The following is a 140,147-nucleotide window of genomic DNA, read 5'->3' on the forward strand; positions in this document are numbered from 1 at the left end:
ACTCCCTCAATTTAGTCCAGCCCACTAACTAAGAACGAGTAGGGTCGGTTTTGGGCCATCTCATTTTAATTAGGCTAACATATCCGATTGAAATATAATTAACATGACTACAAATTTTTTTTATTTTTCCTCTTTATTTTTATTTTTGACATCAAACTGGAATTTGTAATTTTTTTGGGACACACCCAATAATTTTCATTGTAATAAATTTTTTATATTGAATTTAAAATCAATATATAAAGTTACTAATACTATTACACAATTTTTCACAATTTTTTTAACAAGTGTTCGAGCTATTGGTGAAAATAATTTCTAATATTGTAATGACCATGCTGATTCCATATGAGTTTCGAACTATATACATGCACCATTATTGATTATGGGTTCGAGTATTGAGGAAGGGAAAAAAATTCACTTTCCAGGTATAGGATATTCTATGAGTGAAGTTTCATAAACATGAGCTGCGGCTCATGCTGAATCAATTTACTGCCCATAACTAATAGTGTGGTACATGAATATGAGTTGAGACTCGTGTTAGATTTGTTACGACCCATTATTGTTAGAAATATAGTATCAGATAATCATGTATTTATATACCCTAAAAAAACGTCTCATACACAATCTAGTTTATACTTTATTATAATTTAGTACTTCGAGTGTAATAAGAACGATCAATTGAATTAACTTTAGTTTTTTTATATATATTTCTGTTTTGATGGTTAGAAATGTGTTCTTTTTAAATTATTTAAACTAAACTGTCAGGTTTTTATGACGATGGATTTCCATCGTTAATCTCCATGCACAGTAATTTGTATGCTAATGACATAAGTTACAAACTACGTTAATAAAATAAATTATATGAAAACAAAAACTTTATATGATTTAATTTTCCACAAAAATTCATCAATTCTATCAATTCATATATACATGTTGGGTAAAAATTTGTGTAAGACAGTCTCACGGGTCGTATTTTGTGATATTGATCTCTTATTTGAGTCATCCATGAAAAAATATTATTTTTTATGCTAAGAGTATTACTTTTTATTGTGAATATCGATAGAGTTGATCTGTCTTACATATAAAGATTAGTGAGACCGTAGATCTATTTTATACATTAATAAATAAATGATAACCTTTGTGAAATTATTAATAAAGAATTTGACTGAAATCAATTAGAGCTCAATTCCCGGCACCGGACCACGCGCTACAGAACAACAATAATAATATTTGATATTGGATCCGACAAGTCTAGTAGAGGTTTTGTTAACCCACGTGCATGCGAGGCACGTGCTCGACACACAGAAGATGGTGTGGGCTCGATCGGAGGATTCTCGTTGGATATGAAAAAGATATGTCAATGCATGCTACCCAAATATCAGTTATCCCAATCCGAAGGTTTAAAATGATTTGGGGAAAATTTTTCATGCTTTTCGATGTTGATTAATATAAAAATGTACAGTTCGCATTTTTTTATTTTTTTTAAAAGTAAGTATCTTGTGAGACTGGTCTCACGAATCTTTATCTATGAGATGTGTCAATTATAACGATATTTACAATAAAAAGTAATACTCTTAGAATAAAACGTAATATTTTTTCATGGATAACCCAAATAACATATATGTCTCACAAAATACGACCCATTAAACTGTTTCACACAAATTTTTGCCTTTTTTTATACGGAGAACAACTTAGTTGTCGATTGGATAAAATTTATGAGAATTGTATATATAGATTTGGATAATCATCTCCTCTTGAACTATTTTTTAGGAGTTGAGTTAGGTCCAAATCATAATCTTTATATGATATCAGAACTCAGATTTCACTATTACATGTTGGACTGCCTATAGTTGAATCATCTGTTCTGTCCATAGTTGAGTTATTTGTAAACTCCATGTTCCATGGGCGTGAAGGGTGTGTTAGTTGTCCCACATCGGTTGGATAAAATCACCGGGAGTTGCATATATGGATTTGAACAATCCTTCCCATTGAACTAGTTTTTTGGGTTAAGTTAGATCCAAGTTTTAATATTAACGCATACCATATATAAATAATGTCGTACTTGAAATTTCGATTACGAGTAACCCCTCGTATTTATAGGTCACCCTTTTTCATTTAACAAAGTCTTTCAAATCATAACGTCATCATCTGTATTTAGATCATTTTCAATTAAAAATTATCCAATGTTGTGTTTCGATTACAAGATTTGATTTTAGAATGAATTTTAATGATATATTTGAAACAATACTCATTTAGGTATATTTCAAATTCATGATAATTATCATTGTATTTAAAATAATTATCAAGGGAAAAATAGGAAATCCTTTCAACACAAATTCATCAAATCAATCAAATTGATTTGAAATTCAAAAGTTCAAAGTATTACATCTTACTATACCCTGATATTCTTAATCATTTTTTCAACGATTGTGTGCTATAGACATTTAATGGCAAACTAATTATCTTAATTCATATTTTCATGTTAAACATCTTTATACAATAAAAATATATTCTTTAATATAATAAGACCTCAAATCATTTGTATCATCGATATCATTAGAGGAATCAAAAATTTTAACATTGTTTTTGTTTTAATTTTCTAATTCCACGTCCGTTAATTTGCCAAATGTCTATTTTCTCGTTATTTTATTATTGTCATTAAAATATTTATCAATATCTATGATCTGACTATGAGTTAATTATTCTTTTTGGTTGAGTGTAATATTTGTCTCTGGTGAAAATCCGAGTGAACCATAATACTTGAGTTAATGTACGATTTAAAAGATTGGGTTATCAAATATATTGTTGAAATCAAAATTTTACGACATATATAAACTTAATTACTTGAATTTAATTTTAAGTGTAGACTAATAGTAAAAGGAAATTCCAACCAGATTATGAACCCCCAAACTTTTAAAAATAATTGATTAAATGATTGCATCATTTGCACCTACTAAACAAAACAATGATGAAACTTCAGAATGACCAGGCCGTATACAATACAACACCGACACAAAACATATAATTTATCAAAAAAATAAGGACAAGCTATAAATATAAATACGTCTGTTATATACATTTGTTTGTAAATAGAATACACGTATCCGAAAATTAAAAATACCTTCCAATAAATTTGAACGCAATACAAATATTCTCTCTATTTTTTAAATTTTCATCTTTCCATAGTTTCTCTTCATTGTTTTCAATAAAATAGATAAATAATTTTTTTAAAAAAAAAAAACAAACAAACAAAAATCTTACAAGATAATTGCTAAATACGGTCAAGATATACATACAGATGATTAGAGTTTGATCTTTAAAAATGTTGGATGCGATATCATTATTTTTTTCTTTTCCGTATCGAATACTTTTGTTACGTTCATGATTTTTTAACATACATCAATCAAGTATTCACGTAAAAACATATTTGATCGACATGATCGATTTTTCCGATCGTTTTTTGTTTCTGTTATATAGTCCAAGTAGGCAACTAGCTACTTTCCAGTCCTTTTTAAGAATGTATGAATTAATCATGTGTATAATAAGGCCGTATACATGCAAAAAAATAAGCATTTTTTTTCTTGTCTTACATTTTTGTATATGATAACCCATTAACACCCTCTCTCTCGATTGTGACAGGAGAGAGAGAGAGAGAGGCGGTCATTCCTCTCTTAAATTTTTTTTATTTTGTTTTAAATTTTTTTTTAGGGTTCTTTTGAATTTTTTTATTTTTTTTTCACTTTTTAAATTAATCATCTTTTTTTGTTTTTGTGTTTTTGAAATTTTTAACTTTTTAATTATATTGTAATTTTAAATAAATCATGTTCATGTCTTGTTTAAATAATTTTTTTGTCGTGGTATTTCGTCGAACATCTACTTTATTTAATAAAAATATTTAAATAACAACAATATTATTTTTTAAGATTAATAAAATTATTTTATTAAAAAGTAAGATTATTTTTATAAATTAGAATAATAATAATTTAAATATTGTGAAACATATTTATTTATTATTAAAAAAATTAAGATAATTGAATGGATAGTGAGACTCATAAATAATGAGTTTTATTGATAAAATGAATGTGAGTAAAAAAATATATTGTTATAATAAACTATGTGACAGTAAACCTCTTAATTTTTCATGAGCTGATGGATGAGATAATAACTGGTCGCGAATGCCCTCAATTACATAAAATATTGTCCAATCACAAACCCAATTTGCATATGAAAAAGGTAGATGTGATTGAGGTATGTGCTGTAAGCAATAATGAGGTTTGAAATAGCTGACATAAAATAGGAACTAAAGTGGACTACAAAGTCTAATAAATACAATATACTTTAGCATTTACTTTGACAATAAATAAAAGAATGGGAAAAAAAGTTGAGGGTCAAATTTTTTAAAACCATTTAACTATACTTTCGAAAAGATAAATTATATTATACAAATCTAATCGAATATTTTAAATAATTAGAAAGTTATAATGAGATAAACAATAACTAAAAACTATTGAGAAATAGTACATAAATTAACAAAAAAACTCATGTGAAACATTATCGAGTATTAATTTTATGAAACAGATCTCGAACACGATCAAATTAATGAAAAAATAAATTGAAGTGTTAGTAAATAGCAATAATCTAGGGACAGAGATTTAATAATAATTTATTTTGCTTGTGGGAACATATTATAGAGACAATGACAAGAGATGTAAACAAATAGATTATGTCCCCCGTTTGAATTAATCGCCTCACCTTTTTGGAGTATTATATTATTTTTATTTTTTTTGAAATTAGTATTATATTCTACTAAAATTATACCAACTCTACTTTGTCTCACCACTTAATGTTTTGGACTCATAAAACTAATCATTGTAATCATTAATATAATAATTATAATTATAACCATTATTATAATTACATCTTAATTATGTTTAACAATTATTAATATTTCTAGACTCTAGACGTAAACAATGTCACGAAATATTTGGGTGGAGGTTTTTAATAACATTGATAAATTCAAATCTTTAATACAAATTCATTCCAACCCTCTGAGCAATCTTCGAATTTATGGATTCCAAATCTTGCAAAATCGAGTTTTAATGAGTTTTTTTCGAATCTAAACAAATATAAGAGTTTCAGAGGTTTTTTTTACAAGAGAAGAAGGTTACCCAACATTGAACTATTACAAGAGCTTATTCTCATCTTTTCTTCTTCAATAATATCGTGTAGACATGTTCGAGGGGTCCAAATAGTTCTATGTCTTTTATTGTATTTCAATACTTCCAAAACAAAAAAAATCAGCTGCTTTATTTTGTTTTCTGTAGATATGCACGAGTCTGACTTCTCAGTCTCTAGCCAGGAGGGTCGTACAAGTAGAGATCAAAATAAATATGGATAAGCGAGGTATCTCTACTTAATTTTCCGAGTAATTTAGAATTCATTACTTCAAATATATTCTTACACATGAAATGCTTCATTAATTCAAATACAATCAACGGTGTTTCATTATTGAAAAATTGAAAAAAAAATTATATTATAATATAATCAATATGATTGATAAAGCAAAGTATATATTCAACGATATATCTCCTATTCGAAGAAATGTATTCTGTGGTCCATGACAAAGATCACGAAAAAAGTTCAATTTTACACAATATTTTATTAGAAAATTCGAATATATAAAAGACTATTAAATATACAGAATACAATAACGGATGCACGATATATATTTATTTTTTACTCAATTTTTTTAGCATTACAAAATCGTCAACAAGGCAAGTTTTCACTGTAATCTACTAAAACTTCTATCGTGAATTAATTAACACAACGATTTTTTTTAAAATAAAACTTTAATCTTTTTCGAATATCAATTCCAATATATAGAACAGTGAGAAAAAAAAAGGTTATTTTATTTAATACATATAAAAATCTTACTATTTTTGAGTTTCCCAAACATCATGCATGTATACGTGAAACGTCTAAATCACGTAGGACATTTCTATAAATAAATTCAATAATGTAACAAAAGACAGAATAATAAATGAATTTAAATTTATTTTTAATTATATATATATATATATATATATATATATAGAAATTTGTTGAAAATATTATTTATTAGAATTATAGCTTTTTTATTTATTTTTTGTAACCAAACATCTCCTCGAGAGGATAAATGGGGCGCGTTCTTGAATCGATTGGAGTTGAATAGATATAATTATATTTAGTTATTTGTAATTTTTTTAGATTTTAAACTTTCATAAATATTTTATTATTTAAATACATATTTAAGATATTAAGAATTTAAAATATGTTATTTTTATATTATATTATTATTTTATATAAAATAATAGTTTTCTTGTTTGATTGTCCGATTGAGTTGTTCTGACCGGTTGAAGTTTTAGATAGACATGTTCGATCATCGATCTTATTATAAAAAAATTGATATTTAATTCGATTGGGGTAAACGTGGGTTCATAAATATACAAAATAATAGAACATGTTTTTAATTGATTAGTTTCTCATAAACAATCCTTTTTAATTTACGTGACACAATAAGTTAAAATACTTTATGTGGGTTCACTAATCATTGCATAAGAATTGTTTGTTTATTGAACTATTAAATAAGCAATATCAAATATGAAAAATTATTATGAATGAGATTAAATTTTATGTCAAAACCTAAGAGAGCATACGAATATAAACTGAAAAAAAAAAGTTGATTGCCGTTGAGTTATTCCATTCCTAGCTCTCAGTTATAAGTATTTAACATTTTTGGTAGATGACACGATACTGGCCACAAGGTATATATATTAATATTATGAGCATGTTTCATGTACAATAGTCTTACGAATTTATATTCTTGAGACACGTCGATCTGGTACATACATGTAGTGAAAAACAATAATTTGACATACAAAATAATATTTTTTTACTCAAATCAATATATATTACACATTATTTCTGTTGGAAAAAACCCATAAACCAGCAGAATCCATCATGCTAAATCATTAAGAATTTGACTGAAATCTTAAGCGGAAGCATACCTCAAGCCATAATCCTGAATTTCTTTAGAACGTGTCTTGATCTTCCAGATCTACGCGCTCTTTCCTTGAGAGAATCATTTAGTTTCTCTTCAAAACTATTTTCTTAATGGGGGAGAGAATAGTGAAAGTGATAACACGAGATCTGGGGACCATTACCCATATTTATAGATAATGTTTATCAATATCTTCTGATATTTCTGTTTTAGCCCATCATAAAAACAGAAATTACACTTATGTCTCTACACATTAAAGGCTCACAGCCCATTAGATACATTAAAGCCCAATAACCTGAAACATTAATTGATCACTTTATTTTGGGCTTAACTTAATAGACAACCCACAATACATAATTATTCACATATAAGCCCATTTAAATAAATTGATCTTACAATCTCCCACTTGGGCTATATGTGCAACTTTTATAATTATGTTTGTGAAAAATAACCTTATGAGCTCAAAATTGTTGTCATTCCGAAATGTATCTATAACCAATCCGGTCCATCAATCACATCAACATAGGATCAAAGCAGTCTTCGCTATTCTCAAGGTAACTAGACACATCTATGGTCACATATGCCAACACAACTGAATACATGGATCATGAAGTGGATGTGTAGCATGGAAATTTCATGCAATGTGACCGTAACATGCCTATTTCCAACTGATCCTCCCTTTAACCTTATCGAGATCAAACTTTAAATCATAATCAGAGTGTGACTTAATTTGAAATTTATTTCTGCAGAAAATAAATTTACATAACTGTAACTGAAAATGTCTACAATTGAAAAGCATTTAAAATAACAAACTCCCACTAAAACTGGATTTTCTCAATTGACATAACACCCATACTAGCAGTATGCTCATGAAATTGTTTGGGTGGTAGTCCCTTAATAAGCGGATCCGCAACCATGGAGTTTGTACCTATATGCTCAATAGACAACTTTTCACTCTGAATTCTTTCTTTAACAACCAGAAACTTGATGTCAATGTGTTTTGACTTCGTCGAGCTCCTGTTGTTATTTGAATACATAACTGCTGATTTATTGTCACAATGTAATCTTAGTGGCCTTTCAATGCCATCAACAATGCGCTGTCCCGTGACAAAATTTTGCAGCCATATTCCATGATTGGATGCCTCATAACACGCTACAAACTCAGCTGCCATGGTGGAAGAAGCTATAAGTGACTGTTTAGCACTCTTCCAGGAAATGGCACCTCCAGCAAGGAGATAGATGTAGCCCGACGTAGATTTCATACTATCTTGGCATCCAGCAAAATCGGAGTCAGTATACCCAATGATCTCAAGCTGATCCAACCTCCGATATATGAGCATGTAATCTTTTGTTCTCTGTAGGTACCGTAAAACCCTTTTGACTGCTTTCCAATGTTCCACTCCTGGATTACTTAAATATCGTCCCAACATTCCTGTCACGTACGCAATATCTGGACGTGTACAAACCTGAGCATAAATCAGACTCCCCACTGCAGATGCATAGGGAACCTTCTGCATTTCTTTTTCCTCAAAATCATTCTTTGGGCATTGTTTTAGACTAAATTTGTCTCCCTTAGCCACATGGGTATCTGTTGGTTTACAATCTTGCATCCCGTATCGCTTGAGAAATTTCTCGATATAGCCTTTCTGAGATAATCCAAGAATACCCCGAGAACGATCCCGATGTATCTGAATACCCAGTACAAAAGATGTATCACCAAGATCCTTCATCTCAAAATTCTTAGCTAGAAATCTCTTGGTTTCATGCACCAACTCTATATCGTTGCTAGCGAGCAGAATGTCATCAACATATAAAACCAGAAAAATATGCTTACTCCCACTGAACTTATGGTACACACAATCATCGACCAAATTCATCTCAAAACCAAACGAGATGATCACTTGATGAAATTTGAAATACCATTGTCGAGATGCTTGCTTGAGCCCATAGATGGATTTCTTTAATTTGCAAACCATATTATTTGTGTCTTTGGACACAAAATTTTCTGGCTGCAGCATATAAATCGTTTCATCAATGTCATCATTTAGAAACGTAGTCTTTACATCCATCTGATGAAGCTCAAGATCGAAATGCCCCACCAAAGCCATTATAATCCTTAAATAGTCTTTCGAAGAAACCGGAGAGAAAGTCTCTTTATAGTCAATGCCTTCTTTCTGTGTAAAGCCTTTAACGACAAGACGAGCCTTATATCTTTCCACATTGCCTTTCGAATCCCTCTTGGTTTTAAATATCCATTTGTAACCAATGAGCTTCGTACCTTTAGGCAATGAGACAAGATCCCATACGTCATTATCCTTCATGGACTTTATCTCCTCATTCATGGCATCATTCCACTTTTGAGAGTTAGAACTTTCCATGGCTTGACGGAAGTTAATAGGATCATCCTCCATCAATCCAATGCCTCCCTCATGTTCTTGAAGAAATACAATGTAATTATCTGGCACTGCATTTCTCTGCTCTCTAGTGTATCTCCTTAATGGCATAGGTTCTGGAGGTGCTTGAGTTTGTTCATCTGGAAAAAGAGGATCTCTAATATTGTCTTCTTGTATTGTGTCTTGGTCAAAGTGAGGAATATGATCCTGATCAATGTCCAAGACACCTGTGGGAATATTTACATATTCCTCTTCAAAGACAATATCCCTTACTTTATCTCCCCCCGCAAACTCAACATCCTCAAAGAACTTGGCATTTTCTGACTCAAAAATCGACTTACTCGTGGGATCATAAAACTTGTACCCCCTGGATCTTTCAGAGTATCCAATAAAATAACAACTAACCGTCCTTGAGTCCAGTTTCTTTTCATTAGGCTTGTAAGGCCTTGCCTCAGCTGGACATCCCCAAAAGTGCAGATGCTTAAGACTGGGCTTTTTACCCGTCCAAAGTTCATAAGGGGTTTTGGTCGCTGCCTTAGTTGGAACTCTGTTAAGGATATATGCTGCGGTCTTTAGTGCTTCTCCCCAGAGTGATTCTGGTAAGGTAGAATGACTGATCATACTTCTCACCATGTCCTTAAGCGTTCTGTTTCGTCTTTCAGCAACACCATTCATAGTAGGCGAACCCGGCATAGTGTACTGTGAGACGATACCGCATTCCTCCAGGAATCTAGCAAAAGGTCCTGGACGTTGTTCACATGAACCGTCATATCTACCATAGTATTCACCACCACGGTCGGATCTAACGCTTTTAATCTTTAAGCCAAGTTGATTTTCAACTTCAGCTTTATAGTTTTTGAACACATCCAATGACTGTGCCTTTTCATGAATGAGATAAATGAAGCCATATCTTGAAAAATCGTCTGTGATCGTTATAAAATACTGTTGACCATTCCAATAAGCCGAAGGGAATGGTCCACAAATATCAGTATGTATAAGTTCTAAGACGCCTGAACACCTGTTGGCTTCAAATCTCCTTTTGTTGGTTTGTTTTCCCTTTATACAATTAACACAATTATTAAAATCTGTGTAATCTAAAGGTTCGAGAATTTCGTCTGGCACGAGTCTCCTTATTCTCTTTTCAGAGATATGACCCAATCTTTTGTGCCATAACGCAGCTGAATTCTCACTGGTTAATTTTCTTTTAGTGCATCTACCTGTTTGCAGGGATTCATTAAATGAAGCAATAACATCCAAAGAATAGAGATTATCGTATCCTGATAAAGAACCAGAACCAACCAATTTTGAATCGAGAAACAAACTGAATATTTCATTTCCAAAAGAACAAGAATAACCAAATTTGTCCAATGCAGAAATGAAAATCAAATTCCGTCTAAAAGACGACACAACTAATGTTTCATAAAGATCCAAATATATTCCAGTCTTTAACAATAATCTAAATTTTCCTATTGCCTCAACTTCAACTTTGTTGCCGTCACCAACATAGATGAATATTTCAACATCACTTGGTTTTCGGCAATCCAGGCAACCCTGCATAGACACACTGTTGTGAGTTTTTGCACCAGAATCTATCCACCACATGTGTCTAGGCACTGAAGTTAAATTAACCTCATAACAAACCATATTCAGAAGCATACATTTCTTAGCACGCCAAGCGTGATAATTACTGCACTGTTTCTTCATATGCCCATCACTGCCACAGAAAAAACAACTAGAACTTTGAGAATCACTAGGATTCTTCTCTTGTTTCTTCGGAGGCTGTGTATCCGCAGCTTCCTTATCCTTTCGTTTCTTTCCTTTAACCTTCGAGGTAGAGGCATAATGAGCACTTTCTGTCTTGTCTTGCTTCAACCTTTCCACTTCCTGGACACAGTGCGAGATGAGCTCATTCAGAGACCAAGTCTCTTTCTGACAGTTATAGCTCACCTTGAACTGGTTAAACTGAGGAGGAAGAGATATCAAAACCAGATGCACCAGCAAGTCCTTAGAGAGGTCAAGCATCAGTGCTTTCAACCTTGAAGCAAGATGAGACATTTCCATAATGTACTCCCTGATGTTGCCATTATCCTTGTACCTCATTGAAACGAGGCTTGCCAAAAGCGTACCAATTTCAGACTTTTAACTTTTAGCAAACCTCTTTTCGAGGTCTTGAAGGAAAGCCTTAGCCGTAGCAATGTCGCTAGACATTGTGCCCCTAAATGTTTCTGGAATGACTCTCTTCATGATCATCATACACATGCGATTCGATCTCTCCCACCTTTCAAACTCCCTCTTTTCATCAGAGGTACTCTTATCCGTAATGGCGGGAGAAGAGTCAACCCTTATCGCAAGGTCCAAATCCATGACTCCGAGAACTATCAATAAATTCTCATGCCACGATTTAAAATTCGAGCCATTTAACATAGGAATCGAATTTATGTTGGAATGAATATTTGCAGGAGTCAAATCTGAATAGAGAACAAAAACCAAATACACATGCTCAACCAAATATCCATATAAAATAATCAATAAATTCAAATAATGTAAATCCCCATAAACAGAATATCGAGCACTCCATTAATGTTTCATCTTTGGACAAAAGATTAACTTGTAAGTGATATCCTGGCGCAGCAGTCAAACACTGATAGTAACTATCATGTCAAATAACAACCTTCCTTTGGGCCGATTTATTATTCACATGAAAAACCGAACAACTATCACATGTTTACCACCACAATTGCATATGTGATTATATTAAATATTAACCTTCCTTTGGGCCGATCAATATTCATATAAATCACATATACCCAAAATCCTTTTGTATTGCAAAATAAAATTAATTTCCATAAAAGAGGTCACTTTGACGACAGTTTATTTCAATTAATCAATTTAAAAATACATATAACCTTATCATTATTTGAATTAATGAATATTTAACCTTAACCGAATAAACCTGAACCGAAATTTTTTATTTTATTTTTAAATTTCGGAAATTCCGTACGGGTCGGGTCGACCCGGGTCTGTACGACCCGACCCGAATCCGTACCTTTTTTTAAAAAAAAAAATTTAAAGTTAATTCAGATTTTCGATTTTCCTCTGAAATATTTTTTTGAACACAAACCGGAAGAAAAAACGAAATCTTATACCAAATCTTTAAATTTTACAACCAAATCTTTTTACCAAAACTGAAACTTTAAAAGATTTGGTTTTCAACCAAAATATTTTTCAGATCTGAAATCATAGAACAAAAAATTTTCAGATCTAAACCAAAAAGAAAAATTCTAGATCTGAAACCATATCAAAATATTTTCAGATCTGAAAACATATCACTATATTTTCCAGATCTGAAGCCATATCAAAAAATTTAAACAAAATTTTATTTTCCAGATCTGGATCCAAATAATTTGCAAAACTTTAAACAAATCTCAATGATTCAAACATGAATGACTCTGATACCACTTGTTGGGGAAAACCCATAAACCGCAGAATCCATCACGCTAAATCATTAAGAATTTGACTGAAATCTTAAGCGGAAAGCGTACCTGAAGCCATAATCCTGAATTTCTTTAGAACGTGTCTTGATCTTCCAGATCTACGCGCTCTTTCCTTGAGAGAATCCTTTAGTTTCTCTTCAGAACTATTTTCTTAATGGGGGAGAGAATAGTGAAAGTGATAACACGAGATCTGGGGACCATGACCCATATTTATAGATAATGTTTATCAATATCTTCTGATATTTCTGTTTTAGCCCATCATAAAAACAGAAATTACACTTATGTCTCTACACATTAAAGGCCCACAGCCCATTAGATACATTAAAGTCCAATAACCCGAAACATCAATTGATCACTTTATTTTGGGCTTAACTTAATAGACAACCCACAATACATAATTATTCACATATAAGCCTATATAAATAAATTGATCCAACAATTTCTTCGTAACACAATTTTAAAAAATTCTTCATAACACAATTTTAAAAAAAACTCATGCTATAAAAAATAATATTTTAGACATAAAAAATATGTACTATACGTTTTAAAAAACTTTTGTGTCATATTATATATGTAGGGCTATCAAAATTCAAACGGGACTGCCCGCCTGGTCCCCTATCAAACAGGGTCGAGCCTCCAATCCGACGGATCGGAAATACCTCAACCCGCCACGTAGTGAAATGCAAATTTTTTTTTAAATTTTTTTTGTTGGAAAGCAACACTAATACTTGATATTTCAAACAAAAAAATTAACAATTTCACACATAACAATAATAAATGTCACAGTCAAATAATCATATAAAATTTTAATGTTAATAATCATATTTTGTACACAAAATCACATATTCAAACAATATGAATAACATAAATAGAAATTTAATTATAAAAAATAATAATGTAAAACACTAAAACCCATCAAGTATTAGTTTTGATTTTTTTTAAAAAAAACATACATTAAATATAAGCGTTTTGAGGCATAAATTCACAACAATGAGCCAGAATTACAGATTAATTTGAGAAATTTTTTTTTTTTTTGTTTAAAAAGGAAGATAAGGAATAAAGAAACATGATAAATTTATTTATAATTGTTAAATTGGGAGTGACTTGATCAGATAGTGGAGATAATGTATTTTTAATTTTGACATATTTATCTTTCAACAATGGAAATAAATGTATGCTTTCTAGGTTAAATATGTAATTTGTTGTTGATGTCATATTTATATACAGAATCAATTAGTGTATGTACTTCAAATTTAATATATAATAATTGACAAAAATTTGTATGAGACGATCTCACAGGTCGTATTTTGTGAGACAGATTTCTTATTTGGATCATCCATAAAAAAATATTATTTTTTATGCTAAGAGTATTACTTTTTATTATGAATATGGGTAGGGTTGACTCGTCTCACAGATAAATATTCGTGAGACCGTCTCACAAGAGACCTACTCATAGTAACTAATAGATTACATGAAATTTATTATTGTTCTTTAAACTCATGTTAGATGTAATATAGCATGTATAATATATATAATAAAACGTTAATTGCCTTTAACGAATACCCGAATCGCCACTAATTTGGTACACAAACCCGGACCCGCGTATGACTTGCCCCAAATAAGCACCATTAACGCGTGCACGCGACGCTCCCGAGTCTGCATGTAAGGGTTCACCGCTCGAAGCAGCTCAAAAAGAAGAGGAAAAAATGGAAAATAGTGTGTGTTTGTGTGTCAGAGAGAGAACGTGCACTACATTGTACACAGATCTAAAAAGGACGACTCCTACGACTCTCCAAGCGCCTCATTAATTCTTTCTTTCAAAGATTTTTTTTTTAAAAAAGAGAGAGGGATGGTGTAATTTAAGTGCAGTCAATTCACGATAATTAAAAATTTACAGCTTTTGAATTATTTCACTGTTTTTATTTTAATCAACTGCCCATTTAACACGAGGGTGAATTTAGGGTGGGTTCTTTTTCAATATACTGAATTAATTGTTCTGTCCCTTGCATGATGCTGTTGTTACTGTCAAACCGCTTCTGAATCTTGAAGGCACAGGGAGAGAAGACGGTGGTTTGGCTTTTGTTAGTTACTTCCATTGATAACAGACATTTGAAAACTTGAACAAAGAGAGGAAAAAACAGAAATATAGTAGGAAGAAAGATGAAATCTTTTAGATGTGATACTTGGTTTTCGGAGCAAGCTCTCGTGTTTGTGTTTGTTTGATTCGGAGGTTTTTCTTAAAATCATTTTTTGTTGAATCTTGAGATCTTTCATCATCATCAGCAGCCTGTGTTTGATGATGCTACTGTTATTAATTGTATTTCTTCATTAAGAAATTCAACTACTGTGTTTTTTTGTGTGCCGAGAGGCAACTTTGAATGGTTTTTTCCTTTTCATTACCTTTCCTCAAAGGAAATACTCCTTTATTTAACACTTCCCTTTTCTTCTTTTTATTATTTGCTGCAGGTAGTGGACAACTGATGGTACTCTAATTTACAGCTGTTGGGTGTGATCGTGGAAGCAAGAAAAGAAAGATTTTTTTTTCACCTATTTGCTTTCGGAATCTTTGTTCGCATAAAGGTACAAAATTTGTGAAGGGTTGGAGTGAAATCTGCTACCGACCCTAAGAGTAAACATGGAACCATATGAAGCAACAAAGATTGTCTTTCAGAGAATCCAAAGTTTAGACCCTGAAAATGCTTCTAAAATCATGGGGGTCTTGCTGATACAAGATCATGGAGAGAAAGAAATGATTCGCTTAGCGTTTGGCCCTGAATCTTTGCTACACTCTGTGATTCTTAAAGCAAGAAAAGAACTTGGTTTAGTGTCATCGATCTCCCCATCAACTCCTCCGCCTCCTTCAACTTTTAGCAACCCTTTATCAACACTTTCAAGGCAGAATTCTTGTTCTTCTGCTTCATCTAGGGTTCTCGGTGGTTTGAATCTTCCTTCTCCACTTAGTATAAGCTCCAGCTTCTCGGATTTTCAGAGCTCGGATGATTTAATCAGTCCTGGTGGTTACATTAATGGCAGCTCACCATCTACTATGAACTCTGCTGCTACTCCCTTTTATACAAGTGGAGAGGTGGATTTGATCGACGAGCTGCAGCTTCAAGAACAGTTATCTTTCCTGAATGATGGAACCGACCCCGTTTGCTTCCGTACTTATGACGGCAGCTGGGGTGGTGCCGCTGCGGTCCACCGGAGGAGCTGCTCCGTGAATGACATCTGCATGGGGTCCGATGATCTGGGTGGAGGAGGGTTTGGGTGGAAGCCTTGTTTTTACTACGCTAGAGGGTACTGCAAGAATGGTACCAGCTGCCCATTCCATCACGGCGGCGACGGTGGCGGTCCTGTGGCGGCGGAAGGTGGAGCTGTGGCTGTGGGTTCACCTAGTAAGTTTGAGATGATGGAGCAGCAGTGCCAAGAGTTCCTCCGGTCAAAGTCAACTCAACTGCAGCGGCAGGCTTCTCTTTCTCCGCGGCTCACAAACAAATGCATGAATTTTCTTCTGCAGCAGCAATTTCCTGCCGACAGTCCGAGGTTTTTAGCAAAAAATAACAATGTTTTACATTCTAGATCTTATATCACTTCTCTCTTACGTTTTTGTTTTTATTAGAGCATTGATGATGGCCGAAGGTATCTACAAGTCTAGCCGAAACAGGCTTGAAAGAAGTGATCTTGGAATAGTGAATCCTGGTTCAAGGCAAATTTACCTAACATTTCCAGCTGACAGCACTTTCAAAGAAGAAGATGTTTCCACTTACTTTAGGTGAATTATATTTTCTTGAAATAAATGAAGTTGAATTCTTGCATTTCTAAGCTAATCGAGCTTTTGGGATTTTTTTTAATGTACTTTTCTTTGACCTTGAAGTATTTTCGGGCCAGTCCAAGATGTAAGGATTCCATATCAGCTGAAGAGGATGTTTGGTTTCGTCACATTCGATTATCCAGAAACGGTGAAGCTCATTCTTGCAAAGGGTAATCCTCATTTCGTATGCGATGCTCGAGTTCTCGTGAAACCATATAAAGAGAAGGGCAAAATCCCAGATAAGCATAGGTGATTTGATTTGTTAACCTTTTTATTCCTATTTGTTTCTCGTTATGTAGTATAAGGTGCAAGATTCTTGAATTCTTGCTAATGTTGTGTTGTTGCAGGAGACTACAAATGGAAAGGGGCGAATTCAATGCATGTGGTAGCCCTATCGGTCTTGAATCTAGAGATCATTTCGATCTTCACCTTGGTAAGGTTCAAACTAATTATTGATGATCAAACAATTGCTTTATGCTTGCCCGCTCCCCATCATTGGGAAATATAAGCCAAGAATTAATTATTTTCGATTGCGCGATGTGAGCTAACGGGATTGCACAAAGGATTTTGAAGCTGCAATCGCAGGGCACTTTTAGTACAATTTTATTGATCAATCTTTCCAGAAGCTCGTGATCCTAGCGGGTGGTCCAACGCACTATATATGTTTATACGCTTGACTATCACTGTTTGGGTTTCCAAAAATGGCAATTTGGCAATTTCTCATACAAATATTGTAATCTTTGGATGCACATTAGGTGCAAGAATGCTGTACAATACTCAGGATATATTATGGAGAAGAAAATTAGAGGAACAAGCCGACTTGGAACAAGCCATTGAACTACAGAATAAGAGACTTGTGAGCCTACAGCTTCTTGATATGAAGCAGAATAGCCACAACCGTAACCTCTCCACCGGTGCCATTTTTTCACCGTCCGCATACTCGCAAGCCTTTTACAATCAAAGCATGGTCCATTCTGATAGCAGCAGCCCGGAAGCTAAATTGGAAGGTTCCCATTTTACTAGATCCCATTTTCTCTGAAATTGCATAATCCATCTATGGAGATTGAACATGTGGAACTATGTTATTGCAGGGAATAGCCCGAATGGGACAATTCCATATCCGGTAAATGTTTATGCCAACGAGACCGTTAATCCTACCGAAAGCACGGTTGAGAATAAAGATTCTTTTGTCAAAAGTGAAAACGACGACGGGAAGGAAGTCCCCTCTAAAGAATGTGATTTACTACAAGAAAGGTTTTAGCTCTCTCCAGTCAAATGATGTAGATCTGATAGTCCGCATCATTATATTGTGCATCCATGTATTAAAATTAATTAAAACTATCAAAAAATACAGCGCGGATCACAACCTCCCCGATAGCCCCTTCGCTACATCTATTGCTACCGGTGACTGTACAACGTTCTCTAACAGCGTGGTGGAGACTGCAGACGAGAATGGATTCAATCCTACACCAGCTTTGAAGGACGATAATTTGATCACATGTCCAACTTTGTTCCCCTCTACTTCACTTGAAATTACTCCATTCAAATCATGTTACTTCCATGTTCCTAGGTATATTACATTACTCTAATCATTTTGTTTAACTATTATTGCGCAGCAGCATTAATTATTACTAGAAAAATCACACATGACTTTGATGTAGGTTTGCTTCTGGTCATGAGACCATTGGAATGTAGGCTTAAATAACTTGTTGCTCTCCAACCACCTTATTCAAGGTAAGACCCAGCAATTATTCAAGTCTTAATCAAAACTTGTATTCATTCCTTCACCTAATTCAAGAACCATATCCCGCGTCTCTTTCGAGTGATCATGGTGGTTTTTCTTTTTTGGACAGGATAAAGATTCTTACATGTAAAGCACCATACCATCACCACGGTTGCCGCCCTTGTCACCACCTCAACAGACGTTGGAACCACCACCATTACATAACTAATAAATACTATACTACTTATTACAAAACAAAATATGCATATATAAAGGCAGGGAAGGAAGTGGGACAGCCATCTTTTTCCTCTGCTCGCTCTCGTTATATATATATATATAAATATAAATATAAATATATGCTGCACTGTATGTTTCGGTCTACTTTCACATCTTAGCTGAAATCTTGTTGGATCACAGGTATAAAAAGATAGTCATCATCTTACTCAAAGACCAAAGGATTAACACTTTATCATGGAGCTGTAATTTTTCTCTTTCGTCGCCATTGATGGCTTCGATCTCCCACTGTATAATTCCAGAAAATTAAGATTTCCTATATATAAACGAAGTCGATGTATATAGCTGATGCGGATATTTTATGCGGCTGATCAATATAATAAATATACTATTACAAGAAAGTTATAGATTTATATTCTCGTGTTTAACCTTTCATATTTGTACGTCGAATATTTCTGCAAAATTCGAATATTTTGACTTGTGTTCGGTCCCTCTGATACAGATGCTGGTTTTGGTCGAGTTCCTCTATGCTCGAGATTAGTCATTTTTCTGATATCTAAACAAATAATTCTCAACGAACGAAATAAAAATGTGACATTAGTTATTTGGTAAAAATTTGTGTAAGACGGTCTGACGGGTGAGTCGTATTTTGTAAGATGAATTTTTTATTTGGGTCATTCTTGAAAAAAATATTAATTTTTATCTTAAGAGTATTATTTTTTATTGTGAATATCGGTGAAGTTGATCTGTTTCACAGAAAAAAGATTTGTGAAATCGTCTAACAGAAGACCTTATTCTTATTATTATTATTATGATTAAGAAAGAAAAAGTTAGGAAAATTGTCTTTCTACTTTTTTCCTTAAATAATTGGTTATGATTAGTGTCCTTTTTCAGAGTATGATTACGGCATTAGCATAAGCTAGCTTTTAATATTTTTATATTGTCCGAGAGTTTTGTCGTTAGCCGTTGATGTCTCATTTTGCATGACATGACACATTTTTTTATTGAAACTATTTGTTTTTTTTTTTAAATAAAGATTCACATAAATTTGTGTGGCAAAAAATTTCATTTCTGCTGATTTATTAACAATAAATTCGGATTGTTTTATTTTTTTAAAAAAGAATAATAATGAGATGGTGAGGATGGATGGAGGAAGAGTGAGGTTTTCGAATTAAAATTTTAAATATAAGGTATAAATTTATTAAAAATTATAAACTTTAGGGAAAATATTAATCCTCCAAGAAAGGTCACAAAAAGTACCTCATCCACATGGGAAGATGACTTTGCATATGTTCTCTAAAATTAGATTGGGTCCATTCCACCTAATGGCCATGTGACCAGTCCCTGTTCACTATTTTATTATTATAGACTTATAGTCCTCTCAAACTAATGCAACAAATAGAAACTCAATATTAAAACTTAGATTAAGAGATTGTTACAGAACTTTGAATTGATTATAAAGTCACTTGAAGTCGAATAATAGTTGTTTTTATTTGGACACTCAAAATATCGAGTAATCGATCAAACTCAAGTAGCGAGAGTGCTCGACCTAAGTACTAGCACTCATGGCATCACTTGATGTAGGTTTTCTTAATATTTTTTGAAAAAGTAAGCAGCTAAAACATATGGGAAACTTACTATTTTATATGAGAATGAATTTTTAGTTATAAAACTCAAATCCAAGAAGTTACCCTGTGTCACGCCCCGAAACTCGGGATTTGACACCGACGTCGTTTAACAATCACACAATTGAAACAACCAGCCCCGTAGCATAGTATAAACCGAAATACCAGTTTATTAATCATAATCTCAAAAACCAAAGTCTTTACAACTGAAATAACTAATGAAATAAATGCTGGAAACGTTTTTTACATAAAACTTGAGTACCAAAATTCAGAAACCTCTTTACTAGCAACTCTCGAGATTAAAACAATTCACCAGCCCCAAAATTGTTCCGATTCTTCTTCTTCAATCTGCTCTTCGGATTTATCTGGGAAGGTTGTAAGGGGTGAGTATTTTGAGAAATACTCAGCAAGTGGGGGCCGTTCGAGTACAACAAAACAACATGCAATTTCGAAATATACATACAATGCAAACATAATCTTATCACGTGCGCATCATTAACCCGACACTGAGATTCATCTACTTTCAATAGTTTACTGATATCAGTCCCTAATTTTTACTCCTCTAAGGGGACGAGGCCGTATAGCGGTTATCTCCCCCACCGCGTAAGGGTACGTATGGTTGGAATTCCCACCCATATCAAGTTGAATTCTCACAGTGTCAAAACATTTATTCATGCAAAATATCGTAACCAGAAGGGTGTAGAAGAAGAATTGTACTCGCCCGAATTTTTATAAAACCGAAAATATATGCATCGAAATTCAATAATTTAAAACAAGCCCACTTACCTTAAATTATTGATGAAAAACGTAAAAAGGCTAGGGTTCATCGAAATTCCTACTTCACTGGTTGGACGGCGGCAGGGCTTCGCTGCGCTCGAAAATTCCTAAGGAGACTAGAGCACAAATTTTCGAAAATTTGGTGTGATATGTGGTGTGATTTTCGAGTCTACAGGGCCCTCCTATTTATAGCGGTTGGCTGCTATCGTGATCGAGTGATATCGCGTTTGAATCTGAATCAAATCTTTATCGAGAATCGTGATCTATCCGTGATATAAATTCGAACTCTAAATCTTTTATCTCTCAATTTTCGAAATTCTCAAATATATACACTGTAAATTTCGAATTCTAGGGATTTTATTATCCTTTGCCTGATTTTTATCCCGGCATCTCCATATCAACTCAAATCTTAGGCATTTATCTGCGAAATTTCAAATAATAATATACATGATATTATTATTCACTCAATCTTGGTAAAATCTTACAAATCTCACATCCTCAAATGAGATAAATCCTGATATCCAAAATATACTATCGTGATAAAACTTAAAATTCTTGGATTTTACAACCTGCTTTTGGGTTTGTGTGTGAGATAAGAGAGATGGACAAGGTCTATGTCTATTGTTTATGTATTCTGATAAGGTGTTTTGAGAATCAAATTGGGAAAGGGTTACCCGTGCACATGTGGGAAGCAAAAGGACCCGAGAATATCTGGGAGAGAGTGCCTTGGTGATATTGCTTTACTAAAATTGCTTTCGCCCCTCCAACTTTATGAGAATTACGCAAGATACGGTGCTTGTCAATTCATTATTCACCAATGTGGGCTGGGACTAGTGATTATACTCTCATTCTATGGCTGGAAAGCCCAGGTCGGAAGTGGACGTGTGGATTTCTTCTCGTCCCAATGGATCCATGCTTTACGGGAAACTACACATAGTAAGTTTGGTTTAGTGAAGTGTAATAAAATTATTATCGATAATTCATATTGCAATAAAAAAAAAACATGTTGATTGATTAAGAAATAAATAGTGATGTACTCTTATCATGTGACTTCTATAGTTTTTATTTCTGAATACAGGAACTGAGGTTGTGAACGGTAAAAACGGGAAAAAAGAGATACTAGGTTCACCAACAGATATAGCATTACTTGAGTTTGGGGTGCTATTTGAAAGGGACGTTGATGCATGAAAACGAGAATTCAAAATCTTGAAAATCACCATTTTAATTCTGTCAAGAAGAAAATGTCGGTTCTGGTGGGAAATCCCGGTGGTGGGAGTCAGGCATTCCATAAAGGCGCATCGGAAATTGTTCTTGAAATGGGTGAGAAGATTGTAGGAAAGAAGGGGGAATTAGTGCCTTTATCTCATGAACAGAAAAAGGACATGACAAATGTTATTAATGGTTTTGCCAGTGAAGCTCTTAGAACACTTTGCATAGCTTTTAAAGATATGGACAAATCATCTGATGAATCAATCCCTGATGATAACTACACACTTTTAGCAGTAATTGGGATTAAGGATCCAGTGCGTCCTGGTGTAAAAGAAGCCGTAAAGACTTGTTTGAATGCTGGAATTACCGTCCGAATGGTGACTGGAGATAACATCAATACAGCCAAGGCCATAGCTAGAGAAAGTGGGATATTGAGTGATGATGGCATAGCCATAGAAGGCCCTGATTTTGGGGATAAAAGTACGCAGGAAATGCTGGAGATAATACCAAAACTACAGGTTTGACATTAGTCTAGAGTACTAATTCGGTGTGACAATGTAGGATTATCGGTATAAATCTTTGAAAAAAAACCTATTTTGCAGGTTATGGCACGGTCATTACCATCAGATAAACACAAACTCGTTACCCTCTTGAGGAAAGGATTTAAAGATGCTGTTGCCGTGACAGGTGATGGAACTAATGATGCTCCTGCTCTTCATGAGGCAGATATTGGACTGGCCATGGGTATAGCAGGAACTGAGGTTTGTGATTCCGAAGGAACTGAATCTCGATAGTATATTCATACTCAAATCTCAAACTCAAGAATCAAATATAAAATTGAACCTCAATATTTGTAAAAACTCGACTCCTTTACATACTCTGAAATACAAGCCAAGCCAAGGTCTCATTTTTTTCGTTTCATGATATAAAGGAAACTTCTGCATTATCTTCAGGTTTCTGAAGAAAATGACATCATTCTGAAGCTCAAGCTCGATAATTTTTATATGAATATAAACCTGCAAACTATGAAAATCTTGACCTATTGCATCTATAAGATCAAGATTGCATAATGTTTCCTCGATGAAGGGAGCTTTCTTAACATCCCCAGGTTGCTAAAGAAAGTGCTGACGTGGTGATAATGGACGACAATTTCACAATCATTTTGAATGTAGCAAGATGGGGTCGAGCAGTATACATGAACATCCCAAAATTTATCCAGTTGGCTCTCGTGACAAACTTTTTTCAGCATGTGTCACAGCATGGTTCGCCGGAACGGTTGCCGTGCTTGGAACGGCAACTACCGTTCCAGTTCCAATGTCATGTTGCGGAACGCTTGTATAAAAAAATTAATAAATTCAAAAAATTGGTAAAAAATTTTAAATATAAATTACATCATACTAAAAAATAAAATATATGAAGTTATTACAAATTAATATATCAATACAAAACTATTTTACAATAATAGCATAATAAGAAATACACACTAAAAATTTTAACATACCAAAGCTAATACCATGAAGAGTGACGCGGAGGAGCGAAATCATTGTTATATTCTTCATCAGTATCTCGTAGATTAAATTGATTTCAAACATTTGGATATTGACGTGATTGTCCATAGGGATATTGATTAGATTGAGATGACGAAAGATCATTAGAATTGGATGAGTGATTTTGTAATAGTGTTTCGTCACGACGATTATAGTATCTGAATCCACGATACACAGTAGAACTATCAGCTGTACTTGAAGATCTATACTCGGGACCATGACGTCCAACACCACACCATATAGATGATGAAGACTCATTGTATCTATCACCAATATATTGAGACGACCCATAATCAAATCCACGATGTCTAATTCCATGTGTACCAGATGTTGAAAAATCAAATGATCTATCAAAAGAATCGTGTTTAGAATTATAATTACCCTGATATCCATATCCACCTGATTGATATGCAGTCGGATCATACCCAATATGCTGAGAGTCCCAATTGTAACTCATCGATCCATAATTATCTGTCATTTGAATTTGTCGATTTCCCCCCGATCCAAGACATCTTATATGTTCTTCGACACCCATGTATGGTTGAGTAGAATTAGCTGAATGTTCTTTATCACTAGCACTAGAGAATTCTGATAAACTTTCCAAGAAAGACGTTGTTCCTCAATTCCAGGACGACAACCATGATCAGTATCTTGTGTTGCATAATAATTTTGATAAACTTCGGGCCACTTTTGGCTCGTCTTTCCTAATGATTTGAACAAAACTCAATACATGAAAGTTATAGCCTTATATCTTATCTTTCTAATGGAAGTGACCTCACAACAATTGGATCAATATATAAGACATTATACTAAAAACCACAACTACTGCCACATTTCCCGTTCCGCTCCGCCGTTCCGTTCCGCATCGCCGTTTAATCGCCGCTAAAACGTCGAAGAACAGCGCTACAAAACAATCACCGCTTTATCCTGGAACTTTGGAACGACGGTCACCGTTCCCGTTCCGCAACGGCCGTTCCGACCGTTTAACGACCGTTCCGGCGAACCATCTGTCACAGGTAGAATTCATTCAGGAATCATTATTGGAATGGACTTAATTGATCTCTCAATCATATATGGTATCCAAATATCGAAAGAGACCTTGTATTACTGCAGGTTCTGCGCCACTTACTACTGTGCAGTTGCTATGGGTAAACATGATAATGGATACAGTTGGTGCATTAGCGCTTGCCAAAGAACCTCCACATGACGGATTGATGACGCGATCACCTGTTGGAAGGAAGGTGGATTTGATAACAAAGGTTATGTGGAGAAATATAATTGGTCGTTTAATGGGAAAAAGGATCTTCAAACTCAATGATAAAGATTCAGATGCTACTCTCAACACTCTGATCTTCAACACCTGTCTTTTGCCAGGTATATAACCTCTACACTATGAGACACTTTTAAACCATTGACCAAGAATCTGACTCGGACGCAACAGTGAAAAGTAGAGTAAATGCAAGTCTCACACTCAACCAAAATTTGCTGCGAGTTTCTGAACTCTTGATTTATGTTTATATTATTTATGAAGAATCTCATTTGATGATTCATGATGCTAGATATTCAATGAAATCAACAGCCGCAACATGGAGAAGATAAACATACTCAGTGGCATTCTCAGCAGCGGGATGTTCATGTTTATTTTGGTGTCCACAGTAACGTTCCAAGTTATAAAAGTCGAAATCTTGGTTACGTACGTACGCAGACACCATACTGCCGGGCCGAGAACTATGGATTGTGAGCGTTGGGTTAGGAGCAGGAAGTTTGCTTGTTGCCATTGTTCTCAAATGCATCCCTGTTTCGGCTACGAACCGTTACCAACTGGACCTGATCGAGCTTGAAGAAATCGTTTTCTTTTTATTTTCAAAAGAAATCTGAGTTAACATTTGGGTAGATGATCTAAGTTATGATTAGTGCAAATCCTTATAGAAAAGGAAAGGGATTCTTGTTTCACTCCCATTATTCGAAAATAAAATTAGTATTCTTTTGTACATATTCTGTTATAACTAAATCAACCATATTTTAAAACTTTTGAATTCCTCACGCAATGTAAAAATAATTTAATACGTCGTAAGTCCTCAAAGATGAGTTATGATATAAAATATTTCATATATATAAGTATTTAAAATCTATAAAATTATGTTATATAAAGATTACCCACTTTTCATAAGAAAAAAGGAATCACCACACACATGCACGTATCGTTCCATTGCCTTATTATGGAATGGATGCTTCTTCCTTTTTCAGGGTTCCACTGTATAATGCATTTATCTTCATCCCTCGCTCAATATGTAGGCATGTTAGTACTGGATCAGACCGGAATTAACCCGTTTCGGATTATAAAATAATGGAATCAAATCAATCCAATAACATATTGGATTAAAGTAGTTCTGGATTTACCGAATTATGTATATAATTCAATCCATCGACTCAAAACGAAACGGGTTGCACGGGAATCGAATTGTTGACCAAATTAGAAAGGTATAGGAATGGGTTGAGATAGGATTGAAATCAATATTTTTATCTTCAATCAGTATATATTTAAACATGTCATTTATCATGCAATGCATTTAAAAATTAAATATATTATTTGTTATATGTAAGACTACAAGTGACAATTATTAAACAACAAAATACACATTTAAAAAAAAAAAAATCGGTTCCGAACCTGATGGAAGGGGACCGGATCCCATTATTGGACCGGATTAGTTCCGGTTCCAAATCAAGGTTTTTTTAAAAGTAATCTAATTTAATTAGAATATCGGATTTTGTTCAACCTTGGACCACATTAACTGGTGCAGACTGAACTGGATTACGCTGGGACCGGTTCGGGATGAATCCCATCTGTTAACCATGACGCAGACAATATAGATGGCTACCGTGTTTTGGTTACACTCGAATTTCTGTTGTCGTTTGCACGATTCAATCTTGCAGCAATTTGTATATTAGCTTTGTTGTTCCAATAACTTGGAACTCTACTCTACGCATGCTTACCGGGCTACTGGTTCCGATTTCTATGCATGGAACCGATCCGGTCCGGTCGGGGTCATAACCCGTAAATCCAGACCGGTTCAACTGTTGCCATTCCTATATTTGTCCGACTGTCTGACTGTCCCTATGACAGGGAACCGCCAGGTTCTGATCTGAACTGGACATGATGGGTTGGTTCCAGAACTGTTCCGGGTTGAACAGCCCGTTAAGCATGCCTACTCTACTCCCAGTTTCCCATGTATATCTCTAAAATCCTGCAAGTTGGTTGACACACACCACTACACAACAAATGCGCTGTTCAAGGTAACTGAAGAAAATTCTGCCACGTAGAGACCTCGACTTGTAGACGCCTCCTGCCTTTCAAGTGCGGTTTTTGGCAAAAGGCTTCATAGGGTCTGTCCCTGAAGCAATCCGGCCAATGCATGATATAGTGCCATCAATTTGCTCACATCTATTTCAAGTTGGCAATAATAAAAATGAGTCGAGTCGCATGGTCTTGAGATTCTGACATCTGCATTGGTGCCCATTTCACCAACAATGCTTGATTCTGGCACCACAAAAGCTACGGATAGTGATATTCAACAGGAAATAGACAATCCTCCAATCGAAGTTAAAAAGAAATGTTGGTGATGTACCTTCAATTCTGAAGTCTATATGTTCCACTATCCAAAAATGGTATGAAGAATCTATGCCTTTCTCACTTTTTATGTTCCACTATCTGTATGACATCGTATAACATGTTGTGGGTGGGTGTAGATTCTGTGCTCTCTACCATCAAATAATTTCTCGAGCATTCATTTTAAAGGTTCATGTTTTAGTCTTCTATTTAAGAAGTTCCATGACAAATATTCTCATGAAGCGATCTTGCGGTACTTAAAATTGAACCATAGATCTTGAGAACGGGATTGTTTCATTATATGATGTTAAGGTACTGTGATTAAATAGAATGATCCATGTCAAACAACTTGCTTATCGGTTCAACTGGTCGGTCTATCATGCACTTCCATTGTTTGTTGAATGAAGGAAATTTCTAGCTGCTCAGTATCTCATGTATGTCCCTGAAAATTGTGTAAATTGGCTATTCATTTGTTTTGTCCAACATGAACTTTCAATTGATTAATGGAAGTGTAAAGTAGGCACTGATTTTATTAGATATCGATTATTATCGATCGAAAGATACCCGAAGAAGCTATTAATTTATAGGGGTGATTTAAGTCAAATATTTAAACAATGTATTTGGGTCATTGAGCATACAGTGCTCTGGTAAACATAGCAGTCACAAGTCAAGAAAGTTTGCTGCAGAAGAAATGAAACGAAAGATATGGCAGAGTGAGGACTGCTATTGTATGAGGTCTACCTAGTGCTAGATGTAAGTTTTTCCCGGAAATAAGTGAAAATTGTTGTTTTTTTTAGTGTATATTTTATACTATACAGCCTCATATGTATCCACATGAAGTTTAAATTAGGTTGTTTCAGTCTTAGCCAATGGGTTGAGTGAACTTCATTGAGATTCAAACTTCATTTTTTCCCCTGTCAATGCCCGCAGTGTTTCAATGATCAACTTGGTTCAGAATTTGAACACTGATGACCAGTTTAAAATTTGTCTAGTAATGCTTCCATCTTGTTATTGAATTCGATGCTTAAAGAATTGTCTTGTAATATGATGACTGTAAATGCTTTTATCATTGAATATGATAGCATACCATTGTATGTAACTATTCATTATAATTCTTTAAATTCAATAGAATTGAACTGGTGGCTGAGTCTGAGACCTTTATACAATACCAAGAATTGGGAAAAATATATGGAACTTGCATAATCCTATCAATATAGCAAACTAGACCTTTTCTAAAATTTGGTAGGTAACCCCTCGGTCCGCACATTAGATTGCCGAGAATTGATTGTAACTTTTGAGCACATTCTGTAGGCAGTTGTCCAAATGACCAAAGTTGACTGTCATAAAATGGACACGGCCTTCTGAAAAATCCTCTGTCCCGGGGCAAGTATTGCTAGAGGGTCGTAGGCTAACTTCCTCTGCATGAAGATTTCCCACCGCCGACCAAAATGTGCTTGCCACTCTTCCCGTGTAGTGTAATGAGGCAGATATTGCTTTACTCCTAAGTTGGCTACCTCACAGAAATCTAAAATCCTTTTGTTTAGACTTAGGATGTATTGTAAGCCGTCATGTTCTGTGGACGAGGGAACTGCGTGTGGAAGAAATGCCACCAGGTAGAAAATGTCTTCCTCTGGAAGTACAAATGAAGTTCTGTTGTCCCACCTGAAAATAAATGATCGTTGATTTATTGCCGAAACTACATGAAAGAGCTTTATACATTGGTTGTCTGAGAGTTTTTAAGCGAGATCTTTACATCGATTTATTGACTGGGTAGACGAGGACTGGGCCGTTATTCGTGTCCGTTAAAATGTTGCCGAAGACAACGTCAGCAAAGCTGCTTATCTGGCTTTTTGGAATAATTAGATTGAGCCACGGGTGTGGAAGATCCCATATTCCCTTAGACCGTAGTTTCAGTTCCGCTGTGTGCACCCTGTCCAAGAATTCTACATATGAAACTTCTGTAATAAAGAGTGTTGAAGGGATGTAGTTTAATTGAGACAACAAGGAATCAACTTCCTGCATAAGACAAAAAAAGGTTTTGGATATTAGAATAATGTTTGATTGATTCCTCTCTCTCTCTCCCCGAAATTTCAATATTTATTTAGAAACGGAAATAATGCTAAACTATTTGGTTCGTCATGAATCTCACCATGTCTATTGTATCAGCCTCGTGCGGATTAAAATTTTTGGTCAATTCCAGACAAAATAATGTCTTTCCATCAGATATAAACTGATTGGCTTGAGTTGTGTCGTGGAGAATGAATGATGATCTCCAGTAATTAACTAGACCAGTCTTGTTTATGATCACAAGACCTTCTATGTAATCAAAGGTGTTTTCTGCAGATATTAAGTGCTCCTGGTCTCTTGCAAAAGTGGAGAAGTCTGAATAAAGAACTCTAATCCATTTCACCTGTGGCAATGTTGAATTACAATCTTGTGAACCGTTCGACAATTCAAGACATTGAAAATAATTATTGACCAGGCATACAGCATTTTTACCATCTTCGGTGCTGGCTCGAGAGCGATTCTTGCTCTAGTTATTATGCCAAACTGGCCTAGGCCGCCCAGAACTCCGTGAAACAGGTCAGCATTCTGCTCTTCCGAACAAACTACCACTTCTCCTTTTCCTGCATTTAGTCAATCTTTGTTTGAGAATTGATGAAAGAAAGATATTATTTGACAAGCAACTTGAAGTTATTATTATATAGCAGAGATTTTCTCAATGTAATGTTCTTTCTGAACTTTTACTCGTGTTCTATGTTGCAATCTACCATCATGCCATAATATATATTTTATTACACAAACCTGTGACAACCTCAAGCTGGTGGACATTACTAATTTGTGGCCCATGTCGAAATGCCTGTCCACTGATTCCCGCATTTGACAACGTACCACCTACTGTTAAATGGAGGTAATCTGTCCAAGATTTTGGTGCTAGCCCTTGTTTCAAGCACTCATGCAAGATATTGATCCACAGCTCGCCAGCCGAGACATCGACGTAAGTGAATTTTCCTTCATGAACAGTCATTTCTTTCCCAGTTAGTGATTCCATGTTGATTACGATTCCATGTGGTGCTTGTGCTTGACCTTGCAGCGAATGGCCGTGTCCTCTCGCCGCAACAGTAAGCCCAGAACCAGCACCCATTTGCCAAACATGCTGTATGGTTGTGGCGATATCGGACACTTTGTTCGGGTGAAGAACGGCAAAAGGAAGGAAATGAATTTGGTTTCCAAAATCTTTTGCTGCAAATTCATTCCCATCGAAACTAAAACTCCCCTGGATATGTAGTGCCCTTAATGATGATTCGAGGCTAGAAAAACAGAGGCTTAGTTTGATAGCCATGCAGCAGCATACTATCAAAGGTACTAGATTTCTAGTTAATGAAATACTACTGCTTTTCTTTTTCATTTTTCTTTGCTTCAGGATGTCTAAAGAAAGGAAGAAAGAATAACTTCTAAATTTTGCGTTTTTGAACTTGCAAAGGCAGAGGTTGAAAGTATAGACGAATAAAAGGGTGAAGAGTAGAGGGAATTTAAAGAGAAATTTCGTGATGCGGAGTCAACCTATCTTCAGTATGAAGAATCCGTATGAAGACTGCCTACTCGAATGGATGGTTCTCAAGTTTCTTTTTTAGTTCTTTTTGGGCTCTTTTGTGTACAAATAAGAAACACAATCGCTCATGCCAAGTTGAATATAAAAAATCACAGAAAAAGGAAGATTTGGTAGAGATCTTCTTTACTTTTTTCACACAGTTCCCACCAAATTTTCACCTTTTCCCGATCAAAGACAAAACCATCTATAATCCCATTTACCGTGTCAAGGATGACCTTTGCCATTTGTGGAATGTGTCAAAAAATTTATGGCTTAAATGGTGGCTTATTGACTTGCTGTTGTGTTTTCGTTTCTTTAAGAGAATAATTGCAAATCTTAAACTTGAGATTTTGTGAGAGAGACTGATGGCTCATCCTTGTATTTGTTATAGCTGGATTCTCTCACAATGGGTCGATACGGACAAGTGAAGTTCGGTGAAATGCCCATTTCGTTTTCTTGGACTAGAGATTTGCTGTTGCCGTATGTTGAGTTGGGACCTCTGGCTCAATGAGGAAAATTGAAGGTAATGACAACTGAGAAAACTCTGCTCTTTGCATTAATGTTGGCAAGGTTTAAGGCAACATATGGACCATAAGCATATAATTCTTTTGTTTGTTCTATGGCTGAAAACAAGCAACTCTGCTATAGTCACAATATTGTATCGTCCATAAATTGTTTACTAATAATTATATTTCAAACTCGAGCTTCAATTTTTTGAATAATTTTATGTAGAGCCAAATCAAAAGAAGCGGAACTATTCGATTGCTGCCCCCACAACTCACATGTTTTTAAACCTTTTTTTATGACTTGAGAACCCGCAGCCGCTACTCTTCAATGCGTACTGAGTAAATCCCGGACTAATGTAATAGCTTGGAAACCACGTTAGTCAGGTAAACTATACTAGACAAGTCATGTGTGACAATCTCGTAATAGAAGATGTTGGCAATTAGATTGGTACAGTGAAACCAACTCTCTAACAAATTGACGATGTTTTGAGTTTGAGACTCGAGTTATCGTCAACTTCCCTAATTATAAAAGAAATGACATAAATTAGACCACGATGAAGTCTGCCCTAAAATAATCTTGTCCATACTCACACAAATCCTCAGTTTTTTTTTTTGTTTTTGTTTTTGTTTTTTTTTTTGCTTGGGTTCTCCACGTAGAAATATATCTTGTGAAGTTAGGACAGTGGTTGAGTTGGATTCACTGATGAGGTTGGGATTATATCAGAGATATTATTCTGTTCTCGAAAGAGCAACATTGGACCCCCAATTGTCAGCAACGTTTTATAATATCATTACTCATATCATGAAGACAGTTGGGTCATATTGATGTTTACAAACGAGGCTCAACCAAATCAACCCGTCTATAATATAAACACGATAAATCAATATATATGTGGATAAATAGATAACATAATGACAGAATTCGAGTCAAACATCGGATAAAACAAATATGTGTGCACCAAACAGTTAATGTCAGTGAGTTGATACCGAGCTCAATTTAGATCGAAGAAAACCCTAGCCACGGTTATCATGAAGTCGAGCATCCGTGTTTTCACGAAAAGATGTAGTTAATGAAAGTAATAAAATTTTATCAAAATCTTTGAACTTTGGATGAAAATGTTCCCTCTCTTGTAAAAGTATGTTTAATATTAGAATAGCATTATTCGGAAAAAACCATAAGTATGTTCATCTTTCCTTAAAAGCTAATACTAAGTTCCCTTAAAAAATTCATAGTGGTGGCTAAATAACCTACGTGTCCTGGATCTCTTGGCCAGGCTTTGAACTTTCTATATAATTGCCATTTGGGTATATTTTTAGAAAATTAGATTGCATATCTAACATACATGTAATTGACCAATAAAAGTTGGGCAATATGGATATCGGACTTTAGACACCTTAAATTAGTTTCTTATTAAACCTTGTGTTGTAAAAAGGAAACATAAACATAATGTCTGAAAATAGTCGATCTCTAATTAGTCGTGCAAAGTTTGTCTCCATTTTGCTTTGGGAATGGGGATACACTCCACAATTAGCTTCTAAAGTTATTGTGTTGGGCAATATTCTATTGTTAATACGAATCGAATTTGGATTTATTTTTCAAAAATATTTGGTTATATTAATTGTTAATTCGGGGAGTGATTTATTCTTTTTTAACTTTAGAGTGGACGGGTCAACCCTAACGATATTCACAATAAAAAGTAATACTCTTAGCATAAAAAGTAATATTTTTTTATGGATGATCCAAATAAAGAGATCCGTCTCATAAAATATGACTCGTGAGACCGTCTCACACAAGTTTTTGCCTTAACTTTAATAATACATATTATACTGCTTAATGTGGTGTTAATCATGTTGTCAACAATTTAAGTTTTTCTTACAAAAAACAATCAAATTGGTAGAATCCAAGAAGGAAACAAACAATAAAAATGATTCTGTAATATTTTTTGGTTAGGAAAAGTGTGAGCTTCTTGTGCATGCATGTCCTCTAGTGGAGTTCAGGTAGGAATCTTGACAATAATCGATTATACTATTTCTTTCACTTTTATTTATTTTTTGTTTCTACGGCAAAATAATTATATCCTCAAATTATAATAATTTTTTTAAGGGAACCAATCACATTTTTTGGGACCACAAATTTAGAAAGAAAAAAGAAGCAAAAGCCATTCTAATAGACAATAGAGTATGGTGACATGATAGATATTCCCATCGATGTCTCGATTGATTTTTTATTTTTATTTTTTTGAATAATTTTATGTAGAGAGATACAAATTTAGTGGGCTATTTTGTGTATTCTATAAAATAAAATTTCATATTTTTAAAAATATTATATAATTTTTTTAAATAAAATTAAAAGAGAAGGGTATATAGATCCTACATGAACTTATGCTTTCCAAGATTTAAAAAGTTGGAAAGATTTGGAATAGATTTTGCACTGAGTGGCTTTAAATATTATATATTGACGAGTACTAGTAAACTAAACCTAGTCCCATCTCATTTGTAGGGGGGAGCATAATTATCTTAATTGCATGCTTTCTGGAAAGGAGACATACCACAAGCAAAGTAATTACAATCATAATTATTCATAAGTTAAAGCCATTTTTGGGATTTAACGCAGGAGGATTGATTCAACCCCACTTGGCAGATTTGCTATATTTTTTTTGGGGGTAAAATTTTGCAACTGATTTTAATTGAATTTGATCAGACATTGAAATCCATTTCTTTCAAATTTGAGTTGGACCAACAAATGTAGTCTCTTTTCTATTTATTAAATAAGTAAAAACAAAATAAATAAATAAATATATATATATAAATATATGTATGTATGTATTGTTGGTTTTAAAGAAGATTCAAACTTTAGATCCCATAAATTAATGTAGCGTGGCATGTACAATGCCTCACTTTTACAAAAGGCCTGTGAGTAAAAACCACCGTTCTATGGAGTGACACAATGGGCGAGTCCGGTTAGGTTAATATTATTAATTAATTCATGTGGTGGTTTGAGGATGTCGTGGATCAAACAATTATACCATACTTTATTTTTTTCAACTCAACCTACTTAAATCATGTGATGTGTCGGCTCGATAGATATAACAAAGTTCGTGTTTAATTTGACGGGGTTGGTTATTGGAAGATGCGCAACCCACTATTAGCTGGTCCGTCGTTTTGTCAGGTTGAAAAATTATCGATTCAACTAACTTAATCTATATGACGAGAGGACCTAATCTATTTAGACATATTTAATCATGGACCTATGGTCACTAAATTTAAAAAAAAAAGGGCCAGGTCCATATTTAGTAATAAATTGAATTCCACCCATTAACAAGATTATTACTAATTAAAATATCACAAGAATTATAGTAATGTACGAGTAAAATAACACGATAAGAAATATTCATGGATTGCAATAAAATGTCAAAATCTTTTATGATTTTTAGATGGCAAACAAGAAATTAAATGAAGCGGCAATTCACACGTGCACACGAATGACACGTGTTGAGACATACTCCTCATTTTTAATTATAGGGGGTCTCGTGTGCCACGATTCTCAGGTACAATGCATTCCAACTCAAAAATACCTTTTGAAGTGAAAAAAATCCCAACACAGTGCATTCACTCATCTATTATTATTATTATTATTATTATTATTTGATTAATAAAATGGTTGATAAATAAATAAAAATCCAATATCATAAATTAACTATTATATTATAAATCGTGTAATATTTAGTGTAAATAATGACAAAAACTTGTGTGAAACGATCTAAGGAGTCGTATTTTGTGAGACATATATCTTATTTGGGTCATCCATGAAAAAATATTACTTTTTATGCTAAAACTATTACTTTTTATTGTGAATATCGGTAGGGTTGATCCGTCTCACAGATAAAAATTTGTGAGATCGTCTCATAAAAGACCTACTCGTAAATAATAGATTATGACGCAAAATCGTTAGGTTACCGGCCTTCTAGATGGATCAAATTTGATTAGTTTTTGACTCTCAAGTCAACCAAAAACAAGTATTGTGGTTTAGCCACCATGGTCGGGTTCACACACACTGATATGCACACATATATACAAAAGATTAAAAAATAAAAAACCATAATGTAATAATAATACAAAAATTTAGTGAGGGGGTCAAAATTTGAAGACTTCTAGTACCTTTTTTAGGTTGAGTAGGTCTCTTTTGAGACGGTCTCACGAATCTTTATCTGAGACGGGTTAACCCTACCAATATTCACAATAAAAAGTAATACTCTTAGCATAAAAAGTAATATTTTTTCATGGATGACCTAAATAGAGACCCGTCTCACAAAATACGACCCGTGAGACCGTATCGCACAAGTTTTTGCCTTTTAGGTTATATAAACACATCAATTTATATTATATATATTATATTATATTATATTATATTATAAGACAATACAGAAGTGAGACAATTGAGTATCTGTGTGGTTTTTGTGTTAGAAAGTGGTCAAGGATAGAGGCTCATGAATATCAGCCGTCAAGTGTTTGTCCATCGCCAGATTATTCCAATTGATCATCATGATTCCAAGAACATTCTCTTCCATTAACTTGTACATGTATGTTTTTGGGTCACGTTTGAGGCTTTTCTTAGTGCCCATCATCAGTAAATATCATACTGTTATTTTATCGTAAATGAATCTGGAGATCATGTGGCGATGCTAACCAAACACGAGACCGTGCATGCCTTCTTCCCAGGCACGATTATGCTAACCTCCCCTCTAATACCATTAGATTACGTAGATTCATCATTTTTTGCGGTCGGAAAATTACAGTCCTCATATTTAATTTAGACAATATGTGATTAACGGAGCCTGGAGTTCAAAGTTGTGACACAAAATTTTAATTTAGAGAATTTTAAAAATATTGAAGAAGAACTTTCAAAATCAGTATGTGTGTATATACATACATATGTAGGAGTGCGTGAATGTAGGCAGCTAAGGCTTTAAGCTCGAGGACGCGCTATCTATTGTGAACAATGAGAATCAACAATCACACTCGAAATAAAGGGAAAATCGCGCGATTTATATAGCAATTATAGATATTTTCTGCGAGAGCATTGATGGGAAATTTTTTAAAAAAAAAACATGTGGATTAATTGAAACTTGAAAATATAAATGATCAAAATTGCGGGAAAAAAAAAAAACAAATATATAAGATCAAATATACATGAACTTTTTTTAATATCGAACGATAAATCCTATCGATATGTAATCACAATCAAATTAGATTCGATTTATATTTATTTAAAAGACGACTAAATTGTCTTCAATCGATATCTCGAGTTTGTAACGTCTCCACGTAAAAGTGGCCATGCAATCATCTGTCCTTGTTAATAACTCTGTCAAGATTATATTTTGTAGATTTTGTGTGTGACTTTTTGACAAATTTGTTGCGTATAATTCTAAGAAAAGATTCACGTGCAAGACAGTGATTGATTATATTTATGTATTATTCAATAAAATTACCATTTTGATTATTACATGCATCCATATGGTCGAAAGACATGTTCGCTTTCAATAATCAGATAAAATTATTTATCCTGTTATTAATATATATTATGTTTTTCGATGTGTGGTGTTCTCAAATATATATAATATTTATAAATATATATACTTTGTAAATAAATAACTTATAAAATGTAATTTGAGTTTATTGAGTAAAAAATTATAGTGGGTGTAAAGTGTATTCTTAAAAAATCCAGCTTCTGACGATCGAACCATAGTGCTTGAGCTGTTGTGCTGTTTAAAATATTTGAGTTGCACCATTACTACTAACTACAGCTTTTGGTAAAAAGCGGTAAGCGCACAGTCCTACAAATATTTTGTATGAAAATGGAGTGTGTGGATTCAAAATTTCTCAATCAATTTTCACTTTCATATTTTATAATTTTGCTTATAATAATTTAGCAAATTAAAATTCTTTGTGTTCAAACAATGGACCACCAATTGATTACCTAAACTTCGATCATGCTCCTATTTGAATTGTGATTAGAGATTGTCAACTTAGTGAATCGCACGCTTGATATGGGTTTTTTGTATTAAATTGATTATATATATAAATATAATTTTTAAATTTTCTTAAAGGTGAACTTTTTCTGTTACAATACAAGCACATCTTACGTTTTGTTTGGACAAATCTACTTGACAATGAATTTCAAATATCAAATAATTATCTTTTGAGTTTTTGCTGTGAATTTCAAATTCATCACAATATGAAGTGATTTCAAATCTTTCACTCAAATACAAATATGTAGGACCGAGTGCTTACCGCTTTACCAAAAGATATAGCTAGTGATAATGGTGCAACTCAAATCTTTTAAACCGCCCAGTAGCTCAAGCACCACGGTTCGATCGCTCTACCAAGCAGGAACAATTATTGCACCCAACAATCTCCCTCCCAATAATTGCACTCATTGCAATCAATGAGAATCGAACCAGTGACCTTGGTTCTAATACAAATTGTAGGACCGAGTGCTTACCGCTTTACCAAAAGCTATAGCTAGTGGTAATGGTGCAACTCAAATCTTTTAAACCGCACAGCAGCTCAAGTACCACGGTTCGATCGCTCTACCAAGTAGGGACAAATATTGCACCCAACAAAATCTTTCAATCCTTATATTTTTTTTATGTTGTATTTGGATGGATGAATTTAAAATCAAGAATTTCAAATCCATAATATCAAATCCAATGGGGTTTTTTTGGACAAATGCACGTGACAATAAATTTCAAATTCAAAATAGTTATTTTTTGAGTTATTGAAAGTAAATTTCAAATGCATCCTAACTTGAAGTCATTTCAAATCTTTCTTTCTAATACTTCCTCAAATTCAAAATCTTCAATCCAAACGTTACATTAAGTTTTTTCATCAAACTTGTTACGCCCTTGTCTAATGAGTTATTATTTTAATTTAATGAATCAAGTTTTTTTGAATAATAATATATTCATTATTTAACTAAATGCATGATATATAAATTTAAATCAATTCATAACCAAAAAATCACATGAACTAACATTTTTGGTGTACATTCCTTTATTCAACAACAAACTAGGACCGCGTTTCATATTGGCGCTATATATTTAGAATTTATATATGTATTTAGACATTTATAACCTAACTAAAATCATAAATATTTAATGTATTAAAAAATGAATATCTCATCTATCATAATAATATATAAAAATTAAATAAACGAAAAAATTTGTGTGAGACGATCTCAGTGGTCGTATTTTGTGAGATTGGATCTCTTATTTGGGTCATCCATGAAAAAGTATTACTTTTTATGCTAAGATTATTACTTTTTATTGTGAATATCGGTAGAATTGACCGTCTCACAGATAAATATTCGTGAGATCATCTCACACAAAAGAACTATTCTTAAATAAATAATAGTCGTGAGAGTTTTGATTTGTCTATTTCAGTACCGTTGACGGCCTAATTAGAAATGTGCAATAATAAAGTTACGTGCCTAATCGGCGCGATAAGCACCTAAATCACCTTATTAAATTACAAATTGAGACGTAATCTTGTCCAAGATTTAGACTTTAATTTCGACAAATATTTTAGTAAGTGTCGTAACAATTTTTATATATAATTTAAAATAAAATGATCTTAGATGTGACGAGCATTTAAAATAAAAGTAAAGATTATATAATTTGCTTTGGAAAGCTTTGATTTTGCAAGAAAGCTGAAAATTTTAGTATTTTTTATTATATTTTAAACTCCTAACATTGCTAATTATTTGATATATATGACGTGTATAATTTTATTTGATTAAGACAAAAAAAAACTATTATGTTAGGGGGGGATTATCAGTTTAGGAATAGTTGAAATAAATAAAACATTTTTTTAAAAATTTGTAACGTAAGAAGTAAGAAGCATTACATAAATAACTATTTAGAGATTAGATATTTTTAACTGATCTTAATCCATTAAAGTTCTTCCTTAATTAATATATCCGTTGAGCTTAACATCACTAAGATTGAAGATTTTAACAAATCACATGTGATACATAATTACAATCTGGCTCAATGGCCCATAATAATCTTGATGGTTACTTCAATATTTCAGATATTGAACATCTTATTATTGTTGATGATCTTTTTGCACATGTATTACTAAAAATACACATAATTTGCTTTCAAGATGGTATCCGAGCCGGTGAAGTAAGTGAAATTTTGGCTAATGGTTGAGAGTTTGATTCTTCCTACCAACACTTCCTCGAACGAACTTATCACACATGACTTGTCCAATCTGATTTATCTGGCTAACATGATTTTTAGATTATTGTGTTAGTATGAAAATTTAGTTCGAATGTCATGCTTAGGTTTTTGTTAGAAATTTAGAAGAAGTCAAAAACTTGTGTGAGACGGTTTCATGGGTCGTATTTTGTGATACAGATATCTTATTTGTGTCATACATGAAAAAATATTACTTTTTATGATAAGATTATTATTTTTTATTGTAAATATATGTAGGTTTGACTCGTTTAAGAAGAAACAAAAAACACCATCAAATGGTTTAACTTTAATTAATAAATAGTTAATATATATATATATATATATATATATATATATATATATATATATATATATATATTTGTTTGTTTGTTTATTCTTCTCAAAAGGTTTTGTGATCTTGGGCCAAACCGGACAGGTTAGGAGGTGGGCTCGGCCCAACACATTTATGAACACCACCGAGTCTTTTATGATGGTATTTTATAAATGGTCGTTTTTTTTCTTTTAATTACTAAAAAGTCGAATCTCATAAAAAATGTAAACGTTTTTTTTTTTTTTTGGGCATAAAATTCATAATTGACACAAAGACGATTAAGGTTAGTACCATGTAATCCTTGGGATATCTGAAAACTATAATGAGAGTTGCATTATTTTTTGCATGTGATTCAATACATATAACAAATTGATTATTGTGGAAAACTCATAAACGGCAGAATCCATCATGCTAAATCATTAATAATTTGACTCGAAAACTTAAGCGAAAGTATACATGAAATTATATTTCTGAATTCTTTAGAACGCGTAGATCTTCCTCTTTCCTTGAGAGAATGCTTTAGTTTTTCTTCAAAACTATTTTCTTGGTGGGAGAGAGAACAGGGAACGTAATAGCACGAAATTTGGGGATTGTGACCCACATATATAGATAATGTTTATCATTATCTTCTGATATTTCTGTTTTAGACTATAATAAAAACAAAATTTACCATAGTATCTACACATTAAAAGCTCACAACCTATTAGATACATTAAAGCTCAATAACCCGAAATCTTAATTAATCACTGTATTTTGGACTTAATTGAATAGACAAATCACAACATATAAATATTGACGTATAAACTCATACAAATAAAATTGATCCAACACTGACACTGAAGACCAGTAACATTAGATACCATTAGAATGCATTGAACAAACCGATGATTAGACATCATATAATCACACCCTTTTTTTTAATATAGTATTTATACAAATTTGGACGCGCGTGATTCATGACGAAGAGAACGCCTTCATTGTTCATTAACCACGTCCCCTTACAAGCAAGTATATTCTATACTTCAAACTTTGTACTAGAAAAATTGCAATTATAAATATAAATATAAATTTTGATAGTTATAAATAAAAACGAATTATGTCATTTTCAAATATAATATTATTAATAAAGAATCGTTAAAAAATATGATACACCAACGCTTGGCATTTTGGAGGTGAAAACTTTGCTGCATCAGCAGTTTTTAGTTAGCCACGTATAATATTTAAAAATAGTGATACTTTTTCGACGGGAAAAAAAAAATAATTGAACTGAAATTTCAAAGCGATTGCAACTATATCGCTAAAAAACTAAAACACCGGCAACGGTATATATGTATCGTGTCCACATTTTTGTGCCGTTTCAGATTATTTTACTCACTTTTAGCGACTCGGATACACCTAAATAATTTATTATCACAAACAAAAGAACATTTATGCACGAAATCCAAAAAGACTTTCTATATTAACGTGTGTCTGTTTGACGTCACAGATTCGACGACTTTCCTCACTTTACCAATATGAGTATTTCCAACATTCTTATGTCCTCACTCACACGCACCCTAAATTGAGCCAAGATGTGCGAGTATAACTATTTATGAGCAAATATGACTATTTTAGTAAATATAATTAAAATCCTACAAAAAGTATATCAAATTCATAGGTTAGGTATGAGAATCACATGAACCTTCATTTTTTGCAAAATGTTTTAAATGAAAAAACAGTCAAGCTGGGCAAAAGATGATAAGGGAAAAGAGAAGAAGGAGAGGTTATACTATGAGAAAGCAGATCCGTGATCTGTAAAAACTGCCCCCACCTAAAAGTGGAAAACGAACAAAATTAGAGGGTCCAGTGTAAACTCCTTGCTACACGATCCCACAGCATTTGCACATGCTGCTAATCAAACAAGCCGCAGCCCAACAAATGACTAAACGACATACACCCACATCAGTAACATGGGCCTTTTTTAATCCCGATCGTATCAGTTCAGGTCGTGTTTGAATGAAATGATTTGATTTTTGATAAATAATTTTATTTAAAAGATTTGAAAAATGAATTTCAAACGAGGTCTATATTTGATGTATTGGATTTAATAAATCCGAACAAGTCAAACTTAATTATTTTTTATGATGGTCCGATTCTTTCAAATTTCTTCCATATATAATCCATAGAGATTACAAGGAACTTTTTTTTCTTTTCTTTTTTGGGCACAAACTTTATGGCATCTATGTTCCTAAAGAGCTTTTTACTCATAATAAATTAGACAAAAACTTGTGTGAGACGGTCTCACATGTCGTATTTTGTGAAACATATATCTTATTTGGGTCATCCATGAAAAAGTATTACTTTTTATGCTAAAATTATTACTTTTTATTGTGAATATCGATAGGGTTGACCCGTCTCACAGATAAAGATTCGTAAGACAGTCTCACAAGAGACCTACTCCATAAATTAAGGAGAAACTGAGATTTTAATCATTTATATTTATATATATTGTCAAATTTCACTCTCAAGACTCCATCTTTTATTTTTTGATAATTTTTGTCATTTTTTTATTAGAAGTGAGATGTGACAATGCACACGTCGAAGCATTGTTAACACCACATTAAGGTCACATCGCCTCAACGTCGAAAAATAATTAAAATAAAAAACTACATAACGTATTAAAATTAAAATATAACGATATAAAAAGATCAAATCATAATTAAGTAAATATATACAATCAAGATGTAATTTTTTCTAAAATCCATAACTATCAACAGAGATATTATGTTTAACTAGTATTTAACTCATGCAATGCACGGGATTATATTATTAAAAATTAGTGAAAAATGAATAGATATTTAAATTGAAAAAATAATATAAATATAAAAACTATTTTTTCGCTAATTTTAAAAAACTTTCTTAAATACAACGTATGTCGATTAATTTTTTTTTCTAATAATCACTATCATATATCAAAATTTTTGATTGTGTTAGCTTAAGGCAATGACATGTTGCTTATCGTGTTTTGTGTATTGATGCCAACCATCAACCTTAATATATATTTAATTCTTTAATTTTTGAGAAGTTATATATAATTATTTTTTAACATATGATAAAAAATATTTTTTAATCAAATTCAATAAAATTAATGAGAATTTTTTTAAAAAAATTCAATAATTTCATCTAAATCTACATTCACAAACAATTTTATGACATGACACGTGTTTGACACATTTGAATGATAACAATAATTGTTTCATCAATATCTTTATCCAAATGAGTTGTGATTTTATCTACAAAATATCTTCATAATATACACAACAGCCTATTATTCCTAAAGAAAAATGAAATATGTTATTATAAATAAATTATGTATAAACCAGAAAAGTTATTTTATTAATATTTACTATGTGTATTCCAAAACAATGCCAATAAGTTTTATAATGCGTCTCTTAATAAGATGCGTACTTTCTTTAGAATTGGTTTAATCATTTCCATTACGGAACATTTTATAAAATCATTTATGCCGTGAACTTTGTAATATAGAAGAAAATTACCACATTAGTAAATACATAATAATTAAAATTTTGTACAAATAGAAAAATAATATTTTTTACTTATTGATCATGAAAGTCAGATTTCAAACTTAATGTTTCGTTGTTTCCATATGTAGGTAGTTCATAACAACGAACAAATATAAATTTAAACGAACATTACATTTTAGAAGGATTCAACTCAGATATAGTGCTAAAAAGATAAGTCATTTGAGAATTCAATTTCGGAGTAGATAAATTTAGTAAGATAAATAGAATAAAATTGGTTTCTAATATAATATGCAATATTGCATTATTTAAAATTTAAAATTCAAATAAGACATCCCAATGGACAAAAATTATACATTGGATGCTTTTGTCATACATTAACTCTTTAAAATTATGGAAATCTCGAATTGCATGCATTGGGTGTCAACATTTCTGATTATTGAGGGCAATTTAATGTCCATTTGAAACTCTTTTGAATATTTCTCTTTTAATTTTCTTTGAATCTTTTATTTGAATTTTTAAAAAGACAATTCAAGATATACAATATACATATGGTTTTGGAAGAAAACTACAATACATTAATTTTTTCAAATTAAGGTAATCTCAAAATAATATCAATCTGAGATAAAAAATTTATGATTATTAAATGGTAATTTAATGTCTATTGGAAAACCTCGTTGTGGTGATAACTTTTAATATCAACCAATTTTATTTTTAGAAAAATTAAATAAACTAATTAAATATTGTATTTATTTTTTAGTAAGTAATTTGGGCAGGAAATTACTTAAAATAGCAAAATATATTTTTGAATGATTTACCTCATGAGTGATACTGAACATTGCTATCATTTGTATTTTAAAATTGTTTATACAGTTTTTAATTAAATTGATTGATATAATCATTGCATAAATTTTAATATAGTTTAGGTTTTCAATAAAGTTTAGTTTTAGTTTGAATAAAAAAAACATATAATACATAAATTACATTCGAATTAATATAAAAATTAATTAAATTCAAAATTATATTAAATGAATTGATATAATCAATGCAAGCAATAATTGAAGTGATCATTTATTGCAGTACACATATGCCAATATTCATGATATATCCTTCTTTTTTTAGAAATGAAATTTTGATTGAAAATTATTATTTTTGCAAAAACTCTGCATACACATATATATAGTTTGTATTTAAAATTTCTTTATATAGTTTGTAAAAAAATTTAAATATATCATAGTAACACAAAATCATGTCGCAAATTAAATTGATTGATATAATAAATGCAAAAATTTTAATGTAGTTTATGTTTTCATAGAGATTAATTTTAATTTAAATAAAAAATTAAAAAATATAACACATAAATTATATTTGAATTATATAAAAATAAATTAAATTCAAATTTGAACTAAATGAATTTATATAATCAATGCAAGCAATAATTGAATTTATCATTTATTGCAGTACACATATTTCAATATTCATGATATATTTTTTTTAGAAATGACATTTTGGCGAAAAATTACTATTTTTGACAAAAACTTTGTTTTTATATATACATAGATATTATGTTTATCATAAAATCACTTACAGAACTTAAAATAAAAGAAAGTGAATTAGGCGTGACCAATAGTTGTCACGCCATATTGTCCTATATAAATTTCCTTTGGACCGTTTTATTTCAAAAATAAAAAAAGATTTCGTACAGCAAACCAAATTTGTTTTGTATTGGACCGAGGCTCCAGAAAATGCCTAACCTAACTCCATCACAGCGGATAATTTTTTTTAAAAGCGAACAAATAAAATAGGGTAAAAATGTGTGTGAGACGGTCTTATCGGTCGTATTTTGTGAGACAGATCTCTTATTTCGGTCATCTATGAAAACATTTTAATTTTTATTATGAATATAGGTAGGATTGACCCATCTCACAGAAATATTCGTGAGAACGTCTCACAAGAGATCTACTCATAAAATAAAACAAAAAATTATATGAAGTTTTATTATAACTCAATTTTTTGATATGGATATTTAATATAAGCCATCCATTAAAAAATATATTTTTTATGTCAAAAATATTATTTTTATTATAAATACGAGTAGAATTAACCCGTCTCACAAAAAACCTACTATAAAATAATATGACAATCATTCAAAATTTTTTCTTTTAATTATGAAACTTTTATAATATATAATACTCAAAATATTAATAACTTAATACATAAACGTTCAAAAATACTTGTCATGTCGTTTTGATCAAAACCCGATTAAATACGATCTCATATTCAACAAAATATTAATTTATTTAAATCCACATTAAAATTGGAACCGAAACATCCCTCTCTTGAATTCTCACTTGCATTGTTTTAAAATTCACTCCACCACTAAATTACTTTAATTAATTATTACTTATTTCGTGAGATGGTTTTATGAATCTGTTCCATGAGATGCGTCAACACGATTGAAATTTACAATAATAAATAATAATTTTGAAAAAAAAGTAATATTTTTTTATATGTAATTAAAACAAAAAATTCGTCTCATAAATTGATTCGTGAAATTATCTTATAATTTTTTTTATATTAATTAAATATATTTTAGGATCCCTTCACAAAAAGTTTTAATTAAATATATTTTAGGGTCCCTTCAATAATTGAATAGGCAGACAGATAAAACGTGAACCGACCATTTGGAGCCAGCATGGGCCACCGCCAAAAGGCGGAAACGAAACGAGGGGCTCTCATTTTCTACAAGCTTTTTACAGATTATATATATATATATATATATATATATCACGTCTTTATTTATTAAAAATTAAAATAATAATACGTACTTTTTTTTGGGGAGAAATAATATGTACTTTTCGTGCCAAATGGGTTCGAATTTCTTTCGATCTTTTGATTTTTATAATTACTTCAGATGCAACGTTGTTGTTTTTCGTTTATTCAATTCTTTTTTCATATCATTTATACGAATTACCCTCTCTCTTAATTTATTACATCGAATGAGAATCAGAAGTAAATTTTTTTTGTACAACTAAAATACTATTTTATTGGAAATTTTGTTTATCTAAGTTGCTTGATAATTTGAGAATAGGATTCTTGAAATGATAAAAAAAATTGATGAATTAGATATTTGTGGAAAAAATGTCAACCCCTTGATTGTGTGAAATTCGTTTGGTAAATTATAAGGCTGAAAAAAGATATATATCCATAACTAAAATTTTATTAATAAAATAATATTTGTAATTTAATTTTAAACTGCAAAAAAAAATAATAATTTATACTTAAATTTTAAATTTTAAACACCATGAAACTTGAAACCAGGTTTTATTATTATTTTGGATATATTATAATATAAGTTACCGTACTTGATTAAAGTCATTTTTTATTATTATTTTTTTGAGGAATAATTAAAGTGACTTACAGTTGGATACTTTATGGTATACTATTCGTGTTCGTATATCTAGAAAATTTTGACTTCAACTTAATTCGTGCTGCAAATTATCAATCCAATATATCAACATCTCGCGTCGCGTAATGGTCTTAATTAAATAATCCATTCGAGCCAGAAATTCGATAAAAATAAAATAAAATAAAAAAATACATATAATTAAAAAAAAAATGAGTGGGGGCAAAGTCAAATTTAATAAAGTTCACGAACCAACATTCTGCCACTAGATGACCAAATATCACCGATGCTGTGGGGACTCGGACGCTAATTCATTCCTTAATCGTCTTTAGAAATAATTCAAACAATTATAATAAACATGGTCTAATTTTCTTTTTTTTTTAAAATACGAATGCAGAAACGTAATGTAATTCAATTCAAATTACATATTAAACATAAATACACAAATCTTGTATTATCTACAAGAATTCAACTAGGTTCAACTATATCTCAGTGCTGAATCCTAAGTTGCTTCGAAGCCTGGATCTCCACGCTATCTAGTCCAGCCTCGTTCTCTTCTTGACCCTGATCCTATCCCACCTGTTGCCATGCACACATACAAACAAGACAACAGCCGGATAACTCCGGTGAGAATTACATTCTCAGTATAAATCATTTATACATGCAATCATAAAAACAATATAAAAGCATATAACAGATATGTCTAACATATATTCAGATCAGAATATAAATCCATATCAAGAATAAATCCTATTCTAAACATGTACCATCATCAGGAACATAAATCAATGTGTACCATATTCAGGAACATAATCAACATGAATCAATATAACTGTCAATTAGACTCATGACTTCACATTTAAGACTAGACTCAATCCTAGTCTAGGGATCCCGATTTCCAGAAGTTGGCATTCCCATATCGACCAACAGTAATAGAAAAGACTCCAGTTCTATCCACGTCGATAGGGTATCGATCACCAGTAATAGAAGAAATACCAATTCTATCCACATCGATATAGTATCGATCACCAGTAATAGAAGAAGCTCAGATTCTATCCACATCGGTATAGTATCGATCACCAGTAATAGAAAGAACTCCGATTCTATCCACATCGATATAATATCGATCACCAGTAATAGAAGAAGTTATGATTCTATCCACATCGATACGGTACCGATCACCAGTAATAGAAGAAGCTCTGATTCTATCCACATCGATATAATATCGATCACCAGTAATAGAAGAAGTTATAATTTTATCCACATCGATAGCCAAACATCCGGTGACAGACTTTGGCATAATCGCCAATACACTATCTTGTGACATCGTGCAATGTGCCCGTGGCGATCCCACCACTACCAGACACTTCTGTCACAAGATTACTCGTCTAATACCTGCTGTCTATAAATCAAGAGGACAAGTACATCAATCAAATCAATACAATAAGGTAAAGTATGTGATTTAGGTAAACTCGAGCCAAACCTCACTCGAGTTGTGCAATCTCAACTCAACATTAATTTATACCTTTATCTTCTCGGTCCGACGAAGACGAAGTCCTGCATTCAATCCTGTCCATTCTCAATCTGGTAATAACAATACCGAACAGACACAATATCAGTATATAACTCAATTCACCACCTGTCTGATCAATACTCAAATCAAAACATAATCTGATCAATGTCCAATCGACATATGGTATCACAATACAATCTCAACCAATACCAAATCTGATCAATATCAATCAACTGATGTTTCGACGGTATACCAATACAGTCTCGATAACCCCGTCAGTCCCAACATCACAGATATAATACCAGAACTCATAATCAATATCGGTGCAATTCATAATTTCAATAACAACACCAATACTGATATCGAATCTTAATCAAATCGACTCCGAAAATCATAATAATTCCATAATCAGTCCGTTTCTTAATCTGACTTCGATTATATGATGTCTAACATGTTAAGAACATCATATATGAATTCCATTCAATTCTGGCAATATCATAATTTCAAGACATATCAAAACGTAACAAAACTTACGTCCAGTTGTAGCCTGCGTTGATAGGAACACAGTACTGAAGTCGGATTACAATTTAGACGGGCGGATCTTTCACAAAAGGCGTAAGGATTTTCTACAACCTTACTAAAACTTTTCTCGATTCCTTCGTTTCCTTTTTCTCTCTTCTGAAGAAATATGCATGTTTATATATATATATATATATATATACCACGCATGCAGCAAGGCAAGTGGCCTGCTCCCTCGAGTAACACGTCTCGCGCATATGCGCGACATCTTTCGGCGCATATGCGCGAGACACAATTTCTCAGCGCGTGTGTCTCGGCATCTCTCGCGCAGATGTGCGCCGAACTCACTGCCCTGCTCGCGCATATGCGCCCGTTCACGTCGCGCATATGCGCCGAGCATTTCCTTGGCTACTGGACACCTCGCGCATATGCGCGCCCACACGCCGTGCATATGCGCGGGGTCTTCTGTCCACTCCGCGCAAGACTCGCGCATCACGTCACGCATGTGCGCGAGCACACCTCCTTGCACATACATTTTGCGTCTTTTCTTACCTTTCCCGGTCCACTCTATTCTGTCTATAATTACCTTGATTAATCAATAAATCATTTCAGATTAATCTCAGATTACGGTAATTATACCCAAATCATGTCAGATTACGGTAATCAAATTCTCGGGCCTTACAGATGCAAAGACTCAAAACAACTCAATCTGATTATGTTATTTGGAGTGGTAAAAATTGAACCACCATATAATTTGGGGATCAGTTTGTAACAATATTTTGGTTTGATTACTTTCGTCGAGTTTGGTTATTCCGAGTCGATTAGTTTAAACTCACGATTTTCATGTAACGATTTTACTGAAAACCGAATCCCGAACGACTCAATTTTAACCACTTGATTATTCATTAAAACCCTTGTCTAGTCATAAATCTTTAACTCATTCAAATCAAAGTGCATTATCAAAGGCAACTTCTATGTCAGAGTTGGACCAGTGGATCACGATATTTTGTTCTACTAATGTTGAAAAGTTCATTGGAACGATGACTGAGTCAATGGATGGATGACCCGCGGAATACATTTTTTAAGTAATTTTTTCTAATACATACTAATATATTTGCGTAAACGTTCCATGTGTGTACAGTCTTCTCTCCGAATTACTTTGAAAGACATAATGAATTCCTTGCTTTTATTTAAGTTATCCTCTCGTGATACTTTGCAACTTTGATCAAGTTCCCAAAGCACCAAAAAAGAATAAAGTTGCATTATAAAGGCAAAATAATCGAGTGCAAAGAGAATGAGTGGTGAAGGAGAGGAAAACTGCTTCAATTTGTTTTCAACTTTGCGTGCGTTGCAAATTTGATTATTCTCAAATGATTTGCCAAATTAAATTGTCATAAATCATAAGACCCTTATGCTTACACTCCTAAGATAATTATGTCATTGTAATAAATTTTGTAATATTCCAACAAGTTTTTTATACTGAGAGTGGTTCAATAAGAGACATAGGAATATAATATTTGGTTCATCAGAGTAGACAAAATCTAGATAACATCGTATTTTATTTCGTTTTTTGTGTGATCGACCCTCAAAAGGACTTTTTCTTCGATCTTTCAATCAGAAAAATAGGAATAAGTCACTTAATATCGAATGTGAAACAAAGAACCAAGTTTGGACATGGACGAGGATTACATGATTTCTGGAATGAAACTTTAGTTTTTGATAGATTATATGAAATTAATTTGAGAGAATGTGTCTCGTTATCCACTATGCCCATCTTTGGCTTGCACCTTAAATGCGAATAAATTACTTTTAATAAACTTGATAGGTAATGAACAAATTTAATTATCTAATTCATTATTGAGACTCAAATTAATTATAAAGACTCAAGTATGTTATACACTTAAAATATATATATATATAAAGGAGGATTCTCATTTTTCAAGACGATCTCATGATTTTATGCTTAAACTATTTAGCATTCAGATAACGTTTTTAAATTATTTTCTAAATTAAGTGTCGGAGTGTCTATGTCGAGCAAACCCCAACGTCTCTAACGTTTGTTTGTGACACAGATAATGACCCACAAAATTTTCCCTATACCAACTACTTGAACCCGTTTACAAGCTAGCTAAAATATCCGTCTATGATCACTTGTATCCGTTTATTAACCTGCAGAATAGTCTGGATAATTACAATTTTTGGCTACTATCAAAACGACAATGACAAAATAAACAAACTAGTTTACGCTAATATAATCTTTTGCATGCTAATTTACAGGAGATGATTACATACCATGCATGATCAAAGTAAATAAAAATATATTATTTTCAAAAAAAATAAGAATTCAAATTGACAGAGTTGAAAGACATTGAGAGAGAATCATTTGTCTTTTGACCCAAAAATGGGACTTTGCATAGGCCCCATCCTCTTCCTTTTAACCCTTCAAAAGAATACAACTTGACAAAGTATTATATTAATGTAATTATTATCATTAAATCATTATTCGTAATCTTGAGATTTTGGGAAAAAACAAATGATTTTCCAAGCATATTATTTTTTTTAAGTTTGCTAATTATCCAAATCTCAAATCATCACGAGGACATACAGATTCGACAAAATGATTTTCGAATTCACCTACTATGTATATCGTATTTGACATATTCATCTCTTATCAAGTGCAAAATTTTTAAAAACAACATAATATTATTTACAATATTTTTGATTTTATATTAACGATTCTAAAATATTTTTCTGTACTTATCATGAGATACGCGACAATGTTAATAATAGTAACATCTCTATTTTATTATTAATAAATAACATTTTTATAAAACTTTGGGGAGTGTGGGTTAATAATATATTAATAATAATTATTTTTTTGTGGTCAAAGCTGTGGGTTAATGAAATGTATAAATGGTGTATTACATGTCAATTACAACAATAAAATAATAAATTTAAGGTTAACAGTCTCAAATCTCACCAGTCAAAGGAAATTAAATCGCTTTTCTAACACATTCCATTCTCATTAAAATCTGTGGTAACGTAATTAATTAAGACTTTGTGAGATGATCTAATAAGTCAGAAAAATATTAGTTTTTATATTAAAAATATTATCTTTTTATTGTAAATATGGACATAGTTGACCCATCTTACAAAAAAACCTGTTAAATTATAGTAACAATGTCTACCATAGGATTACCTATCTCAAAATTATGTAAATAATCGTTTCAAAAAATATTTGAAATTCGGTTTCATTTTGTTGTTAAAAAAGGTATTTATTAAACAAAATCGATTGAACATACATGCAATATGTAAGCAAAGGACTAGACTATATACAAACTAAAATTTGTGTGAGACGGTCTCACGGGTCGTATTTTGTGAGACGAATCTCTTATTTTGATGATGCATGAAAAAATATTACTTTTTAAGAGTATTATTTTTTTTATTGTGAATATCGGTATGGTTGAACCGTCTGACAGATAAAGATTCGTGAGACCATCTCACAAAAGACATACTCCTATATACGAGTGCAATTGTATGTATTGAAATTATATAAGAATCCATTATTCATAAACCACGTCTTATTTTATCAATTTGTATTTTAATATTGGATTCGATGATCAATAATTGAATATAATTCAATCTGCTTGCGTACTGGTTTTTCTAATATTCGTCCAGTATTTATATGATTTAAATTATTTTTTAAAAAGAGTAAGTCTCAACAGTCTAGATGGATCGACACAGACTTATATTTATAATGAAACATAAAGTTTTTATATAAAAATAATAATTTTCATTTAGAATGATGTAATGGAAAAATGAAACTACTATCTCTGGAATTTACGTGAGACAATCTCAGTGGTCGTATTTTATGAGATGAATATTTTATTTGGGTTATCCATGAAAAAATATTTACTTTTTATGCTAAGAGTATTACTTTTTATTGTGAATATCGGTAGAGTTGACCCATCTCACAGATAAAGATTCGTGAGACCGTCTCATAAGAACCTACTCATTTTTCAATAATAATAATAATATATTTAAATTATAGTATAATATGGTACTATTGAATTTTGATTTATAGGGGGTTAATGAATGAATTCAGTGCTTTTTTATTTTATTAATAATCGATTCCTCTTCCTTAACCTCGAGGCTCGACAGGGCGAGGAATATTAAAGCAGTGCTTTATTGTAGAGAGAGAAGTATAACGGACCAGAACGAAACGGCGTCGCTTCCGCTTGATCTATCTGCTGTGAAGGAATGAGATTGGCGGGGACTCCTGCAGTTGTGGAATCATGCTTCCGCGAGAGTTGCGGCGGAAGCGCGGTGGTGGTGGTCGGGGTGAAGCTCGATTCACGCAGCAGAGAATTACTGACTTGGGCGTTGGTGAAGGTTGCACAGACCGGTGATCGCGTCATTGCTTTGCATGTCCTCGATCCAAGTACTGGTGGGTGATTTGAAGCGAGGAACCGCGAATTGGAAGAATTTTTTTAGCATGTTTTTTCAAGTTTTTTTTTTACTGGTGTAAAACTTTGAGAGTATCGATTCCATAGTTCCAGTAGAGTGGTCGGGGTTGTTACTTCTGTCAAATTTCGAGTATGTTGATTCTGTTGTTCTTTGATTAACTGTTTTTTTTTATTTTCCTGTGATCGAAACAGATAAGACGAGTCTGATTTCGCTGGCGAAAACTTTTGATTCCGTGCTAGCTGCTTATGAAGGCTTCTGTAACCTGAAACAGGTCTCTCTGTTATAATAATCTTTCTTCTTCTTCTCAATGAATTTAATTATATATATATTTCTTTGGGTTGAATGAATTTCTTTGTGTTTTTTCCTGACTTAACTCCGAGATTTTCGTGATTCCATGTCTTTTTCGGCACTTTAGGCCTTCTTTTTTATTTCCTTGTAATTTTTCTCAGTGGTGCTGTGCTCCAAAATGTTTGATTTAAGTGGGGCCGAGAGGTGGAACTATTGCGTTTCTATCCAATTTAGGAGTAGCTGGAAAACCATTTTAGTCTGAATCAAAATCATCTTCGCTCCAAATTATTTCAATAACCATCCGATGATTCACTGATTGTGATAATAACTTCTCAAGTGAACTTTATAAATATTACAAATTTTGTAGGTGGATCTAAAGCTTAAGGTCTGTAGGGGATCACCGGTTCGAAAAATCCTCTCCCGAGAAGCAAAGTCATGTGGTGCAACAAGTTTAATTGTGGGTACTTCTGAGGTCCGTCACAGAATTCGTTCAAGGATCTCTCTTGCCAAGTACTGTGCTAAGAATCTCCAAAATAATATATCAGTTCTATGTGCTGATAATGGTAAGATACTGTTTCAAAGAGAATCAGCCGCTTCTAATGTTCTGGAGTTCAATAGTTGTGATGTTTCTGAATCAAGATCCGAAAGGAGAAGGACCACACCCCAAACCCGTTTGAATTTATCACCCACTAGAGTTTTGTCATCATCTAATAGTAAAAATGCTGGAAGTTCCATGGCTCTAGTACCCATTAAAACCCATAGAATACTTGAATCCACTTCTGGATGGGCATTGCTTCGCGATATTTTTCGACACAGGAAAAAATTACCTGAAGTTTCTTCTAGGAAGTCATCAATATTGCAATGGATGTTTTTGAAACTACCTGGTCGACAATCTGTTGCGGCTATTTATCCTGATCAGAAACAGATTACTTCATCTTGTAAGAAGGACTGTAGTTTAGAAATGGATCAAGAGGAGAGTGCTATTGCTGTGTCAGATGACGCTTATTCTGTTGCTTATTCCTCTAAGATTTTCTCAGAACTTAAGGGTGTTGGCGAGAAATATTATACTACATGCCAATCATTTAGCTTTCAGGAACTCTTGCAAGCAACAAACAATTTTGCACATGGTTTGTTCTCTCAAATTTCTATCATTATTTTAACTCCCCCTCATTCTTGGAAGTTTAATCAGTAACCTTTTCCTTCATTGTAGAAAATTTGATTGGAAAGGGAGGAAGCAGCGAGGTTTACAGAGGCTGTCTACAAGGAGGCAAGGAGCTAGCTGTTAAAATTCTGAAGCCATCTGACGATGCATTGGAACAGTTTTTTTCTGAAATTAATATCATTACGTCCTTGCACCACAAAAACATAATCACTTTAGTTGGCTTTTGTTTAGAGGATGACAGACTAGTTTTGGTTTATGATCTTCTATCCAGAGGCAGCCTGGAGGACAACCTCCATGGTGTGTGCATCATCTTCTTCCTGCACTTTATTCTGATCAATCACCATCTTTTGTGCTTGAGAATGTTACTCATGCGTCGCAGGTACTCAAAAGTTTGGTAAATCATTTGGTTGGAAAGAGCGATATAAGGTTGCTTTAGGAGTTGCTGAGGCACTGGACCATCTGCATAATAAGGCCGAGCCAATCATTCACAGAGATGTAAAGTCATCCAATATCCTTCTTTCAGATGATTTCAAACCGCAGGTGTGAATGCCCATTGACTTTTACTTTGCTTGCTATTCATCAGTGGTATACCTTTGATGTGATTTTTTTTCCATTCCTAAAACTCATTTGCCTTCACAGCTTGCTGATTTTGGGCTTTCTACGTGGGCTTCAAGTTGTTCACGTCACATTGGCCCCTCTGATGTTACTGGAACATTTGGGCGAGTTTTCTATACCCACAAGAATTTCTAGTAATTTCCTAGTCGCTAGATAAGACGATTTATTTGTCTATTTTGATTTTTATGACAGCTACCTGGCTCCTGAGTATTTTATGCATGGGAAACTGGACCAAAAAATTGATGTCTATGCGTTTGGAGTTGTACTCCTTGAGCTGTTGTCAGGTAGAAAGCCAATCGATAATGGACATCCAACGGGCCAGGAAAGCTTGGTAATGTGGGTGAGTATCAGTGGTATTGTTTGTAAGACGAGATATCATCTCCTAGTAGTATGAATGGAGATCCTCCCTCTTCGGCCCATTTATTATTGTTTGCTTGACCTGGCAGTTGTATTAAATTTCTTTTCAACCTTTAACTCTCTGATATTTTCAGGCAAGACACATTTTAAAGAAAGGAGACATTTCAGAACTGCGAGACCCCGACTTGGCCAGTGATTATGACAATGACCAAGTTGAGAAAATCGTCTCTGCTGCAACGCTATGTATCAGAGATTCCCCACAATCTCGTCCTGAAATCAGCTTTGTAAGCAATTGTGATGCATGCATATTTCACGTAGTAAAGCCCTCGAGGAGTTATATACTTGAACTATTTTGTGTTTTCTTGAAACAGATTCTCAAACTCCTCCAAGGTTCTCCAGAATCTATTGAGCGGGCATGCAACGAGATAGATTCTTCTGAAGACGAAAATGATATTCTCGGTGGACCTTCACTAACAAACATCCAATCCTTTCTCAATCTTGCTTTGCTCAACTTGGAAAACGACTCTGATTCCATTAGCAGCACCGAGCAGAACATCTCGGTGGAGGATTACTTGGGTGGTAGATGGAGTCGATCAACAAGCTTCGACTGAATTCATTTCTCACACAATTTTCTTCCGGCATCAAGATGTGTTCCATTTGTTTGTTTGTATACATTTGACCCAGCCCCATGTTGCTAGGTTTTGGATGAGAGGTATCAATGTTTCGACCTCCTCCTCGCCTCGGGCTATCCCCACACGAAGAATGTTGGACATTTTCTTTGGTAGGTTGAGGTAAAATTTGTCGATATAGTTTGTTCAGGTTCCAAAAATGTACAGTTGACTTCACCATTTAGGTATTTATTGCGGCAAAAAAGGTGTCTATTACTCGAATGAAATGTAATGGCAGGGAGTCTCATTGTTTTCAAGTATTACAAATACGTGTTCCAGGAGGATGTCTCGATGTTCTGTTCCAACCGATTGAATTTCGGTGTGCATCTCTTCATTCACAATTGAAAATGGATTTTGTATTAGAGGACACGACGATCTTTGCTCACAAGCACATTATTAATTTTCTAGTTTTCATAAAAATTTAGATCAATATGGTGCAGATACGTTACGGTGTTTACGAGTTTGGAATTGCCCAAATATTATGTTATTGTGGATCATATTGTTTGGGGTGTGAAAATCATTTATTAGTACTTGCATGAAATTGATAATGTGAGTAATCATTTATATATTTAACCTAACCTAAAAAAAACCTTCATTATTGCATTTCGTATGACTATCAAAATAGTAAAATAAATGTTCTACAGATCTCCTAATGTTTGGGGTTTTGGTTCCAGTAGTAAGAATGATCCACCACTTTGACCCATCTAATAATAATATAAGAGTAGGTCTATTGTGAAATGGTTTCACGGATCTTTACCTGTGAGACGGGTTAATCCTACTGATATTCAGAATAAAAAGTAATACTCTAGCATAAAAAATAATACTTTTTCATGAATGACCCAAATAAAAGATCCGTCTCACAAATACGAACCGAACTGTGAGACTGTTTCACACAAATTTTTGCCATAATCTAATTATTTTTTGTTTCTTTTTCTCATTATGACATAATCCGATTAACATGATGAAAAGCTAATACTTTCAGATTTCATTTAGAAAAAAGTATAAATACATAATATTTCAATTTAGCGTTATGTTTCAAAAGCAAAAATAAAAATAAAAAATCATAATAAGATTTTTCTTTTTTCTTTTTTCTTTTTTATTTTTTAGAGAGAGCATAAATTTTTTTGGTCGGCTAGTGACTGAAAATTAGAATAAAACGTGGTTCCACAATACCACTCCACCTAGAAACTTTCGGCCTCTTATTTCCTCGTCACAAAAATCCGACTCCCTTTGATTGATTAATTAAACAATAATTTATTTATTCATCAAACATTCAAGAAAAATGAAACAAGTGTAGCTTCCCCAGCACTGCCACCCCCCTATTCTCCTCTCAACCCAACGTGTCCTTTTCTTTAATTTTTTTTTATATGTGAATCAAATATTGAGTCGTCCGCCGGTGTGGGGGTCGGTGGGAACTTTGTGTTTTTCTCGTCGATTCTTGACGATTGGGAGTTATTTATAACTAAACCCAGTTGGTGTTTTGATTCTTACAGTTGAAAGGCTGAATCTTGAAGATTTTTGGGTGAAATTTGGCTTATTTCATCGGACGCTGAAGCAGGCCTTTTTGTTTTCAGTCGGAGACAATTTTTGCAGGAATGGTGTCGCGTGAAAGTGAGATTGATAGGAATAGGAAATTGTTGCTTGGAATAGGGTACTGGGTCCAAGGATTGAGATGCTTTCCATGGATGGGTGTGAATTTCTTCCTCAAAGATGGGTTGAAAATGGATCCCTCTACTCTGCAAATTCTTCAGAATTCAGCCAACTTGCCCATGGTTGCAAAACCCTTCTACGGCATACTTTCTGATTCATTCTACATCTCTGGCCAGCACCGTGTCCCATACATCGCCATTGGAGGTAAGCATTTTTCAGTTATTTTCATCTCCTTTCTGGGAACATAATAGGTTTGATCGTCTAATAAATAGCTTTAAAATATTTTCTTGTTTACTATGAACTGCTTTTGGTTGGTTCTTTATGTAACTCATGCGCCTTCTAGTTTCTTGAAGAAGTTTATAATCTTCTTAGTTCATCAGCTTAAGGGAACTACGTTTGATTGTTTGGAGCCTGTGATTCCTACGGCATCGTATGAGTCCATTAATTTTTTTTTATTCAGCTCCTTAAGATTCTGTTCTTCAATTTGTTTCGTTTATTGCTTTTGTCAATGGTTTCTTAATATTTCTGTGCCTTTCTGAGCTGCCATGTTATCTGGGAGTTTGCTGATGCAGTTTAAGCTATCTTAATTAAAGTACACTTGATTTTGAATTATCATTTAGATTATGTGAAAATGGTCCCTGTAATCATCGCTTCGGCTTGTGGTTTATCCATAAGAATTCTCTTCCGTTGTAGTTAGTATATAGTCCTGGTCTTGGAAATAGAAAACACATAATGGCATATTACTGTTGGGGTAACAGATTTTCGTCGTCATGTAATTTGCTATTCAGGGTTGTGAGGACCGTGAGATATATTTTTTCTTCATTTGTGTTGCAAGACGAGTAGATAATTTTCCCTTTCAATGCATGATCAAATGGATAATATCAAATTATGTGAGAGCATGATTCCTAGTTCCTATTGGTGTTTTCAATCTCAATTGCCGTGCTTGTGTCTGATAGCTCATCATCTCTATTAGCGAAGGATAAGTGTATGGATCATTGCTTTGTTAAATAACAACTATGAATATTCTTGCAGCGTTTTTACAAGCAGTGTCATGGATAGCTGTAGCAATTTTTGCCACACCATACTCCTCGTTCTTCTTAATCACTCTATATCTCCTTCTCGGCAATCTTGGTGCTTCAATAGTCGAGGTTGCTAATGATGCCATTGTTGCAGAAACCGGGAGAAAGCCCACCTCTTCGAAAAACGTCAAATCATCTTCCTCTGGTGCTCTCCAGTCTTTTACTTGGATGGCCTCATCTATTGGTGGTGTGCTAGGAAACCTCATTGCAGGCATATCTATTGGTCAATTTTCACCTCGAATGATGTTCCTTATCTTCGGGATTCTTCTATGTTTCCAGTTCTTGGTGACAATGTTTGTAAGCGAGGATACCTTAGACCTACCAAAAAGTCCATCCAATGTAGGTTTTAAGAAGCAGCTATCGGAGCTCATGGCTGCACTACAGAAACCGGAAATCTTTTACTCAATAATCTGGTTTGCTCTATCCTATGCCGTAATTCCAGCTTTAACTGGAACTATGTTCTACTACCAAACAGAACACCTAAATATCAAATCATCACTCCTCGGGATATCAAAAGTTTTTGGGCAAGCAGCTATGCTTCTTTGGGGTGTTGTATATAATCGTCATCTCAAATCCATTTCGGGAAGAAAATTAATCGCAGTCGTTCAGATTTCGATGGCTGTGTTCATGATATCAGATTTTTTATTTGTCAAAGGCGTATACAAGAGCATAGGCATCCCTGACTCCTTATATGTTGTCGTCTTCTCAGGCCTGCTCGAGGTTCTATACTTTTTCAAGATTCTACCTTTCAACGTTCTAATGGCGCAACTTTGTCCACCAGGGTACGAGGGTTCTGTAATGGCCTTTGTTATGTCCGCCATCGCACTTGCTTTTATTGTGAGTGGCTACCTTGGCGTCGCCCTTGCGTCCCTAGTTGGAATAACGGGGGACAATTTTCAGGGTTTGCCACGAGGGCTGTTGATACAGGCAGCGTGCACGATTCTGCCTGTTTTCTGGGTGTCTTGTATCCCAGACGATCAGAAATCATCGACGACCAAAAGGAAGGAGAGTTAGGATATTACTGGTTGCAGACTTGATAGCTTTTATTTGTTCAAAGTTAAGGTTATTGGCTAATGTATTTCTTTTGCATTCTCGTAAATAAGCTATGTTATGGTTTTTATCTGCACAGTGTGTTAATATTAGATTGATTTGATCAAATCAAGAAAAAATTTCTGCTTTTGTGCGACATTTTTTTCCCTGATGGCAATCAAAGTTCTTAATGTTCTAAGTAATTTTCTGTCTTGTTTCGAAATTTGTGTTGGTATATGATATTCCTCATTTTCGGATTTGGATCATCTGCTGTGGCTGAACATATATTGTGCTTTTTTTACACGAGATGATCAGATCATCTCGTTACGTCTGGCAATTTTTCAAATTTACGTGGGGATGTCTATCAGTTATCAACTATCATCCTGTGTAAAAAATGCATATCACCATGTGCTGTGTTTTCAACCACATATGACTAAATCCTTCATTTTCCTGTAAAACGAAAAAATTGAAATTTTTTGCGATGTCTAATTTAAATGTTTTAATTTTTACCTGCACAAATATCCTGGATTTTGAACAATTCGAAAAGATATTCATAAAAAAAGACCCAAGATAAAAGTTATTTCAAGAATTATCCGATTTCTCGAACAATGACTTCAAAAGGAAGAAAGCCAGCAAAAGATAAAAGTGTTATTAGATTTGAATTTTTTAATACACTATATTATATATATATATATTTATTTACAACAGTTTTTAATTAAAGGTTGTTAATAAAGTTTGATATATATTTACAACAGTTTTTAATTAAAGGTTGTTAATAAAGTTTGACCTTAAAACAAGCAAATATCCACGGACGGTGATTTCATTATTAAAAACTTGTAAAGAGATATTTATATACTAAATAATAATAAAATTATATTTCTCGCACTTTAGCGTAATATAGGTAGTAAATAAAAAAATGTGGGAAAAAAAGTGATAGTATCATATTTCATTCAAAATAATGTGGTGACAAAAACCTTTTATTGTTGTATAATATCACAAAGTTAAATGAAAAGTATTGGTTCAGATGATAATAAAGATGTCTTGTTATGAGGAATTTACGTATGTAAAAAGACATGATTGAATCAAATAAAAGGGAATGAAAGAGCATATTGGCGGACTCGCAAAATGCTTGGGTTAACTGGGAAACCCAGAGTTTGGGAGGGACTCCTAATTTTCTCTACATGCAAGGCTCTCTCCCAGACCTTAGCCACATCCAAGTTAACTACTTTCAACTGTGCTTCCGGAACAAGTCCTGAAGTAAAGACTTCTCCAAGTTTATCTTGCATGGACATGGATACGATGATATGAATTCAGCGATACGAAATTTTTTGAAAATATAAGACACGATACAGCTAGGATACGACAAAGTAGAGATATACGTATTTATATAAATATATTGTAGAAATATATAAACTAATTTATGTAAATAAATATAATGTACAACTTAAAAGCAGTAATTTAAAAATAAAATGCCGAAAAAAACGTGTATCCGACGTATCCATGACGTATCCTAATCGTGTCTACAGCGTATCCAACTGGTCAGACATGCAAAAAGTCAACGACACCGATTTTTCCGTATCCGACACGCGTATCCTCGTGTCGTATCCGTGTCGAATACTTCAAAAAATAAAATAAAATGGGAGTGTTCGTGCTATACATTGACCACAAGGATGGAGAAATACAAACATACATAAAAAGCATAAACAGAAAAAGTGCGTGCAAACATGTTTCATCCTCTCTCCGATATATTATATTTGAAACTAAAATCTCAGTTATACAATTATCCCGTGTAACTTAGTATGCCTAAGATGTGAGAGCCAACCCGTGAATAATATTTGACTTTGTGATGAGTTTTAGAAATTTTAAAGCCTAAATTATGGATTTTTGGAATTTTAGGCTAAATTGGTGAATATTAGAAAAATAAATGGAAGTTGATGTGAATGGATTATTTACCACATGATCAAATTCTTTGGAAAAGTCCTCAGGAAATTTCAGTTGTAAATTAAGTGTTCAGTTGAGGTACGCATGAACTGTTTCATTATGATGTGGGATGACATTAAATATTTTGTAATGAGTTGTGACGTCTCTTATATGCTTACGTGGATAGTTTGATTGAGTTCACACATTTATTTTGACTTGATATGCTTGGGTTGATAAATAATCCCTATTATTATCATTTGAAAATAATAAAATAAAAATATGTTTATTTTGAAAGAAATATTTGAGATATTTGTCGGCTAATCATATACTATCCATGCATATCATTTCGAGTTTTGACTCCGTTGATTGCTATCATTATTGATCTGTTGAGATGTTGAGTCATCGATAAAGCGAGTGATATGATGAGATCACTTCTGACATCTCATTGATGGAGGATTAACACACTCCTGATGACTGCATGAGGATTGATCGGGTCGCTACCGAGACGGCTTGATGTTACGTTGCTGCATTCCTAGCACGGGTGACCATTGTTCCTGTTGCTGATGTGATTCATTTGGATTCCGTTTTGGTATTCATTATTTCGTTGTTACTGACACGCATTGTATTGCATTTCATCAATGACATGTAAAACATCTTTTGAAGTTATCAGCAGCAGCAAAACTACATTTTACAAAGGCGCACCATCTAGAAAGAAGTATATCATAATTCATAAGCATCGAGCATCATCTCAATTCATTTATAAAATCAAGCATTCCAGGACCAAAAGGTAAAAATAAATGCATGAACAGCAAGGAAAGTGGGAATTTTTTTTTTATACAGTTGAGAATTGTTTCTACTTCCAACTATAATGCTTCATTTCCTTGATATCAGACACAGCGTACATATTATTTACTATCCCGGAGAAAATGGAAGCCATGCATTTAACAAATTTTGTGGGGACTTTCGTTGGAAAATAAAATCTTGTGAAGTACACAATCACCTGCAGTCTGCAGACTTCCACAAGGTAGTCCGCATTTGCATAATTTATCGGACAACGTAACCCCAAAACACAAAACAACTAATTTATCCGGCATGTAAAAAATCGAACAACAAGTACCTTAGGTTTTTTAGTGGGTGGTTACAGCTGCAAACATTGGAATAAGCCTTGTAAATAGTCGAATCCACATTGTCGGAAATTCCCTCGGCACCCTGCGCCATTTCTTTTCGCTTGTTCAACATAAACGCCGCCAGTTCCTCGTTTTCTGAGCACGCAACTTGCTTCAGATTCTCCATGTCCTCGAAGGTTTTCTGGCGCCAGGAGGGATTGGGTTTGGTTTGAATGGGGGACATTGAAAAAGAATCACGTGCATGGAAATGAAATCCTAGGCTTGTTTCTGAAGCTGGGAAAAATTTATTTTCATCCCCATATTTTATATCAATTTCAACTTCATCCACATCATTAATAATATTACTCTCAGATTATGCGTTCTTCAAAAAAAATAGTGATTTAAATTTTTTTTAAATAAAAATTATTAATTTTTAAATTAAAAAATTAAATGATAGGAGAAGAAAATAAAATTTGGAAATTATCAAAAAATTTCATTAGTATACCAACATTAGTTAAAATAATGTAGATTATATTCAAAAACATACTTTTGCCAGTTAGTATACTATTCTAATGGGTATAGTAATTGTTACTCTTAATTGCTAAATAAAAACATTGACCATGCTGCAGATTATTGTTTGTGCTATTTTTTTTTTATTATACATACACATGTTTTATATCATTGTCGAATCTGAAACAGAGTTTCAAATTAAAACATTGGACAAATGATATTGTCTGTGCTATCTATACTATAATTATAGGTTTGTCACATGTCTTTTGTCGTAATAAATACATAATTTGCACTAATCATGTTGTACGCTATTGTTTGTGTTGTTTATTTATTTATTTTTTTGATATGAAGAGAGAAAAAAAGAGATGTTTTATACCGATGTCGAATTCAAAATCCCGTCTCAATTTAAAACAATGGACAAATGGCATTGTTTGTGGTATTTACACTGTATAATTTTTTAGTCTGGTTTGTCACAAGTTTACATCCTTTACCATAATTTACGAAACTCTTTGCTGCCTGCTTCTTTTCACAGCTACTGGTTCTACCCTTTCTTCTTTCTAGCCTCAAGTGCCTACGTGCACGAATACGTTCTTCAATTATAAACTTAAAAATTTAGATGGCCCAAAAAGATTTATGGGCCATTTTTTAACAACTCTGTCACAGGCCCAATAATTTAGATGGCCCAAAAAAATAATTGTTAAGCTTATCAACCCACTCCCCAAACATGTATGTAGGCCCTTACATCTTTTTATGGGCCAGTTTTTAGAAAGCCTAGTAATGGCATTTCATAAGAAAAATAAAAAAAATTAAAAAACCTTTTCTCCCCGACTCTGTCATGTCGTAGACAGAGGAGAAGCTCAAGCAACTCCATTAACGCACTCGGAGAGAAGCTCCACTCGGCTGCTATCCACACAAGGTGTATTATGGTGGGTTGGTACAAAGCAGTGGCAAATGCTAATATTTCATTGTTTTCAAATTCTTTATACAGTACCAATGTTCAAAATCAATTTTTCGAGGCATTGAACCAAACAAGTGTGCCAAATTACATGTTATGTGATCCATTGTTCGTCCACGTGAGCCTCCGCCGCTGCTTGAGTCTTATATTCAACTGAAATCTGAGTTTTCTTTCGTCAGTGAATCCGGGCTTGTTAAATATTAAAGTTGGGTATGGATTCCTATTCTTGTATCGTTATCTTGGATCCAATTGTTGTTGTTTTTCTTATTTGTTTTCCTTTTAGTTTGCTTGTCCGTGTTTGGTTTTGTTTTCACCTTTTTTGTTGGTGTTGGAGGTCAATAAGGTCGAGTTAATATTTGAGTTTCATAGGTTTAAGCCGAGTTCAATACTTTGAATTCGCCTCCGGTTTAGTAGGCTCGAGAATTTTAGCAACTAGAATTCAAATTGAGCTCAAAACTGTTCGAATGCAAATGCATGTAATATAGCAGTTAAATTTATTATCCATGCTTTATTGTATGCCTAGGGTTTCTGATTTTCTGCTCCTAATAACTATGAGTCTGTTTTTCGAATTTGAGAATGAAAGACATTAGATTTGGCATATCTAAATGAATTTCTTCGAGAAAGAAGTGATATAATTTAAAATAATAATCTTTCTGAATCCCTGTTGTAGCAAGCACTTGAGAAATAATTTGTCAGGAATGCCTTGCAATAGTTTGAATTTTGAACACACTTAAGTTAGTTGAACCAAGAGTGTTGGTATGATTAGAAAGATGGCATAAATGATATGCATCAAATTTGTTGAAAAAATGTTCTCTTTTGCTGGTTTGTTTTAAAGATACCCTTGATAAAATTGACTAGAAAAAGAGGACCCATAAAATTGATTCCATATGGGTACATGTATTGTTTTTATTAGCTGAATTGAATCAATAGTTTATCTGTATGTTTTTTGTTCCCAGTGGTTGCAAGTCAGGTTTCCATTCAGTACAAAGCAGAGTTATTTATGATGTATATTTGATGGCTATCAGATGAGTGTAGCAGCAGATTCTCCGGTGCACTCGTCAAGCAGTGATGACTTTGCGTCAATTCTTGATGCTGAGTTGGATACTATTTCTGATGCATCAGCAGATATTCAAGAAGTTGCAGAAGAAGAGGAGAATAATGATGATGTTGAGGAGGGAGATTATGATTTGAAATTTGACAGGTACGCTTCAGTTGAGAGTTTTTGTTTACACATAAGGTTTTGGTTTTTGTTGTCTCATGCTTTGATTATATAGCATTCTGGTGCTAGGGATGTGAGTCGACAAATATGAATTTTGCAGTTTTTTTAAAGGAACCCGTCAAATCATGTATGATTCTTGTGCGATGAATATAATGGATCAATACAGTAGTCAAATATTGAACTTTTAATAAATTTACTTGTGTTATAGGTCTATCAAATATTTTGTCATTTCATTTGAATTCTCTACCTCTCAATTACCGTACACATTGTCTTAAAGAATGGATTTTTGTCAGTGGAGTGGATGAAAGAAGATGGTTTAGCCCGTCTTTGTGTTTTTAGTTTAAACCTTTCAAGTTGAAGTAGCATTTTGCAATAGAAGTTACCAAAGCTTGCTCATGTGCTCACACCATTTTTTAAATTTTATATGAATCACAATTTTCATAGGCATTTTGGGGCTGTGCTCCTACTTGTGATGTTATGCGTGATATCAGCACTTATTTTTATTGTTGTAGAGCTAAAAGGCGCAAGGTGGAGTCATATGAAAATGTTGCTGATCTGCCGAGTTCCTCATCTCAAGGTGAACCACTGCAAATCTCTGGTGGTAAATTTATGATTAGATACAATTCTGATGTCTTTCAATGATTGATTGCATTGCATACCGTAAACAATATACTATTAACTGTGGGTTAAGTTCGGATTAAATTAAAATTATTGAACTCATAATTAAAAAATGAATTTTAATGTAATTTTTCGTAATAATAACAATACTGCATATCATCCAATAAAAAAATAGATTGAAGCTTTCTGGGTAAAACTGGCACAACTTTCCTTGAATCCCCGGATTGATTGTGAGAGTTTTGATGATTCGTTGTCTTATTTGGCTGCCAAATCCATTTCCCTTTTGTGTTACCATTCTTGAGATAGTGACGATATGTATTGCACGGTGTATATGTAATTCGATAATAAATAGCTGAACCAACATAGTTTCTACTTTATTTATGGATATGCTACATGGCTTGTCATTTTGGTTTGCGTTAGTGAAATGGGGTGGTACTTTGGCATATCTCTGTTTTCAGTGATTATCAACTTTCTTCTATTATTTTGTGCAACCGCATCAGGTTGGACGCATTGATCCTTACTTTTACGCTTTCTACTTCTCTTGGCTGTATTTTCACGCGTCATATTTTGATTCATTTATTTGTCTGATTCTCCTAGATTTGTAGAGAGCCTTTTTTTTTTATTTATGAGTTTTTTTTATGATGGGCAATTAATTCCTTGGTTCTGCTTGATTCCTGGAATGCAGGGTTGTCTCCGGAGAAGAATAAGTGCCTACATCCTGGTGTCTATGCAGGAATGTGCATGAAATGCGGCATAAAAATGGATGACGAATCTGGTGTTGCATTTGGGTACATTCACAAGGTTAATTTTTTGAAAAATACTATCCTGCAATATCATATCCTTTGAAAATATTATATGTAGAAGATGGTGCCACTTTTTGTGTGTGTTGCTCCCAACTCCAATTAAAATGTCACCCTGTTTTAGCTCCCAGTTTCCTCTGGGAGTAAAAATAATACAAAATATCCTTTAATCAAAATCAAAGCTTTATGTTTTCAGGACAATATAAACCTCAATTAAGAAGCTTAGCTCAAGTGAAATAAATCAGCACTACTTAAGTCAATACATGGAATGGAATGTATTTGTACATCACAGGGCTGCTGTGGTTTTGGTAGCCCTAATTTGAATTTCTGTATGGCATTGGATCAGTTTTTATAATGGCTGTTGGAGTGAAAATGAAAGAAATAAGTTCAAAAAATGTATTCTGTTAGTTTCACGCCACCATGTGTAAACAGTGATTGCAAATGCTGCTTATTTTAATTTTCTCATTCTTGTTTTATTACATCGAGTTTGGATTGATAGGCGATGTTCAATAGCATAATTGAACCCAATTTTCCTTTCAAAATAACTGTGTTCTAATTTAAAAGTAAATTCATGTTTCATGCAGAACCTAAGGCTTGCCAATGATGAAATCTCCCGTTTACGTGAGAAGGACCTGAAGAAGTTGCTACATCATAAAAAGCTTTACTTGGTTCTTGATTTAGATCATACATTGCTTAATTCAACTCGACTTATGGATGTCACTGTAGAAGAAGGATACTTAATAAACCAAAGAGATGCTTTGCCAGGTAAATTTTTTTCTCAACCTATTGTGGTCTATGTTGCATGGATGCAGGTACGGTATTGTATTGAATACGATACGGTAAATTTTGAAAATATGAGACACAATACGGATAGGATACGACAATTATTAAAATATTTATAAATATTATATATATATTTATATAAAATTGTATTAAAAATTAAAAATTATAGAGATAGAAAGCCATATTCTCATTTTGAAAAATTTCCATTGCAAAATAGGCTGAATTAACAATAACAATAAATAGTCTTCCCAACAAAAGTGTCGTGTGTTTGGGGAATCTAGCACCATAATTGAAATCCAAAAAGCACAAGGAACAACGGTGAAAACGTGAGAAGCCATGGTTTATCATCGATGAGAAACAGCCATAGCCACATGACAGTAAAGCTGTTAATTTTTTTTAAAAAAACACAGTGGGGATTTAAGAAGAAAAAGACAGGAGCGATGATAATCGATGACAATGAGAGCACGCAGAGCAGGAAACAATTAGATTAGACCTTAGGACTTACATGTCCAATTCCTTTTAAATTATTTTTTACGTAGTCCTCAAAAATTCAATTTGTCTCAATTTAACCCCTAAAACTTTTAATTATTTACAATTTCGCCAAAACGTATCCGGAAAACATATCCTGACTGTGTCCATGACACATCCTCATTGTGTCTAAGACATATCCTACTGGTCAAACCTACAAACGGTCAATAATACAAATTTTGTTGTATCCGACACGCATATCGGCATGTTTATCGTATCTGATAATTCAATTTTTTTAACGAGTATCTGTGCTACATAGATTGTGGTCTTGGTTGGTAATCTTTTTTTGTAGGTCCAAATCTTTGGCTGTTATATCTGAGGCAATAGCTGTTTGTAGTGACAGAAATAGTTTGGCAGTGTCATTTTTTAATCGATTATTTTTTGCTCATCAACAATCCTCTTCCACAATTGGTTCAACTTGTAACTTGATGGAATTGAACATGTGACCCATAGTGTAGCGTCCCGGGTAATCTCTTTAAGAATGCATGGAAGCTTAAATGGAACCAAGTTTATGCCCTTGCATGGGCATGAAGTTTTTTTATGCACCTGTCTGTATTTATGCAATCACAATTCGAGTTAAGCATCCAGAAACAGTATAACATTGCAGATGGGGGACGCAAAGTCTGATGACTTTGTTGAGAACTATTTCAACAGCTTTGTATCCATAAGCTTAGGATATGTTGGCATTTTGGTAGTCGACACAAGAAAGACAATCTGTTTCAAGCTAAAAAATTAAAAAATATTTATTTAATATCTATATCTAGCTAGTTGAAGATATTTACTTGGCACATTGTAACATGGAAATCCGATGCCTGTTAGCTAAAGGGTTTCAAGGGAATAAATATTAATTATCTGTCCATGCATCAAATTGCCATGTAAAAATTTGCCAAGCGAGTATATCTCCAAGATAATGGTAAAAGGATGAATCATTATTCTAGACCACATTCTGTCGAGAACCAATTACAGGTTTTGACTACACGGTTTTTTCTCCTTACTTTAAGCCATTCCAATTTGTTAACTTCAAACTTATATTGTCTTCGTCATCAATTGAGATGGTTTAGAACGGTCAATATGGCTTTTTTTTTTTGATAGGAAACTAATTATATTAGAATATTCAGTAATATGGCTATTTTATCCCAACAGTCCCTTGAAACTGGAAATATGTTGTGCATTCACCTATCACTTCTTTCCTTTTAAGGGTTTATCACTGTTAGAATTTCTTATGCCGCTGAAAACCATGTTACGTTTCTGATTTTCCGCTTTGAACTTTAATATGAATGTAATTCCCTTTATTTTTAATTTGCAAGATACTTTGAAGAGAGATCTATTTAGACTGGAGTCAATGCAGATGATGACCAAGTTGAGGCCATTTGTACACTCCTTCCTTAAAAGTGCTAGCAATATGTTTGAGATGTACATATACACTATGGGCGAACGTCCCTATGCCTTGGAAATGGCAAAGTTGCTTGACCCTGGGGATGTTTACTTCAATTCTCGAATAATTGCTCAAGGGGATTGCACACAAAGGCATCAAAAGGGTTTAGATATTGTTTTGGGGCAAGAAAGTGCTGTCCTCATTCTTGATGACACTCAAGCGGTAATTGAGCGACTTATATTCTGAAATTGGTGGGAAGTGATTCTTTTATACCTTCTTTTTACTGTGTTTTCATGTTGCTATCTTATGACTTATGTTCATTTGGGCAAAATAACCATGCCTTAAAGAAAATCACTCTGAAACATTCTGCTCTAAGAAAATCACTGGCTCGATAACAGTTTAATCCACCAAAACCAAATGGGATCGTCTTGTTACACAATAAGGGGCTAAAATTGAGTACCTTCTAGTCCAGTCAAGGCGCACGGCCAAGCTACATAACATGCTACAAATTGAATACTAACCAACGAACTCCTTAATTCTACAATATTTGAACAACAATTTCATTTACTTTCATCCAAGAAGTATAACACCAGAGTACCTATGTCAACAAGAAAAATGTACATGAAAATTTTAAGGTTGTAAACTTCAGCTTCTTACTGGCTTTTCGCACCAGATTGCAGTGTCTGTCACAGTACAAAGTCATCTTTTTGGACAAGGTTATAATACTGACTCTTCAAAAATTGAGATTCAGCTTCTAAATTGCAGTTTTTGTTGTTTTGTTTATGGAGTTAAATTATACTGTTAGATATTGAATTTAAAATATTAGCAACGTTATTTCAATCGCAAACATTAGATATTCAATTGCATAGAGGAAGCAATTTATAGCAAGTTTTTCGTTATAATTAATAAAAAAAAAGTTCTAGAAGGTACTCAATTTTAGCCCCTTATTGTGTAACAAGACGATCCCATTTGGTTTTGGTGGATTAAACTGTTATCGAGCCAGTGATTTTCTTAGAGCAGAATGTTTCAGAGCGAAAAGGTTTCACTGATCAATCTCAATAATTTACTCCTCGGCCTTAAAGTATATTGAGAAATTTTATGTTAACATAGCTGAGCTGAAATTCTGACATATAAATTGTGCATTATCTCTGTAATCCCATTTCACTTTGTCGGTATGTGTACTATGTGTGCATTTGTGCTTGTTGGCATATAAAAGTTTTTCCTCAAGTATTTGTTTGCAAGCTCATTCTAAAAAACATTTCTTTATTTGATTTTAATTTGCAATATTCTTTGTTGTTGTTTCCTATCAATGCTGTGCTCTATCAAGAAAATTTCGTAACAGGAAGAGTCATATCTATAATTGCCGCCATATTTTATTTAGGTATGGAAGAAGCACAAGGAGAATTTGATATTAATGGAGAGATACCACTTCTTTTCTTCAAGTAGCAAGCACTTTGGCTTCAACAGTAAATCACTTTCTGAACTTCGAAGTGATGAAAGTGAGAGTGATGGAGTGCTGGCGACTGTCCTGAGAGTTCTTCTGCGGATCCACAGTTTGTTCTTTGACCCGGTATTTTCTTGTTTCTCTGATACCCCGTTGACCTCCAAAACTTCTAATCTTACTTCTTTTCTAGTTCATTGTATTGATAGGAGTTTTCTTCTTTTAGGGGCGCGATGATAAACTGATGGACCGAGATGTGAGACAGGTACATATTAACGGGATGGCTGAGATTTACATTCTATCTGTTCTCAACTGTCATGGCTTCTAGTTTCTAACATGCCTCTAGGTACATTATAAATTTATTTGTCTTGGTTATTTTGGGCTTCATGATATCCAAATCCTTTGGGAAGTCTGGCAATTATCTTGTGGGAATTTCTTTGGTTTTGAGGAATATGATGTGGTGTTTATAGAGCTAAGGTGACATCCTGTTTGTAGATTGTCGTGTGTTCCCAAGTAACTCAGATGAACCAAGCTGGTTTAAAAATATTTATTAACAAGAACTGAATAGTGCTGCTGATTTGAAATTTCTATATTGTTTCGAGGGTTTGTGGGAATTAGGGGTGTATCAAATTAAGTGAAGACAAATTTTTCCTATTTTATCAAGTTCAACCTCAATCAGTCTGAATTACTGAATATTTTAATGGAGTTTTCCTGGAACAATAATTTGAACTTGATTCGAGCCTTTTGAATTTGAATTCTTGAGGAGCCTATCGAGCTCAAAAATCTAATCAGGCTGCGTGCTGAAGACAATAGGAAAAAGAGATCAAATAACATGCAAGGGGAAAAAAAATAAAATATCCAAGCTGCAACATCCAACAAATGGGTGAAAGCATTGGAAACGATAACGAAAGTTAATTTGCCAAACTTGAAACTAAATTTAGAGTCAGAGATTCATTTTGTAGATCTAAACTATCAAATGAACATTAGTATCTAATTTTGTAGACAATAGATTTATTAAGTTTGTAAAAAAGTTTCATAAAAACCTATCATTAATAAATGCATAAAAGACCGTGACTTGCTCGTGATCATTTTTTGTAAAATGATTTAGGAACAACCTTATCAATAATCCGAACTCTTTGTCAATGTGGTCTGTTAGATTGCTTGATCATGTTTGTGACCAAATTACGTGATGATTTTGAATCATTAACTGCTGATTTAGTACTCGCATGATTTGGCTAATTTAGTTTACCTACATGTTTGTTTGATAAATTGTTAGTCATTTGCAGAGATATAATAGACATCAAATTTTTTACTTTGATCTGGTATGCACGCAGGTTCTAAAGAGAGTTCGTGAGGAGGTCTTGATGGGTTGCAAAGTTGTCTTCAGCCGTGTTTTTCCTACCAACTTTCAGGCTGAGCAGCATCATCTATGGAAAATGGCTATGCAGCTAGGAGCTACATGTTCAATGGAACTCGACTCTTCTGTGACACATGTCGTCTCTCTGGATGCAGGAACCGACAAATCTCGTTGGGCAGTCCATGAGAATAAATTTCTTGTCCATCCGCGGTGGATTGAAGCTTCCAACTACTTGTGGAAAAAACAACCAGAAGAAAATTTTCCAGTCAGTTAATCAAAGAATAAATGATCCAGTTAATATTCTATATGGCTAACCTCTGGTGACAAAATTACTTCATTGATTTTGAACTCGAACATTGTATATACTCGATTAGTTAGAGCTGTAGCTTTGCTCGACTGTAAGTTTAAAGGATCTGTGTTTGTTACCGTGAGGCCAATTTTTTATATCCCGTGAACATGAAATCTTGGCCAGTATTTTTATATTTTATGACTTGATTTTTATTACTCTTTTGATTCGATACATAGTGAGATATGCATATTTGGCATAAAATATCGTGGTTGGCAAGTTAAAATAAGGCCTAAAATAATCAGTCACATATTCATGGGATGTACCAATAACAGTATTGCATATCGATTTTGCTGATTCAATTTTCACCATCAAATAACCTAAGAAAGCACAAAATATTTGGTAGTTCGTAACTTTTTTTTTTTTAATTACAACACACGCGGGGAAGGGGGATCGAACCCGGAGAACCGGTTAATCCGGCAGGAGGTGAGACCATTGTGCTACAAGCTCGGTCTCTCGTAGTTCGTAACTTCAAAACTTGTACTACTACTATCTCAAACAATAATCGTAATGTCTGAATTATGTACAATTCACTATTTTATTAACAATGAATATGAATTGAGATTCATTTAATATGATAGATAGAGTAATTTATCAGGGAATGGCACTGAGCTTTATTTAATTTACTTATACATATTTTCCAAAAATTACAATCGAATTTCAAGATTAACTATTTGTCCTTGATTGTAATGGGTTGGAGATACCCCTTGAAAAAAACTTTGTTTTTAGAAGGATCTGCATCCGAGTTGACCCATTTTGCGAGTCTCTAATCCTTCCCTAAATGCAACCATTCTATCCATTTCAATTACTATCTTTCCATCAACTTCGATATAATCCCAACTATATCATATAGACAAAATCTTTCTATTCAACATGTTAATTCATAAAATAAATATTCGAATTACTCGTAACATTTAAAAATAGCCATGCTGCGTCGCGTCGATATCACCAATGCCATGTATTAAATATTAAGACACCACACGTCTCCATTTTTAAGGGTTTACTCGACCCTACCCCTGCTGGCAGTGCCCGCAAGGGTCGATCCAACGGCTCGGATTTTTCATAGTCAAATTTTTTTTTTACATGGAGGTGGGCCCGGATCACTCATGTGGAGTGATCCGGGCCGTTCATTGCCCGTGCAGGCACTGTCTGCACGGGCAGGGTGAAACAATCCATTTTTAAGTTAGTCGAGTTTCAAAACTCGGCCTACTGATTTGTTTTCAATATCTACTAAATAATGCGAAAGGAACATTGAAATTGAAACGACGGTCCTGCAATGATTATTAATATCACGTTTGTCATATTATTATTAGGTAAAACTTGAAATTTATTATAATTAACATGAAATTATGCATAAACATATAACTGATAGATTTTAAATTTATTATCTTACTTATTTAAATAACAAAAATACATTTGAAATATATAGATTTTAAATCTTGCATTTGGATGGATATATTTTAAATCCATGGATTTCAATTATAAATTTTTTATTTACGCATTAGTTATACAAAATAGAATGAATTTCAATTGCCTTTTATATTGGGTGAACTTGAAATCAATTATAATTAACATGAAACAATATATAAACATAAGAGAGTAAATTTGAAGTTTATGGTTGTGTTTATCTAAAAATACAAAAAATATTTAAAAAATATTTGAAATCCATATGTGTTTAATAAACCTGAAATGTTACCGTTGAAGTAGAGTTATTTGTGTGGCTTGTGATATTTGACCCCTTTACTGCATTATGTAACATTACTTTTTCGCCCTTCACTATCTTCAATAAATCGAGCCCGTCGAATCTGCAAAAATAGAGTTAAATTTTCTTAAAAATGTTGAGTAGATTTTTTGTGAGATGGTCTCACGAATCTTTATCTGTGAGACGGGTCAACTCTATTGATATTCACAATAAAAAGTAATACTCTTAGCATAAAAAGTAATATTTTTTCATGAATGACTCAAATAAGATATATGTCTCACAAAATACGACCCGTGAGACCGTTTCACACAAATTTTTGTCAATAATGTACATGATCAATAGTATATAATTCTATGTTTGGAAGGATTAGAGATTTTTTGTTATACTTGATATGAATTTTTTTTAGAAGTTTATTACAATTAGGTTTCAAAATCGAGACATTGATGACACAAAATATAAACAATTATTGAATTTTTTAAAAAAATAACATTCGTCAAACTAAGTTTTTGCAAGTGTATATGAACCATCGGCTCAAATGAAAGCTGAAGTAACTTAAAATTCGCATTTTTTCTTAAAAAAAAGGGTTTCGAAAATAATTTTTAAATACTGAAAAAGTATAGTTACCCGATATATATCACACACACATATAAATGCATATATTCTGTAAATCTAGCTTCTTTGATAATTTACACGATATTACATAAAATAATATTGCATATTATCGGTTATCATAATTTAATTCTTTTGTTGATCATTCTAATATTTTTCTGTGTAGGGTATGGGTATGGGGTGGGGTTTTTTTTGAAAATAATTCAAATTTTAAAATTTATTTCAAAACTAATTTAAAAAAAAAGGTGTTGCAAAAGTAATGCAATCCGCGCTTGGTAAGCGCGGACGCTGGCTACGTGGGGCAGCGTCCGCGCTTACCATGCGCGGACGCCGCTCCACGTGCGAGCGTCCGCGGTAAGCACGGACGGTGCTCCACGTAGGAGCGGCGCTGCGCTTACAAAGCGCGGACGGTGTATTTTGTATTTTTTTTTATATTTTTTCGATTTTTAATATCCGTTCATTCATTATCATGCCTGACAACTTCACGTGAAAGGCGTTCATTAAGTCGATACCTGACAACTTCACGTGAAAGATGAGATTCTGAAAAATCACGTGAAGACCAATAATTCAAATAAGATTCGAAGCTATACAGTCTTCACATTTTATTCTCCTATATAATTGATGAAAAATTCGAGGAACGAGGTATCAACTTTCTCTTAAATTTTTTCTCAATTTTCATTGACAAAATGTCTACCATCAACGTACTACTATATTTTGGTGGTCATGTAATTAGCGATAATGGATCGATTGAATATAGCATTCCATTTGTTAGACCGATACGAGTATTACGATCTACTAATTTGATGGAGTTAGTTGAAGTTGTGCATAAAATGTTAGCAATCGATCCAGCGAATTTTTCTCTGAAGATGTCAACAAAGTATTCATTCATGGAGAGAGCATCTTGGCATGAAATTGAAGTCAATCTCGTTGATGACGATGCTTTACAGTTCATAATGCAATGTGACAACATGCATGTTTTGCATCTGTACGTGGAAGCAAATTCAATTGAGCATAATGTTGGATTTGATGATCCTGAATCTTACGTTCCACATGCATCCGATTCAGATATTTATAACCAACCCAGTACGTCTACATATGGTGGTTTCCAGGAGCAAGAATCTTATGTTCCACTGGTTACGGAAGGACTCGGTAATATGAGTTTCGATGATGTAAGTGGGCCTTGGGATCAATATATAAATGTCTCGTTGAAACAAAATAATGCTCCATATTGGCCGAATCCAACATTAGATACGAGCGCTCGTTGTCCGGATCAGGTCAACAATGATAATATTTGGAGGACTGATTCCGAACCCGATATGTCATACAACGAGTCTGAAGAAGAAGAAGTGAATGTTGATGATGAAGTGAATACTTTTACAAATCCCGATGAGGGTACATCATCTCGACAACCACCACGTGACACATTACAGAGGCAGACCGTACCATTTATGTCAAACACTTCTGAGATGCCATCATTTTTCAATAAATATTTTGGTGAAGAGCCTCATGATTATGTCGATGTTCCTTGTGGAGTGCAATCAAGCTATTACAATCCGGATAGAGGTGAATTATGCGTCAATATGTTATTTAAAGATAAGAATGATCTTATTGCATCTATCAAGGATTATTCAGTCAGAGTTGTCAGGCGTGAGTACCGTGTCGTGGTTAGCACACGCAGTTTGTGGAAGGTACGCTGTAAAAATAATTCTTCTACGGTCATTTGTCGATGGGGACTTCGCGCTTCTTTGAAGGCCTAGACTGGTTATTGGAAATAACAAAATATGACGGGCCTCACACATGTATATCTACCGCTGTTGGTATAGACCACAAGAATCTGAACAGTGATATGGTGGCACATACGCTACTGGGATTTGTTCGTTGTGATCTTTCGTACGAGATTAAGTATATCATCGAAAATGTGAAAGATAAATATAGATATCAAATCTCGTACACGAAGGCATGACGAAGTTTGAAACGTGCTATTGAAATTGCTTATGGTACATGGGAGAGCTCCGTGCAATTACTCCCCAAATATATGTGCGCTTTGTCAAAATATAATCCGGGAACAGTTGTGGAGTGGAAGCATCTGAGAGCCAACAATGAAATGAGTAAGACACTGAACTGTGCTTTCTGGGCATTCAGGCCGTGTGTTGATGGGTTTCGGCATTGTCGGAAAATAATTAGTGTTGATGGTACACACTTGTATACCAAATACAAGCATAAAATGTTGATCGGTGTCACTTGGATATAAACAATCAAGTTCTACCGCTAGCATTCGCTATTGTGGATGAAGAAACAACAGATTCTTGGAAATGGTTCTTGGAGAACGTAGGAAGACATGTTGTTCGTGGTGAAAACGGCGTGTGTCTTATTTCTGATAGACATAAGGGAATCGTGCGCGCAACTGCAGAGCTACCATATTTTCAACCTCCATACGGTGTGCATCGTTTTTGTTTGAGACACGTGTGTTCAAACTTTAACACTAAATTCAAAGACGTGCATCTGAAAGATTTATGCTGGGCGGCAGGCACACAAAATCAAATTTGTAAGTTTGAATCAATAATGGAGGCAATCAAGCATAAAAACATTTTGGCACACCGATATTTGGCTGTAATTGAGAAAGAAAAATGGATTTTGGCTCATGACGGTGGTTGGCGTCGTGGGGTGATGACAACCAATATGTCAGAGTGTTTAAATAGTGTGTTGAAGGGTGCTCGTAGACTTCCTATATCTGCCATAGTACACTTGACACTTATGAGGTGCGTACAATATTTTATTGAACGTGTGAGTAGAGGTGGTCGTATGGTTCAGGAAAATCAGCTGTGGTCAGATTATGCATGTCGGATGTATGACAAGTGGGCGAGAAAATCTAATGAACATCGTGTTGCCAAGTATGATGTACGTGAGCAAACTGCTTCGGTTGCAACTGTAGGAAGACCAAGTCGTGGCCAACATATACAGGTGGTGAAGTTATCAACGAGTGATTGTTCGTGTGGTAAATGGACGATTTTTGGCATACTATGTTCTCATGCTATTTGTACCGCAAAGTGGCACTCGTTGGATCCCACGACACTTGTGCAGGCATGGTATAATATATCTGAGTACTTAGCGACTTACGAAGGCAGATTTCAACCTCTTGCAGATGAGCGCTACTGGGATCCTCCAACTTTCGAATTGCACCACAACCCTGTTAGACGTGAAAGAAGAAGAGTTGGTAGAGATAGAACAACTCGATTGAGAAATGAGATGGGCACAACTGTTTCTAGACAAAGACAATATTGATAAATTGTTTTGTTAAATTGTAATAACAGTTGAACTGTTAAATGAGAAATTAATTATTTACATCTTGTTTACTTTGTTAATTTTTTCTATTTAATGTGTAAAAAAAATGGTTCATAATTTCTTTTAGAAATGCTACTGCTCGAGCGTGAGGTGTTCGAGAAAATTTTCCAGAACGCCTCGCGCTCGAGCGGTGAACTGTTACCGCTCGAGCGCGAGGTCTGCGCTGCACCCATTTCCTTATCTCCTTATCTCAAATCCACCATTCTCCATTCCCCTTCTCCTTATCTTATTCTCAAAACAAATTCTCATCTCATTCTCAAACCATCTCATTCTCAAACAATGGCTCCCAAGAAGGTGAAAGGTAATCCCGGCTCTTCTTCTTCTTCGTTTGATAGAACTAGATTTGTTAGTGATGCGGCGCAGACGCGGTATGAACATGCAAAAATTAATAGAAACCCGATTACCGAGCGGAGATTTCGTAGACAAAGAGAAGATCGATACGTTGGGCCTCTTTTGGGGTTGGAGATGCGCAAATGGGAAAAATTTGGAACTCAACCGAGAGCGGCGGTGGTATCGGTGGTGCGGAGTTTTATGCAAATGCGGGTGAGAGGACGGATGCCAAGGCCTTTGTTCGAGGTAAACTTGTGTCATTTGATTCGGGTATAATCAATGCTTTTTTAGAAACGCCAGAGGTCGATGATTCTGCCTTCCAGGCTTTGGTTGCTAACCCTGATTATACTGTGATCATCAACACCCTGTGTCATCCAAGGGCGATATGGAAACCAATAGGGGGGGTCACCAAGTTGTTTTGATGAAAAATATCTGACGGCTGAGAATGCTCTTTGGTATTTGTTTTTGGCGAGGAGAATGATGTCAGTCTCACACAAAAGTGAAGTACAAAAGGAGCGAGCCGTGGTGCTATATGCTTTGTCTCAGGGTTACCCAATCAATGTGGGAAAACTTATCAATTCTCAAATTTTGATGAGCGTTCATAACAGACACATCGGGCTTTTCTTTCCCTGTATCATATCAGAGTTGTGTGCGATGGCAGGGGTTGTGTTCCGTGATGATGAAGAGTGGATGCAACCAATGAAGCCCATTTGTGCACAGGACTTGCAGCGGAAATACGCTAAACGACAGTTAGACTTCAGGACGGATGAGGGAGATACAGGTGGATCGAGTACCGCCGCCCCGCGTCAAACACAACCCCACAGACGGTCCCTAAACGACAAAGTAGATGAGATGCTTGCCTTCATGGCTCATCAGGAACAAGTTAACTTGAACCACAATGAACATCTCGCATTTATCGAGTCCACGATGCAGACAACGATGGTCGAGAGGGGTGTTGACCCAGTGACCATCCATTCACCTCCTCCGTTCATTCCTCCGTTCAATTTTCAATATGACTATCAGCCGCAAGGGAATGCAACAGGAGTGCCACCACCAGATAATGACGAGGATGAGTAGTGATCAACGAGTGAGGTATGTGAGTGACGTATGTGATATCATGTTCTTCTTGGTATATTACTGTAGTTTTTGGTTCTTTAATCTTAATTTACTTATCGCAGATGAGCATGATAAAAAGAAGAACAACAAATTTGAGAAGATGGACGTCAATAATGTTGTTTCATATTAACTTTCGATTGTGTATTTTCTTCTGTTGAGATGTGTAAAATTTTCAAAAAAATTGGAACGTTTATGTTTATATTTTTTATTTCATCTTTGTTTATTTGTGTTATTTTTCATGCACTTGTATTCATCTTATCTTTCGTTTATTAACACTATACTGAATAAATAATAAAATATAGACAACGCAACAATGCAAACTGTACAACAATAAAAACGTTAAAGTTACAGTTAATTAGCAGAATCATCGTCATAATTAAAATGATACAAATGGCTTCCTATTCCACAATAAGGTGGATTGCGTCTTCTCCTCCTCTCTCCGCAATCCTACATTTTCAGGAATTTGCTCATTTGAGTAACCTGGATAAGTGATAGGGGAAATAACATTCCTCTGTGATCGAGTGTCATGCACAATATGCTGAGGTCCAACGTTAAGCAAATTAGTGAAACTTTGTGTGTTGGACCAATAAGGAGTCTGAAAATCAGTTTGACCAAACGGATGAAAATCACCGAACCTTGGATCACTGAAATAATCAGGTTGAGTATTAGATGTTCCTGCAATATTCAACTCAGCTGACGTAATAATCGTAGAGTCTCCTGCAAACCCACTTGGTTGCCTAACCATGTCACTTCCCCATCCTAATGATGACTGATGCGAAAACGGAGAAGGCGTACTAAAATTTTGTTGAACATTCATTTCTCCAACAAAAGTATTGTACGGACGTGGTTGAAAATCAACGACATTCACTGCAGGTGATATGGTGCGCATAGTTATTCGATTGTACCATTGAAAGTAGTCTTCGTCAGTTTGCATCGATTGCCCGTGTCGCACCCCTTTACAAACATATCTGAGCCGATTATTCCACAACTCAATTGAATTTCTATGATACTCTCTCCAATCGGTGTTTCGATGTCTTATTCTCGTGATATTATGCATATCGTCATTGTCGACGGCAAACCCTGGAATTGATTGTCGTCTTCGAAATTGTCGCATTACACGATTAGGACGATGCATCTCCACGATGTCAAAGCATATAAGGGGACAAACACATCGCCATATTTTATTGTCGTATGAATCAATAATTGTCTTCACATCTATGTCATTTTTCTGATATACGCTCCAATTAAACTGTAAAAAAAAAGTAAATAAAATGTCAGTATTCATTTAATAAATCAAAACAAAATAGTCTTCGTGTCATCAATATTACGTATTAACATTTTATAATACCTCATTATTATTCATACGATCTAGAGAATCCCTTATAATTCTTACAGAATGTGTTGGCGAATGTGTGTAACTAAATCCATATTTCCACCTACAATTATAAAAAAAACAAATACATATCAACAAAATAGACAAGATATATATGATATTACCACCATAAATTTTAAACATTACCGTGCACCATATGGAGAAACTGGAATGAAAGCATCCGGATCAACGGGAGGTACAACTAATGTTAACCCATTTCGATCGGGGTTAACACATTTAATCCTGCTCCATGCCCATACCTAATTATAATAATTAAAAAAATTAAAAAATTTAACCAAAATATTATGTTAAATATTCACATCACATTAATGATACCTGCAGGATATATAAAGGTCCAGCCATTGTAGTCTTCTCTATACGTGATGCGTTACACAACTCACGGTATAGAAATGCTAAAACTGCACTACCCCAACTATAAGACTTCACGTTATCAACATCTCGTAGCAGTTGCAAAAATATAAGTCTAGCTGACCCTTTTGGTAGTCAGGGAACATTATTCCTCCAATAATCATTAACGCAACACAACGAGTAAATTTCACAACATCTACTTCTGAAGTTTCATCATTAACAAGGTTAGATATACAATGATCGTGTAGTGCAGTCATAGATAGATGACCACCTTTCAAATAATTTGAAGCTGGCAAAAATCCTAACATATCCAAACATATGTGTTGCCATTCCTCAACTTTATGTGACACATCTACGCCAGTTACTGCTTCACCATCAATTGGTAGACCCCAAATTATCGAAACATCTTGTAATGTCACTGTTGTTTCACCACATGTAAAATGAAACGTATGTGTCTCGCGTCGCCAACGTTCAACAAGCGCAGTAATCAAATGATTATCAAGAACTTGAGAGCCACATTCTAAAACTCCATAAAAACCCATATGATTTAAATATGCGAGTACACGCCTGTGTAAATAATTATCAGTATACAACTTCCAAATCAAATGGTCTGACTTCTTCACTTTGACAATATCATCAACTGTTAACGAAGACACGCTTGATGACATATGTGTCGCTTGTAAATAGAGGACACTGGGATCTTCTGGATTTCGATTATCTGTCATTCTGAACTATGCTCTAAATCTTCTCAACTTTGTCAAAAAAAATTTCGGTGAGAAATTATGAAACCGATGAATGAGAGAATGAGAGAATGAGAGAGTAAAGATAAGAGGAGGAAAGAATAGGAGGGAAGGAACGAAGAAGGAATCGGGTAAGATAAGGATTGGATGAATGGAGTAGGAACACGTAGGCGCGGTATCATAAGGATTTGATGAATGGAGTGACATGTGGCGCTCCACGTGGGAGCGTCCGCGCTTACCAAGCGCGGATTGTATTACTTTTGCAAATCTTTTTTTTTTCAAATTAGTTTTGAAATAAATTTTAAAATTTGAATTATTTTTAAAAAAAACCTGTATGGGATGAGAAAAATTATCGAACATTCTAGTATATTGCATTTGTCATATTGTACCGAATTTTTCAGTATCGATATCGGTATGACATTCAAAAATTTCGGTATCGAAAAAAATTCATATATTAAAAATTATAATATGATATCAATTTCGATATCGGTATGACATTAAAAAAATTTCAGTATTTCATTATAACATTCAAAAAAATTTAATATTTCGATGTGAATAAAAACAATTTTTTATATTTTGGTATAGACGGTATTATGCTGATATTTATTATATTTCTTAATTAGTAAACCAAATTTCGTTGACAAAATTATTCTTTTAAAGGTAATATTTCCTTAACTGTATTACACGGACTTAGCCAGGTTTGAGTTGTATTAATAAAAGATAAATGTAGCATCCAAGCGGGCAACTCAGATCGTAGGATATGACGAACACCTATCAAAATGCAGATGTACAATTCTTTCCTGCCTATTTGAGTCTGTGACACATGACTTTCCCGGTATACCCGATATGATTTATTTGATTAGTTTGGTTTGCAGAGTAATGTGTTGACATTTTTGGGTTTAAGGAGCGCACCAAACGATAGCAACTATGGTTTCTCAAGATTAAATTTTTTTTAAATAAAATAAATAAAGAGATGCACGGTTTTTTTACCATAATCTATTCGGCTATCGAATACACAACAAAATATAAGTATTCAAATAATTATTTAAAATTTATATGTTAAAATTAGACAATAGTTTAGCAACAAAAGCATGCATAGCTGAAAATTTAGTCAATGGCGATCGACTACACAATAATCTAATATTATTTACGAGATGGGATTTATTATATATTCATATTGAAATATAATTTTATTTTAATATAGATTATTATTTTGCTTATTTTTCAATTTGTCCCTAACCACCAGATATATATGATACCAAGATGCAACAAACAACGCATGGGGGCAAAGGACGCAATCTATGGGAGGGATGTGTTAGGCTGTGTTCCACATGCAAATCATGGCAAACTCCTAATTTCCAGTTATTAGTTTTTTTTTTCCTTTTTTGTCCCGATTCTAGCTAATTCGAAGTCGAGTCGCGTCAAATTTATAACGGAAAACTATCTCGATATCCATCACTTTTCGTTTACAAGAATTGAACTCGAGATCTTACCTAAAGACGATTTTTGACATCATTCGAGCCAACAAATGTTGGTTTCATCGTTATTTTCTTATTGACCTTATTTCAGACTTATTAAAATTTAAGCCGAACTCCAGCATGACATAATCCTGAATATTACCAATTGAAAATAAACTGTACTTCCTCATTAATAATGTCTGGCTTTATTATTGAGGTCGATCGTAACAGTGTTCATGCTTAATTCAACTAAATTTAAATTGAAACGGGGAAATTTATGTTTAAGAAACAAAATTAGAATCATATCAACAAAAGATTGCAGAATTAAAAAGGAAATACAAACGACTTTTTCTAGAGAAATTTCTTGGATTTTCAAATTATATCTGTTGTATGTGAATATACTCGACTAGTCGTGCGTACAAAAGGTGGTTCCATGAGTCGAGGACTCCGGCCACGCACCAATGGGTGCAGTCCATGCCTTTGAAAGCATTGTATGAGCTGACAGGATCGACGTCCGAGCTGACCCATTTTGCCCATGTATTTAATCCTTCCCTAAATGCAACCATCCTATCCACGTCCTTCACTATCTTTCCCTCGACTTCAACATAATCCCACCTACGTTATGTACACAAAAAGCTTACTATTCAACATATTAGTTCATAATATTAAAGATTCAAATCACGTGGTAATGTTCACGAGCCTTACGGTTGCTGATCGCCGCGTCGGTACCACCAAAGCCATGTATTAAAGACCAAGACATCCATTTCTTTCCACACGCCTCCGTTTTTAAGCGAGCCGAGTTTCAAAACTCGACCTACTGTTTCGTTTTCAATATCTACTAAATAATGCGAATTGAATACGATAATCGAAACGTCATAGTCCTGCAATACACATAACAGTGTTGCTAGGATTCAGCAGCATCACGTTGGCCATATTCATCGGATGAAATTAATTAAATAAAATAAATATAATATTTGTCATGAAATTATTCAATGCACCTGAAATGTGACGGTGGAAGTAGATTTATCCGTGCGGCTTGTGATATTTGATCCTTTCACTGCATTGTGTAGAAGGCATACCATTGATCCCCATTGATTAGAACTTATTGAGTCCCCAACAAACATTACCTTTTTCCCCTTCAATCTCTTCAATAAATCCAGCCCATCAAATCTGACAAATTTCTTGGTAAATAGTACATTATTTATTATTATTATGATAAAATATGTCATAACTTAAACACACACGTACGTACCTTGGAATGTTGCAACCATTGGGTTGCCATCTATATTCAAGGTACTGGTGATCGGGTCGACCGTACTTCAAGCAATCGAATTCTTTTCGAATAAACGGGCAATCGAGCGAGTCATAAAGAGGGTAAGATTCATCATGCACCCATTCTCCTTCGTAAACATTGCAACTCTTTTGCTCCCTTGTTGATTATGCTGCAATACAGATATTTGAGGGCTGGAACACTATTGACAGATAACAGAGAAGCAACAAAAATTTTATTATTTCACAAGCCATCTTGTGTATAACTTGTATATTTTCCATTGTGGTGTGCCTAAAGAATTCGCAATATATAAATATATATATACACACACACATATATGTATACACACGTGTGTGTATCCAATATGTATGTATACATATATAGTGTAAATATGGCTTCAAGGAATAAAATTAGCAGCTGGAAGTAATCTTCAAGAATATTTATATATAAGTCAAACATCGACTTGAATTATTTTGTTTCTAATTCTACTTTTCTAAAAAATATTTTCCTGTGTAGGATATGGACAAGAGATGGCCGGCCGAAAACAAATTATATTTCACTTTCGTATTTAATATTAATAAAAAATTTCTTTTGTTTGCTACTATACATGCATATCTTGGTCCTGCACAGGTCAGGATCTTGATATATGTCATTTTTTGAGATCTTGGTCGAGCTTAAAATCCAATATCCAAGCACAATACTAAAAACGAACACATATCAAGATTTTAGTCCGTAAACAAATCGTTGTAACGTACCCATCGACCGTTGGAACAATTCGTTAGTTCAGACTAGTAGACAAAGTTTATTGGCACGTGATATTCATTGTGTACGCGTAATCTATATCATTAGCGTGAAAGACAAATATTTATTTTTTTTAAACAAAAATGGACGAAAGCACATCACATGAAACGTGAATGGTATATTTTATTCTGGTAGTTATATTATGTTTCACGTATGTTTTATTTAATTTTATATAATTAATAAATATTTCATTTTTTTAGGGTAAATATTTCATTTCTAAAAATTGTTTCTAAGCTATCAATATCCATAATCTATTAAAATCTTCCACTTAAACATGTGTCATATATCCGAACAAACATGTATGATAAATATAATATATATTCGGTTGTGAAAGATTTCATATTGATCCAAGTTCGGATATGATGAGCATCATATCAAAACGATATATATGTATACAATTGGAAGATTTCACGTTGAAATTTTGAAGTTCTTCAGATTCACGTCAAGTTAATTCAAGATAAATCAGATCAATTTGAACATATTTGAAGGCACTAATTCTCAAAAGATTGTTAATTTGGCTATAGCTAAGGCCGAAAAGAAGAAAATTAATAGTTCAAAATCAACAAACATATATATTATGAGTATGTCTCTTGTGAGACGGTCTCACGAATCTTTATCTGTAAGATGGGTAAACCCTACCGATATTCACAATAAAAGTAATACTCTTAATATAAAAAGTACTACTTTTTCATGGATGACCCAAATAAGAGATCCGTCACACAAAATACGACCCGTGAGACCGTCTCACACAAGTTTGGTTTTTGTCATGTATTATCCTTCAAATTCTTTAATCTGTTTACATTAATAAAATCTAATTATAACACAGATGAATTTGTTAAATATTCCCGGTTTCTTCAATGACACAACATAACGTAAATTGAAAATATATTTCGATGATTTTTTTGCATAAATCGTGTAGATCTAATAAAGTTACATGCATTTTCTAATTATACTCAAATGTTCCCATAATTAATAAATTTATATAGGTTGAAATTGCAAAAAATATATATAGTTTAAAAAGAAATGGTTGCGAAGCTAACAATTTACGGATGTACTCAACAACGACTGCCTAATTTATTCAAGTCATATACAAAAAATGAAATATATTTTATTTAGTAAAGATGTTAGGCTGTGTTGCACATGGAACATACGGTATTTTATTTTTTGGATTTGGAATTAGATCTCACGATCAAATTGCGTCGAACAAAAAATATTCCCATATGTGTCTTTTTAATTCGTATACAAAACTTGAACTCGATATTTTATTTGAAGGAGACGATGGATTCGTGTGAGCATCAATTATTCTTCCACGCGATGCATACGTACCTACATATTAATATTTTTTTTTTAGATAATGCTTTTGCGAAACATCTAAAAATTATATTAAAATAGAGAAGTTTAAAGATATTTTTGTAATTTTTTTTATATCAAACCAATCAATTAATCTAATTGTAGAGATTGGTAATAACTTAAACTAGTTGACCATTATCAATTTTCTTGGAGGGAAAAAAAAACCCTTTATAATCAATTAATTCACCCTTAAAAATAATTTAATATACAAATGTTTTTCTACATTATGTAATTAGTACCTAGGTTATTGAACTTGCTAGAATTTTCTAGAAATCATTTGTGTGAGTCTTTACTTCATAGAATACTCTAGAATTAAATAAATATTCCATATTTAGAATGATCCATTGTAAATGTCTAAAAAATATCCAAGAAATACTCCATATATAATTATGGAGACTTAATCTCCACCGTATGATGATATTGATCTTAGTCATCTATTCTTTGGATGAGTAATATAAGTAAGAGGTTCACCACTTTATTTGTGAAAAGCACTAAAGCAATACAAGGTTATTTTCTCTCAAAAGTTTAATTGTCCTCTTGTATTCTTGTTTTGGGTAGGCTTACTTAGATTCTTTTGGGGAAGTTTGATTGTCTCACACGTCTCGAGTTCGAAAAATTAAGAACATGATACTCAAAGAAGCATATATTACACAATATTTGTTTATAATATAACTATAACAAAAAATGATGAAATAAAAAAATGATAATTTTGAAATTAAAAATAATACTTTGGACATAAAAATAATGCTTTTAAAGGGTCGGATCAGAGATCCGCCTCAAAAAATAATATGTGAGACGGTCTTACAAGAATTTATGTATATGTTTAAAACAAATCGGTCTTGAAAACAAAATGAAAATTGAATTGAATTAAATTTAATTATTATTGATATACTTTTAAATATTAAATTATTTTGACTGTTTTAATAAATTTTTTTATTGGACAATTTTTGTTTATCAATCCGATTAGCTTATTAGTATGTAATTCCCCTAATTTTAAATTGAATTGAATTTATAATATGATTCTAATGTTTCAATTCGCCATCAATCGATCTTGATCAAATACAAAAGATTGTGTTACACTTTAAAAAATATCTCAACAACGACAACAACAATAACAACAACAATAATAGATGTGTTCCTAAATAATACAACAGTTTCTAGTTAACATATCATTAAATTTTCAATTTCAAACAAAATTGTGAAAATAAATAAAAATACACATATATTGAAAAATATAACTAATAAAAAAAATAAATTAAATCCATCAATCCAATCACAGTTTTATTTTTAGAATAAAAATAGAATTAGATAATTAAATTATTTTATCCCTATATTTAGGATAGATTCAAATATTAAAAGTAATGTAAGTCACAAAAGCCCAACTTTGCATGAATTGAAACTTTGGCTAGAGGGCAGCTTGCGAAGCCAGATCAACCAAGCTTAAACCCAAACTATGATTGATCTTCATAAATCCAAGAAATTGATGGTATCGTGGCTAATATGAAATTCAGACATTATCACAAACGAACAAGGAATTGTTTGGTATGATTGCTAAATAAATCCCCAGAAAATAAATATTTTGTTAGATATTAAAACGATAAAGATGATCATTTCAAATGAGATACTTGCAAAGGAAGTAAAAAATGTGGCTAGCAAAGTTTTGAAGAGTCCGAAGCAAATGACAGAGCCCGAAGAGGAAAAATTGTGTATATTTTGATTTTTTTTCTCCAAGTTGAATGTTATTACTTTTGACCCACATTTTACTAAATTATCGATATATTTTGACTTCCGGTTTCTAATTTTTAGGTTTTTACCATTCATTTATACGGATAAAAAAATCAATTTACCTTTTGGATATGTTTACGTTTACCATTTTGAAAATTAAAGTTATCTTTAAATAATTATCATATATATGACCGTATATTGTTACCAGAGTTTAATTGATCCGCTCAACTAATTTGGCTTTAGGACTGGGATAGGTTTTATTTTGATTTTATTTTATTTTTTTTGATACTGAGTTGTTTTAATTACTTGCTACAAAAAATGAAATCAAATATTTCATTCTAATTTTTAGTGTACTTTCAAGTGTTTCAGATTATATTTCAAATAGATACCAAGGTTGTTTCAATTACTTGTTACAAAAAATAAAATAAAATATTTCATTATAATTTTCAGTGTATTTTCAAGTGTGTCACGTTATATTTCAGAATGAATAATAATCGAAAACAAACCATTCCATTGACTCCAAACAAAGATGGCCTAATAGGATGCCGTCAGTTGATCAAGAAGAAACTGATGATTTTTGTCTATTAACTTATATAACACACTAGAATACGACATAGTAAAGATACCGTTTGGTACAGAACAATTCCGAAAACACTAAAACATCATAATTCTGTCTTTTAACTTACAAAGATTAACATTATAGTTTCAAGCCATTGTACTTGGTTTTCTGCTGGCTAAAAGGAGCGTTGAACATTGAACCATCTTTACTCGACTCTTGTTTATGCATCAGACATTAGTGAAACTGCAACAATCAATCTTCTTGCTCTAAGAAAAGAGGAAAATATGCAAACACTGACATTTCAGAAATATCAAGTAGTTTTTCAAGTTTTACCTGTAAGCGGTATCAGTTACATGCCTGAACAGGTCTTGCATGACCAAAAGCTGAACTATGACTCTGATCTAGTTCGTGTTTGGTTATTGGCATGACTTTTTCGAAGGCTTCAACAAGCAGTGCAACTTTCTTCTTGCGAGCTGGACCGAGTTTTGTGACTGTTTGCCTGAGTGCATAATCTACCATCCATTCCTCTGCGTTTTTCTTTTCATCCAGCTCTTGATGCCTTAGATCAACCTTCTCTGCTTCTGGTTCTGGTTCCAGCGGCAAAAAGTTTGGTTCCCTGGGATTGAATTGTCCCTCTTCATCACTTTCCTCCATGAACCTCTTGCATTTAGCTATTGCTATTGCGATTCCTTCACCGATGAACTGATCTTGAAGAAGTAGATTGTTTTTCGAGATTCCTCTGCCAACTTTATTTTGGGTTGCAACTTGATCTGGTTTAGTTGAACTTTCTGAACTATCTTCTTTCATTTGATAACGATGATGGCTTCAGCTTCTGTAGGGCTCAATGATTCGAGGTTCTCTTCAACTAAGATCTCAATGCCTTCATCTGAAGAATTTTGAACCGACACATCAACATCTATAATGATATCACTAATGGCTTTGTCACCAGAAGTGACCATTTCCTGGACAACATCCTTCAAGAGGTCAGCTTCTCCAACAGCGTCCTCATTTGGAAGACATTCAAAGTTTAGACAACCAAATGAAGCTTCTTCTTCAATCATAAGGTCGGAAGGCGCCTCGGTGTCACCGAGCTGGGCAATCCTTTCTGGGGTCTTGTTGCCCTTCAAAAGACAAGTCCTTATTTCCATAAATTGTTTCTGGCTCTTCCTTTGGGAACTCAATTGCTGCTGAAGTTTTCATGCCGTTTAAACCATGCAGATAGTGAAATGAGACCTCAGATCTACAGTCATCTTTGCTAGACGCTGAATCTGAGTTTAAACTATCTTCACTATAGGTGTCTTGTGACATATCATTTGCATCAAAGAAGCTAATGATGCAGTCGCGCGGCTCCTTGATGAACCCATCATGAATCATCCCATTTTCATCTTGAAATCCATCCAAACCATCCCCTTTCTCTTCCTTGGACGGCGATACATAATCAAAATCAAGATAAAGGGCAGAGTAACGCCCTGTCTCCCAGTCCGTATCAGAAGATTCAGAATCTGGTTCATATTGTTGAATACTAGACATGCTCTGTGTTGCAATATCATTCCAGATGCACAAGTTTCCAAGTTTTGTTTCCTCTTGGAATGACGACGGTGAGGAAACTTTCTTCCGGTATTTTTGCCTCCAGGTACATATCTATTGAATCTGTTTCATTCCTGTCCTCATCAAGAGTCTCATGAAAATTGATATCACCACCACCTAAAATTGTCTCCTCAACTTCTTCATAATCTGGTGCTATAATTTCATCTCCACCATGAACCATCGGCACAAAATCAGTATTTGATGTTTTTTTCTCCTCCGCACTGTAGATTTCAACAAAAAACCCAATTGGCTCCTCGAGAGTAAGAGGACAAACGAGTTTTTCATCAGATTTTGTATCATCTCCGGCAGGCCTCGCTCGCCGTGGAGACAGGCATCCCAACTGCACGCTTCCTTTGATTCTTAAGCATAAGCCTTTTCGCCGACATGAAGCTCTTTAGAGGCGGCAGAGGATCATGAAGATGCCCATTAAGAGAACAGTAAGTATATGGGCAAACCTTGATCACAGACGTGCCCTCTGACTCGGTTCCCCCCTGATTCAGCACAAGATAATCTGGAAGCTTATAATCTTTCAAAGTCGAAGAACATGTTGCTCGAGCAATATCGAAATCCTCGCATATAACAACCTTGGGACACTTTTTCACCAAAGCTCTTCCTGGTTTGAAACTAGGAGTTTTTATCAAAGTTCTCTTAATTTTTAAACCAGTCGTCCTAATAGATGTTTTTGCTGCCTTGTTTATAGAGTCTGCACTAAGTTTTGACGGGCGGTTCAAGTTTTTTCCATGCAGATCACTTGAAACAAGACTAGCTGGAGTACTTCTGGTACTAACCTGTAATTGCTCCTTTCTTGCCACGGAACTGCTGGTGGACTTCATATAATTCGGCAACTTAGGAGAACGATGATTTTCGAACTTTATTGATCCCGATTTCTTCATTTTCTTCTTCAAATCCACCCCTTTATTCTTGACATCCTGGTACTGCAACGAAGATGGTTCAAGGTTTGCCAACCGAATTTCGGATTTTATATTATTGTCTTGGATACAAAGCTTGTTGGGAACCTTTCTTTGAACCATCTTCAAAGGGAAGAACTATGAAAGAAGAAGCATGGGATTTAGGAGTTTGCGGGAGGGACTAAAGTAGTTGAGGAAAAAAGTGATCATTGCTTTCCGTTTTTTGTCTCTAGGAGGAAGATATCGATGGATATGGAGGGAGGAAGAATACAATATTCTTGAAATAATGGAAATGAGAGATTCCAAATTTAAGTGTTTTTTCTATTGGTTTAAGTGTTGGGGTGATCTTTTTTTTTTTCTTTTTTTGTCATGTTATATGATTTATTGGTTACAAAATATATTTGAAATAATTAAATTATCATAAATATATTTTTAAAATAATGATTGAAATAAAATAATTGTTTTTTCTCATTTCAAATATATATGACACAGCATTTTCCTTATTTTTTGTTAGTAGGTCACTGGTGCAAGGAATTTGCATAAGATTGATATATTAATGACTTAATTAGATGAGGTGTCTGCGCTGACAGTGATCATGGGGCACACAATTACATTTATGTATTATATATATATAACTGATTTTTTTTTTTCATTGTGTGGAAAATTAATGTAATATTTAATAATAAGATTTTATTTCCCCTGAAAATCCGTATATAACTTTATACTGCCATCTGTATAATTTTTCTTCTTGTTTGTGATACGATCTCACAAATCTTTATCACGATCAATCCTACCGATATTCACAATAAAAATTAATAATTTTAGCACAAAAAATAATATTTTTCATGGATGACCCAAATAAGAGATCCATCTCACAAAGTACGACCCGTGAGATCTTCTCATACAAGTTTTTGCCTTACCATGAGTAGGTATTTTGTGAGACGGTCTCACAAATCTTTATATGTGAGACTCTCACAAGAGACCTACTCTTGAAATAAGAATGACCTCCAATACCCTTTAATGTGATATATCAATAAGAAAAATCTTTATATAATTTACTACTTGCCGCTACGATTTTTATGGTAACGACAAATTGTAAATTAAACAAATTAGAACGAAGAGTATAATTTTTGATCGCCAGAATTCTTACAATAATTATTAAATTGAAAGTGTACCCACATCAAATAAAACTTTATTAAAAATATAATATTATAAGTAAGATGAGTTAGTGTATAATAATATAATAATAATGTAATTGTTATAGCGAAAAGGAAGCCGCACTGAACAAAGGGGTGAGCCAATGGCCGACACTAAGTGGCCGCCCATTGGGCCCACCCGGACCGACTACCAAACGTAAAACCCCACGCTCTCTTATTTTAATTAATTAAAAATTAAATAATCATCACAAACGATCAATAAATCTCATTAGTATAGCTATATTTGTTAGATTACAAAAATTTATGAACCTCTATTTGTTTTTTCGGATAAATTTCGACACAAAATATTGAAAATCTAATATTAATATATGATATTTAAGTAAAAAATATTTCACATATGAACTAGTATATGATTATTGAGTACTCGAACATGTATAAAAAGTATTGGTATTGATTACGTGTCTTTATCAGATAAAAATGAGCACAAAATATTGAAAAAATGATACTAATATGATACTCGAGTACAAAATATTTCAGATCTGATACTAATATATGATTTTTAAGTAATCAAACATGTATAACAAATATTGATATTAATGAAACATGTCTTCTTTTCATATGAAAATCAGTACAAAATAATAAAAAAATATGGTTAGAGATGTTCATCGGTCGGTTCGGTTCAGTTTTCTATTTTTGTATTTCGGTTTTTTCGATTTTAGAAATATATAATCTGATATTCGAACTATTTTCATTCAATTCGGTTTTATACCAAAATGATTCGATTATTTTGGTCGATTAATTTGATGATACAATTATTTAAATTAATAATATAAATATATTGTAAAATATAATATGTTTTTTTAACATTATTTATTAGTAAAACATTTAAATATAAAATCTAAATAAATTAAATAAACAACAATCAATTAAACTAATTTAAAATGATTTTTCATTCACTAAATATCATCTCAATAAATAAAGTATAAATATTAATTTAAAGAAATTTCGGTTTTTTTGGTCGATTTGATTTTGAAATATATAATTCGAAACCGAATCAAATATACTTCGGTTTTAATATTTATATCTGAATTACAAAATTCGGTTTTTGGTTCGGTTCGATTCGGTGTTTGGTTTTTTCGATTTGAATTTTTGAATTTTTCGGTTCTATCCTAAGTGAAGACCCCTAAATGTCAATATCAAATCTTTCAATCTATAATCAATATATGATATTTGAAACGAAAACAAGTGTACCAAGTACTAGTATAATATATTTTTCTAATTTTATACTCAACTTTTTTTTTCCTTTTGTACCATATCTAAAACAGTGATTACTCAAATATCATATAGCAGTTCTAAATTTTCAATGTTTTGTATCGAATTTCATCCTGAAAAATCACATGTAAGCGTGGGTAGTATTGAAACATTTTTTTTTCTGAATCAGAAACTGCATAAATTTTTTTGTCTGACAGGGACTGGACATAAATATAACTATGATGTTAGGGATTTAAAAACAAGTATCTCATATATCAATATGAAGCATGAATGATCTTATCAAGAATTGTACAAGTCGATAGAGTATGTGAACATTTACCCATTGATAATGACTAATGAGTTCGATTATTCCTACACTTTCTCGGACGAGACTATCACATATGGTTTGTCCAATGTGGTTTATCTAACTAACATTATTTGCAGGCTATTGCGTTACTCAAAGTGTTTATCCAATACACACAGAATGATAACGACAAGTTTTATTGTTATAAAAAAGTCCATCATCATGAAAAAAACAATGAAGCATGAAGGAAAAAAGAAAGAAGATGAAAAGACAAACACCTCTTGATTTCATGATCATGGTTTGCCAATTGGCCCTCTTTATGAAAGTATGTTCTTTTTGTATTCTAGATAGATTTTATACATTTAAAAAAAAATTAATACATACTTTATTATTTATATAAAATATAAAGTGGGGCGTGAGTTTATCATCATAAATTGAATATATGGATATTCTTAATTATGTTGAAATTAGAAATAAGTTGCTTTGGCAAGGTTCTAGGACTTTCTCGAGAATTACTGTGTTGTGTGTTATTATTTTGCATAGTAAGTATTAAGAATTTCAATAGTTGTACTAAATTCACCTTAGAGAGCTACAGTGATAGTAAACTGCACTAAGCAAATTTATATGACAAGTTCGTCAAAAAAAAAAAACGCTGATAGAGAATAGAACCTGTGACAAATTGATCATAATAACACTTATTCCACAAACTTGAACACCACTCGGGGCAAATGTAGCTAACTTGTCTTCAAAATACAACTAAGAGACATAATTTATGTTCTTAAAGCTATAAGAATATGATTGTAAAAAAAATTTCTACTGTAGAGCAAATATGTTGCAACAGATCATAAGAAAATGCCGTGTTTTTCCCAAATCCACAAGTATAAAATTCCATTTCTATGTACCTTCGATACATCATTTAGCTACAGAAGAACAAGATAGTAGCTTGATCTTGCTGTAAAAAAAATAATCATATATGTTTCAACAGGATATTTGTACCTATTTATTTACACCTTAAAATAAGGAAAAATCTTTATCGATGCTGAAAAGCAGCTAGCAGTGAGACGAATAGAACCGAAGAAATCAGAAAAATAATATAGGGTAAGGTTTGGCTACTCGATGAACTTTCATCCACTCCAGCCTCTTGTGAAGGGTAATTTTTCTTGTCCTCGACAAAGGCTTCAAAGTAATCTTGATTGCCACTGCTGAGAGGAGAAACATTCGAGCTGCCAACCTTCATCATTTCCATCGCCTGTCACGCAAAAAGATCATTTCCTTTGTACCATTACTGGTAACATTTATCGAATATAGCTATTTATACTACATCGAAAAGAAGTCCAGACACAAAAGGAATGTAAATTATTTTTGTTCATTAAGTTACAAAGAAATATTGTTTAATATAACGACGAGTTGAATAAAAAATATTATTTTAATATGTAAAGTATTAATGTTTAATATATATTAATTATGTCAAAAATATAGTGTACAATATATGTTGGTTTGAGTTAAAAATATTATTATTTTTAATCAAAATTATCATTTTTTAATGCAGACATTGATCGGTCAACGGTCTCATCCGTGAGACCGTTGCATATGAGATCTAATATATATATATATATATATATATATATATATATATATATATATATATATACTTTTGATATGTTGCACATTTATCGTGCACACTTATGTATAAGATATCATTCACCTATTGGATTTAATGACATAGAAAAAGTGCACATACAATATGTGAATGTCACATATTGGTATAGAATACAGAAATATGAAATAGGAGGTTGGAGGAACATGTATTTATGAAGTATACAAACTGAGTAGCAAAAAGCTTTAGCTTTGCGAAAACGATTTGTTTACAACACTTTGACAAAGAAAATGCCACATTTAATGCCTCAAAAGTAACTAGATTGATCTTGCAACAGTTCAAGCTGTGCCAATAACTTAGCCACTTTAGGTTTCAGTTTAGCATCACCATTCTGTGCAAGATCAATGAGCACCATTTTTGCATATTCTCCATACTCTACTCTATAAGCCTCAACTCTAAGTATTCTTTCCAATATCCAAAGAGCTTTCTCTCTAGACTTTATGGTACCCGACTCCAGGGCTTTCATAACACCTCCAACACCTGACATTTTCACGATATAGTCCGGTTCCAGCTTCCCAAATTTCATCTTCCAAAAGGGTTGCAAGGCAAGTTAGAATCGCTTCATCTGAGATACGTTCCACCCCGTTCAAGATTTGAATCAATAGGGTGATAGCTCCAGCCTTTATCAAACAATATGTGCTTTTGATGGAGCAGCAGCCACCATGAACTTCGCACAAGGAATCCGATGGTTTAGGCAAGCAAAACCATTTCATTTTCTGAGATTTACTCAGATTTAACGAATTTTGTGACAGTTGCGAAAAACACAAAGTAGCCTTAGATTTAGCAACTTCTGAACCACTCATAAGCAACTTTAAGAGAATAGGAATGACGCCATTCTCAACAGAGTATTGCTGTAGTCTTTTATCTGTAGGAACTGTGAACCGGATCAGTATACCTGCAATACTCTCGGCTAACCAAATCATTGTAGGTGTTGAATTTAGATGGCTTAAACTGACAAAAGAAACTAACGCATGAAATAAGTTGGCATTCCTTAGTATATCCGTGACTTTCCTATCGTTTACCGGAAAATTGCTAAGTATCCCAAAAGCAGCGGCCTTTTCACTTTCTGATGTTGACGATGATGCAATTTTGGACAGCATATTTAGAGAAGGGTACCCCAGATTTTCAACAAGCTCTCCCGGCGAATCTTTGGACAGAAGTGTAAACCAATTTCAAAGCACCAGCCCGGATTTTAGAATCTGTTTCTGTAAAGAATGGTAGAAGGAGCTGAATTGCTCATTTTCCTTCATTTTCTTTCGAACCTTAGATGCATTTTCATGCGAGGCGATGCTATTTAGCGCTTGTAAGAGGTGATTTTGGATTACGGGACTTGAAAGATTTAGCAGAGAAAGCATCTGTCGAGTGATATCTTGTTTAATGAGTAGTATAGTTTCAGACTGTGCCACCTTCGCTAGAATTGCTGATGCTGGTTCTCTTAAGGTCATTATAACTGATGTCACGGAGAATAGGAGCTGAAGCAGAGGTACCACTACTCCCGAGTCAATCAAACGTTGGATATTTTGCTTTGAGTTGGACAAGTTCTGCAACGCATTCAAGGAAGAGAGTTTGACCTCTAGATTGCGTGTGCTGAACATTTTGATGAGTGGCTCAATCGCCCCATCTTCTCCAAGAGAAATCTTGTTATGCTCAGTTAGTTCCATCCTTGATAATGCTGTTGCCATTAGAACTTTACACATGTCTGAACCTGAAAAAAATGAAAAAACTAATAAGAGAAGTTGGACTTCTTCTCAAGTAACAATAATACGTAAGAACAAACACCAGCTGGTACATCAAATGCTATAACTAGTGATAATTCTAGTTGAATCTTTTAAACCGTGCACAGATCCAATCGTGGCATTTGATTGTTGAACCACTTGCAGCCTCAAGGTAAAATAGCTGTAACTGTTGCAATTCATCCCACAGTCAACTTCTCTTATATGTTTTTTTTTTTTTCATTTTTTCAAGATAACAACAATTCGTACACGTAATTTATCAAGAAACACTACTTGTCAACTCTGTTTTTCAAATGGGGTTGGGGAACATTATTGCAAAAGTTAATAAGTTTGCATCACAACTAATAGCTTAAAGAAATTCAAGAGAGTTCTCTAACTGCACCAAATGAAAGAACAAGAAAGAATGAACATTACCTTCCTTCAGGAACTTAATCAGAGGCCTAAAGTAACCAGCCTCGGCCATATGAAGCGCATTTTGTGTATTTCCAGACATGACATCCAGCAACATTCTTGCATCATGCGAGGCCCTTTCATCATCTCCGTTGGAAATAGCAACCAACATGACAACACACCCTTGTATCCGCCCAATTCGTCTCCTAACCCCAGGATCGACACAAAGGCTAGACAAAAGCCCAACTGCCTCCCTTTGCTCTTCTACGTCTCTCATCAGAGACAATACCAACGTCGATAAAAATCCCAATTCCACCATCTTCTCCTGCACATCTTCAAACAATGTAGCTCATACATCATTTAAAACTTGAAAAAATTCAAAATAACTACTGCTCTAAAGTACCTTGTTTTGATCATTTAGCGTAACAAGATACCTAAGTATTTGAATGATTATCACTCTTTCACAACCGTTGCACGCACTCAGCCGGTTGCATAAGACATTAACTACATCTTCATCATTAAGCTTTTCATCCGAAACCATACCATCCATTACCAATGAGTTTAACCCGAAAATTGCTTTTTTAAACTTTTCTTCATTATCGGACCTTATATGTACAAAAACATCATCAATGCCAAATATACCCACGCTTATACCCTCCTCCAAAATATCATCATCGTCAGCATCATCATCGTCATCGTCGTCATCATTATCATTATCATTATCATCATCCTCCAGTCCCTCTGTTTCATATGTTTCCTCCATCTCCCTGACCTCCATAGCAGAATCCGATTCCAGTTCCGAATTTATCTCAAACCTCACATACATCATCTCCTTACACAATGCCTCAACCATATCTTTGTCAGGCAAAGGCACTTCAATGGCTGGCGAATAACACAAGGCCTAAAGACCTTCCAAGATTTTGTGTCAAATCTTCTAGTCTTTTCAAGGGAAATGATCGAATATTCGAATCATCCATTGCTAATTTGGCTCGTTTATAATCGATTTCAAGAGATTCAATAGCTTTGTTGAGAGCCGGTAGCTCATTTTTCTCTACACTTAGCTTCATTACATCAAGAACCGGACGTAATTTCTCGATAAATATCGAGAATTCTGTAATGGATTCTGTCTGCAAAGAAGATGAAGAGATTGAGTTTATCGTCGAAGAATCAAATTCAGGGATCGTCAAAGAATCTTGCTCCGAGACTGGCTCTGACACAACTGATCTCTCCATTTAACGGAATATTGAAAACCAGTAACAACGAAGAAGAAAAAGAAAATCTTGAAATTCCAAAACTCGAATCCCAGAAACAAAACAAAACAAAACAAAAAAATAAGGAATTTTGCAGAACAATATCAGTAATTGAAGACAGCCAAATATTATTGGTTCTTCAGAGGTAAGGAGGAGAAAAGGGATTGCTAACACCTGTAATTTGTTCCTGTAGAACACAAATGGAAATATAAAGAAAATTCCAAACTTTAATCACAAGTCAAACAAGAAAGAAAAGTAATCTACAAGACTCTTGAGAAAGGCTTGGACCTGGTTCTAGTCTCGTACTAAATCAATGTTTGCCTTCTTCATTTGAGATTTTTAACTCACTCATCATCAATCTCGCAAACTACTGTATTTAGTCCATAAAAATCAATCAAACTTCACAGAAATTCATCATTTAAAAAAATAATAATTAAAAGTTTTAAAAATATAGAACGATGAATACGTCTCACGGTCTCGCGAATCTTATCTTTGAGATAGATCAATCCTATCGATATTCACAATAAAAAATAATATTATTAGCATCAAAAATAATACTTTTTCATGAATGACCCAAATAAGATATTTTTTCATAAAATACGACCCGTGAAACCGTCTCACACAAGTTTTTGTCTAGAATGAACGGGATTTCATATTAAATTTGTAAATACAAAATAATTATACAGGTTATTATTTTTAGTTTACTTTATTTAAATATAATAAATTGCTACCATGAAAAAAGAGGTCCGACCATTTTTGGAAATTTGCCGTTTGTCTAGTTGTGAAGGCGAGCATTTTTGTTCAAAGCCGGCTGATTTGTATAATTGAAGGCCGGTCAAGTATAATCATCGTATTGTTCACGTGTCGTGTCGTGTCGTGTCGTGTCGTGTGCTTGCAAAATTATTTTTTATAATTAAATTTAATTTAAATTAAAATAGAGATAATTTCCAAATTATAAGATATCACAGTGAAATTCGAGAGAACAATCTAAAAATATTTTTAAATTTGAAAAAAAATATATTTAATTTTTTAGAGTGTATTATATCTGATTGTCTCAGAGATTTTTATCTTCTAAAACACAATTAGAACATATTATATACAGCACCCAATGCAACAAGTGGTCTGCCATCATTCGTAGTATTGGCGAGGTACTCTCACATTTCAATTTTGATGAGTTAACAATTCGTACACCTGGATTAGAATATCCTTCTTCATTTTTTTTCCATAAAAATAATCTACTAATTTAATTTTTTCTCAAAAATTAAAATTGCATTTTTATTTTACATCTCTCAATCAGTAATTATTTACTAACGATCTTTGTACATACAGAGATCTTAAATTAAAGGCAAAAATTTGTGCGAGACGGTCTCACACGTCGTATTTTGTGAGATATATATCTTATTTGGGTCATCCATGAAACAGTATTACTTTTTATGCTAAGAGTATTACTTTTATTGTGAATATCTGTAAGGTTGACCCGTCTCACAGATAAAAATTCGTAAAACCGTCTTACAAGAGACCTGCTCTAAACTTAATAAGACTGTATAGATTACATTTCACTTCCAATTTTAGCTTGGCAATGACAAAATTTACGGCAATTTTTTTTTTAAAAAAAATCATAAAAACTTTAAAATATAAAAAAACAAAGCAAAAACTTGTGTGAGACGATCTCACTGGTCGTATTTGTGAGACGGGTATCTTATTTGGGTCATCTATAAAAAAATATTACTTTTTATGCTAAGAGTATTACTTTTTATTGTGAATATCGGTAGGATTGACCCGTCTCACATATAAAGATCCGTGAAACCATCTCACAAGAAACCTACTCAAAAAACAATTAGGGAAAATTGCATGATCTTATATATTTATTTTTTTGTGATTTTGACATTTTATATTGTCAATTTTAGTCCTATTAGTTATGTATCTTTCAATGTTTGCTAATTTTAGTCTTTTTTCATCGGAAATACTTATATAACACTGAATACGTCAATATCATGGTAGCGCCACACCGAGAAAATAACAAACGTTGCAAAGAAAAGAAAAAGATAACAAAACATGTGGTGAGCTAGGTCAGGGTTTTGTCGCCAAACCAGGCCCCATGAAATTGGCCTAATCCCCAGTTCTACGTACTGTATATGTTAGAAAACAAACCCGTTAGTCTAAGTCGAAACTGGGTGGACAAGAACAATTGGACCATCCCTAACCACACGCAACTCTTACGTATTCCCCAGTCTTCTGGTCAATGTTTCACCCGAAAGCCATATATAGATATTTTATGTTTATTTTTTTAAAAAATAAACATAATTATAAGTTTGTTACGTACTGAATTAGGCGCCACCAGGCTATATAAACTAGCTAAGAATATTGATTCATTAATTCTCAATAACAAATCCCATTTCACGTCTAAATATTTAATACATTTCAAGATATCAGTGAAGCTGGCCGGACTAATGCTCGACACCTTAGCCGTGTTAGTTGCGATGTTACATTTCTGAACCCCGATCCCAAAGGCTTCCCCATTGTGGGAAACCTTCTGTCACTAAACTCCGAGCTCACCACATGCTTCACTCAACTTGCAAGAACTAGGTCGAAAAATTTGCGCTTCGTGATAACCTCTCCTGATTTAGCAAAAGAAATACTCAATCTTTATGAAGCTACGTTTGCTTACCGGGACATGACTGTTACCGCTAGTGAAACATCCTATAATAATTATGGTTAATATAAATCTTAATACAGAGAAATATTTTGCAAAGTAAAATTTATTTTCTCACTAAAAGATAATTACGTAAGAGAAGGTGATCACTAGGTTGATGTATTATGATTTAGAGTAACAGTGAAAAACTACGAGTTATAGGTAATACTCACGGGGTAATTGGACGGCCCACATATTAATATAACTAGGGGTTCTTTGAAAAAAATGATATGCTACCTTTAGGTATGAAAATATATTAATAATTTTTGGCATAATGAACTTTGGTGTGAAAATTTGTTGAGTACGGAGATTTTGATATATAAAAATAAATATTATACTAGTTATATGAATAAAAATTTTATCACGTATTGACGTGGAATTTTTTTGGTAATTTTATAAAAAAAGACCACGGATTTTCAGAATAATAATAATTATTATTGTTATAGCAACAAGAAAATATCTCAAGGGTAGTGATTGTCTGTTAGAAGTAATAATTGTTAGGGATGTAAAAAATTATTGAAATACAAAAAAAAAAAAAAAAAAAGTGAGTTGAGTTAAGGGTTTAGGATTCACAGTTAGATCGAGTTGGAACCGAAATCTGACCCGAAAAAAATTAGTTTGGGTTGACCCGAATTAAGAATCACGTCACCTATCAACTCGAACTCACCACACACACACACATATATATATATATATATAATACGACCAATCCTATTTTTGTAATGAATTGCCGCATTTCCATTTTCCCCTTCTGAGTCCACTTCTCTTCAGTTTTCGATTTCTATGAGGGTTTGACTCATACAACAAGGTATAACTATGGATGAACGGAGCTTGAAATTTGAAAGTTACATCAGCATAGCAAAATTTACCAGCACAGTGAATTCAACAAACCATTTCAGCAAACTATTCTTACGGTCAGATGCTGTTTCAAACTTGTAACTGAAGAATTAATTCGAAATTATGATTGATAATGGCAATAAATAGGACGCTAACACTCATATTTTTTCCTATAAATAACATTTGAATTCCTAAGTTAGTTGATACCCCCATAAAGATCTCGGGTCATGGATGACCCGGGAAATAACGGTAAGAACCCGAGTAATGGATGATCCAGGACAATGCATAGATAGCTCAGAACGTGGTATTTGCAGAGAGGTCTCATAGATAGTCGGGCAAGTAAGGGCCTGGGACGTCGTCATTTACCTAGGAAACCAGAGGCTCGACCTCTCGAGTAAACTTCCGGGTGATGACTCTCTACCCGATATGCCTCGATAACAGTACTGCACTCGAGTGTTTGAGTAGGTAAGATTTTGTCTCGATAATCATTCCTGACAAAATCTTACTGATGTGACATGATGGAAAAGGTAGTGCGGCGTGATAGGAAGTCAACATCAAATGCTATAAGTGGTAGGTGGGCAATGAAACGAGATCATTACCATCTTCTTTCCTATAAATATCAGGTTCATTCTACATTCAACCATACATATGCACACATATATTTACACCAGTAGTATTTATTTCTCTCCCAAGCTACATTGGTTATTCCTTTATCTTCACCTGCTGACTTAAGCATCAGAGTGGTTATGTCGGACACCCCTCCGACGCTCATTCATGAGTTCATTTCCTTGTTTGCAGGTTACAGTTGAAGCCATATTAGAGAGATATATCTTCTCTACAAGATATATCCCCTTGCTCATTTTTCCCTTAACAAAACTCTTATCAGATTTGGAGGATTGACCCGACTCCGTTTACCCAATTCGCCCGGATCGCATCATTAGTATTACACAAAATCTGCAACAAATCATTCTAAAAAATTCGATTAAGGAAAGCCTAATTTTCGAGCAACATTTCAATAGCGATGACATAACCATAGTCAAATACCGACCGAATTTTGTTTAGTAAATTATAATAAGTGAGGTTTCTGTTTTAACTCGTGTATTCTGATTTAAACCCGACCAACACATATATTATATTTTAAAGTGTGATTATTGAAATTTGTATATATTAAGCACTGAAGTTTATGAACAAATTGTAGAAATATATATTCTGAACATACCTGATTATTGATTGTTGTCTTACCTCTTAGAGAATTAAAATATATAAAATTGATATCAATTAGTCATGAACTTCATAATTTATTCAATGCACAAGTTTGATACATGTTTACTTTTGAAAATAAAAATATTTTTGTATATATATGTTATTAGAATTATTGTAATTCCCCAGATTCGACGAATGTCATCACTGTACCGAGACGAGTCTTTTCAGCGTGCTTATGTCCTCACTCACACACACCCTAGGAAACTTCCCAGGGAGTCACCCATCCCAAAATTGTCCAAAGTCAAGCACGCTTAACTTTGGAGTTCTTATGTGATGAGCTACCGAGAAGAAAATGCACATTCTTGATATGAGTAACACAAATCAAATTTTTAAGCCCTCCTCAACTGCACAGTCTCATACCTGAGCAGTTTCGGAATCCCTCTCCTTCCGATGTAAGTTCGGTTCATTCATGTTCTCTCCGCCTAGAAGCCTGCCAGGAGCCGCTCATTGTCCGTGCAACCTCATGGCACCGGCGATCACCCCCCGCCCTCTTCGGCCCCGGGCCTCACATGCCCACCAGCTTCCGCTTGGTTCGTCCCTGAACCACACCGTATTCGGAGAGGTCGGCTCTGATACCAACTGTAACGCCCCATATTCGACGACTGTCCTCACTATACCGAGACGAGTCTTTCCAGCGTGCTTATGTCCTCACTCACACGCACCTTAGGAAAATTCCCAGGGGGTCACCCATTCCAAAATTGCCTCAAGTCAAGCACGCTTAACTTTGGAGTTCTTATATGATGAGCTACTGAAAAGAAGATGCACATTCTTGATATGAGTAGTATCAATCAAATCTTTTAAGCCCTCCTCAACTGCACAGTCTCATACCTGAGCAGTTTAGGAATCCCTCTTCTTCCGGTGTAATATTGGTTCATTCATGTTCCCTCCGCCTAGAAGCCTGCCAGGAGCCGCTCATTGTCCGTGCAATCTCATGGCACCGGACTAGCCCAACTGGTACCCACACTTTAAGAATCTAGGTACTTACGTCTGGAGGTCCTGGGTTCAAGTGTTGGGGAAGGCGAAAGAAACCACTTTTCAGGAGTGAGATATTCTATGAGTGGCGGTGCATGGCCTATGCTGGACCATCCTAACGACCCATGATCAGTAGTGGTGCACGGGTATGGGCTGAGGCCCATGTTGGTTCTGCCTAATAGCTCATGATCGTTACAATTATATTGTGATTTCCATTGTAAAAATGATTTTAAAGACTCGGATAATTATCCCGTTTACTGAGTGATGATCATATCAATCATCCACTCTCAGATAAGAATGAAGAAGTGGTCGAGGAAGATGAGCAAAACAAGTTCCGGGAATGGTGAAAGATATTTGAATAATTCAGTAGATCGGTTTTTATTATATTAGTATGTCGTGTTTGTTAGACAATTCACTTTTTCTGTTATATATATTGTAAAATAATAATTAAATTTGTATCAGACAATATAATTTCGATTTTTTAATGAATGAATAGAGTCGTTCTGAATTTCAGAAATTATATTTTTGCGGCTTGTTATTTTCGTATGTATAATTTGAGAGCAATGTCGATGTCACGATACGCCTCGGGTCGAGGTGTGACATGAAGACTTTTTTAATTAAAATTTCATCATTTGATATTTATTTTGTGAAATATTTGAATTTCTAAACATTTAATTCTTGTGTGGAGATATTAATTGTTTAGGCAATAAACTCTTTAACATTTAATTCAAATATTTAAATCCAAGTAACATAATTATCATATTTCGGTGAGGTTTTGTTCTTGTGTTTAAATTAAAATATTATTATTATTATGTTTTTTGATTTTTTAAATTATTTTATTAAAGATTGAAAGAATAATATTGCATATTAAAAAAGCAGATCAAGTTAATCGGGTAGGTCATGTTGGGTCAGATTAGGTTCGGGAATTATTTTATTGCCCTTGCTTCAACCCGAACAGAATATATCCAAATTGACACCCCTAATAATTACTGGTGGTGGTTAGTTAAAGCATCAACAACCACAATTTTTCAAGAGAATAAACATCTAGTCTACGTCGTCTGAGTAACCGTTTACTCGTCACAAAATTTAGTAATTAAATGTGATAATATATATATATATAGTTTTGATATGTTGAACAATCATTATGTCCACTTCTGTGTCAACTATTGAAATGTCACTCATTTATTAGATGTGATGAAGTATATCCAAAATATACATCTAATAGATGAGTGACACCTCATTGATGAGCATGATGTACATCGTACCAAAACTGATATATATATACACACACATCCGTTGACATTGTGTGTACTTACTGTACGGAATTAATACCATGCAACGACAAAAGGGAAAATATATGTGACAACACATGGGATAATGGATCTAAAACGACAAAAAATATATATCTACGGCTACTTACAATAATATCAATTAACAAAATAAATTATGCAGTAGAAAAATATTATAAGAGGTTTACTTAGCTTTATGATTTTGGTCAAAAATGTTTTAATCATGATCTTCAATTTTTTTTCTAAAAAATTGATATTTTCATTTACAATATACATACATAGTTAAAAAGGTTTAATGTTTAGACAGGTCATTTATCAAAATCTAATCAGTGGTCTTTTTACTATAAGAGAATTATTTGCACACTATTTCATTTATATATATATATATATATATATATATAAACTAATAGATATAATTTTTTGGTGTATAAGATTAAAGAGCCATTATCAATAATCAGAGTGTGAAAAGGGATTATGATTGAGCCAGAAAAGCTACCATCTTTATAAAATCTTAAATCATAATTGTATATTTATTTTGGATTACGCTACCATTTATAATTATGATTCTGAACACATATATATAGCAATTATATTTAAATTTGAATTAAATGATGTAATAACTTTTTCAACAATGATTACCGTAATGTATTCTAAATCTCTAAATCTCCTACGACACTCAGTGTGACAGAACGTACTATATATATATATACAATGTTTGAATAGGTATTCGCCACATATTTTTCATATAATTAATTCGATGCATGTCATATATGTCGAAATAAAATATATATGTGGGTAATATTTATTCAATATAGTGAAAAATAGAGCACCAAATTAACCAAGAATTGCAAAATATTTGTGCCAAATCATTCACTTAACTTTTCGAGTTCGATTTTGGTCAACTTCGTGGACCAAAAAGTGATGTAAAAAGACGACAGTAATTTAATGGGTATACGTTACAAGTTGAAATTCACCGTCCAAAAGGTTGGAAGTATTTAAGGAGAAAGACCTAATTATTAATGAATCACTTGTAAACTATTTGTATAAATACAAATGATGTGTTCCCATTTTTCATATCTTGCGTAGAGTTTTCGCTTCGGATATACATCAAAGCTCCAAACCATTTCAATGGCTTTTTCAGCAAATGAAATCCATCATGTGTTGCTAGTTGACCATGACAGTGACAGTCATGCTTCTGTCTTAGATATGTTGCATTACTTCTCTTACAAAGGTATACATACATACATACATACATACATACGTAACTCTTTCTCAACTTATCTTGACATAACACCTTGGCATTCAAACACGAGATTAATTGACATTTTTAGAAGGGAAAAAAATTGATTCAAGTATCTCGACTTTTGAAAATCATAAAGGGGTGTGCTTTGTATTTTTTTTTCTCATTCGAGGTTTTGGGATGATTTTCTGTTTTTGGTAAAATAAATCTATCGATTGAATTGATTTTATATGGATTATCTAAAAGAGAAATCAACTCGATTAATTTGGTTCTACGAAATCATTTATTCTGGGATAATCTTCAATCCATTTTTGCTGCTGCAACCATGCATTTGTTTTAGTCAAATCTTCATATAAGCTGCACCTTTTTCTTTTTCTTTTTTTTGTGTATTGCCGATACCTGTAAATGAATTTTTTTTCCTAGTTAAATGGAAAGTAATAATGGCCTTTGAGGCTTGCCATTTTTTAACCAGACAAGAGACAATTTCAAGATACATCACCGTTTATAACATGGAACAAAAGCTTATTCTCCTGTTTAAATGTGAATTCTTCTATGTTTCATAAATATCAAGCATACATATGGCATGCAAAATCCAACGAGAGATATATTATTCATCATGTAATCCCTCGCCTGAGTGGATCTGGCCTCGAGACATAACATTTGTTAGCTGTCCCACATCAGTTGGATAAAATATCTGAGAGTTGTATATATGGACTTTGACAATCCTCTCTCTTTTTTGAGCTAGTTTTTGAGATTGAGGTAGGACTAAGACTCAATCTTAAAATGGTATCAGATCCCGGGGGCCACCCGTTCTGCTCATAGTTGGGTCATTTGTAAACTTCACACTCCATATGTTCATTCTTGGGCGTGAGGAGGTGTGTTAGTTGTCTTATGTCAGTTGGATAAAATTCGTGGAAGTTGCATAATATGGACTTGGACAATTCTTCCCCCTTGTGCTAGCTTTTGGGTTGAGTTAGGTCCAAGTCTCAATCTTAACACGATGTAAACCCGCAAACATATACTTATCATCTAACATGCACGTATCGGGTATGCAAAATAACGAAACAGATGAAATGTTTTGATATTTCAAGATCCACATCAAAGTCGAAATTAAGTTGCGAAAATAAGTTTTGGTCAGGAGGATTGAAACAAATGGAAGAGAAGGCGTGGAATATTGCCAAAATGAAATTTTGATTGAAATTAAGAAAATAATTTTATTAAATTCACATGAATTGGAAAAATATTTTTAGGCATGAAGTTTGATATGTACGGATATATTTGCTTTCTCACATGGTTTTATCGATTGATTTCAGTGACTACAGTGAAACTCGCCTCAACAGCTCTATCGATGTTATCAAAAGGAAAGGCCACATTTGATTTCGTGATAGCAAATATCAACTCTCCCGACTTTTATGGCTTCAAACTCCTCCAAGAAGCCGTTAAAATGGATTTATTCGTCATGTGTAAGTTCTATAATTAATTTTACATCTATTTTTCTACCACTGCAAATCGAAAATTTGATAATTTATGCACCTTGATTCTTCCATTAAAACTTATATATTTGTGTTTTTCTATAATCGTTAGACTTGTTATTTCCCCTTTTGTTCGATGAAGTGATGCTAGATAACGAGGATGTCGCTATGGCAACCAAGGGTTTGGAAGAGGGAGCATTTCTTTGTGTTACTAAGCCAATAACAATGGAGACAGTGAAGTACCTGTGGCAACATGTCCTAAGGGAGAAGATCAGCAAACTCAAGGCAAACAAATGGTACGGACAAACGATGGTTTATAACAATGGATTTGGAGAAGGTCATCCTTCAGGAGTTTACACGACTTTCGAAAACGACGGAGGGAAATATAATTCCAATGGAAATGCAGCAGAATCAGGTGAAAGAAAAGGAAACCAATATGAAGATAGTGATATAGAAGATGATCCCAATCTTGGTTTCATGAAGAGGAAGATTTGGACTGAATGGACCGAAGAACTACATAGCAAATTTGTGGATGCCGTCATAGAACTTGGTGAAGGAAGTATGCCTCTCTTGATGATATGTGTCCTCTAGGGTTAATGTTTTTTCTGCATCAATTCTTACTTTTTAAATACGTTAATTAAATTGATAGAAAAGATAATGATATAACCAAATATGTTAAATTTCTTTTATATATATTGCAAATAGGATGTTACCCTAAAGAGATCCTTGACCTGATGAACGTGCCTGGGCTTACAAGAATGCAAGTGGCGAGTCACCTTCAGGTTTGTAAAAAACTACGTAGATTCTCTGAACATAATGTTCTTTATAAAGTTGAAGATGACAACCATTTTACATATATATAATCTCTACAGAAATGCCGCGGCGGAACGTGGCAACCACCGAATGAGAGAAAACACAAGACAGAAAGCTCTGGGACTTCATCCCCAACAGAGGCGAGGGCTCCTCGAACTAAAACAAGAAAGTTCGGTTCCATGCCTATCCTTGTCATCAACCCTCAAAACCATCAAAATATCCAAGAAAATCGAGAAAAGAGTACTCTAGATGATCTCAACGTTAACTCATCTGTCGGGGATAATAGTACTACTAGCTCGGACGTGGAAGGATACCGTCCCCAAATTCAACCTCAAGATATTGCTAATAATTATTACAATGCATATGGTCATGTTGAAAATTATAATGCTGGAGCGCCTAACATTTGGCACCTGGGGTTAAGTTTAGGCATGGACATGAACCCATATATGTCGTCCGGTGAACGCTTTTCGTATGGTGATCAAGCAGAACTTGCGGATCGAGTTGGTTTCAATGGCTCGATATCACACCAAAGGAACATTGCTCATGAAGATACATTCGAGTTTCGAAATGGGGATTTCATGGTTCAAAACTCTTCTGCTTTACAGCAAGAAGTAGGGATCATCAACTACAATGGAAGCTTGCATGCTCTTGATCTAGAGCAAATGTACTCTATGCAGGTCAGTAATTGATATGAGAAATCAAATCCAAGATTATAAATTTTAGCCTCAAAAATATATGAAGAAGCTATTTATTTAATAATTTTGTGAGACCCATTCATAATTTATTAGCTTTGTAATTGATTTGTTTAGAATATAATTTGCAGATACCTATTGATCCTAATGCAAACATTAATGGGCAATGGATTCATGAAGAATCAGGAAGTGATGATAATTAAGAAACCCAACGCTAGAAGAGGAAGGGACAAATCATTTGGTTGTGTTGTTTTATGTTTTAAATAAATATATTAAATAAAACAACATTCGAGTGGCTAAAGCTTGTGACAATGTAAAAGAAATTTTATCTTGGCCAAAATTAGATGATATGATCATGTTTCATGATACACAAATAAGAGAAATAATTTCTAATTTGATTTGGTGCCTTGATGGAGAAAATAAATCTTGGACTTTGTCTTATATGCTTCTTGTTATTTAATATTGACAAAAACTTGTGTGTGACGGTCTCACGGGTCGTATTTTGTGAGACGGATCTCTTATTTGAGTCATCTATGAAAAAGTATTACTTTTTATGCTAAGAGTATTACTTTTTATTGTGACTATCGGTAGGGCTGACCCGTCTCACAGATGAAGATTCGTGAGACCGTCTCACAAGAAACATACTCATTTATATTTAATTAGCTCTCTCTTTTTATATTATTAATTGGTAAAAACTTGTGTGAGACGGTCTCATGGGTCGCATTTTGTGAGACGGATCTCTTATTTGGGTCATCCATGAAAAAGTATTACTTTTTATGCTAAGAGTATTACTTTTTATTGTAAATATCGGTAGAGTTGACCCGTCTCACGGATAAAGATTTATGAGACCGTCTTACAAGAGGCACACTTTTGTTAATTAGTAGGAGGTCGTTTCATTATTAATATCATTAGCTCATAAAAATTGTAACACCAAAAAAACAGCCAACATGATAATATTTGGAGAAAATTTAGGTAGGGGGACATTAATTCATATTTACTAATTTTAGATAGAAATAATTCAAACGTTATCAGAAAGTACGAAACAGAATTAAGAACGATAATGATATCTCTCACACAAAAAAAGATTAAAATAAATTAAAAAATACAAATTTCTCCTCTCTCGCCCGCTTAACGGGTAATCAAAATAATGAGAATGAAAAATATATTTTAGGTTGGAAATTAAACAAACCATTAATTAGTTGAATTGTGAAAGTCTTATTAATTATTTTCCAATATCCTCATTAATTAGTTTTTGCATTGTTTATTTGATTTGTCATCACACTTTATCTTCATTTCCATTGATTATTTTTTAAACAAGTATAGAACTTACGTGATTAAATAAAAGTTATTTGTAAGCAACATTTTTTAGTGGTTTATGTTCTTGAACCAAACCTCTTGGATATGGTTCCGGTTTATAATTAGTTGGGTTATGGTTTCTAACGGTTTTGGCTACGGTTTGAACCAATTTAAACTCCAATTTATTTATTTATTTTTATTTTAATGGTAAACAAAATAGGGTTAGATTTAATTTATATAAGTCAAATACCTTAATTAATGTGTTTATATACTACATGGTCTTAAAATATTATTTTAATCAATACAGTTCTGGTTCTGGTTTTTATTTTAGAAAGAGAAATCGAACCACAGTCCATAGAAAAAATGATTTCAATTTAAATTTTTGAGAGACGATTCCGGTTTTGGTTCCACGCATGCTAACTTTAGCTCGAATGGATTCAAATATAAACAAAAAAAAAATAACAAGTCCAACTGAAATGGGTGATTTCAAAATTGTTTGTAATTACTAAAATCTTTTAGTTGTATCAATCTAATAGAAAAAATGAGTAGCATATGAGTATTGAAGTTTTCGAACATTCACAAACATGTATATATTTATATTTTAGTCTACATATATTTAATTTTCATTTCATAATCCAACTGAGTTTTTGATAAGCTATTTTATTCAAACAGTTTTAGTCATTCTATTTCAGCATATTTTTCATTGTTGACTTACTGAGAACCAATTGACAAGAATTTCATTTCATTGTTGCTAACCCAACCTAAATATTAGCAAATTGTTAAGATTATTTATTCACCTCTTCTAAATTAATATCATATCTTAACATTAATGGTTTATAATGTTTTCAACAAAACTCAATGAAAGGAAACATTGTGAAACATTAAATACCATTAATGCTATGTTTTTTCAATATATACATAGCTTATTTAGTTTTGCATAGTAAAGAGTCATCACCATTAAAGAATAATCCTTAAGATTATTTCATACAAAATTCTTACTATAGATTATCATTGATAAATATTTTTTTCACATTCATTTAATACAAAGTCTAAATCAAATGGACTACTAATGTCGTGACCACATGAAAATAATTTTTCTTATATGCATAAAAAAATATTTTCATGTAGTTAATTTTCCACTTCAATAAATTCCTCAGTAATTAGTCTATTTTTATGTCATTCAATATTGTCTAATAAATATTTCTTATTCCTAGATACTCAAATAACTACAGAATGAACTTTTAGACTATGTTACTTAATATTGAATGCATCTCTTTGAATTATAGCACATATTAGATTTCTTGCTCCTAATGGCTTGTGAAAACATCTCAAGTTCATTTTCGACTCAATAAATAGACAGATTATTCCATATACACAATATAATCACTTCTTGATCTCTTAATTCTAATAGATCTTTTAATATTGCATCAACATTTCCAGTTGAGCTAGATTGTGTTGTTCAACTGAATTTCGATATCTTGATGAGCATTAAGATTCACGAGATCACAATCAACGATTTCTGGATTTTATATGGCTGTTCCGCAACACACATTTTGGCTTGAGGGATGTTGTGGATATAAATCAATATATAATTTTTCTGTATGAATGATCATCATAATGATCAATATTTTATAGTTAATCGCTCCCACTAATCAAGAAATCTCTCATCTCTTGATTTCACGAACCTTATGATTTGAGAAAGAATAATAAAATACATATCCTTTTAGACCTTTTGGATTGGAATACCTATTAGTGGTCCTCGGGTCTAACTTCTTTTATTGTGAATAATGAACTCTTAACTTAGACAATCCTAAGAGTTTTAGTTTATTAGAACTTGAAAGGTTTGGAGCTACTAATCACGTTCCACATCATGTCTATCCTTAATATATCTACTATAATATTTTTTACTTATATATTATTCCACGACATTATTTCTTTAATTCTACTTTATATATTTTATCAAACATCCAACACTTTATATTTATAATGAAACAAATAAAAATATATATGTCATGAGTAATCATAAATAAATATAATAAAGTATTTATGATCATATTAGTCTATATTCAGATAATAAACATATGTATGTATTACCTATAATATGTTTGAATCTCTCTTACATCTCTTTTTTGACTCGTTGGTCTACTTATCTTTAATGTAGTTCAAGCGAATGTTAAAACAAACAAAAATCAAGATATCAAATTATAAAGTAATATTAATTAATCGCATATTTCTTAATCCCAATATTTTATTTAATATGCAATGTAAAATAATTGATATACTTTTGTAAATTAATACGAAAATACCACAAGACAAATTATCAAATCCAAAAATATCAGATTTATACAATAAACTAAATAATAGATCTGAAAAATTAATGAATATCTATTTGATACTAGTTTTAAAGTTGAATCAATTTTTTAGAAAAATTTAGAATTAATAGTCTTTTTCAACAACAAAGTAAAACTGCAATCCAAAATTTTTTTGGAAGTCCCAACAACCTCATATATATATATATATATATATATATATATATATGAGCATCTAGTTTGTCGAATAGATAACGCATTACTAATAACTTACTTGAATTTTGCAATTTTTGCACTTTCAAAATTTTAAAATAACACAATTTTTTTTTTTTTTTGTATTTTTTTCTAAAAGACAAATATCTTTACCCACAACCCTTCTTAAAGAATGCCCACGATTCATGAAGATAGTGCCTAGTGGGTTGCATTTGATCAGATTTCTTGAATGTCTTAAATATGGCCCACTTTAATATGTCTTAAATATGGCCCACTTTAATTCTTGAAAGTGTGCATTTTTTGTAAAGAAAAAAACTCAATAGCTCAAATAAGAAATAAAAAAATATTGGGTTCGTATAAATGTTCAAACAATTACAAATGATGTAGAAAGGTGGTATAATTTTACATTATACATACGACGAAAACATGTACATTAGTATTTCAGGATGTTCGAGTTGATTGAGTAGGTAAATGTTTGAATAATGATTATAAGTCTAATTCTCTCAACTTTATCTTAGGCGAATATGTCACACAGAGTTTTTCCGGTGCAATATATCTGACTAACATGATTAGCGGGATACTATGTTAGCGCAAATGATTCAATCCAAACCAAAAAATAGCGAATGCAAGCTTCATTGTCATGAAAATTGCATGTAGATTAATATTTAAAACAAGTTAACAAGTTAATTATGATACAATTAATTTTCTTTAACTATGGCAAGACTCTACGCATACCATCCGTGGCAACTAAAATAGCCAGACCATACCCTTTGCTTTGATTATTTTAGTCGTTCAATATGATAAGACCTGATTTGTTTGTGTAGAGTCATTAACTCCTAACCGTTATTATAATGCAATTTGATTAGAGTTAATTAATTACAGCGGAAAACGAATTTAAATTTTTTTACAATGAGCCCAAAATATCTTGTATGAATACTAAATATAGTATTTCATCTCATATCATAAAACATGTCCACATGTAATCAAAGCCAACCACATACTAACAACTCATATCATCGGGACATGCCCCGATATATAGATACATATATATATACTGGGAAACAAAACATAAAACCTCAGCTCAAACTGTGACTCCCTCCAGAAGCACCATCTCCGATCTCCTGATATCCTGAACTACCTATAATTGTCCACACACAAAGACAACAACAGCCACATCTGGGGTGAGCAAAGCTCAGTCTGAAGCAACCACAATATATACCACAGATATCTAAACAATGATTATGATATGGAATGCATGTATGTCGTGGAGGTATCAGGTCAAATGTCCATCCACTGAGCACATGTCAGAATCAAACGAATCGTTATCAAATCAATGCTCGAGCTGGCACACCGACCTCAATCAGGGATACTCGTATGATAGTGTCGACAAAGCGCCATCAAATCTCAAATCTCAATCAATTATCGGGGCCACTAATGTCTATGCTTTAAGGGCCACATAATGCCAAACATAGTATTGTGGTCACAAACCCCAGAATCAAATCCAATCATATCAAGGTATCCAAGGATCATAGCTCAACGTGTATGTCATATATGTCACATCAAATCAATAAATAAGGCATATAGACATATATTATCATTCAAATCCATCAAATCAATCCAATATATATCATATGATACAGATACCTGTCGTATGTTATCTGGTCCCAACATACCTCAATTATTCGTTCCAGTCGATGTATCTTGAAGATATCAGTATAATAATCTATCTACATCAATAACACATTCATTTCAATCAATAACATCATTCAATATCAACAATATAAGTTTCAAATATCTTTTGAAACTTCAAAATTTCATATCAAATCGAAATCATAACATAATTCAATTCCGACTTCAAAACTTAGTTTATTGTCGGTTAGTCTACCACATATGTAATTAGAATTAATAATAACTGACAAACAATTCTTCAATCTCAATCCAACGATTAAAATTCCTTAATTATAATAAATTGAGAATAATTCAAAATAACATCACTATAATCATCTCTTCTTCGTTAAAATCATACAATATTCAACAATTTTCAATTTCTATATGATTTAACAATTTATCGGATTTATTCAAAAAAATCGATGAATTTCAAACATTACCAAAAATATAAAATTTATACCTCAAATCGAAGATCTCGTGTCAACGATCCCTAGAACTAAAATCGGTTCGTCGATTGGATAAACCGATAAGTCGCACGATCGAAAAGAAAATCAAAAAAACTCTATTCTCTATTATCTCCTATTTTCTCCCATTTTCTTCTCCGTTATCTCTTTCTGAAACTCACTCTCACGTGAGTTTCAAAGTTTATCTCTTTTTTTTAAATATTATTATATTATATTATATTAATATAATTGTGAGAACCTGAAATTTCAGCAGCAACTCATATTTCAGAAGCTGGTATTTTTCCAGCAGACATGTATTTTTCAGCAGACAGGAATCCAGCAGCAGAAGAGCGAGAAAGCAGCAGACAGTTACTGATTCAGCTTAGACTTGCAACTGAAGCATTAACATGGAATAAAGGCTGTTAATGGCAGATTATGGTCATTAATTGGGAGGCTAACAGTCAGAATTTGGCCTATAAATAACACTCTCAAACCTCTGAATTGGGTTACACAAATCTTGAGACTATCACTTGAATTTTCGAGCTAAAGGAGTACTTATTTTCGAGCAGTAGAATCCAGTAGGAAGAGCAACCAGAATTCCAGTAGACTTCAACCGAAATTCTAGCAAATTACTGTAAGTGGGCTTATGTATAAATATCTTGAAATCCGTTTGATAATTCTGTTTTAAAGTTCAGTTTCTGTATGTTTAATTTCTGATATATGATTTTGAAGCACTGAAACTCCCTAGTGAACTAATTGTAGAAATATATATTCTGAACATTTCTGAATTCTGATTCTGATTCTGGCCTCACCCCTTAGAGGAGAGAACATATAGGGGACTGATATCAGTTTAGCCATGAAATTCACTAACGTGCTCAGTGCTTACTAATTCTGATTTCTGTTCGGAAATCTGTGATTTCTGAATTCTGATTTCTGTTCTGAAAAGATGAGTTTCTGTATATTATTGTATTACTGTTTCTGTTGAAAATGATTTCGAAAACTGGGAGTTATTTCCGCCCCTGCTTACTGAGTGAAAATCATATCACTCACCCACCAAACACATCTCAGATAAGAAGGAGGAAGAAAAGTTAGAAGAAGAAGAGCATATTCAATTTTGGGGCTGGTGATGAAGATTGTTGTTCTCAGTTCTGATTCATATTTTAAATTCCGCTGCATCTATTCCGACATTGTATTTCTGGTTTTACATTTCTACTGTAAAACATTATTAATTGAGTTGTATCAGACATTGAATATTCAGTATTATGAATAAAAGACTGGTTTCTGAATTCTGTACTTCTGAGGCTTGTTGTTTTCGAAAGTGAATTTGAAAGCAACGCCGGTGTCAACCAACCCCCGTCCTGGGGCGTGACAATAATATAATATATAATATTTAACATTTTAACACCGGTACATCCATTTGGACCAGTCAAACGATCAAATTTCACAAAACTCAAAACATTAAACTTCTATATCTTTGAGTTTTCTACGTTATATCCAAATTTCAAATCATTTGGACTTCATATGACCAAGATATATCACTAATTAATATTTTGCCCTTAAAATTAATTCATTATTTTTTAACTTTTTTACGAAAATGCCATCAAAATAAATTGAATATTTTTCAACTTATTTACAAAAATACCATCAATACTATTTTATTTTCGGGATCTCACAGTTTGTACAGAAAGCCGAATAGTCAAATAATTCATTCACCGAAGAAAAATAAAATTACCATGTTCGGCCACTTTCAAAAGATGAGATGCAGTTTGACATACGAAGACAAGATTTTAACAATATATCAGTTTTTTAATACGATGGATGAATTGCTATCTGGATTTGGACTTAAAATAATTTTCATTATGGCTGCATTTATGTTAGGATCGAGCATTTTCGCTTGTCGTTTTACCAAAAACTACTCAAATCTTTTAAACAACATAATAGCGCAAGTTTCATGGTTCTATTGTTCCACTCAATTTGAATCGAAATCATGACATTTGCTCTGATATCAATTGTTAATACTGAGTGTTTGTCATTTTACCAAAAACAATAGTTGGTAGTAACGACGCAACTTAAATCTTTGAAAACACATAACGACATAAACGACATTATTCGATTTTTCTACTAAGTAGGGACAATTATTGTACATCAACAATTTATAGTCTATGACTATTACTAATGTATATGTTTAAATTGATACCGGTGAATTTCAAATTCACGTGCATGATTAAATGTTTGAAACTACGATTAATTTGATTTTTTATGAGATATAAATGCTATATGATTAGAAGATTGTGTCAAGAATGACGAAATGTTATTTTGAAGCTTGATTAAAGTTAATTTAGAAAAAATTACAAAAAAAATATATTTACAAAATGTCAATTTAGAATTTTGTACAGTAAAATAAAATTTAATTACCTAAAAACTAACGAATTCCATTTGGTCGATCAGATTCATCCAAGATTGTCAACAAGGTGATATCAATCATATAATCAGTTATGGATTTACAAGTTAATTTGTTCCTTTTTACATGGATTAACAAGTAATCGATTGCATGAATTTTACTAATAAATCAACCTCAAATTTTAGTTATAAAATATGCCGAATTGTCTATTTCATGTATATTCGGATTATGTGCGTCTTTAAATTTTGACTTGAAGAATCCACCTCAAGTCTAAACATACGATTAATGTTGCCAATCAACTCCCCCCGAATTCTGGAAAATTGCTAGTGCATTGTCAATCTAAGAACGACGAACTCGGATATCACACATTATATATGTGTCGATCTTTTGTGAGAATTTGTGGCCAAAAACTTTATTTTTCTGTCATTTTTGGTGTACGTCGAAATCTTTGGCTTTTGACGTTTTTTATTCAGACTGGCAGAAGAAATGCGGGAAAATATGTTCATGGGCAGCGAAGGAAGATGGGATTTATTTTTCCGGCAGTAAAGTTTTCGATTGGAGGATTAATCAAACTAAACCTGATTTTGTTTTATACCAGTCTTAGTTAGGACATGTCGTGTTCAAAAATACTTATTATGTAATCTCTATATTTTGTTTCCCTAACTAACCACTACAAGAAAAAAAGGCGAAAGACAACGGTTTTTAACCGTTGTCGTAGGTCAAAAAAACTGTTGTTAAAGCAACTGTTGTTAAATGGTGCGCTCAAAGACAACGGTGAAAAACCGTTGTCGTAGACATCAAAGACGACGGTGAAAAACTGTTGTCGTAGGTCTTGTAAAACCGTTGTTAAAGTCACTGTGGTTAAAAGGGTGCGCTCAAAGACAACAGTGAAAAACCGTTGTCGTAGCATTGAAAATTGTTGTAAAACAAAAAATTTGCGACGGTTTGTATTATAATCACCGTCGCTAGCGACGGTTTTCTTATGATTTCCGTCGCTATTGTTTTTCGTAAAATAAAAAAAATGTACGGTTATAATTTGATAAACCTAACAAAATAAACTAACAATCTTACTAAATTAATATATTTATAATCTTTAACGAAAATCGTACACAAAATGTGGAAGAAAAAAAATTGAGAAATGAAATTAACTAAGGAAATGACTTAGGGGTGTGAAGAAAATGACCAAGGAAGCGGATATATTTATATGCACTTGTGCGACGGTATTTGATTAAACCGTCGCTATTAGCGACAGTTAAACCGTCGCTAAATTAAATCAGCGACGGTGTGCTAAAAACCGTCGCTAAATTTAGCGACGAACAGGCGAGAAAAACCGTCGCTAAATTTTAATTTAGCAACGGTAGTATATAAAACCGTCGCTAAATATTAACCGATTTTTTAAAAAAAATTAGAAACTACGACAACGTTTTTTCAAAAACCATTGTCTTTAACCAAATAAACTAAGAAACGACAACGTTTTAAAAAACCGTTGTCGTAGTTAAAAAACCATCCGAAAGACAACGGTTTACACAAACCGTTCTGTTAGAAACTATAGACAACGGTTTTTGAAAAAACGTTGTTGTAGCCCAAAAAAACCATCCAAAAGATAACGGTTTTTAAAAACCGTTGTTGTAGTCTAAAAAAAAACCGCTCATAGACAACGGTTGTTAAAACCGTTGTTGTAGCCCAAAAAAAAAAATCTCTTAGACAACAGTTTTTAAAAACCGTTGTTGTAACAAAAAAAAAAACGCTCATAAAAAATCGTTGTCATAGACACATCAAAGACAACGGTTTTTAAAAACCGTTGTCGTAGACACATCAAAGACAACGATTTTTTAAAAACCGTTGTCTATAAACGGGATTTTTTAGGCTACGACAACGGTTTTTGATTGAAGATTTTCTTGTAGTGAACATATTATATTTAAATCAAGTTTCGGACATTGGTTTATGCCATTAAAAACTTCAGTTTAACTCTATTAATTATATTTTTTTCGTTAAAATTATGTTCGAAATCATTATATAAAACTATATATTCTGTGAAATTTTGAGAAAAAGGATAAACTTATGTACTTATGTTTTCCACTTCAAGATTTTGGACTTCTAACTGTAATAAGCGTAATTCAAAAGGGAAAAAGAGGGAGAAAAAAAACATGCATGTGTCTGAATCTAACGTTGGAAATATGTAAATCATATTTGAAAGGACGGTTGATTGTATATGTATAGAAAATTAATATATTGTGTGTATCAGAAGTTAGTGTTATAATTTGGTGTTGTCAACACGAGCACACAACATGTAGCGGAAACTAATTATTTAACACGCAAGTATAAGTTGAATAAATAGAGACCAGATTCAAATTATGCATAAGTACGAATACTTGTGCAATGACTAATGTCAAAAATTCACTAGAAAAATATGTAATAGTTTACATCAAAATAATACTAGTGAGAATAACAAAACCAAATCCCTTGACACTACAGGGAATTAAAATGCATCAAAATAAACCAAAATCAAAACTAGATGCATAAACCGAAGTTGTTTAAAAAACAATAGAAGAACACTATTAGATCAACAATCTGCGTCAATGTTGTTCTGCCGTGTTTTCAACATCAATCAGCAACACGACATAAACGTGATTCGATCACTCAAATTATTCAGCACGAATATTATCTCCAACTCTGAACGTCATGAGCATTCAAAGAAAAACTTCAGCATCTGCGTAAAGATCCTCTCAAAAGTCGTCTCTTCTTATCTCAATATATATCTTCATATCTTGACTTAATTATCTTTCAATAAGAACAAAATCCTACAAACATGGAAACTAGAGTTTATTATGAGTAAAACTCTATTCAAATCTAAGATATTATATCTTAGAGATAATTATTAAAAACAAATCATAGTAGATAAATATCAAAATTAGATTAGGTCAACCAAGTTTAGGAATAAATCTTATTATTAGATCAAGTCAAATTAATCTAGAAATACAAAACTCTTATTTTTTACTTTAAATAAAGGATAAAAATTAATTAGAAATAAAATGTTCTTTCAATATTAAATATGTAAAACTTTATAACATTTTATTATTTTATTTTTTTATGTATATTTTTTAAATATTGGGTAATATGACTACATCGTAACTTGGCACATTACCCTTTATTTTAATTCAATCTCAAACATTTTCTGATTGTTTTTTAAGAAAATTATTGTACGTTATATATATATATATATATATATATATATATATATATAAAAATCCAATCCATTTCAAAAAATAAAAATAAAAAAAATCCAATCATTAATGTAATTTAGGGCCGGAAAAAATAAATTTTTAAAGAAAAAGAAAATAGGAAAAGGAAAGGAAAGGAAAGCATGTGTTAGCTTGGGAAAATGAACAAAACATTATTTTGTCCTGACTTCTATTTAAGAGAGTAAATAACAATTTGCTTTTTTCACTTTTTGTTTTTATATCTTCGAAAATAATAAATAGGTAAGAAAATTATTGTTTGAGAACAGCGGTATATATATATAATAAACAGTAAGTCCATAAATAGAAGTAACATTTCTACTAACTAAAATATCTTTTCCAGCCTTTCAATTTTAGCACATTTTATTTATTTTCTTATCTATTATATATTATCATTTAAAAAATTATAATAATTATTAATTTAGTGATTTTAAAATATAAATGTATAACCGTACAACACCACCAAAAACTGTACATTAAATATTACTTAAAAAACCGCAAACTAGAAAAAGCTTTCAAACTGAACCGTATATAGCAATTTTTTATTTGAATTTTAGCCAAAAAAAACCGCCCAAACAGCGTCATGATCACCTTTATGTGACCTTCAAAGTGAATAAGTTTCCAACATTAACTTGTTAATTTTAAAGTAGAATAAATTTTGTTAAATAATTATTTTATAAATGTTTTGAATTATAAAAATAATTAACATCACTCCTCCTCTTATAAATTTCCGGAAAAGCTCCCACATTAATCCGAAAAATACATGTGAAATTAAATAGTGAATTTAAAGAACTAACTGAAAAATAAAGTGAAGGGTATGTTGATGAAACCGAGACGAGCTTTTAACGAAGTTTACATTTACTTTCTGTAAGTTTAATAATATTGAAAGCTAAAGAACGAATTTAATTCACCGAGACGAAGCTTTTAGCTTTACCGCTTTAGTTAACATTTTACTTTCTTGCATTTTAGGTATTGAATATTGTGATTTGACCTTCTAAGGCTTTCTTTGGTTGTTCTGGTCCGATGTGAGACGGGTCGATTAGATCTATATTTGAAATGAAAAGTAATATTTTTGGTATAAAAAGTAATTAAGTCATGTAATATTTTTGAATTATTTCTGAATTTATCTAAAAATTGTGCTGTAGTATAACATTTATTGTGCATGTGTAGTAAATATATAAAACTAGGGGTAGGAAAAAATACTGAAATATCGAAAAACCGTACCGAAAAAAATACCGACCGTACCGAAATGTTCGGTATCGGTATCGTTATGAAATATATTTTTTTTCGGTATTTCGGTATATACCGAAATACCGAAAATAATTTTTTATTATTATTTTTTAAATTTAAGTTCGGTATACCGAAAAAATGTCAGTATACCGAAAATATTTCGGTATACCGACATTTTTTCGGTATACCGACAAAATTTTCGGTGTCGGTACGGTACCGGTATGAACTTTTTTCATACCGAATGTGCGGTATACCGAAATTTCGGTATCGATATCGGTATGGAAAAATTCTCGTACCCACCCCTATATAAAACTAACATCAAGTACACACTTCGCTCTTCTAAATAACTTGTGCCGACACTCTCTAAATTAAAGCGTTTATTGATATAATGAATTATCATATGATTTATTTTGATATTTAAAATAGATCGATTTGATCTATATTTAGAACGAAATTAATATTTAATTATATTAAAAGTAATATTTTTTTATGAGTAGGGTCGGATACGAAATATGTTACATAAAATTGAGTCGTAAGACGGTCTGTTAGGAGTTTTTGTGATTTAGATGATATTATTATAATTTTTTCTAGTTGGCTATTAATGATATTATTAATTCTTTATGATAAATCATACTATCAATTGATTGTGCTATTGTTTACTATATTAAACAATGATAAATATAACTTCAAATGTTCAAAATAATTATAGTACCTTCAACTCATCCCAATCAAACTAAATAATATAACAGTCGTTTGACAAAAGTATAGCTAATGTATACAGTGTAACTCAAATATTTTAAAGTATATATCTCAAACATCACATTTCAATATAATTAACCTATCCACTATGGACAGTTACACTCAACAATCTCATTCTCAATAATTATATTTCTTGTGATCAATGAGAATTATACATGTGACTGTGACTCTGATATCAATTGTAGGATCGAGCGTTTGTCGCTTTCCCAAAAGTTATAGTCGATGATAAGGGAGTAACTCAAATTCGTTTTTATCAAAAATTATAGTTGATACAACTTAAATCTTTTAAATTATATAATAATTCAAACACTATATTTAGATTGTTAATAATTATTACATATATCATCTTGCTATCATGCAATCCCTCTCTTTCAAATCTTAATTTAGAATATAAAATAAAATGCATTTATTCTCACTAGCGCAATTGCAATAAATGAGATGCCTTCAAGGGACAAGGGTGACCTTTCCGAACCACTTATTTTGTCTAGTTTCTTTTTGTGGGTCCGCATAAGTTTTATAGTGTTGGTTTCACGTCTTGTAATAATAATAATAGCAAATAAATAAATAATTATACTATATTATGTTAAATAATTATTTTCTAAATTAACTCCACGATAATAAATTTCTTTATATTTATTACGAGTAATTTTATAATCTCCAAGATTTATATATTCCCAATATGTTTTCTTCTATATCAAATATTTGCTGTCTCACCATCCAATCGACAAAATTAACATTTTGATTTTTTTATTGCATCATAAAACAATCTCGCACATTACAATGCTTAAATCTCATATATTTTTTAAAATATTTTTGACTAAATTTGTTATTGAAATTAAGTTGTTTGAAAAGTAGACATTAAATAAAGACGAAATATATAGTTTTTAATATTATTTAATACTTCCATGTGAAGAATTTATTAATAAAATTTAATTGTTGAAGTACGGATTAATTATATACTATACTTTAAATAGTATATATTTTTAACTACAAATATTTAATATTTCCATGTGAAGAATTTATTAATAAAAATACTATACTTTAAATAAATAGTATATATTTTTAACTACATTATAATTTTATTTGTTGATATTCATTATATTGTGTAAGGTCTTGTATGGGTTAATATAAAATTTTCAAAAATAAGAAGAAAAAGTTCAAGATAGATTTTGAACTAACCCCTGGGTAATTATTTCTATTAAATCTTAAAATAAAATCAGATCAATGCACTTTAAAACCATAAAGTTAGAAGCAGATAAAAATACAACACCTTGTATACATATCTATGAGATTTTCAAATGAAAAAAAATACCTCATATTGAAGACATTGACACCTATGTTCTAAATTAAATTTAGAACATAATATCCAATTGTAACAAAGAAAAAGAAACCTAACTTCATCGTTTATAACCGAGCAAGTAAACTTATCACTAATATTGATTTTTCTGGTTTGATCGACTCGTGGCTTGTTGTTGCTTGTAAATTTAATATAAATTAAAATAAAACCTAAATTATATCGACCTGGTAAAACGGTTGAGCTTAGTGAGCGATTGTATCAGCTCATATGGATTTCTTCTCGGACATGCTGGATTCTAAGAAGAGAGTACCCAAGTGGGAGAATATACACACTTAAAAGAGCAAAGAACGTTAATGGGACGTTGGAAGATTTTTCGCCGTGATCACTCCGATGCTCAAGTTAGTCAAGTGTTTACGCAAAGAAAAATATATCAAAAGTATGCTTTCTAGTGAAAATATCTGAATCCATTACTATCAAGTAAACTTGGTATTTATAAAGGAGAAATCAATAATGATCTTACTTTCAATGCTTGTTTGTTACTCATGGCAAGATGGCTGCTCATACCCGACTCCTTGACTCTGTCATATATGACAGGTCCATGCCAATCTTGATCTAGTCACATCATCCCTAAATGCACTGAAAGACATGTAAATGATAGCAAATTATGGCATCCCAAACCTATGGACCGGGAGTGATACATGTACCAAGGTGGTCGGGTCGATGATCATGGTGTGAAGCTCTGTCCTTTGAATCTCATCACACTGCCCGAGCTTACACTTCTCGAGCTCAGTTGATAGCTCGGGCTCACCTGTGCTCGTGGTGATCTAATATGTCTCTCTTGTTGGTACTTCCTTAGCTTCCCAATTTCACCACAGCCCCAGTTCTAATATGACTAGGACACTTCTGGAGGTATCACCACTAAACAAAATAAAATTTCCATGGACAAGACAAATAAAATGAACAAATAATTATTGGTATAACCTAAAATTATCAAATATATCTATTTTAAACAGGGTGATTCGTAAAGGTGTAGCCACATTAACTTAAATGGTTCATAATGTATGGAAAAGGTGTAACCTACCCCAACAAAGACGAGATGAACATGAAGTTACCTCCCCTAGTAGCTTGTTACTAATGCACAAAGAGACAAATCCTTGGGCCTTGTACTAAAAATATTTTAACACAAACACACACACACATATATATTTATATATATTATATATAATATTTAGAAGTGGAGATCGTGAGATGATTGAACCAAACAAGGTTAGGTAAAAGGAAATCAAATAAAAAAAATATGATTAGAACTGGAATACTATTTAGTTTCAGTAGAATGGGAATTGACATTGAGCACTAAAAATGGCAAACACATCACACCCACTATGTCTCTTCCATCCTTCCATTTGTTAGGTGTGTTAGCAGATTTAGGAGCCAAATCCGGAAACCAAGAACAATGTGTTTGTTGAATCTTGGCTCCCATCCAATCAAAAAATTCCTAGGATTAAAAATTCAAAAAGACAGTTCGAAAAAAGGTTGAAAGAGACAGAGAATTCTTGTTTAATTTTATTTTTTTATTTGATAAATGAAATAGGCCGTCATTGGTTTTTCACTCTGTATCGCTTTCTTTGTCAATCAATAGCTCCGCCTTTTCAAAATTCTTTGACACCTAATCTTGAGAAATAATCACCAGAGACAGGGTGACCATTTTGAACAATTCAAAAGAATTAGAGAGTTCTTGAATTTTTATTCTTGATTGTGGGTTCTTTTTGTGGTGGATACTTACTCCTATTCATCTTTCTCTGTTCTCATAGATATTATATCAATGTACTGTGTTTGAAAACACACGGAAAAGATACCCATTTGAGAAAATGAGCCAGAGAATACATCATTCATAACCAAGGTGTCTGTTTGTCTTTGATTCTGGGTGGTGCGTTTTGTTATCTATTTATTATTTGACCATTTGGGGTCGTCGGAGTTATGGTGGTTGATTTGTTTCTGGAACTCAAATCCCTGACACAAAGAAAAATTGATCTGGGTTAATGTCAAAAATTGCCAGAATAATGAGTTCTTGAAGATGTGGAGAGGGGGGAGAGATTAAAGTGTATATTTTGAAAGAGAATGAACAGAGAATTGAGTGGCATTGTGAAGACTTGGGAGACGAAGTTGAAGAAATCACAAGTGATTGCAAAGAAAAAGGCAAACAGCATATTTACAAGAATGTCTGTGGCCCATGTAGACGATGATGATGAAATCTGTAATCCTAGTGAGTCTCATCATATTGAAAAGGTTTTTCCCGATGGAGATATTTATATGGGACAATGGGCAGATAATTGCCCCAACGGCCATGGCAAATACTTGTGGGCGGATGGGTGTATGTATGTCGGTGATTGGCTTAAAGGCAAGAAAATGGGGAAGGGGAAGTTTAGCTGGCCCTCGGGTGCGACGTATGAGGGACAATTCAAGAATGGTTTCATGGATGGTGAAGGTACCTATACAGGGTCCTCAAATGATAGTTATAAAGGTTCTTGGGTGGTGAATATGAAGCACGGTAAAGGGGTTAGGAATTACGCCAATGGAGATTTTTACGAGGGGCAGTGGCGGCGAGGGCAGCCTGATGGGAAAGGGAGGTATCAATGGAGCAATGGGAATCAGTATATTGGACATTGGAAGAATGGGAAGATGAACGGCAATGGCACTATGATTTGGAGCATTGGTAACCGATATGACGGTTGTTGGGAGGATGGTTTGCCGAGGGGAAACGGGACATTCCGTTGGGAGGATGGAAGTTTTTATGTTGGTGTGTGGAGTAAGGATCCAAGGGAACAGAGCGGAACTTATTATCCTTCTAGTGCTCAAGTAGGTGGTGGTTTTGATTGGAATCCTCAAGAAATGTATTTGGTGAACTTGAGAGATTGTAGGATTAGTTCTGGTGAAAAGATCCCTATATTCCCTTCACAAAAGACAGTTAATTGGCCTTGTGAAGGAGAGTCCTTTCAAAAGAAATCAGCATGGAAGAGTTATAAAGAGATTGATGCGAGGGCGAAAAGAGCATCTATGGATGCTATGGAGAGCAATGGCGTTGATTATGGCTTGGGTTCCGAATCTGATTTAAGTTGTGATGTTACAAGTGAAAGTTTAGGTTCCGGAAGAGAAGTAGATGAAGGTTTGGGAGCTGAAGAATTAGATTCATCACAAAGATGTATTAGGCCTCATATCGTGATTAAACCAATTAGAAGACAGGGACTCACTATATCGAAAGGCCATAAAAATTATGAGCTCATGCTCAATTTGCAGCTAGGAATAAGGTATCAACTTCTGCAGGAATGTGTTGCGTACAAATGTTCTTTTAAGTTTGTATACTTCTAACATTTTCATGCATAATGTGGCTCTTTAATATCGAATTCAGAGAGGAAAAACAAGAAAATCGAAAAACCAGTTCTTTAGCCAGTGACCTTGGAACATTCTGTTACCTTTGCTTATTCTTTTTAGTCACCTGTCGCGACCAATTCTAGTTGCCTTGCAATGCACTACACTTGCACCTTGAATGCAATAAGTATCGATTTTACACTTGATGAATATTTGCGTAATGTGATTGTGCTATTTCTGTTTGTTCATATTTCTGCTTCTGGTTCATATGTACCATTATTCAGACATTCAGTAGGAAGACCTGCTCCAGCTACATCGCTCGATCTAAAAGCTATGGCTTTTGATCCCAAGGACAAAATATGGACAAGATTTCCCCCGGAAGGATCTAAGCACACCCCACCGCACCAATCTTGTGAATTCAAATGGAAAGATTACTGCCCATTAGTTTTCAGGTGAGGTACTAGTACTATTGCAAACATTAGATTGTTTTACATAATATTAATCTCTCATAGGATGTTTTAATAAGCTTTATGTTCCTTGTGCATCTGCGTGCATTGTCATTTTGAGTTTAAATAGATTTGAATATGTCCTTGATCTGATTAAACAAGTTATTGTACTTTCAGGACACTTAGAAAGTTGTTTAAGGTGGATCCTGCTGATTACATGATATCCATATGCGGCAATGATGCTCTTCGGGAGCTCTCCTCGCCTGGGAAAAGTGGAAGCTTCTTTTACTTGACAAATGACGATAGATATATGATCAAAACCATGAAAAAGTCGGAAGTAAAAGTGAGTTTTGTTTAAGTTTTGAATCTCTTATACTAATGATACTTTTTTGTAAAAACAAATGTATTGATTGGTTAAGATTCATATAATTCATCAGATTGTAGATTCATAATAGAAATTTCTATGTCCAATGTGAAATATAGTACTCTGTGACGTTTATTCAACTTTATCGATAGCAGGTGCTTAAAAGAATGCTACCAGCATATTACAAACACGTTCGAGCATTTGAAAACACGCTGGTGACCAAATTTTTTGGGCTTCATTGTGTTAGGATGACTGGACCTGCACAAAAGAAGGTAGTCTATATATCAATTTCAAGATTGAATTTTTCATCATGAATTTTCATTCTACAGAAGCATTTGTGTTACAAGTTTATTGTCTTTACGTTGGATAAACAGGTGCGGTTTGTCATAATGGGAAACTTGTTCTGTACCGAATATGTTATCCATAGGCGGTTCGACTTAAAGGGATCTTCCCATGGACGGTTAACTGACAAACCTGAATCGGACATTGACCCAACAACTACTCTCAAGGACCTTGACTTGAACTTCATTTTTCGATTACAAAAGTCGTGGTACCAAGATTTCTGCAGGTACTTAAATCATAGTTAGGTGAACATGTCGATTTTGCCTGGTATATCTTGTTTAAATTTGATCCGGATCTCATAAGAGAAAAGGACAAAACTTGTGAAATATACATTTTTAGTTGCTTAAAAATTTCTTACTACAAATATTTAACATGCAGGCAAGTGAATCGAGATTGTGACTTTCTTGAACTAGAGAGAATCATGGATTACAGTCTTTTGGTTGGTATTCACCTCCGAGAAATATCCCATTCAGGGGAACCGTTAAATACAGAGGCTAGCGTTTCTGATGTTCGAACTTCACAACAATCCAGATCAGATGTAGACACTCACAGCAATCATAACCGGTATACACAAGATGCTCGTTTTTTCGAAAAAATTGTTGAATTATGTGTTTCATCGTTAATGTCCATGTTTTGACAGGCGGACATCAATTAACTTAGGCTCGAATATGCCAGCAAGGGCAGAACTGACAGTGAGAAGAAACAACCCTGAGTCTCAGCTTGTTGGTGAACCTACAGGAGAGTACTATGACGTTATCCTAGTATTTGGTATAATTGACATATTACAAGATTACGACATCAGCAAGAAACTTGAACATGCGTACAAGTCGTTCCAGTTCGATGCTACTTCAATATCTGCTGTCGAGCCTAGGCAGTACTCTAAACGTTTTCGGGATTTTATATTCAAAATTTTTACAGAAGATATTTGAAGCTAACACAGACTGGTATAATCCCAGATGAATCTAGCAAGCCACGTGGCATGGTTGGTTCGTTATTCGATGATCGATCTGAGAAGAAAGACAGCAGACCAGGTTTTCGCCCTCGTTGGTTGATGGTGGCTCTCATGCTGCATGCTGCTATAAATTTTATCAAGGAAAATGATTTATTGTATTTATAGAATCTGAAAAGTCACGCTAACCAGTGATTCGGTTCACATTGAGCAGAGGTACACTAGTTGAGCTGGTGAAAATGTGAGGGGTTGATTTTTTGTACCCATTGTTTTTGTCCCAGGAGCTAAAGAACTTCTTGGATTGTTCCATTGAATAACCTTGTATAGGAGGAAAAAATGTATACAAAAAATTTAGTGAAAAAAAAAACGGAGAAGCGAGGAAAATCTTGGCCTCCTTGTTCATTATGCCTTCATTAGCATAAATCACACTTGTATTTTTGGCAGGTTTATTTATTGCTTGAAGTTTCATTGAATTATCAATTGTCCAAATTCTTTTAAATAATTACCATTACCGGATCGTATTGCACAGGGTTCAGCGTGGTTTCCATGTTGCTGCATTAGTACGAAAGTTTACCAAACGTGAACATAATTCAACTAATAAATACATTCATTTTCTCATCTAGAATGTGAAATATAACATGTTTTGGAATAGGAAAAATAAGGTGTATTGGGGAGAAGAAAGAGCCTAAAATTATTTTTTCGAAAAAAGAAATGAGAAACTATGGCAAGAATATGGACCATTACAAAAAATTTGTGAGTTTTGAGTCTTTAGACTTTGAAGATGTGGACTCGTGGAAGAATTTTATATTACAGGGGAAAAACCACATTGTTTAAACAAAATTTATGTTTTACGTGCTTGCATGTTTATGACTATTTATTTTCCATTTAGAATTAAAGTCAAAATGTTGATGATCGAAACTTTACTTTCTTGATATATCTAATTGCAAAGCACGTCTGATCTTGATGGCAAGTGACCCTTCATTAACTACTTCCATGCCGTTGAAATAAGGATAAAATTTCATTCGAATTATTTTATGATTTGATAATAAGGCAATTTAAAAAATTGTGTTCTTCTCTAACAGAAAATGATCGATCATGAATAAATATTAACTTTTATTTTACACGTAAAATATAATTAGGAAAAACTTTCAGGTTAACTGAAGGCAATATCAGAATGAATAACACTCCGGCTACGTAATATGAGTAGGTTTAATGGGCAACGAAATATGTGAAACAGATCAATCTAATCCACACATATAGTGGAAAGTAATGCTTTCGACATAAAAATAATATTTTCACTCAAATTGACATATATTACATAATATAATTTTTACACACAATAATAATTTTCCTTCGGTTCAACATATCTTTATACTATAATTAACAAAAAGAGATATTTTTACAGTGAAAAATAATATTTTAGACATAAAATATAATATTTTTAATGAGTCGGTTGAAAACTCATCTCACAAAATTGGGTCGTGAGGGTGAGACGGTATCCATGAGTTTTTTGTGACATAATATTGAATTCTAGGATACTTTTATCTAGATACATTGAATAAAATATTTATTGTTTATATTTTTTAATAAAAAAATATAATTCATTTATCTAACTAGAGAAAATATAATAATAAAAGGTTTAAATCTAAGATGAAGCTATCATGTATTTAATTTTTTTATAAATCATTTAAAATCATGAATAAGGTATTTCAAAATCTCAATTATGCTAATATTTTCAAATATTTAATTTTCTTCGTCTATTTCTTAAATAAAATGATTTAATCAAACCAATAAAATTAGTTAATTAAAAAATAAGTTTGCCATTTTCTGGCTTGTGGCTTGTTATTGATAATCTCGTCTCCCTTATTCTCCAAACCTGAAACTTTAATTGGGCTTACTACTTTGTTATGGGCCTTTACCTCTTCCTCTAATCTTTTCCTCTTTAGGCTTTTTGAACGTATTGGGCCTTGATTCATTTGGCAACTAATATTAATAAAAGAATTTTTGATTTGCAGGAATTTTTAATTTTTTATTTTTGGTGGGAAACAAGCATATCAAAGCTCCCGAGGTTTTTTTCTCTCTTTTAACTTGAAGTTATATATACTAACGACAATTTTAAATAAAAAATTAGAGATGTCAAAATGAGCTAGCAAGTTGACGACTGACAATCCGTCGCAATCTGGGCTGATCCAATTTTTTTTTGTATAGATCGAGAAACTATCAATCCAACTCATCAATTTTAGGTGGCTAGACGAGCCTAACTAAATTTAGATGTAATTTGACGAATTGAAAAATTACCAAGCATATTTTATATAAGGAGAGGAGCCTAGCTTTTTTAAATAATTTTAATATCTCCAATGAAATTTAATATTAAGTTGGATAATTACTGTGTCAAAGATATAGAATACACCAATCTTATTAATTTGAAAGTATATTCGTGAAATCTCCGAACTTTCCTAACTACATATTCACATGTCGATAATACTTTATGAACGTATTATGAATATCTATCAAATATATAATGCCCCGCATTTATTATGTTTCTATTCTACATATAAAAAAATTAGTATAGGATCACGTAACTTGGCTTGAGTTAAGAGTTAATTAGTTTTCGACTAAGTTTTCTGTGAGATGTTCTTAAGGATTTAACGGATTAACCCGATCCATATTTCAAAGTAAAATAATATTTCTGACATAAAAAATAATATTTTTCATTGATCGAGTCAAATTGAAACTTTGTCGTACAAAATTGATTCGTGAGACGAGCTCATAAGAGTTTTTATGTTACTCCTTTCAAAAGATGTTTGAACAACTTATTCCTGAATAAAAACTTCGAAACAAATTTGCTGAATCCCAGTTCGTTAAGTTAAAAACTATAGAAACATAGGTGCAGGATACGAGTATCTTTTGGTTTCATAAATAATTTCCTATTAGGAAGAAGGATTCTTTAGATAAAGATAAAACTCAATCAACATGGCGAGAAAAAAATATGAAAGACAAGAAATATCATCTTAATAATAAATAAATAAAATGGATATAAATGGTCAAGATTGGTGTGCTTGTGCAGAGGATGGATATTTTAAAATATGTGATATATATCACAAAAATTCACGTGAGACGATGTCCCGACCACGAGTCAATTTTGTGAGACGGATTTTCGACACGTCAAACTCATTAATATTATTTTTTACGTCCATAGTATTTCTATTCATGATAGTTATGGATCGGATCAACCCATCTCGATTGTAGACCCATGAGATCGTATGAGACTTACTCGTATAATGTTTAGAGTAGGTATCTTGTAAGACGGTCTCATGAATTTTTATCTGTGAGACGAGTCAACCCTACCGATATTCACAATAAAAAATAATATTCTTAGCATAAAAAGTATTATTTTTTCATGGATGATCCAAATAAGATATCTATCTCACAAAATACGACCCGTCAAATCATCTCACACAAGTTTTTGCCTAATGTTTAATTTAAAATATTTATATACTTTACTTACCTTGATAAAATTATTTATCTTCGAAGTCCTCCAACCAAAAAAATTGTTCACCAATTCGGACTCAATCGGATGATAGAGACAAGAAAATAATGAATATCCAATCTTTATAAAAGAAAATATCAAATTGCCAGACTTGCACGCATTTGAACAGCCGAAGGATCCTTTTTTCAAAATAATTAAATCCGATAAGAAAGATCCGACGGATCCCCTTTATTTTAAAATAATACTAGAAATATTTGTTAAATATTGGATCCAAGAAAAGTAGGAAAAAGAAGAAATTTCGTTGCTTATTCACGAATTCAAATATCAACAGAAATCTTGTAGATTCTAAATGATATCTCGTGGGATCTTAATATTTTCAAACTGTCTATATATCTCTCAGAATCTCTTACACTTTCAAACCCCACCACCTACTATTTTTGTATATATGTATGTTCAACAAGTTTTCTTCTTAATAATAAATCTCTCATTTCACTTGTCCTATTTTTTTGGAAATTCTATCAATATCTTTTTGTGGTTAATCCCTTTGCCTTTGTCGAGTTTTCGATACCGATAGTCCGATTCGGAGAGGCCACAATGAGTAGTATTATAGACAACGAGACACAGTTTCATGTTCTAGCCGTGGATGATAGCATAATTGACAGAAAGTTAATCGAGAGGCTGCTCAAAACTTCTTCTTATCAAGGTACATTACTCATTTTATTTTTAAAGATAAAAAAAATAGTTATGAAATAATATTTTTTTTAAAATTCTAAATTTATTTTAGTTTTTTACATGCAGTTACTACAGTAGAATCTGGAGTCAAAGCGCTAGAATTTCTTGGATTGCTTGACGATGAGAATGCAGACATAAACAAGAACACAAACTCAAACCCTTTTATTCCAACGGGGATTCATCATGTATGATTTTTTTGTATTAATTATTTCTTATTATTATTATTATTATTATTCATTTATAGTTTTTGATGATTTATATAAGTTCTTTATCTAATCATCAAATAATTATTTTCATCGCAGGAGGTGGAAGTGAATTTGATTATTACAGACTATTGTATGCCAGGAATAACAGGCTATGACCTCCTCAGAAAGATTAAAGTAAACATCTTACTTTAACAGTAAAAACATATACTATTCAAAAAAAAAATTATACATTTTTACGTGATTAAGTTCCGATACCGATACCGATCCCTGATCGAAATGCTATATATTTTCAGGAATCAAGATTGTTAAAGGACATCCCAGTTGTGATAATGTCGTCTGAAAATGTTCCCACAAGAATTGATAATTGTTTGCAGCAAGGAGCACAAGAATTCTTCATTAAACCAGTTCAACAATCTGATGTCAATAGACTAAGGCCACATTTATTGAGAGGGAAATCAAAAGAAAATCAACCAAATAATAATGGGACCAAAAGAAAGCCGATTGAAGAATGCTTGTCACCAAGTAGGATTAGAAACAAATTTAATGACTTCGAACTTGTTCCATGATGATTGATTATTGTAGATCGATTATATTTTATTTTTTTTAAGTTGTAGCAATTTATTTATTAAATCAGTTGTATTCACAATTTTTCTAGTAGTTTTTGTTTGTGTGGATTCTCTTTACCCCTTCATTTGAACTTTAATACGAAGATAACTAAATTCATGAAAATATATTAGCAAATTTTAAGTCGAGACAAGAGAAAACTTTGTCCTTAGGATGAATTTGTCGTGCACATGATGCTAACGTGATATGATAATCGTCTTCCAAGATACAAGGACTTTCAACTTGTGTTAGTAGCACTACAAATCACAAGTTTCATAACCATAAAACGAAGCAAACTCTCTTTTGACAAGAAGTTCAAAATAAATGCAAAATGTTCTTCTTTTGATTGATTCTCTCAAAATTTACTTTAGTTTGTCTCTCCTTGTGTTAATTCATTCAGATGGATTGATATTTAAGTAATAAATGTCGAAAATATGACCAATAGATACCTTTCGAATAAAATATCTATGAAAACTCGCAACTTTTGATAAACAATCCCTTCATCCGGCTCTTTCTCTACAATGTGTTCTAAATTTTTCAAAAAAATAATATAAAACAAGTGAAAATATTTTTAAAGCACCGAATGATGATGTGTTGTGAACCCCATCTCGCCAAGATCCCAATCATTGACTCTTCTTAGTTGTTTTAAGACGATTCCCTTCACATAGATGAGATTTTGTCTAAAATTCAATACTTATCAAAGATATTTTTAAGACGTGTAGTTCATTGACACCAAAGCTTTAAATTTGATACTAGATCTAGGGTATGAGATTAGGTATCGGGTTTGAAATCCAATCATAATAAACTTTTAACAAACGTGTTCGAATTTTTAATATTTTTCGTGGGCCACTCACGAGTTTTGATATTTTATTAATGTAATATAAATATATATTAAATAAATAGATTTTGAGTATTTTAAATATTTATTTTCGAGCAATAGTTCGAATAATTGACAAACATAATCGAATATTTCGAGCCGAACTCGAACAATTTTAAAAAAAAAAATCAAGTTTAGAATCGAGATCAACTTAACATATTTATTTTGAGCGAATCCGAGTATTAAATTTTTCAGCTTACTGAACTCCATTCGATTCGTTTCAACCTGATATCCTCGTACCAAACACACCCAGCTCGGCCCGATTAAGCTACCCAATTTGACTATTTGAGGTGGCGGAGCTCGACGCTTTCCTACTACAGTTCCATCGGAAAGTTCGTTCCAGTTCCATTGGAAAGTTCATTCCCGTCAAGTAATTGAGATTCTCCCGTGGTCCGTATTTTCCCGGTCAAAGTGCACGTTACCTTTCTTAAGGTAGCTTTCTATAACGTTTTTTTCTTCAAATTATATGTATATTACAGGACTTGTGGTTACAAATTGAAATGGGGAAGTTGGAAATTGAAAACCTAGAGTTTGAATCAGCTTATTCTGTGTCGAATTCAGTTTTAAATTGGAGTGGAAGTCGTCTGATTTCAATTAAAACTGGTATTTATTCTTTAGCTACAAGGACGAAAATTGCTCACAAATTGAATGTATATGCTGTTCTGAATTGTGTGCCTGAATGAATGGCTGCTACTGTGAAAAACCTCTCCTCTGAAGAGTGGACCATCGTTCTGCCACGTCGTGGAAAGAAGAATAGAAGTTTCGGCAATTCTGGGGTCCCGATTCGACAAAAAGAAGAGCAATCGTGGACTCCAATAGATACGGAAGCAGATCCTGCGAGGGAATCCAAATTGATGCAGAAAATGCAGATTCATCTTCAGAAGCTTGAGTTTTCTGACTTCTTCAGTTCTTTCTTGGAGCAGATGCTGAATCCGGATATGTTGAATAGGTTACTTAAGGTTCTGGGCTCGGAAGAAAAGATGCAGATGGTAATTTATGGGATTGGTAGCATTGAGTCATTTGAACCCCCTCGATTTCAACTTAGCCTCGCAATTTTGATGAAGAGAAAATTTTCTTGGATTGGAGAAATACAAGTTTTTGATCCAATTATTTCTTTGACAGAATCAAAGGTTTTGAATTCTCTTGGTTGTTTCGTTCTGTCTGTCAATGAACAGGGCCGTCGACAAGTCCAAAAACCTACCCTATTCTTCATGCCACACTGTGAAGCAGACCTTTATGAGAATCTCTTGGAAGTAAACTGGGCAATGAATCGATTGATTCGTCTTGTACTCTTTGGGAATAGTTTTGGTTCCTACGAGCAGCACATGTCACTTTGTAAGAATCTTGCCGTTTCTAACTCACGAAAGCACATCTTGGCTGTCAAGAAATTCTCTGAAGAGGTTAGGATTAAAACTTTTTCTGATGATTCTTTCCGAGCCTTCCATGGTTCGAGTTGGCATTTTTTTAGCCCTGTTACTGAAGCAGAATTGGAACTCTAAATCTCTAGCAGTTGAATTGTTTGAATGATCACGATACAGTTTACTTGAACTGCTCTACATGTTGATTCCTTTGTTCACAGTTGATGATAGTTGCATAACTCAGTTAGACTGCTGTTTGTGCTTATTCCTGTTGGCATGTTGGTTTAACTTTGATCTTTTTCTAAATCAGAATGGTTGTCTAGATCTTGTTTTATATTTGGATAGTTTCAATGCAACATTTTTTTTCTCCGTATATTATAGTCAGATGTTCTTTTGGTGACAGAACTGATTGATGGTTTCTTGTCGTAAATTGTTACTTATATGAAAGATTGCTGAAGAAATAATCATTCTATATGTAAGATACAAGAGAGTGAACAAATTGTGATTTCAAAATCAATTGTTGAATATTTTAGTTGATTTTATAAATTTTAGGTGCAATTGTCCACTTTCTGACTAAAATATAACTCAAAGTGGTTTGTTTTATATTATCATGCAGACCTACAAGTACGATTCCCATTCGAAATCAAAAATACATGTACCGATTTTGTTTCAAAGTTCAAACGTGAATGCAGACGATCACCATATGTAACATCATTATTGGGATGCTTTCCAAACTTGGCGGAGTTTATTCGACGAATTTTTTTTTTTTTTTTTTTGGTTTATGTTTCTTGCAATTTAATCGATTCACAAATGCGGACCATCGTAAAAGTTTATGGAAACCAGACTTTGCATGGTAACACAACTTTTTAAATGACTAGTTTTTTAAAATACTCAAAAAAAAAAATTTGTTAAAAAACTTCACAGATAATTCTAACGTATGATTTGAGACCCTT

General features: G+C 33.2%; 14 protein-coding genes, 1 long non-coding RNA gene and 2 pseudogenes across 22 annotated transcripts; 11 read left to right on the forward strand and 6 right to left on the reverse strand.

Annotated features, from left to right (window-relative positions):
- Positions 1 to 14,812: 14,812 nt before the first annotated feature.
- LOC142546906 (zinc finger CCCH domain-containing protein 23-like) lies at positions 14,813 to 19,104 on the forward strand. Of its 3 annotated transcripts, none has more exons than XM_075654876.1 (10): positions 14,813 to 15,004; positions 15,390 to 16,466; positions 16,543 to 16,695; positions 16,798 to 16,983; positions 17,082 to 17,167; positions 17,490 to 17,741; positions 17,826 to 17,988; positions 18,089 to 18,304; positions 18,396 to 18,468; positions 18,588 to 19,104. In XM_075654876.1, the coding sequence occupies exons 2-9, from the start codon at positions 15,559 to 15,561 to the stop codon at positions 18,427 to 18,429; spliced, it is 1,998 nt and encodes a 665-aa protein (XP_075510991.1). In that variant the 5' UTR covers positions 14,813 to 15,004; positions 15,390 to 15,558; the 3' UTR covers positions 18,430 to 18,468; positions 18,588 to 19,104. The 3 variants fall into 3 exon arrangements, with proteins under 3 accessions (XP_075510991.1, XP_075510990.1, XP_075510992.1); XM_075654875.1 differs by having other exon boundaries at positions 14,915 to 15,153; XM_075654877.1 differs by having other exon boundaries at positions 14,969 to 14,993.
- Positions 19,105 to 21,694: 2,590 nt separating this feature from the next.
- Positions 21,695 to 25,783, forward strand: LOC142544157 (calcium-transporting ATPase 4, plasma membrane-type-like; annotated as a pseudogene).
- A 1,011-nt stretch (positions 25,784 to 26,794) lies between these two features.
- LOC142546909 (uncharacterized) lies at positions 26,795 to 31,570 on the forward strand. 3 transcript variants are annotated; one of them, XR_012820550.1, is made up of 5 exons: positions 26,795 to 27,515; positions 29,800 to 30,454; positions 30,551 to 30,819; positions 30,941 to 31,070; positions 31,440 to 31,570. It is a non-coding gene; the product is annotated as an uncharacterized LOC142546909 (long non-coding RNA). The 3 variants fall into 3 exon arrangements; XR_012820549.1 differs by lacking the exon at positions 31,440 to 31,570 and having other exon boundaries at positions 26,799 to 27,515; positions 29,800 to 30,039; positions 30,278 to 30,454; positions 30,941 to 31,292; XR_012820548.1 differs by lacking the exon at positions 31,440 to 31,570 and having other exon boundaries at positions 26,796 to 27,515; positions 30,941 to 31,292.
- LOC142546908 (cytokinin dehydrogenase 9-like) lies at positions 28,585 to 30,942 on the reverse strand. The gene is made up of 5 exons (XM_075654878.1): positions 30,262 to 30,942; positions 29,956 to 30,083; positions 29,606 to 29,866; positions 29,210 to 29,472; positions 28,585 to 29,118 (listed from the first exon to the last, which is right to left on the reverse strand). Exons 1-5 carry the CDS (start codon positions 30,863 to 30,865, stop codon positions 28,797 to 28,799), a joined length of 1,578 nt encoding a protein of 525 aa, XP_075510993.1. The 5' UTR covers positions 30,866 to 30,942; the 3' UTR covers positions 28,585 to 28,796.
- Positions 31,571 to 53,199: 21,629 nt separating the features above from the next.
- Positions 53,200 to 56,922, forward strand: LOC142546910 (protein kinase STUNTED-like). The gene is made up of 9 exons (XM_075654879.1): positions 53,200 to 53,531; positions 53,743 to 53,822; positions 54,207 to 54,966; positions 55,050 to 55,298; positions 55,381 to 55,541; positions 55,641 to 55,720; positions 55,809 to 55,956; positions 56,108 to 56,257; positions 56,345 to 56,922. The coding sequence occupies exons 1-9, from the start codon at positions 53,345 to 53,347 to the stop codon at positions 56,582 to 56,584; spliced, it is 2,055 nt and encodes a 684-aa protein (XP_075510994.1). The 5' UTR covers positions 53,200 to 53,344; the 3' UTR covers positions 56,585 to 56,922.
- Positions 56,923 to 57,881: 959 nt separating this feature from the next.
- On the forward strand, positions 57,882 to 60,552 carry LOC142546911 (putative folate-biopterin transporter 7). Of its 2 annotated transcripts, none has more exons than XM_075654882.1 (2): positions 57,882 to 58,495; positions 59,465 to 60,552. In XM_075654882.1, exons 1-2 carry the CDS (start codon positions 58,237 to 58,239, stop codon positions 60,382 to 60,384), a joined length of 1,179 nt encoding a protein of 392 aa, XP_075510997.1. In that variant the 5' UTR covers positions 57,882 to 58,236; the 3' UTR covers positions 60,385 to 60,552. The 2 variants fall into 2 exon arrangements, with proteins under 2 accessions (XP_075510997.1, XP_075510996.1); XM_075654881.1 differs by having other exon boundaries at positions 57,883 to 58,495; positions 59,324 to 60,552.
- A 4,155-nt stretch (positions 60,553 to 64,707) lies between these two features.
- LOC142546912 (RNA polymerase II C-terminal domain phosphatase-like 4) lies at positions 64,708 to 73,490 on the forward strand. Of its 2 annotated transcripts, none has more exons than XM_075654883.1 (10): positions 64,708 to 64,851; positions 64,924 to 65,100; positions 65,847 to 66,091; positions 66,622 to 66,710; positions 67,413 to 67,528; positions 68,112 to 68,292; positions 70,146 to 70,435; positions 71,595 to 71,783; positions 71,881 to 71,919; positions 72,989 to 73,490. In XM_075654883.1, the coding sequence occupies exons 3-10, from the start codon at positions 65,916 to 65,918 to the stop codon at positions 73,283 to 73,285; spliced, it is 1,377 nt and encodes a 458-aa protein (XP_075510998.1). In that variant the 5' UTR covers positions 64,708 to 64,851; positions 64,924 to 65,100; positions 65,847 to 65,915; the 3' UTR covers positions 73,286 to 73,490. The 2 variants fall into 2 exon arrangements, with proteins under 2 accessions (XP_075510998.1, XP_075510999.1); XM_075654884.1 differs by having other exon boundaries at positions 71,881 to 72,000; positions 72,989 to 73,127.
- Positions 73,491 to 78,230: 4,740 nt separating this feature from the next.
- Positions 78,231 to 78,950, forward strand: LOC142544158 (uncharacterized). Its single transcript, XM_075651226.1, has one exon. It carries the CDS (start codon positions 78,231 to 78,233, stop codon positions 78,948 to 78,950), a length of 720 nt encoding a protein of 239 aa, XP_075507341.1.
- A 1,882-nt stretch (positions 78,951 to 80,832) lies between these two features.
- LOC142544159 (serine/threonine-protein phosphatase 7 long form homolog) lies at positions 80,833 to 82,962 on the reverse strand. The gene is made up of 4 exons (XM_075651227.1): positions 82,165 to 82,962; positions 81,976 to 82,088; positions 81,805 to 81,892; positions 80,833 to 81,705 (listed from the first exon to the last, which is right to left on the reverse strand). Exons 1-4 carry the CDS (start codon positions 82,189 to 82,191, stop codon positions 80,833 to 80,835), a joined length of 1,101 nt encoding a protein of 366 aa, XP_075507342.1. The 5' UTR covers positions 82,192 to 82,962.
- Positions 82,272 to 82,922, reverse strand: LOC142544161 (protein MAINTENANCE OF MERISTEMS-like). The gene has a single exon (XM_075651228.1). It carries the CDS (start codon positions 82,920 to 82,922, stop codon positions 82,272 to 82,274), a length of 651 nt encoding a protein of 216 aa, XP_075507343.1.
- A 1,720-nt stretch (positions 82,963 to 84,682) lies between the features above and the next one.
- On the reverse strand, positions 84,683 to 85,937 carry LOC142544843 (protein trichome birefringence-like 39). Its single transcript, XM_075651876.1, has 4 exons — positions 85,647 to 85,937; positions 85,393 to 85,564; positions 85,100 to 85,275; positions 84,683 to 85,009 (listed from the first exon to the last, which is right to left on the reverse strand). Exons 2-4 carry the CDS (start codon positions 85,516 to 85,518, stop codon positions 84,772 to 84,774), a joined length of 540 nt encoding a protein of 179 aa, XP_075507991.1. The 5' UTR covers positions 85,519 to 85,564; positions 85,647 to 85,937; the 3' UTR covers positions 84,683 to 84,771.
- A 4,023-nt stretch (positions 85,938 to 89,960) lies between these two features.
- LOC142544162 (uncharacterized) lies at positions 89,961 to 92,897 on the reverse strand. The gene is made up of 6 exons (XM_075651229.1): positions 91,984 to 92,897; positions 91,727 to 91,907; positions 91,333 to 91,632; positions 91,006 to 91,286; positions 90,433 to 90,922; positions 89,961 to 90,342 (listed from the first exon to the last, which is right to left on the reverse strand). Exons 1-5 carry the CDS (start codon positions 92,715 to 92,717, stop codon positions 90,445 to 90,447), a joined length of 1,974 nt encoding a protein of 657 aa, XP_075507344.1. The 5' UTR covers positions 92,718 to 92,897; the 3' UTR covers positions 89,961 to 90,342; positions 90,433 to 90,444.
- Positions 92,898 to 97,073: 4,176 nt separating this feature from the next.
- On the reverse strand, positions 97,074 to 100,689 carry LOC142546913 (U-box domain-containing protein 44-like; annotated as a pseudogene).
- Positions 100,690 to 110,301: 9,612 nt separating this feature from the next.
- Positions 110,302 to 111,835, forward strand: LOC142544844 (uncharacterized). The gene is made up of 4 exons (XM_075651877.1): positions 110,302 to 110,660; positions 110,807 to 110,883; positions 110,974 to 111,591; positions 111,738 to 111,835. Exons 1-4 carry the CDS (start codon positions 110,327 to 110,329, stop codon positions 111,807 to 111,809), a joined length of 1,101 nt encoding a protein of 366 aa, XP_075507992.1. The 5' UTR covers positions 110,302 to 110,326; the 3' UTR covers positions 111,810 to 111,835.
- A 16,003-nt stretch (positions 111,836 to 127,838) lies between these two features.
- LOC142546914 (phosphatidylinositol 4-phosphate 5-kinase 6-like) lies at positions 127,839 to 132,355 on the forward strand. 2 transcript variants are annotated; one of them, XM_075654886.1, is made up of 8 exons: positions 127,839 to 127,993; positions 128,273 to 129,766; positions 130,112 to 130,279; positions 130,451 to 130,616; positions 130,793 to 130,909; positions 131,012 to 131,205; positions 131,358 to 131,543; positions 131,620 to 132,355. In XM_075654886.1, exons 2-8 carry the CDS (start codon positions 128,580 to 128,582, stop codon positions 131,906 to 131,908), a joined length of 2,307 nt encoding a protein of 768 aa, XP_075511001.1. In that variant the 5' UTR covers positions 127,839 to 127,993; positions 128,273 to 128,579; the 3' UTR covers positions 131,909 to 132,355. The 2 variants fall into 2 exon arrangements, with proteins under 2 accessions (XP_075511001.1, XP_075511000.1); XM_075654885.1 differs by lacking the exon at positions 127,839 to 127,993 and having other exon boundaries at positions 128,033 to 129,766.
- Positions 132,356 to 135,837: 3,482 nt separating this feature from the next.
- LOC142546915 (two-component response regulator ORR3-like) lies at positions 135,838 to 137,032 on the forward strand. Its single transcript, XM_075654887.1, has 4 exons — positions 135,838 to 136,121; positions 136,217 to 136,335; positions 136,453 to 136,530; positions 136,650 to 137,032. Exons 1-4 carry the CDS (start codon positions 136,013 to 136,015, stop codon positions 136,920 to 136,922), a joined length of 579 nt encoding a protein of 192 aa, XP_075511002.1. The 5' UTR covers positions 135,838 to 136,012; the 3' UTR covers positions 136,923 to 137,032.
- Positions 137,033 to 138,107: 1,075 nt separating this feature from the next.
- Positions 138,108 to 139,640, forward strand: LOC142546916 (protein SENSITIVITY TO RED LIGHT REDUCED 1-like). The gene is made up of 2 exons (XM_075654889.1): positions 138,108 to 138,268; positions 138,455 to 139,640. Exon 2 carries the CDS (start codon positions 138,520 to 138,522, stop codon positions 139,333 to 139,335), a length of 816 nt encoding a protein of 271 aa, XP_075511004.1. The 5' UTR covers positions 138,108 to 138,268; positions 138,455 to 138,519; the 3' UTR covers positions 139,336 to 139,640.
- Positions 139,641 to 140,147: the final 507 nt, after the last annotated feature.

The sequence above is a fragment of the Primulina tabacum genome, chromosome 5, assembly GCF_025594145.1.
Source record: "Primulina tabacum isolate GXHZ01 chromosome 5, ASM2559414v2, whole genome shotgun sequence".
In the NCBI taxonomy this organism is placed as follows: domain Eukaryota; kingdom Viridiplantae; phylum Streptophyta; class Magnoliopsida; order Lamiales; family Gesneriaceae; genus Primulina; species Primulina tabacum.

Coding starts and splice junctions, on each gene's coding strand:
- LOC142546906 (XM_075654876.1), top strand. CDS start 15,559: ATGGAACCATATGAAGCAACAAAGATTGTCTTTCAGAGAATCCAAAGT. Junction 16,467..16,542: donor TTTCCTGCCGACAGTCCGAG/GTTTTTAGCAAA, acceptor TGTTTTTATTAG/AGCATTGATGATGGCCGAAG. Junction 17,989..18,088: donor TGTGATTTACTACAAGAAAG/GTTTTAGCTCTC, acceptor CAAAAAATACAG/CGCGGATCACAACCTCCCCG.
- LOC142546908 (XM_075654878.1), bottom strand. CDS start 30,865: ATGAAAAAGAAAAGCAGTAGTATTTCATTAACTAGAAATCTAGTACCT. Junction 29,867..29,955: donor TCGAGCCAGCACCGAAGATG/GTAAAAATGCTG, acceptor ACATTGCCACAG/GTGAAATGGATTAGAGTTCT. Junction 29,473..29,605: donor AGGCTGATACAATAGACATG/GTGAGATTCATG, acceptor TGTCTTATGCAG/GAAGTTGATTCCTTGTTGTC.
- LOC142546910 (XM_075654879.1), top strand. CDS start 53,345: ATGAGATTGGCGGGGACTCCTGCAGTTGTGGAATCATGCTTCCGCGAG. Junction 54,967..55,049: donor AACAAACAATTTTGCACATG/GTTTGTTCTCTC, acceptor CCTTCATTGTAG/AAAATTTGATTGGAAAGGGA. Junction 55,299..55,380: donor CCTGGAGGACAACCTCCATG/GTGTGTGCATCA, acceptor CATGCGTCGCAG/GTACTCAAAAGTTTGGTAAA.
- LOC142546911 (XM_075654881.1), top strand. CDS start 58,237: ATGGTGTCGCGTGAAAGTGAGATTGATAGGAATAGGAAATTGTTGCTT. Junction 58,496..59,323: donor CCCATACATCGCCATTGGAG/GTAAGCATTTTT, acceptor ATATTCTTGCAG/CGTTTTTACAAGCAGTGTCA.
- LOC142546912 (XM_075654883.1), top strand. CDS start 65,916: ATGAGTGTAGCAGCAGATTCTCCGGTGCACTCGTCAAGCAGTGATGAC. Junction 66,711..67,412: donor ACCACTGCAAATCTCTGGTG/GTAAATTTATGA, acceptor CCTGGAATGCAG/GGTTGTCTCCGGAGAAGAAT. Junction 68,293..70,145: donor CCAAAGAGATGCTTTGCCAG/GTAAATTTTTTT, acceptor TTAATTTGCAAG/ATACTTTGAAGAGAGATCTA.
- LOC142544158 (XM_075651226.1), top strand. CDS start 78,231: ATGGAGGCAATCAAGCATAAAAACATTTTGGCACACCGATATTTGGCT.
- LOC142544159 (XM_075651227.1), bottom strand. CDS start 82,191: ATGGCTGGACCTTTATATATCCTGCAG. Junction 81,893..81,975: donor GTTTCTCCATATGGTGCACG/GTAATGTTTAAA, acceptor TTATAATTGTAG/GTGGAAATATGGATTTAGTT. Junction 81,706..81,804: donor ATCGTATGAATAATAATGAG/GTATTATAAAAT, acceptor TTTTTTTTACAG/TTTAATTGGAGCGTATATCA.
- LOC142544161 (XM_075651228.1), bottom strand. CDS start 82,922: ATGACAGATAATCGAAATCCAGAAGATCCCAGTGTCCTCTATTTACAA.
- LOC142544843 (XM_075651876.1), bottom strand. CDS start 85,518: ATGTTTGTTGGGGACTCAATAAGTTCTAATCAATGGGGATCAATGGTA. Junction 85,276..85,392: donor CTTCCACCGTCACATTTCAG/GTGCATTGAATA, acceptor TGTGTATTGCAG/GACTATGACGTTTCGATTAT. Junction 85,010..85,099: donor CGACGCGGCGATCAGCAACC/GTAAGGCTCGTG, acceptor TACATAACGTAG/GTGGGATTATGTTGAAGTCG.
- LOC142544162 (XM_075651229.1), bottom strand. CDS start 92,717: ATGGTTCAAAGAAAGGTTCCCAACAAGCTTTGTATCCAAGACAATAAT. Junction 91,908..91,983: donor AGCGAGGCCTGCCGGAGATG/ATACAAAATCTG, acceptor TGAAATCTACAG/TGCGGAGGAGAAAAAAACAT. Junction 91,287..91,332: donor AAGATGACTGTAGATCTGAG/GTCTCATTTCAC, acceptor TGAAAACTTCAG/CAGCAATTGAGTTCCCAAAG.
- LOC142544844 (XM_075651877.1), top strand. CDS start 110,327: ATGGAGACAGTGAAGTACCTGTGGCAACATGTCCTAAGGGAGAAGATC. Junction 110,661..110,806: donor CATAGAACTTGGTGAAGGAA/GTATGCCTCTCT, acceptor TATTGCAAATAG/GATGTTACCCTAAAGAGATC. Junction 110,884..110,973: donor AAGTGGCGAGTCACCTTCAG/GTTTGTAAAAAA, acceptor TAATCTCTACAG/AAATGCCGCGGCGGAACGTG.
- LOC142546914 (XM_075654886.1), top strand. CDS start 128,580: ATGAACAGAGAATTGAGTGGCATTGTGAAGACTTGGGAGACGAAGTTG. Junction 130,617..130,792: donor TGAAAAAGTCGGAAGTAAAA/GTGAGTTTTGTT, acceptor TATCGATAGCAG/GTGCTTAAAAGAATGCTACC. Junction 131,206..131,357: donor TGGTACCAAGATTTCTGCAG/GTACTTAAATCA, acceptor TTTAACATGCAG/GCAAGTGAATCGAGATTGTG.
- LOC142546915 (XM_075654887.1), top strand. CDS start 136,013: ATGAGTAGTATTATAGACAACGAGACACAGTTTCATGTTCTAGCCGTG. Junction 136,122..136,216: donor CAAAACTTCTTCTTATCAAG/GTACATTACTCA, acceptor TTTTACATGCAG/TTACTACAGTAGAATCTGGA. Junction 136,336..136,452: donor TTCCAACGGGGATTCATCAT/GTATGATTTTTT, acceptor TTTTCATCGCAG/GAGGTGGAAGTGAATTTGAT.
- LOC142546916 (XM_075654889.1), top strand. CDS start 138,520: ATGGCTGCTACTGTGAAAAACCTCTCCTCTGAAGAGTGGACCATCGTT.